General features: G+C 52.4%; 5 protein-coding genes across 6 annotated transcripts; 3 read left to right on the plus strand and 2 right to left on the minus strand.

Annotated features, from left to right (window-relative positions):
• Window positions 1–22,890: 22,890 nt before the first annotated feature.
• On the minus strand, window positions 22,891–35,981 carry SYT3 (synaptotagmin 3; the record flags this gene model as incomplete). The annotated part of the gene is made up of 9 exons (XM_082863479.1): window positions 22,891–23,002; window positions 23,167–23,235; window positions 25,434–25,566; window positions 25,665–25,836; window positions 26,099–26,219; window positions 28,633–28,851; window positions 29,308–29,695; window positions 31,933–32,458; window positions 35,831–35,981. 8 exons carry the CDS (start codon window positions 35,979–35,981, stop codon window positions 23,170–23,172), a joined length of 1,776 nt encoding a protein of 591 aa, XP_082719605.1. The 3' UTR covers window positions 22,891–23,002; window positions 23,167–23,169.
• Window positions 35,982–44,788: 8,807 nt separating this feature from the next.
• Window positions 44,789–54,614, plus strand: LOC309976352 (uncharacterized protein C19orf81; the record flags this gene model as incomplete). Its single annotated transcript, XM_082861926.1, has 5 exons — window positions 44,789–44,855; window positions 51,928–52,000; window positions 52,104–52,224; window positions 53,415–53,554; window positions 54,419–54,614. The coding sequence occupies 5 exons, from the start codon at window positions 44,789–44,791 to the stop codon at window positions 54,612–54,614; spliced, it is 597 nt and encodes a 198-aa protein (XP_082718052.1).
• Window positions 54,615–57,317: 2,703 nt separating this feature from the next.
• SHANK1 (SH3 and multiple ankyrin repeat domains 1) lies at window positions 57,318–100,291 on the minus strand (the record flags this gene model as incomplete). 2 transcript variants are annotated; one of them, XM_082863462.1, is made up of 24 exons in its annotated part: window positions 57,318–58,035; window positions 60,000–63,093; window positions 64,766–64,862; window positions 72,940–73,058; window positions 73,494–73,562; window positions 73,769–73,792; window positions 74,333–74,413; window positions 74,711–74,846; window positions 75,444–75,568; window positions 75,779–75,861; window positions 83,384–83,410; window positions 83,877–83,952; window positions 84,131–84,244; window positions 88,022–88,215; window positions 89,084–89,414; window positions 89,664–89,730; window positions 89,973–90,050; window positions 95,004–95,120; window positions 95,572–95,739; window positions 97,418–97,569; window positions 97,665–97,773; window positions 99,069–99,140; window positions 99,630–99,833; window positions 100,037–100,291. In XM_082863462.1, 24 exons carry the CDS (start codon window positions 100,289–100,291, stop codon window positions 57,318–57,320), a joined length of 6,510 nt encoding a protein of 2,169 aa, XP_082719588.1. The 2 variants fall into 2 exon arrangements, with proteins under 2 accessions (XP_082719588.1, XP_082719589.1); XM_082863463.1 differs by lacking the exon at window positions 73,769–73,792.
• Window positions 100,292–102,516: 2,225 nt separating this feature from the next.
• Window positions 102,517–109,142, plus strand: CLEC11A (C-type lectin domain containing 11A; the record flags this gene model as incomplete). The annotated part of the gene is made up of 6 exons (XM_082861927.1): window positions 102,517–102,592; window positions 104,679–104,772; window positions 107,045–107,216; window positions 107,470–107,659; window positions 107,979–108,170; window positions 108,552–109,142. 6 exons carry the CDS (start codon window positions 102,517–102,519, stop codon window positions 108,995–108,997), a joined length of 1,170 nt encoding a protein of 389 aa, XP_082718053.1. The 3' UTR covers window positions 108,998–109,142.
• Window positions 109,143–130,785: 21,643 nt separating this feature from the next.
• On the plus strand, window positions 130,786–132,325 carry GPR32 (G protein-coupled receptor 32; the record flags this gene model as incomplete). The annotated part of the gene is given in 8 exon segments (XM_082861928.1): window positions 130,786–130,829; window positions 131,298–131,349; window positions 131,351–131,527; window positions 131,531–131,677; window positions 131,681–131,712; window positions 131,714–131,850; window positions 131,853–132,067; window positions 132,071–132,325. Coding segments are annotated over 8 exon segments (1,059 nt in total).
• Between the last annotated feature and the right edge of the window lie 2,147 nt (window positions 132,326–134,472).

Consider the following 134,472-nt stretch of genomic DNA (forward strand, 5'->3'; position numbering starts at 1 on the left):
GATGACTTATCTCTGTGAAGCTGGGTTTTTGGCAGTTCTGTGATTAAAAGCCAGCATTGCCCTGAAAATCTTTGTGGAATTGGAAATGAAGGTGGTTGTGTCTAATCCGATTCTGAAGTTTTTTTTTTTTTTTTTTTTTTTGCGGTACGCGGGCCTCTCCCATTGCGGAGCACAGGCTCCGGACGCGCAGGCTCAGCGGCCATGGCTCACGGGCCCAGCCGCTCCGCGGCATGTGGGATCTTCCCGGACCGGGGCACGAACCCGCGTCCCCTGCATCGGCAGGCGGACTCTCAACCACTGCACCACCACGGAAGCCCCGATTCTGAAGTTTGAGAGGTTGTGCAGTGCCCAACACGGGCACCCATCCCATTAGTGAGCAATTAGAATGAACTAAAATATTTCCCTTTCAATTTATGTGCATTACTTTTTCAACTGGTGCTAACTCATTAGGACATGAATACTTCTTCAGTTGCATGGACCTAACTACTTAATAAATGGAACAGTTAGGTATTCCTTTGGGGCCTTCGGAACACCATGAAAAAATTATTGAGGCAGTAAACTTAATTTCCATCTTACAGAAAATAGGATAGAGGAACACGTCAAAAGACACCATGAAGAAACGATCAGACAAATCCAGAATGTGGAGCATTAGACAGGGTTATTGGCCTGGTGTCTTTAAAAAGTCAATAGCGTGAGGGAGGAAAAAAGGGTAGAGCAGTTGCTCTAGATTAAAAGGGATTAAAGAGATACAACAACCAAGTGCAATTGCATAGACCTTGCAATGGATCGTGGTTTGAAAGACAGTCTAGGGGCAACTGGGAAAACGTGAATTTGGAATCGATCTTGCAAACCTTAAGGGATGAATGTTAACTTTCTCTGGTATGATAACGATATGATATTGTGGTTATGTAGGAGAGTGTTCTTATTAGGAGATTCAGGCTGAGGTACTTACACCTGCAACTTACTTTCAAATAGTTCAGCATTTGAAAAGTTAACAATTATGGAATCTAAATGGTGGGTATATGAATGCTAATTCAAAAATGTTTTTCAATTTTCTGTATATATATATATATTTTTAATAAGCAGGTTCTTATTTTTTAAATTTTTATTTATTTATATTTATTTTGGCTGTGTTGGGTCTTCGTTTCTGTGCAAGGGCTTTCTCTAGTTGCGGCGAGCGGGGGCCCCTCTTCATCGCGGTGTGCGGGCCTCTCACTGTCGCGGCCTCTGTTGTTGCGGAGCACAAGCTCCAGACGCGCAGGCTCAGTAGTTGTGGCTCACGGGCCTAGTCGCTCCGCGGCATGTGGGATCCTCCCAGACCAGGGCTTGAACCCGTGTCCCCTGCATTGGCAGGCAGATTCTCAACCACTGCGCCACCAGGGCAGCCCAATTTTCTGTATATTTGACATTTCTTTTTCATTAAAAAATTAGGAGAGGGGCATTCCACTGACAGAAGTAACAATAGGGCAAGTTGTCACTGGCAATGAACCCCTTTCCCTTCCTGCATAAAGAATGTCTGCCCCTCTGCATCAGCATTTAAGATTGCCCTAAAAAAAAAGGATTTCCCTGCAGGTCCAGTGGTTAGGACTCCTGCAGGGGCCGTGGGTTCGATCCCTGTGCAGGGAATTAAGATCCGCAAGCCCGGAGGTGCGGCCAGAAGTTCAAAAAAAAAAAAAAAAGAAAAAAGAAAAAAGGTTGCCCTAGTAACTCTCATCTTAAAAAAAGTCACCCCAAAGTTCCCTCCTTTGAGAACACATCTCCTTGCACCTCATTGTTTGTTCTTTTCGGCAAAACTTCTGAGACAGCTGGAAAGCCTCACTATCTCCACTTCTTACCGTTCTATTCTCTCTTCCAACATGGCTGGGCTTCTGCCCCCCACTACACTAAGCCGCCCTTGTCAAGGTCACCAACGACCTCCATGTTGCAAATCCAGGGGCTGCTTCTTGACCCACATCCTACTCATTCACTTAGCGGCACTTGACACAGTACCTCTTTGAAACCGCTTCTTCTCTTGGCTTTAGTGACTCCAAACCCTCCATTTCCTCCTCCCCCACCAGACTCCTCTGCTGGTCTCTGGATGTGGGAGGAGAGCAGCGCAGGCCAGCCCCTCTTTGTGCCCTTTGCTCTCTCTCTGAGTGATCTCACCCAGTTGATGGCTTTAAACCCACAGTCAGCTGATGACTCCCCGGTGTGGGTCACCAGCCCTGACTCTCCCTGCGTGCACGCAAAGGACCACTGACATCTCCATTTCTCAAATGCAGCAGGTCCAGAACAGGGCTCTGCACGCCCGCCCCACGCCCACCTGTTTTGCTTCCAGGCTCCGTTATCTTAGCAGATTGCACCACCTTCCACTGAGTCGTCCTGTGGCTCTGCCTCTAAAGAGACTGCGTGCAAATAGTCCCTTCTTTCCATCTCTTCTGCCACCGCGGCAGCAAGAGCCGCCACCCTCCCTCCCGCGTTGGGCTGGAGGCCTCTTCACTGGCCTGCTGACACTCCTGCCTCACTGCCATCCATTCTCCATGCAGCGGCCAGAGTCATCTTGTTAAAATGTAAATTAGATCATAGTATCCCTCAGCTTGATACTCTGAAGACTTTCCACCCTACTTTGAGTTAAATCTGGACTCCTTACTGAGGCCTCCAGAGCCCTGTATGGTCTGGGCTCTGATGCCTCTGCGACATCTGCCGCGGTCCCCTTCACTCACTGCACTCCAGCTTCTTCCTCTGCAGTGAGCACCTTCCCATCTCAGGGCCTTCCTACCGCCTGCTCTGCCTGGGACACTCTTCTCCCCTCCCAGACAGTCACGTGGTTGGCTCCCTCCATATCATCTCCTCAAAGAGGTCTTCCTTGTCCAAGTTATTTTTTTTATTTATTTTTTTTGCGGTACGCGGGCCTCTCACTGCTGTGGCCCCTCCCGTTGCGGAGCACAGGCTCCGGACGCGCAGGCTCAGCGGCCATGGCTCACGGGCCCAGCCACTGCGCGGCATGTGGGATCTTCCCGGACGGGGGCACGAACCCATGTCCCCTGCACCAGCAGGCGGACTCTCAACCACTGCGCCACCAGGGAAGCCCTGTCCAACTTATGTAAAGGCACCCTCCTACCCCTTCCTGGTTACTCTCTGTAACACCCCCCTGTCTGTTTTCTTCATAGCATTTCTTGATAACTGAACTTTTCTTATTTTTTTACCTACTACTCACTCACTTTCTTCCCTCCCTAGAAGGCAGACCCCTTGAGGAGAGAGACCCAGTCTATTCTCAGTGACTATTATATCCCAGGTGTCTAGAACATGTCAGGTAAAGTGTCTATTTTCGTTAAATTTATTGAGTATAATACATAATTCATCCAGTCTTCTGGGTACTTCAAATGCTCTTCTTGAAACAAAATCACCCCTCAACATAACAAAACATGAACTGTTTCTGTTGAGTCTACTATGCACTAGGCGGGCACTCAAGTTATCCCTTCCAAAATCCTTCCCAAAATCCCGCAAGGAAGATGCTATTATCCCCTCCCCATTTTACAGAGAAGAGTCAAGTTCAAAGAGGTGTTATTGATACAAGACCACACAGCAAAGAAGTGTTAGATTTGGATTCTGAACCTGCTCTGTTTGACTCCAAAGCGCACATTCTTCCTGCTCTGGGACTTAACTGAATCACAATTTCTTTTCATTATAAATGTAACACATTGGGAACTCCTGCTTATGGCCATGATGGGGTAACCAGTACCAGAACTGCCCTCCCGTGATAAACCACTAGAAAACTGGACACAATATATGAGGCCACTATTTTCAGGCATTCAACAGATAGGAAGAGAACTATGGTCCTATAACCTCTGCTATTACACGGTAATTTCACTCTTAGGTAAATTTTGTGGTAAGTTTCATTTACCGCAAAGAAATGAAAACACGGATCCGTACAGTCCACACAAAGGCTTAGGTCAGACTGTTTGGGGCATCTTTGTTAATAAAAACATAAAACCAGAAGTAAGCCCAACTTTTATCGCCAATGGAACAGATAAACCCATTGTAGTGTATTCATAAAGTAGAATACTCTTTAGGAATAAAGGGAATAAACTATTGATAGATTCAACAACATGGATGAATATCATAGACATTAGGTGGAGCCAAAAAAAGAGACACAAAAGAGTACATAGTATATGATTCTATTCGTACAAAGTTCAAGAAAAGGCAAAATTAACCTTGAGTAATAGAAATCAAAATAGTAGTTGCCTCTGGGGTTGGGGATTAGTTGGAAGGGGGAACGAGGGACCTTTCTGGATTGATGGAAATGTTCTGTTGTCTTGAATGAGGTGTTGGTTACATGTGTATAGATTTGTCAAAACTCACTGAATTGTAACCTTAATATCTGTGCCTTTCACTGTGTGTAAATTGTTCCTCAAAGTAATTCATTGATATAAAATAGATAACCAACAAGGACCTACTGTATAGCACAGGGAACTATACTCAATATTTTATATTGACCTATAAGGGAAAAGAATCTGAAAAAGAATATAGATAGATAGATATAACGGAATCACTGTGCTGTACGCCTGAAACTAATACAGCATTGTAAATCAACTATACTTCAATTAGAAAAAATATATAGAAAGAATTCATTGGCCTTCGCCTCCTATACTTTACAGAAATAAATTCTACATGGGTTACATATCTAAACCTAGAGGTAGAACAATACAGCTTTTCAAAGAAAGCATAGGGGAGAACGTCTATTCATCAGAAGACACCATTAAGAAGACGAGAAGGCAAGCCACAGACGGGGAGGGATTCTTATGCAGAATATGCTAAAAAAAATTTCCTTCTAATCCATAAGAAAAGGTCAGAGAAACCAACAGAAAAAGCGGCAAACTCTTTCACACCAGTGGAGGGAGCACAGATTGGTGTAACCACTCTGGAAAACAGGTTGGCAGAATCCTCCAGAGCGGAACGTCTGCACACCCTCTGCCTCCTAGGTCTGTGTCCACCAGAAACACATGCGTGTGTTCACCCAAAGACACGGATAAGGACTTTCACAGAGACACTGCTTAGATCAGCCGAAAACCTGGAAACGATCTAGATGCACGTTGACGATAGAATGGCTGAGTAAACGGTGGTCTATTCACAGAAGGGCATCCCGCACAGCGAGGAGAATAAATGACCCAAGACCACATGCAACAGCATGCGTGGGTCTCACAGACATCACACCGAACGAAAAAAGAAGCCAACCACCAAGGAGGCAAAAATAATCTATGGGGTTTGAGGTTAGGAGAGCGAGTGCCATTTGAGGGAGGGTGGTGCCTGGATGGGCTCATGAGAGGACTTCTGGGGGCCTGGGATGTGCTCTTTCTTGATCTGGCTGTGAGTACACAGACGAGTGCACCTTACAGAAATTGACTGAGCTGGACACGTATCATTTGAATGTTTTTCTCTGTGTATATTACACATATTTTTAAAGGTTTACTTTTGAAAGTAAAGTAATTCATGATTGTGTTAATTTTCTGTTGCTGCTCTAACTACCACAAACTTACTGGCTTAAAAGATACTGGTTTGGGCTTCCCTGGTGGCGCAGTGGTTGGGAGTCTGCCTGCCGATGCAGGGGACACGGGTTCGTGCCCCGGTCCGGGAATATCCCACATGCCACGGAGTGGCTGGGCCCATGAGCCATGGCCGCTGAGCCTGCGCGTCCGGAGCCTGTGCTCCGCAATGGGAGAGGCCACAGCAGTGACTGACCCGCGTACCGCAAAAAAAAAAAAAAAAAAAAAAAAAAAGGATACAGATTTATTCTTACAGTTCTGGAGACCAGAAGTTCCAAATCAGTCCCACTGGGCTGGAGCCAAGGTGTGCCCCTTCTGGAGGCTGCAAGGGAGAGTCTGTTTCATAGCCCTTGCCAGGTTCTAGAGGCACCTGCATTCCTTGGCTTGTGGCCACGCCCCAAGCTCTGCTTCTGCTGTCGCGTTGTCTTCTCTGACCCTGCGGCTTCCTCTTATGGGGACCCTTGTGATCACATTGGGCTCCACTGATAATCCAGGGTATCCTCTCCTTTTCAAGATCCTTCATCATATCTGCAAAGTCCATTTTGCCACATGAATCCAGGGATCAGGACGTGGGCATCTTTATTCTGTCTGCCACAGCGAGCATGAGAACACAGGTGGAAAACACAGAGAAGTAGGAAAAAAAGTCCATACTCTCACCTTCTAAATCCAGTCACTCCTTAACAGTTTGGTGCATTTCCACTTAGTCTTTTTTTAAATTTTTTAAAAATTTTATTTATTTATTTTTGGCTGCATTGGGTCTTTGTTGCTGCGCGGGCTTCCTCTAGTTGTGGTGAGCGGGGGCTACTGTTCGTTGCGGTGCGCGGGCTTCTCATTGCAGTGGCTTCTCTTATTGCGGAGCATGGGCTCTAGGTGCACGGGCTTCAGTAGTTGTGGCTTGCGGGCTCTAGAGCGCAGGCTCAGTAGTTGTGGCTCTCGGGCTTAGCTGCTCCATGGCATGTGGGATCTTCCCAGACTAGGGATCCATCCCGTGTCCCCTGCCTTGGCAGGCGGCTTCTTAACCACTGCGCCACCAGGGAAGCCCCTCCACTTAGTCTTTAAAAACATAGCTATAGTCATACTGCATATAAAATGTGAACATTCTGCTTTTGTTCACTGAACGTTACCTCACCTACATTTCCATGCTAAGATGTATTCTTCAAAATGTCATTTTAAATGGCTGTGTAATAGTCTATCGAGTGGATGTAGCAGAGTTAACCGTTCCCGTCTAGCTGGGTACCCTGGTAATTTCATTTAAAAAAAACCATTATAAATAACATCATGATGAACCTCTTTGTATGTGAGTCTCTGTTTGACTTGCAGGTGGATTCCCAGGCTGTAAGAGCGTGAACATTGTTTCCTGCACCGACATCTACTGCCAAATTGCTTTCCAGAAAGGGTGGTGGCAACTTACATTCTGATACCGTGTATGGGCATGAATGTCTGTTTCGCTGCACTCTCACCAGCATTCAGCAGAACCTTAAAACATTTGTTGCTCATTTGACGGCAAGAAAAGAATCACTACGTTGTTTTAAGGCTATGCCCTTGGGTTTTATCAAAAGGAATGAAACAAAACAGTTAATGTGAAAAATCACTTTGGCTTTTGCTGCAAAGTTTTGTTAATCACCTAGTAATTCAACTCCTAGGGACTTATATTAAAGAAATAATCAGAGACGTAGACAAAAACATTCACGCAAAGATGTATATCATTGCATCATTTGTAAAAGCCAAATTCAAAAACGTAAATGTTAAAAATTAATAGAGGATATGTGGGACTTCCCTGGTGGCGCAGTGGTTGGGAGTCCGCCTGCCGATGCAGGGGACGCGGGTTCGTGCCCCGGTCTGGGAAGATCCCACATGCCGTGGAGCGGCTGGGCCCGTGAGCCATGGCCGCTGAGCCTGCGCGTCCGGAGCCTGTGCTCCGCAACGGGAGAGGCCACAGCAGTGAGAGGCCCGCGTACCAAAAAAAAAAAAAAGAGGATATGTGATCCTGAGGATGTCGCTGTACCTGTATCCTGTTGTTTTCATTTTGAATCACTCTTGCCCTATCTATTTATTAATCATTCATTCATTCATCTCTTATACGGACTAAGCTCTCTGCTGCCAGCCGGGGATATAGTGATGAATGAAACAGTGGGGAACCAAGAAACTGCCTCATGAAGCTCACATTGTTGTCTAGTAGACGGACCTACTTCACTGAAGGATCCCTTCACCTCAGTTTTCCCGTCTTTCTTTCTTCCTTTTATTGGCCGCACCATGAGGCTTGTGGGATCTTAGTTGCCCAACCAGGGATTGAACCTGTGCCCTTAGCAGTGAGAGCAGAGTCCTAACCGCTGGACCACCAGGGAAGTCCTATATCTTTCAAATAGAGGAGTCGGAATAGATACCATCTATGCTCTTACTAATCCAACTTCCAAGTCTCTAGTTAATCTGTTTGTTTATTATTCCCCTGGCTAGACTGCAATCTCCTTGAGGGAGGGTAGTGGGTCTCTGCTGTCTTGTCAGCATGCCAGGTAGTTCCTCCTCTTTCCGGTAATAGCACTATAATTTCCACTGGGAACTCTCCCTGTCCTACGTTCATTCTATGGGATTTCAGTGGTGCTAACCCAACCTAGTTATTAGGAGAAGGTACACGACCTAGGCCTGGTGTCTCCCAACCTCAGGACCTTTTCTGGGGTTAGCTGCCCTTTATCCTGGGGTTGGTTAGCTGTAGAAATGAAACCTGGAACTGCCAGTGACCACCCTGCTACCCTCAGGGCCGCTGCACATGCTCCGGCAGTCTGTGCTCTGCACACATTCAGCCTGTTCTCTTGACAAACCAACGTCCTGGATGCACGACTGTGCCAGCCGGATGGAAGGGATGACGTTTTGAAATGTATCTACCCAGAGTTGGTGGCTTTTTGTAATTTGTCCATCCCAGGGGCCTCTTTTTGTTGTTGTTGCTTTGTAATTTTTCCATAGGACACCTGGTGACCCTGCCCTAGTGGAAAAGAAGCTGCCTGACAATGAAGGCCGGTGAACACAGAGGAAAGCAGATGGGAGAAATGGGGAGACACGCTCCTGACTGTGATATCTGAGTGCCTGATCCAGCCATTCCTGATGCTGGCCCTAGTCCTGAACTTTTTAGTTACATGAACCAAGAAGTATGCACGCTCTCCCTGACCCCGTTTTTTTTTGTTTGTTTTCTTTTTTTCGCTTAAACTGGTTTTCACTGGGGTTCTGTTACTTGCAAGTGTGACAGCACTGACTATATTGGGAGGCACTGTCTGCTATCTCTTCTCATACAGCTCAGCACACTCTCATTTCCCCTCTATGGGTTGTCAGTTTACCTAACTCTAAAATGAAAGGGTTGGGACTTCCCTGGCCATCCAGTGCTTAAGACTGCGCGCTTCCACTGCAGCGGGCCCGGGTTTGATCCCTGGTGGGGTAACTAGGATTCCTGCATGCCGCATGGCGCGGCCAAAAAATAACTAAATAAAATGAAAGAGTTGAATCAGCGGCCCTTCATATTTCAATGCCGGTTGTATATATTTGATTCTAGAGGAATCTTGTTACAAGAAGTAGAGAAGGCAGAGATTATCGACCCCATTCTACAGTTGAGCTCATGGCAGCGGGGGGCGATTAAGTGATCTGTTCAAAGTCACATAAAACAAGCACACACAGCTACTGGGATTCAGACCTTGGGCTCTATGACTCCAAGTCCTGTGTTCCGTTGACAGGTGGGGAAGCTGAGATCTGTACAAAGAAAGCCACTTTAAAATCTCAGGGAATGGCAAGAGGGTTAATGAGCGGCAGGCTCCTCTGATTTCCACCTGGCGCTTTTTCCTTGGCATTCTGCTGTCTCTTGGCTGGTAGTAGCCATAAAACCATTTTGGCAAAAATAAAAAATAAAAAATCAACCCACATTTCTCCCACCAGACTGGCAAAAACTAAGCTGACTGGTGTATAAGTGTTGATGAGGATGTGGGAAAGCCCTCTGTCCCATGGTTTGCAGAAGTGAAAACTGGTGTGCCCACACTACCTCCGCACCCTTGCCGTGGCCTCATCCTTGCCCTTTAAGGCTGTGTGTGGTCACGTGATTGCTTTGGCCAATGGCATGTGGGTGGAAACAGTGGTGTGTCAGTTCTGAGTCTAGGACTTAACTGGCCTAGCGTGTTGCCATTAGTCCTCTGTGTCTCTGCTCCGGCCACGAGATACTTGCTGTCGTAGCTGACCCTCCTTTGCCTGGACCCCAGAATGAGACACCCAGAGCAGACCTGAGACAGCTGGACCTGCAGCCCATTGCAGAGCAGCCCTAGATAAGCCAGGCTAGATCATCTAGCATAGGATTACTGTTATCATTTTTTTAATATTTATTTATTTATTTTGGCTGTGCCAGGTCTTAGTTGTGGGATCTTTTAGTTGTGGCGTGTGGGCTTCTTAGTTGCGGCATGCACGTGGGATCTAGTTCCCTGACCAGGGATCAAATCCGGGCCCCTTGCATTGGGAGCATGGAGACTTACCCACTGGACCACCAGGGAAGTCCCCCAGCACAGGATTAGTATTTGGAGTTGCTGAGTTTTGGTACTCATTATGTAGCAATAGTTGAAAGTTACAGGAAGTGTTGATTAAAATGAAAATGAATATACCCACGTGACCTGATGATTCTGCCTCTTCTTACTGACCCTGAAGCAACATACATGTACCTGAGGAAACCTATATAAAGATGTTCACAGCAACATTGTAAGATCAAAGAAACCCAAAATAACCCAAATGTCCAGCAACAGGAGAATGGATAAAGAAACATGAGTTTTTTTGGAACACCACTGCAGCTCTTAAAAGAAATGGTACAGAGCTATTTAAATAAATCTGGATAGATTTCCAAGACATATTGTTGCATTAAAAAAGCAAGCTGCAGAACAATATGTACAGCATGATCCCATTTATGTTAAAATACACTCACATGCTTGCTAAAAACAATACTACTCATTTACTATACAATACTATGCGTACACTATATTACTAGTTATATGCACACACTTATAGACAAAGATCTAGAAGGACCCACTATAAACGGATAACAAGGATTACTTCCAGGAAAGAAACCGAGATTGCAGAGAGGCGATCAAAGGGGACTTTAGCTTGATCTGTTATACTGTTTTTAAAAAGCAAGGACACTCTATCCATACATTACTTGTACATTTGAAAAATAACTTTCTAAAAGGGAAGAAATATATATGAACATATATACATGCACACTATGAATACAAACCTAAGGTTCTATTTTAAATGTCCTTTCGAGGCAGACAGGCCTGACTTCTAATCCCACTTCTGCCACCAGCAGCTAACTCTGTGATACAAGTCACCCAATCACTCTGAACTTCTGTTTTCTCATTTGTAAAATGAGGATACTCGTCTCTTAATAGGGTTAAGAACTTAATAGTGTTGTCATAAGAAGTCAATAATAATGTATATAAAGTTCCCAGAACAGCATCTGACAGGTAGTGTGTGTTCAGTTAAATGTTAACTCCCTTTCCTTGCATTTCCCAGCCCCTCCTCACCCTAACCTTGCTTCTAACCCAGCAGTCAGACCGTAGTGACCGTTTTGTGGTCCCTCCTCAGCATTTATCCTTCCTGCAATAGGTAGAATGCTGGCTCCCCAAAGATGCCCTAATCCCCAGAAACTGTCAGCACGTCAGGTTAGATGATAAAGGGGGATGAAGGCAGCTGAAGGAATTAAGATTGCTAATCAGCTGACTTTAAGATAGGGCGAGTAGCCGGGATTATCCAGGTGGGTCTAACGTAATCACAAGGTCATTTCCATGAGGAAGGGAGAGCCCGTGTGAAGATGAAGCCAAACAGGAAATCAGGGCTCATCAAAGGCGTCCAGATGACATCATGTGAGTGTCTGGATCTGTGCTTGAAATTTTGGGGTTGCCACGACTTTTCATTTATATGAGGCAATAACAATTCCTCTTCCTTTTTTTTTTTTTTTCAGCCAGTTTGAAATTGGAGTTTTGTCCTTTGCAAGTGAAATAATCTTTTGAGAATCTGATGAGCTAAAAACACTTTGCCTGGATACAAACACACACAGACAAACCTTCGCATACAAGTTCAGGGAAACTTGTGAGCCCCTAAAGTCTGGCCCCAGGTTAGGAAGTCCCGCTCAGTTCCAAACAGATCATCAGGGAGGCACCAAAGGGAAGGAGCGAAGAGAGAATGTCTTCATGGGGTCTTGGACCCCTCCCTCCATTCCTGTAGAGGAGCTTTGGGTCACAGACAAATGACTGGTTCAGGGAATTAGAGGTGGGAGTTCTCTGTAGAAGGTACAAAAAGCTCTTTGGGATAACTTCACTCTTCTTTGAAGGAAATCTCTCAGCCCCTCTTTTGGGATCCACCAGAGGGAGGGTGGGAGAAAATGCAACGTCTCTTGAATCTCCTTCCTGGATTATTTCTCTCTTTCTTCTCTCTTCCCACATTTGGGACAACTAAAGAATCAGAGAGGTACAGTGAATTGCCCGAGATACACAGCAAATGTATATAGAAGGTTTTGAATTCCGGCCTAGTTAGTTCATGGCTTTCCTTTCCTCTTAGAATAAAAAAGAAACATCTCCCTATGGCCACCAGGCCCTATATGATTTGGCCCCTGCCTCTCTGCCTCTATTTTGAGCCGACCTCCCTCTCATTCACTATGCTCCCTCTGGCTACTCTGACTTTCTTTCTGTCCCTCAAACATGTCAAACATGCTCCTTTTCCCTGCTCTCCCTTCTGCCTGGAACCAATACTGTATAACTCAAGAGGCAGACCAAGTCCACGTTCAAGGGCCAGCAAAGTATGGGCTCTCCAAAATTAGTTTGGAAAACATTTAATGCTGCAAAGGAGCCATTATGGGAAAATCCAGAACATGGATTCCCATACATTCATATTATTATTTAGCATTTTAAAAACGAATATTGGCCTATAATTTTCTTTTCTCGTACTCTCCTTGTCAGGTTTTGGTATCAAAGTTAGGCTTGTCTCATAAGATGATCTGGAGAGCGATGACTCTCCTAGTCTCTGGAAGAGTTTGCATGACACTGGAATCATTTCTTCCTTAAATGTTGAGCAGAACTTGCCAGTGACAACATCTGGCCTCAGAATTTTCTTTGTGGTTTATCTTTTGCAAGTTACTGTTTTGATTTGTTTAAATGGTATTAAGATTAATCAAATGCTATATTTCTTCTCATGTCACTTTCGGCAGGTTATAGTTTTCTAGGGATTTGTCCATTTCATCTATATTTTCAAATGTATTAGTATAAAATTGTTTTAATATCTGATTTTTTTTTTTTTTGGCCTAGCGGCCCAACTTGCAGGATCTTAATTCCCTGACCAGGGATTGAACCCGGGCCCCTTGCAGTAGAAGCGTGGAGTCCTAACCACTGGACCACCGGGGAATTCCCTGATCTCATTCTTGAGATTTCTTTTTCACTGAGTATAAAATTGGCGGTTATTTTCTACCAGCACATTGATCTCATTCTGCCTTCCACTGTTACTGTTGAGAAGTCAGTTGTTATCTAACTATTGATCTTTTGAAGGACATCTGTTTTCTCTAGCTGCTACTGAGATCTCTTTGCCTTTTGGTATTCTTCAAATATACAATAAGGTTTCTAGGTGTGGATTTCTTTATATTTATCTTGCTTGTGATTCATTGGACTTCTTGAATCTTTGGGTTACAGTTTCTCATTTTTAATTTTGGAAAACTTGAAAAATCTACCATTATTTCTCTAAATATTCCTTTTGCCACATTCTCATTCTCCTCTCTTTTGGGGACTCAGAATAAATATAGATAAGACCCTCTCACTCTATTCCCCGTGTCTCTTGACTTCTTTTGTATGTTTTCTACCCTGTCTCTTCGAGGTTCATTGTGAATGATTTCTTTGACCTATGTTCCAATTCACTATTTCTCTATTCAACTGTCCATTTTAATTTTAAATCTGTTCCCTTAGTTTGATGTTTCTACTAGTTTTGTTATTTTTAAAACATCTAGATAAAGTTTATGGTTTCTTGGTTCATGAAAAAATGGCAATCTTGTATTTTATCTAAACAAGGCATTTTGTTTTTATGTTTGTCTGATAATTCCAATATCACAAGTATTTTGACGGGTCCGTTTCTAGTGTCTCGTGTTTCTGCTGGTTCTTTCTCCCGGCACTTTGTCCACTTGGTTATATCTGACTGTGTGCCGCTCCCTTTCTTTGAAAATATGTTTACAGGAATGATTTGGGCCTTTAATGAAGGTTCTTTTCACCGGAGAAAACTTTTTGTGTGTGCTATTGTCGAGAGCCTAGAAACACTCCCAGTCTGAAACCAAACTAAATTCACAACCTGAGATCTTTTGAACCATCCAGGTAATGGACTGCAAATTCACCACCGAGGGTCCATGTACTTCCAGCTTCCTTTACCCTGAAGGTATAGCCATTGCTTTCCCAGTTTCATGTGGATTCCCTACCTTGGGTGGGACCTGAGCTTTTTTATTCCCTTCATCTAAGTAAACGTCCAAATTCCCTCAGGGCAGAAGTACTCTGATTATTTCTCTGAGTTCCTGATTTCTCTTCAGTTATGGCCTGATGAATCTTGTGAGAACTACAATGCTTTTAAGACTTAAAAATTCTTTTTTCCTTCCAGCAATTTTAATGTTCCAGTGGGAGGACTGATCTGAATAACCTAGCCTGCTATTACGAACAGCTTCAATTACGCTGCCCTCTTAGCTTTGCTTACTTCTTCTTCTTAGCACTTAACACTCCGTGACGCTATGTATTTATTTGCCCACCGACTGCGCTGAAACCTCTACGGGTGCGTGTCCTTCGTTTTGCCCACTGCTGTTTCCTCAGCACCCAGAATAGTGTCTGGCACATAGTGGGTACTCAATATTTGTTGAATGAATGAAAAAAAGCGATTTTGCAACCTCTTTTGTGCTGTGGCTAAAGTGGGCCAAAGCAAGATGACTGGGGGATTTAGAAACACGGTCACAGATCTAGAATCTGTGTGGAGACCTTTCAGAACACAGTCCCAGATCAAGGTCACAACTTACCAAAGTGGCATAAAGAGGAGCGATTGAGCTTCCCTGGTTTGCAGGACTCCCCAGGATCAGGTGTTAGCCTGGGTAGTGGGTCTCAGCTGGTACCCAGGGGTGGGTCTGTTCCTTTTACTCTCTCGGGAACTTTGTTCACTTCCCCACCCATCTTTGTTTCGTCCGTCAACCTTACCTTTCACCGAGCCTCAGGTGACTCTGACCCTCTCATTTCTTTTCTTTGCTCCTCTCGCTGTTCATCTCTATGACTTGGTCTCTGTCTTTGCGTCCCTATCTTTTTTCGTGGTGCCTTGGTCATGTTCTCCTTCTGTCTCTATCCTCCTCTGTAAGATACAATTCCACCATTTCTGCTCCCTGCTTTATCTCCAGGACGTCTGCCAAGCCAACCTCTATGTTGGTCATCAATCATTCCCTCTATCTCTGCCCCACTCCCCTTTCTGGTCTCTGTGCCTGTTATGTTTCTACAATCTGTCTTCATCATCTTCCTCACTCCCTTCTGTCACCATCCTCTCTGCCTCGATTTCTTCCCTTGTCACTGTGTCATTGAATGTGCTGTTACTCCACTCCGGTGCCGTCACCACTCTGCTCTCTACTCTGAGTCTGTGCATTCTGTTTCCGTTCCCTCTCAATCTGTCTGTGTCTGGGTCTCCGTCCCACTCTGAATCCTCCATCTGGGTCCCCCACTCTGCTTCTGTGTCCTCTGCTCCTCTATTTCTGTCATGGTCCCCTCTCTGCCTTTGACCCTCCTATAGCTCTGTCTCTGCGCCCTCTACTTCTGTTCCATCTCTCTCTCTGCCACTTTCCATTCTCTGACCCTTCTGTAGATTGGCCCACTCCTTATCTAATATATACTGTTTTCTCTAACATTGTTGCCTTCCTTTAGCTCCGCCGCCTCTGCCTGAAGTTGTTCTCTTTGTCCCTGTCCTTCTTGCCTTCAACTCTGACACGTTTCCCTCCATTTTTGTCACTTTCCCGCACATTATTTCCATCTCTTATCTCTGTCTTCTCTCTCTTTCTCTGTCACTGTCCTCTATATCTTTTTTTTTTTTTTTTTTTTTTTTTTACGGTACGCGGGCCTCTCACTGCTGTGGCCTCTCCCGTTGCGGAGCACAGGCTCAGCGGCCATGGCTCATGGGCCCAGCCGCTCCACGGCATGTGGGATCTTCCCGGACCGGGGCACGAACCCGTGTCCCCTGCATCAGCAGGCGGACTCGCAACCACTGCACCACCAGGGAAGCCCTGTCCTCTATATCTTGATCGCCTCTGAGTCTCTCTTCTCTCTCTTTGTGATCGTCACCTTCTCTATATCTGCCACTGCCCCGTTTATCTCTTCCCCCTTTTTTCACTGTCCCTTTGGTCTCTGTCCCTTCTGTCACCGTCCTCTTCCTCCCCATGACACTGTTCTCTCTGTCTGTATTACGGTCCCCTCGGTCTCTCTCCCTTCTTGCTTAGACCCCTTGGTTTCTGTCCAGGACTCTTGGGGTCTTAGTGTCTCAGTCCCCCCAGTCTCTGTTGACCTCTTCTCCGTGTCCATCACTTCTGCAACTTCTACCTCACCCGACTCACTCTCTTCTCTCTCTCTGCTACTCCTCCTTTGCCTCCGGTGATCCCCTTCCTCATGGCCGATCCCACTTCTCTGTCCCTGTCCTCACTCCCCTCGCCTCGGTCCCGCATGTCTTCAGGCCGTCTGTGACCATGGACTTACTTCCGTCCCCTCCATCTCTATAACAACCGCCCGCTATCGTTCCCAATCACCGTCACTCTCTCTCTCGCCTCTGGGCCCTTCCCCTTGTCGCGCCATTTATCTTCCTCTGTCGCTTCCCGCTTCTCCATCACTGCGATTTTCTATCGTGTCTGAATCGTGTTCCGTTGCTGTAGGTGTGCATATGGGGGGAGGTCTCTGGCCCTTTGGAGTTCTTTCTTCTAGTCAGTCTCTGGCATCTCTGGGGCTCCGTCCCTCAGCAAGATTTTATGGGTCCACACCGTCTCTCAGGCTTTTTCTGGGACCAAGGGGGCCCCCCTCGGTCCATCTGGCAGTCAGTCAGCCTAGCCGTCCGCCTTGTGCCTCTCACCTCATGCCCTTTCCCGCCTTTTATTGCTCCCTTACGCTTAAAAAAAAAAAAAAAAAAAAGGAAAAAGGAAAAAGAAACACGAGCGCATGCGCACCAACCGCTGTGCTGGAGAAAGTGTGCGCGACCCGCCAGCGGGCTCGCAGGAGCTCACACGAACTCGCCTTCGAGCTCACGCTCTCCAGGCGCCGGCTCCGCAACTAGTGACGTCACAGAGGCTTTGCCCCGCCTTATTGGCTGCCTTCAACTAACAGGCGCTTGCTGGAGTAAGTGGCCAAGAGTTGCCGAGCGCCAGATGGCGCTCAAGCGTTTGAGCTTAGGGACTCTGCAAACTCTTTAGAGACTCGTGTTGTCATGGCAACTCTACTCTAATTGATACCTGCGCTATTTGGTTGGATCGCTAATCTGATTGGATGTCTGAGTTAATTCCCGTATCTGATTGGATGCCAGGGACTCTTGATCTTTCCTTCCTCTCAGCATTTCTCTCTCCTGGTAGGGTTTCTGGACATGGAAAGTGACTTGAGTTGCCAAGGAGCGTGAGGGGTGTTGCACCGGGCACTGGAACTTGGCCAAAGTCAGCTGACCAGATTGGCTGTCTCTCAGATACAGCCTCCCTTTTCCCCGCCAGAGGCCGCCACGGTGCGCTGAGCCCTTGGAAGCCTTGGTGACTGGTGACGTCACTGGCGAGCCACTCTTGATTGGCTACATCTTTTCTGCCCTAGCCGTCATAAGAGAGGTCTAGAGGACGCAGGAAGAAAGAAACTGTGTGCCCAGGAATAAGGAGTGACCTTGGTCTCAAATACTTCAATATGCAAAGGGCATTCGCCTTTATTATCCTTTCCAATCTCCATAATCATCCCCAGACGTGCATACTATCGTTAGAGTGGACACCTACTGCAACTATGGACCCATATAACGGACACCTGTGGTTTTTGCCTGATTGACATGTTATCGTTTAAAAAGAAATTAATAGGCTTTTTTTTTTTTTTTTTTTTTTTTTGCGGTACGCGGGCCTCTCAGTGTTGTGGCCTCTCCCGTTGCGAAGCACAGGCTCTGGACGCGCAGGCCCAGCCGCTCCGCAACATGTGGGATCTTCCTGGACTGGGCATGAACCCGTGTCCCCTGCATCAGCAGGCGGACTCTCAACCACTGCGCCACCAGGGAAGCCTTTAATAAGCTTTAAAAAAAAAAGCAGTTTTAGGCTTACAGAAAAAAATTGAGCGAAAAGTACAGAAAGTTCCCGTATACCCCAAGGTATACTCTGTACCCTAATTCTCTACTCTCTCTGTACCCTAATTCTCTACACCCTACTATGCCCTCTCCTAATTCCCTTTATTATTAACATCCTGCGTTAGTGTGGTACATTTGTTACAATTGTAGGAAAACACTGTATGATTCCAATTACGTGCGGTACCTAGAATGGCGGTTGCCAGGGGCTGAGGTGGGGGGGGTGAGGTGTTGTTTACTGAGTATAAAGTTTCCGTTTTTTCAAGATGCAAAGAGTTCTGGATATTGGTTGCACAACAATGTGAATGTACTTAACACTAATGCACTGAACCTTCAAAATGGTTAAGATAGTAAATTTTATGCTATGTGTATATTTTTTATTTTTTATTTATTTTTGGCTGTGTTGGGTCTCGTTGCTGCACACAGGCTTCCTCTAGTTCCTTCGAGCGGGGGCTGCTCTTTGTTCCGGGGTGCGGGCTTCTCACTGCGGTGGCTTCTCTTGTTGCGGAGCACGGGCTCTCGGCCCGCAGGTTTCAGTAGTTGTGGCTCGGGGGCTCAGCAGTTGTGGCTCACGGGCTCTAGAGCGCAGGCTCAGTAGTTGTGGTGCACGGGCTTAGTTGCTCCGCGGCATGTGGGATCTTCCCGGACCAGGGCTCAAACCCATGTCCCCTGCATTGGCAGGCGGATTCTTAGCCACTGTGCCACCAGGGAAGCCCCTGTTATGTGTATCTTGCCATAATTTAAAACAATGCACCGATTTTAAGTGTACCCTTCTATGAGTTTTGACAAGTATATACAGTGTATGGTCACCTCCACAGTCAAGATATAGAACAGTTCCATCATTCCAAAAGGTTCCTCCTTACCTGTGTATAATCAATCCCCCATCCCCACCGCTTGGCTCCAGGCAACCCTAATCTGACTTCTGTCCTTAGAGATTAGTATTCCCTTCTCACAATTTCATAGAAATGGAATCATACAGCGTGTACTCTTTTCTGTCCGGCTTCTTTCACAAGACACGCTGTTTCTGATGTCACACATATCAGTCGGTAGTTCTTTTGATTCCATCCTATGGACATACAATTTGTTTACCCATTCCTGGTGATGACAATTTCCTTTGTTTCCAGTTTTCCACATTGGGGTTATGGTGAATAAGGTGGCTGTGAATATTTGTCTGGACATATGCTTTCACTTCTCATTGGTAAATATTCCTTCGGAGTGGGATTGCTGAGTCACATGTTTAACTTGATGAAAAACCGATAAACTGTTTTCCGAGGTGATTGCAAGAGGTTTAATGGTGACTCTCAAAAGAGATGTCATTGTCCTAACTCCCCAGAACCTGCAAACGGGATCGTATTTGGAAAAGGACTCTTTGCAGATGTAATTGAGTTAAGGGTTTCCAGATGAGATCATCCTGGATTTCCAGATGAGATCATCCTGGATTTAGAGTGGTCCCTAAATCCAATGACAGGTATATTGATAAGAGAAAGGCAGAAAAACAAAAAACAAAACCTCCCCACAAACCCCACGTAGGGTTGATTGTAACCAACTTATGCCTATTCAAAGCAAATTATTTAAAATTTAAAAAGTTAAAAAAAAATTGTCCTGCTTACACTTCCTTACCCGGAAACATCTTTCTCTTTTCTGGAATAGCTGATACTTTTATTTTAGGTCAGTCAATATTAAAGTGATTATGAAGATTCCTAATGCACAAATATATTCTAATAATATATAATAATTAGTAGTATAGTCACCATTATTATCCATATTATTAGCTAACATTTGAGTCAGTTACTATATACCAAATACCACGCTAAGTGTCTCACGTGTATTATTTCACTTAATCTGCATAACATTCTTGTGAAGTAGGCATTATCATTTCTCTACCCTACAGTTAAAGAAATTGAGGCATAGAGAGGTTATATACTTTGCCCGAAGTCACAGAGCTAATACATGGGGAGGAGAATTTGAGCCTAAGCTCTAATTCAAAGCTCACTCGTAGGGACTTCCCTGGCGGTCCAGTGGTTAGGACTCCATGTTTCCACTGCAGGGGCCACAGGTTTGATCCCTGGTGGAAGAACTAAGACCTTGCAAGCCGCGTGGTGTGGCCAGAAAAAAACAAAAAAAAACAAAAACGACAACAAAAAACAAAGCTCACTTGTGTACCAGATAAACTTGCTGAATGTAGTGGCATCATCAAAGTTGGCAAAAAGAATACACGAGCAGCATGCCCAATAGAGTATGACATTAATTTAGAGGGTAAGTTTGGCATGATAGACTGTCTTCCTAAGGGTATTTTCAAGATATTTATTAGGTTAAAATCAACCTGCAATCCTTGTGGATGCTAATAGGCTGCCTTGTTTGCCTTTAAGCTGAACTTTACATATCGTATTGTACCTTTCTAACCTTGACATTTATTAGAGTTTTGAAAAGTGCTCATTCCTCAAGAAAAGAGAGTACATGTACTCCTAGTTACAGTGCAATAAATAAAAAAAAATCAGTGTTCTATGTGCTTTTAAATAGAGGGAAAGGGAGAGGGAGATTTGAGATACAGAGACACAGGGGACAAGGCGATGTGAAGACAGAAGCAGAGATTGGAGCAATGCATCTACCAGACAAGGAACGCCAAGGAGTTCAGGTAGCTGCCAGGAGCTAGGTGAGAGGCATGGTACGAATTCTCTCCTAGAGCCTCAGCAGGAACCAACCCTGCTGACACCTTGACTTCAGACTTCTGGTCTCTAGAACTATTAGAGAATACATTTCTGTCGTTTTCAGCCAGCCACTTTGTGGTAATTTGTTACGGCAGCCCTAGCAAATGAATACAGTGGCTGTACTATTTCCTCATGGTAGAATTTTTTGAAATGCTGCATATGGTCAAGTGGGCGTGAATTCATGTCAACTAGTCATGTAGTGGACATTCACTACTTTGAAGGACGGTCCTCTGACTACTGCCATGTGATTCTTTTTTAAAAATTATTTATTCATTTATTTGGCTGCGTTGGGTCTTAGTTGCGGCATGAGGGATCTTTCGCTGTGGTGTCCCGGCTCTTCATTGCGATGTGCGGGCTTCTCTGTAGTTGTGGCGCGCGGGCTCCAGCGTGTGTGAGCTCAGTAGTTGTGGCACGCACTGCCATGTGATTTTGTTGGGGCTGTCAATCAGGGGACCCCCCCATGTTCTCTACTAACAAACCGTTATGACTTCAGGAGATGAATTCACAGCTAGGGAAGAAGGGATGAGTTCCTGAGGGGGTCTGAGCCAATCTAGGTGAGATGGGCAGTGGAGGAAGAATCAGCCATGGCGGGGGCAAGGCTCAAGAGCAAGCTTGCCAACTGGACACATGCTTAGCTTGAGGTGATGATCCAAGGCCTGAGCAGGACCAATGAGAATCCTTTTCCTGAATGATATGGAAGCAGGGAGAGAAAGAGAGAGAGAGAGAGAGAGAGAGAGAGAGAGAGAGAGAGAGAGAGAGAGAGAGAGAGAGACTATCCTAATTTTGTTTCCAATTTTTTTGCAGCTGCAGCAGGTCCTGTTAATTTCCTACCCAACAATCACTCCCCTTTCTGTGCTTCCTTGCTGGCAAGGGCCACATCCCACGATATAGACTAGAAATGACAGATGCTCACTTTCCAGACTGCTCTGCAACCCAGGCTGGCCACAGAATCCACTCTGGCAAATGAGAAGGAGAACTCTTCTGGGGAGAAAAAAAAGCGAACACATAAGGGGAGGCCCCTGTCCACATTTTCTGCTTTAGATGTCACCGTCTGAGAACACAACATGTGGTACCGTTGCAGACAATTTGTACCCACGAGGGGAAAGCAAAACAATTCTCACAGACGCCAACCCAGTGCCTGACACTGAGCAGCTGAACTAACCCTGGGACTTTGTATCTTTAAAACGTTTGTTAGATGAGCAAAAGAAATCTCTACCATTTCAGCTCTCTCTGTTTTCTGCAGCTGAAGGCATGATGGCAGACGCAGAAGCCGCAGTTCCAAATGGCCGTTTATTACCACCACAAAGACCTGCCTGAGAATGAAGTCAATAAAGGACAAAGCAGAATCACTCGAACACCTGGATCCAACCATGCCTGAAGTCCTTCTGTGCCCTCAGACTTCCCTGGATGTCTTTCCATGCTGCTTGTGGCTTACAGTAGTTTGGGTTGCCTTTTAAAATATTAATTAATTAATTTTTGGCTGCGTTGGGTCTTTGTTGCTGTGCGTGGGCTTTCTCTAGCTGCGGCAAGCGGGGGCTACTCTCTGTTGCGGTGTGCGGGCTTCTCATTGCAGTGGCTTCTCCTGTTGCAGAGCACGGGCTCTAGGCGCGCGGGCTCAGTAGTTGTGGCACATCGGCTTAGCTGCTCTGCAGCATGTGGGATCTTCCCGGATCAGAGCTCTAACCCGTGTCCCCTGCGTTGGCAGGTGGATTCTTAACCACTGCGCCACCAGAGAAGCCCCTGGGTTGCATTTTGTGTCCTATAATCACAGTGGTCCTGGCCAATGTGAAATTTAGAAAGGCTCAGATAAATCAATTAAGTTGCCAAAGGTCACCCAGGCAGCGAATGAAACATTTGTCTGGATGCAGAGCCAGGATGTTCCAACCCAGCTTCCCGGTCCCAGAAAGGACAGGAGCCCTAGATGGAGTGAGACCCACGGTATGTGTTTATTCTGGTATTGATAGCAGCAGCAGTGGGGGGACTGGCCAGACGGGGGATGTGGTGAACAGAAAGGGTAGACACAGCTGTGCGTGTGTCTAGGGGAACACGAAGGATTGGTCTGTTGACATTCACGGTGAGAACAAGGGTTAGGACGCCAAGTCTTGTACAAACAGCAAAGAGACACAGAGACAGACAGAGGTTTGGGGAGGGGGAGGGGTCCCCCAGACATGCACGGCCCCTCGCCTGGATGGGGAGCCCCGGGGAAGGGAGGACAGACACAGTGGAGACTGGATGCCCCCCACCCTGAAACAGGGAGCTGGGCCCGCCTGCCTTCCATCCCCACGCCTCCAGGGGTAGAAGGATGGGCAGGCCCAGCACTGCCCCGCACCACGTGGCTCGGACGTTATGGCTTCGAGGAGATGAATTCACAGTCCGGGCAGGAAGGGATGGGGTCCTGAGGGGGCCTGGTCCAATCCTGAGCTTAGGCCAGACCTGCAGGACCGGGCAGGGAGGAAACGTCAGTGATGGCAGAGAGCAGGCCCATGACCTGCTATAGTTCCGTCACCACCCCAGGGACCCAGGAATCCCGGTCCTATGTCTCTCCATCCTCAGACCCAGGAGTCCAGCCCCTCCCACCCCCGGTCTGGGTTCCTTACCCCTCACTCTGAGTTCTCTTTCTCTGACAATCCTTTGCTGCCTTTTGTGAAGCTGGTCAAAGTCTTTTCCTGAAAGGGGAAATCCAGAAGGCTCAGGAGTGAGGGACAGAGACAAAACAGTTGGTAATAATCAATCTAATAAGACATCAAACCTGTTTTCTTTTTTTTTTTTTTTGGTTGTGACTTGCGGCTTGTGGGATCTTACTTCCCCAACCATGGATTGAACCCTCGCCCTCGGTAGTGAAAGCGCAAGTTCTAACCCCTGGACTGCCAGGGAATTCCCTGTTTTCATCACTTACAGTTCTCTTTTTTGCCTGGCTCTGAAGTGATGGGACAAGTGGTACAACAGTCCCATTCTACAGATGCAGAAACTGAGACACAAAGAAGCAGTCAGTGGAAATGTGAGGAGAGATGAGGATACTGGGGTGATGGGGAAGACCCTGCAGGGCCTCTGAGGAGCTGAGACCCAGTCCTGGGGGTGCCGTGGAGCCATGGGAGGGCTGAGCAGAGAAGGGGCAGGGTCAGCTCTGGGAGTAGAAAGATGCTCTGGGGCCACATAACACTACTGGCTGAAAGTCAAGGTCAGGGCCAGACCCTGCTGGGGTTCAGGTCCTCTCTGCTTCCAGAGAAGTTTGTGAATAAATGAGTGAGTGAATTAGAAGAGTGAGTGATGGAAGGACGGAGAAGCTGCCATCTGTTTATCCAACTACAATCACGGTCTTTTCAAAACTCACATCTGAGTTCTGTGCTCAGCCCTTTAAGTCCCCCCACACCCCCAACCAGGAAAAAAGTCCAAAGCAGGGCCAGACTAGTCAATTCCAAGTGAGGAACTGACCCCTAGTGTCAAATTTAAGTTGCATCCAAACTCAGCAGTCAAGATAAATGCTATTGTAATGCAATTAAAAAAAAATCAAAATGAGGGCCAAAAAAATCCATGATGAGCAAAATACAAATTTTAAATAAAAGCCAGTCCTGTGCCATTTTAAATAAATTTTAAATGAAACTTGTTTTATTTAAAATTTATTTAAAATTAAAATTTATTTAAATTGTAAATAAGGGCCAGTTCCTGGGCTCAAGAACTGGAGATGAAAGGAGAAATATACACCTGATTTTTCTGTATTTAAAATTTTTTTTTCGTGGCATATTAAAATAATTGAGAAAATACTGAAAAAAAAAAGAAGAGTAAGTGTATTGAAATTCACATTTTCTTAAGTTTAAATGTTTAGTTTATACCCTAAAAAGAATTCAGTATAATTTTACTTTCTTGGCTTTAGTGACAGCAAATTCATCAATAGCTTCAAAAGCTACTTCTTTGCTTTTTCTTGGTTTCAAATGAGAGAACCACGTTTGAAAATTTCTCTTGACCAAGTAATGATCTTAAATTTTTAATTTAAAAATTGTCAGGCTGGTTCTTGCGTGACCCACAAGGCCTCTTGGGATCTGCTCGTACCCCTTCTTTGTCTGCTCTAGGCTCACCGCTGACATCAGCCTCCTCGATGATTCCGAGGAACAGGAACGGGCAGCCTTGCCCTCTCCCTACAATCTTCTTCACCTGAGCCCATTCCTTTTCAACCTCCAGGTCTCTGCTCAAATGTCACCTCCTCCAAGAAGCTCTCCATGACCCCCTAATCTAAAGGGCATCCTCCATCCCCCATCCCGATTCCCTCTACCTCCCAGAAGCCCTCCATGACCCCCTAATCTAAAGGACATCCTCCATCCCCCATCCCGATTCCCTCTACCTCCCAGATTCCAAAACGTTTTGGACCACAACTGACAGGGAGAAAAATAAATTAACGCTATGATCCTTGGTTTGCTGCCCTGTGAAAATGTCTGTTCTGTTCTATTTCAACTTTATTTTCTTATTCATTTCAATTTTCACAGCCTGCTTTAAATAACAAATAAAGAAAACCCCGCTCTTATTTTATCACCTAGTGTTTTCCTTTTGTTTGGGACTTAGCACCATGGGTAATAATAATAATAGTAGCTGACTATTTACTGAGCCCTTACTAAGAGGCAGACACTTAGTCCTGCATTAACTCACTGAATCTTCACATCTACCCTAACAATAGGTGTTATTAACCGTCCCATTTCCCAACAGAGGAAATTGAGACACAGAGAGTTCAAGTAACTTGCTCTAAATCACACAGCTAGAGATGGTAGAGCGGGGGTTCGAACCTACGCTGACTCCACAGCCCACAGAAACGTGACGCGTTGCGTGAGTGAAGGGGCAAACGCGGTGGGAGGGACGTCGGGTGGCGCCCACGCACCTCCACCAGCTGGTGCCAGTGCTCCACGGGCTTGCGCGGGTTGGCCAGCATCTCGGCCCAGTGCTCGCGGCCGTGGGGGTCGGCGGCGTCGGGACCCACGCGGCACACGCCGATCACCTCGTTGTGTCCGATGCTGGGGGTCAGGGGTGGGGGGTCGGTGAGCACCTGAGAGGGAGGGAGGCAGGCCCGGTCCCGCCCCCCGCCCTCACCACGCCCCCCCCGCACCCTCACCAATCATAGTCCACCACCGCAATGCTGAGCCCCACGTTCTCCACGCTTTCGGGGGCCACGTCGAAGACCAGCGCCTCGTTGTACGTGGGGTTCAGCGTGTTCTTCTTGATCGAGGTTTTCCGCTTCTTCAAACGCCGCCCCTCGCTGATCAGAGAGGCCTTCACGTAGGGGTCTGGGGGCGGTTGTGGAGAGCACTGAACCTCGACTTCCTCAGACCCGACTGTGGACCCCAGACCCCTCTTCTCCCAGACCCAAGGTTCTGGATCCGCAGCCTTTTTCCCCCCAGCCCTTCCTCCCTCAGACCCAGGGGTCCAGGCCCCCGGCCCCTCCTCCCTCAGACCCGGGATCCAGGCCCCCCCAGCCCTTCCCCCCTCAGACCCAGGAGTCCCAGCCCCTCCCCCCCCTTCAGATGCCAGCGCCTTCCCGGAACCCACCTGAGAAGCCGGTGAGGTCCATTGCTTTGAGGTTAGAGGCTTTGATGATGGTCACGGTGAGGCGCCCGGCGGTGGGGAGGTAGCAGAGCGAGAAATTGAGCTCCCCAAGATCTGCCTTTTCCTGCAGTTGGGGAAAGAGGGTCAGTGACGCCTTGCCTCAGCCTCCCACTGTCTCTCCCTGACTTTCTCTCCCATCCCCAGACTCCAGCTGTCCTCTCACGTCTCCAGGGCTCAGGTTTCTGATCCACTTAACAATCTGACTTCGGGCCAAACCTGGTAACTCCTCGGCCACAGCTGCCTGCCACCCACCGTCAAAGCCTATTTGCTCTGCAGGGAAGACTGGAAGAGGCATGGGTGGGGGGGAGAGCGGGAGAGAGCAGGAGAGGGACAGAAAGAGGGAGAGAGAGAGAGAAGAACACGGTGAGAAATAGACTGAGACAGAGATGCAAACTCTGAGAGATACAGTCAGAAAGACAGACCCACAGAGTTCTAAAGTCAGAAAGACCAAGAGGAGAGCGGGGTGGTAGAGATCCAGACAGGGGAGCACAGAGGGGGTGGGTAGGAGGAAGAGGGGCATAGACTCAGAGGGAGCACCGAGGCCTGGGAGGCGACAGAGTCCCCAAGGGGCAGGACTAGAGATCCAGAGAGGGGAACAGAGACTCGGTGGGGGGTATGGACACCCAGAGAGAGTGACAGAGACCCCGAATGAGAGGGGAGGGGAAAAGACCCAGAGAGAGAGAGAGAAACAGAGGCAGAGACCTACTTCGAGAAAGGGACAGAGATCCAGAGACAGTGGGGCAGACAAAAGACACAGAAAGGTCAGTCTTAAGACAGGAGACAGCCAAGAACCAGACAGAGGCTACAAGGAAGGCAGACCCTTCGCCGTGACACACACAGATGGCCCTGGAACAGTGGCCAGAGCTAGGGGACCTATGACCCGCCTGTCCCATCCTTCAGTCTCGTCTCGGCCCCTCGCCTCCCAACCACACTGTTAGGAGCCCAGGTCCCTAGACTCCCCACTCAGTCCCCTGAGGCTTTGCCCAGGCTGTTCCCTTGGCTTAAATACCCTTCCTCCCCATCTCCTCTCGGCCACCAAGCCGTGGCTTAGCTGTCACCTCTTCCCACAAGCTCCCAGATTCCCTGCAGCCCTGAGCAGATGCTCCCACTGCGTGTCCCCATAATGCTGGCCCCCTGACAGCAAACTGTGTGACAACTTAGACCCACAGCTCCCGAGGTCTTGATCCTGAAAAAAACAGGTGTTGCAGGAATGCATGAATAAATGAAAGAATGAGCGATACCTGGAGCTCTCAGGAGGCGGAGGGAAAAGGAGACGTGACAAAAGGAGACAAAGATGGGTGCAGGAGAGTGCCTTCGGGCGGGGCTGCCTCAGGGAGTGACAGGGAGCGGGGCTAGGTGGGTCCGGGGTCAGGACCCTACAACTAGGCACGTGGTTCTCACAGGCTGGGCTTGGGGGACTGAGCAGGCAGGCTCTGGAGGGTCCAGCGAAGGGTACTTTAGGAAGAGCCATGGGCACCTGGTTCAACCGTGTCATTGTACATATGGGGAAACTGAGGCTCAGAGAAGGGAAGGACCTCTAGTAGGGCCATCAGGTGGGCAAAACCAGCCCTCTTGTGATATGAGGACAGGGCTCACCCAGCCCTGACACACACAGCTACCCCGGATTGGCAGAGAGCTGGAATGTTGGGAAACCCACAGATTGGAGCTGAGAGGGCTGAGGAGTTGGGAGGGTGTGAAGTTTGGGGCGTGGAGGGGGTCAGGATACCCAACGAAGACCTAGGGGCTGGGTTTGGGGAAGGATTGGATATACAGGAGAATGAGGTTGTAAGAAATGAGGAAGGGGCCCATGGGGGGTGTTGGGGGAATTGGGGAGATGTCAGGATATTGGGGATCCCAGTATGTCTGAGGCTTGGGGCATCAGGCTATCAGGATTCTAGTGGAGACCATGAAGAGACAGAGGATTAGATTATATTCGAGAATCTGAGAGTCAGGGGTTTGAAACAAAATGTTCAGAGTTCAGAGGGGTTGGGGTAGTTCAGGAAGTCTGGGAATTGGAAAATTGGGAGATTGTGAGGGGAAGGAAGTTGGGAAAACAAAAGGAACTTTGGGCTTGGGAAGTTGGAGGGTCAGGAATCTAGGGCCAGTGGGCAGAAGTCAGGGGGTCATGGCATGGAAGTTTGACAAAGCTGGCCGGTGGGTATATGGGCGTCTATTATAGTTTTCTCAATGGTTACCATCAGATGTCAAGGGGGTGGGGGGGTGAGGTGCTGGTGTCAGAAGTTGGGAAACCTGGGGCCCAGTTATGATATTAATAGTTGACAAAGTGCGGATGGGGAATGGGGGTCCATTATATCGGTCTCTATTCTTGCTTGTACGTTTGCAATATCTTACAACAAAATAAAGCTAAACAGAAAACTCCAGGATCAAGGAGTTACAAGGTTATGAAGTGGGGGGCAAGGAGATGGCAAACTGAGGGGTCCCAGGTCCCCGGGCTGGGGGATGCAGCAGCCACTGACCGAGCCGCCCTCCACGACGTCCCTCCACAGCGGGCGGCCGGGGGGCCGCTCAGCCAGCTCGAGGAGGTTGTCCAGAACCACCTGGCCGATGAGGTCGTGCCGGGAGAAGCGGTCAAAGTCATAGACGCTGAAGTGCAGTTTGCGCTGGGCCAGCTCAGCCAGGGGCACGGAGAACTGAAATGTCTCATTGAACACGGGGTTCAGGGTCTTCCTGTGTACCTAGAGGGGGTGGGCGACGAAGGGAGACAGACACTATGCCCACCAGCCCCTCCTGCCCGGGACCCAGATGTCTGGACCCCTACCCACTCCTTCCTCAGACCCAGGAATCTGGAACCCCAGCCCCTGCCCCCTCACACCCAGGATCCAGGCCCCCGGCCCCTCCTCCGTCAGATCCAGGATCCAGGCCCCCGGCCCCTCCTCCCTCAGACCCAGGAGTCCCCGCCCCTAATCCCTCCTCCCTCAGACCCAGGGGTCCAGGCCCCCAGCCCCTCCTCCCTGGGACCCGGATGTCCAGCCCCCAACCCCTCCTCCCTCAAACCCAGAGTCCAGGCCCCCAGCCCCTCCTCCCTCAGACGCAGGAGTCCCCGCCCCTAATCCCTCCTCCCTGGGACCCAGGAGTCCCGGCCCCCGGCCCCTCCTCCCTGGGACCCGGATGTCCAGCCCACCACTCCGGACCTTGGTCTGAAACTTTTTCTTGCGGTCAGGCAGCAGGTAGATCTTGACGTAGGGGTCTGAGAAGCCATTGGAGTCCTTGGCCGGGAGGTCCAAGGCCTGCAGGATACGCACCACCAGCTGGTCGGAGCCGTAGAGGTACCTCAGGGCGAAGCTGATGCGGCCGCAGGGCGCCCCCGCGCCGGCCTCTCCGGAACCTGGGGCCCCGCCGCCTCGCCGGCCGCCGGGTCCAGTGCCCTGGTACAACTCCGGCTTGATCTGTCCGATGAGCTTGGCTTTCTCCTCGCCGCCTGGTAAGGGTAAGGGCAGGGCGGGCGGCCGCTCCTCACTGCCCGCATCCGGCTGGGAGCTCAGGGTCTGTTGGGTGAGGGGCCGCGGCAGGGCCGGGTACCTGCGGGGTGGGGAAGACAAGGTGGCGTCAGTGGCTCCGATCTTCGCTGCAGCTGAAGACCTGGGAGGCTCCTCCCTGCCTCTTCCCCAAACCCCATTGCCAGGCGCACACAGATCCCCACCTTTGCCCACTGTGACCTTGAGCGAGGCACTTGAATTCTCTGACACAGTTTCCCCATCTGTGTGAGGAGGGTGACCTATCCCCCTTTCTAAGCTAGCTCCCCCCCAGGCCTGGGCTTGCACCAGCCTCTAGAAGCCTCCTTCTGACCTCAAGGGGTGACCCAGAATAGCTTCTCTATGGACCCCTGGGGCCTCACACAGCCCAGACCCCCTGGTCCTGCACCTGCCCTTCTCCAAGTCTCCCTAACCCGTCCTAAGTCCCAGCCTCATGCTCTCCCACCTGACCATCGCTCCCCCTTTCTTTCTGTCTCAACTTCCTTTTCTGGCTGTCTGTGTTTGTAGAACACTCTGGAAGCCCAAAGCTCTATCCTTAACCCTCTTTGCCATCTTCTCCCCTTCTCACTCACACGCTTTCCCTGGACAAGCTCAGCTGTGCCCCAGGTTTCCACGGCCATCAGCAGCCTGATGTCTGCTAAATCTGTCTTCTGAGCTCCAGCCTGGTTCAGCCCACAGCCTCAGCTGCGCATCAGACACCACATACCCCTCGTGTTCCCTGCTGGGCTCAGTGCCTCCTCCCAAGCCCACTCGCTCTCCCAGTTCCCCAGAATCCACCTAGATTTGCAGGTCAGACAGCTGGGGCCATCGTCATCTCCTCTCTCCCCTGCAATCCTTTCCCTCCCATCTCCTGAATGTCCCCATCCCTGTGGTCCCTGCTCGTCCATCCTCTCCCGCATGGACCATCACACCCGGGCCCCTAGTGATGGGCAGTCATGACTGGACATGGTAGCCCCAGATGCGCTGAGAGGCAGGCATGAGGCTGGGGGAAGTGGGAGGGCACCAAGCCGTGGAAAGGGATGCCGGGTGAGATGCCTTCAGCTACTGAAGGGCCAGTCCCTGCTCCCAGAGTGACTTTGAGGAGGTCATTAACACCCTCTGGGCCTCAGTTTCTTCATCTGTATAATGGGGGAAGGAGGAACTCAGACTGGTGTATCCATCAACCTCTGGAAGGCCTCCCCAGAGACCTCAAACTATATCTTCCATGAGCCCTTGGCCAGCCCACTGGACAAGAACCACCTATGAACCTCTGGAGCCCAAGACAATCCTTCCCGGAGGCAGTTTTCCCTGGACGCTCCCCCGGGCCCCTCCCATTCAACAAGACCCAGATAAGCTCAGGGTCTCCCTCAAACCCACTGCTCTTCCTAGATCCTCTGACGGCCCCACCATTCACCCAATCAACCGCCAGGCCAGACCCCTGGGTGCTGTCCTTACCTCCTCCCACCCCCTTCTACCCACAGCTGTCAACCCCCAGTTCCATCCCTGACTCTCGGCGCCCTGACTCTCTCTACCTCATCTCCTCCTCCACCATCCCCAGTTCAGCCTTGTTGTCTCCTGCCTGGACTCTTGGTATCCAATCTGTCTCTCCAGTCTGTCCCCTATGTGGCCCCAGAGAGGTCTTTCTACCCAGAGCGGACCTCCTCTGCTCACAGCCCTTTGTGGCTCCCCAGTGCCCTAGGACAAGATCCCACCCCCTCAGTCCAGCATTCAAGACCCTGTGTGATCTGGTCCTGCCCACGTCCCCTAGGCTGCTTTACTGCAGCCCTGGCCTGGCTGGATAGGGACAGCTGACTTGGGGACCCACTTCCCCTGGATTGTGAGTGGCGTGAGGGCAGGGCGTGTCTGCCGTGCTCGCCTCTATTCTTTTCCAACACCCAGCTCAGCTCTCGCTCATATTAGGTGCTCGGTGTACATGTACAGAATGATGAACAATGGATGGATGAACTGCAGGTCCCACCACCGGTCCAGGCTTAGGGAGAAAGAGATGAATTGCTTTGTGCCTCAGGGACTCAGGGGTCTAACCTCCATTCTCTTCCACCTTCCTGGTCCCAGAGTCCTGTCCTCGGCCTCCTCCTTCCTCTGGATCCAAGAACCTAGACCTCTAGCCCCCTCCTCCCTCCAACTCAGGAGTCTGGATCCCTAGCCTCCTCTTTCCCCAGGATTCAGGAACCCACACCCCAAGCTCCCTCCTTCCCCAGGACTCATGAGAGCCATGGATGGGAAAGAGACACATAAGAAGAACAGAAGTTCAGAGTGGACCCCCAGCCCAGTAGCCTGTCTCACCTGGTGGTGGGTGCCAGGCTTGTGACCTGCTGATGCGACTGGGCACTGGGCAAGCCCCCACCACTGGGGGGAAGCAGGAGAAGCCCAGAGCCTGCGCCGCCCTCAGAGGGCAGCTCAGGAGATGTCTGGCTCGGTTTGACCCCAGCGGCTACTACAGCAGCTGCAGCCTCTGGATACGAGTCCATGTCCAAGTAGGAGGGCTCTGGGGGGTCTGACCCCCCTAGGCTGCCCGGCTCCAGCAGCTCAGCGAAGGGCGGATGGTGGGCAGTGTGGGCATGGTGGTGTGGGCCCCCCAGCAGGGGATGGCCACCCAGGCCAGCCCCTAGGTGGTGCCCACCGCCGCCTACCAGGCCTGCCAGCCCGACCCCAGGGCCTAGGTCTTTGCGCAGGGGGCCACCGCCCACTGCTGAGCCTCCCTTGTCCCTCCAGGGCACCCAGCACAGCTTCCAGGACACGAAGAGGGAGACACCCAGAAGGACAATGCCACAGAACGTCACGATGACCGACAGCAGGCTCACGGAGATGTCTGGAGAGAGTGAGGACAAAGGTCAGGGGTCAGGGTGGGGTCAGAGTTTATCCTCCCATTGCTGTCCCCAAGAGCTAACCTTTACTATTTGCCACACACCGTCCTAAGCACCCTACATGTAATACTTAGTATAAACTCCACGACTACTCAAGGTCGGTGTTTCTACCTAACCATTTTTAAGATGAGGAACCCGAGAGGTTGAGTGACTTGTGTAAGGCTGCACAGGTAGTCAATGACAGATCTGGGATTTGAGCCGGCAGTCTGTCTTCGGATTTTAATCTTTTTATTCTCTGGATTGCTAGCCCACAGTGACTCTCTGTAAGGGAATACACCATCCGAGGTAGGACGAAGGTTCCCTAAAATGCTAAGAGTTGATCAAGGAGAAAGGAGACTGCATGGCACAGTCAGGCAGGTCAGGGTTCAAATCCCAGCTTGCTGTGTGGCTTTGGGAACATATCTTAACCTCTCTGAGCCTGACAGTCCCCATCTGACACATGGGAAAAATCAGTGCTGCCTCTCATAGTGCTTTTAAGGAATGCAGGGAGTAAATGGTGTGCCGAGCAAGCTGGGGGAGATAATGGCAAACATTTCTTGAGAGGTGACTGTGTTCCGGACACATAAGTGCTTTATACGCATTCGCTTCCTTATGCCTGACAGGCACGCTAGGAGGTTGGCGACATTATTATGCCCGTTGTTATTTTCCACAAAAGGAAACTGAGGCCAAGAGACACGAAGTTACCAAAGACACAGAGTCCTAGAGCCGGAGCAGGGGAGTCAGGATTCGAGTCTGGGCGCCTGGCTTTACCGTCTTCACCATTATGCTACCACGCCTCAATATTTCCCAATAAGTGGTAGTTCGAACATGAATTTTTGTTAGAATAATAAATCTTATTGCTGCTGCCACGTGTATCCAACATCACCGCCACTGCAGCTAACACATTCTGAATGCCTACTATATGCTGATATGCCTTTCAGAGAAACCCAAGGACAGCCCAGATCTTGAACTGAAGGTTTCGGGTTCATTTAGTAATTGGTACCAGGAGTGGGGTTTTTCAAGGAAATGTGAATTTATTTGGGGTTGACTTCCGGGTCTCAGTGAGGTGGAACACAGGGGAAATTCCTGCTCTGTACAGACCATGGGTTATGGGGGGCAGGGGGAGTAGCAGGTAACTAAACCATTGGCAACAAGCTCAGCTGGGTGGAAGGGCTGTGTCACTTCGGGGAGCTCTTGGTGGCAAGGGGGATGTCCTCTAGTCCTGAGTTGCCCAGGGAATCTAAGTCAGTGGCCCATGGTGTTAATCCTCAGGATACTGTGTAACCTAAGGATGACTGATCCTAGTTTACAAATAAGGAAACTGAGTGTCTGAGAGAGAGGACGTGACCCTGCAGGCCCACACGGCGGGCAGTGGCAGAACTCTGAGTTTCCCACCCTACCTCCAACCCCTTAGGGTGCTCCTTTCGAAGTGACCGACATCTACTTAGAGTTCTGGGGGCCTGTTAGAAACCGGAGCAAGGACTTTCTGGCCTCCTGAACATGGAAAGAATGGAGAAAAGGGGGCCATTTTGGAAGAGAAGGGGGAGAAGAATTGAACAGATGCTTTCCCCCACTGTCAGCCTGGCCCAGACCCTCTCCAAGTCAAAACATCAATCCTCCAAACCCTGGCAGACTTCTCACTCCTGTCTGCCTGCACTGGGGAGCCATTTGCGTTGTGCAAGGCAGTGTAGCTGTGCAGTAAAATACTAACCTTTTTGCCCAAAGAAACATTTGGCCCTTGATCAGCTCCTGGGGTGAACCTCTAAGCCCTTGGAATGTCCTGCCCGAGTGTTTTTATTTACCTGAGACACTTGGGCCACATCAGATAGTCTGTGTAACAATGTGATTGATGCTGGGGTCTTTGGGCCACGTGTTATGAGCTTGACCCTTGGAGGGGCTAAGACTAAGTTCAACCACGTGGACAGTCAGCCGTGTCTACATGACAGAGCCCCGGTAAAAACCCTGGACACAGGCTCTGGTGAGCTTCCCGAGCGGGCCCTGCTCTGTGCGTGTTGTCACACATTGTTGCTGGGAGAGTTAAGGGCTGTCTCTGTGACTCCATCAGGACAGGACAACTGGAGGCTCGTGCCTGGTCTCTCCCGCACCTTACCTTGGGCCTCTTCTCCCTTTGCTGAGTTTAATCTCCATCCTTTTGCTGTCATGAAATGTAGCCATGCGTATAACAGCTTTTCTGAGTTTTGTGAGTCCTAGAAATCATTGAACCTGAGGGTGGTCTTGGGATTCCCCATCACTCACAATTGCAGTAGTGTACCAGGCTTCCTGGGGTCAAAATCTGGCTCTCCTGCATACAGGCTATGAGATTCTGAGCGAGCTGCTTCAGGTCTCTGGGCCTCGTTCCTCGTCACTGTCCCATAGACATCCTGCACGCGAGATGCTGAGCCCCGCCCTGGCACTCAGCAAGCGTGACTGTCATTGTAACCTCCCACCTCATGCTTCCTGAAGGTTCTTCACCTGGACGAGGGCAATCATGATATTCCCTAGCTCTCAGAACCATGCTGATTCCTAGCTGGGTTACCTGGAGCCAGTCACTCCACCTTCTGGACCTCAGTTTCCCCCATTGAAAATAGGGATTATAACTATATTTAGTATTTTGTAATAACCTATAATGGGAAAGAATCTGAAAAATAATATATATGAATCACTTTGCTGAATCACTGTAAACCAGCTATACTTCAATTAAAAAATAAAATTAAAAAAAAGAGAAAATAGGGATTATATGTACCACAAAGGGTAGTGGATCTTGTATACTGTCTGGTACACAGTTGGTGCTCAGTAAGTATGTTCCAACATATATTGAATGACCACTGTGCGCCCAGCTTGTTCTTAGCACTCCACATGTGTTATATCATTTGAGTCTCTCAGGTGCCCCATGAAATAGTCACTTTTATGATCCCCATTTTCCAGATGAGGAAATCGAGGCACAGAAGAAGCCATTCATTTCGTAAGTGGGGGAGGTGGGACTTGAACCCAGACAAGTCAGACAGACTGACTTAAGAGCCTGAGCTTCTAAGCACTATGTGAAATGCACAAAGATACCTGAAGGGGGTGTGTGGCAGCAGTGGAGTGGTGGTGAGGGAGGGTGGACAGGAGGCCCACAGGGCAAAATCCAAAAGGTCACAGGTCACACGGATCACAGAGCTCCTTATTCTTAGATCAGAGGTTTGGGGGACCAGCAACAGGCAGGATGGAGGCAAGACTATAAGAGGGACCGGCCCCCTAAGGAACAGAAAGCTGAGCAGGGCTGTTCTGAATCTATAGTGGAAGCAGGGGGCTATAGTGGAAGCAGGGGGGTGGCCAAGACGGCTGGGGGTGCTGACCTGCATCGGGGCCCCGGGGATAGCCTCTGATTCGCAGGTCGTTGAACTCTTGGCACCTGTCACTGGTGTCGGCATCTCGGACCCGCGCACAGAGGTCCGAGACCAGGATGAGTGCCCGACGGCAGAGGTCATCCTCGTAGTCTCCTGACATGGTGGCCAGCGGGTCCTGTTCTTGGGAGGGGCCGGGCAAGAGTGCAGATAGGGAATGGAATGGGGGAGAGGGGTGGATAAAGGGCGGAAAGAGACAGAAAAAGGATAGGCGAGGGGACAGTGATTGGGAGTGGATGGACAAGGGGATGGAGATTAGGGGAGGATTGGACAAGGGAAAAGAAATTAGGGGCCAATGGACAAGGAGGAAGAGACTGGGAAGGCCAGCCAAGGGCAGAGATTAAGGATGCATAAATAAAGGGGTGGACAGACACGGAGACAAAGATTAGGGTTGCACAGATGCAGGGACAGAATTTCGGGAGGGAGAGACAACGGAACAACCACTTCTCATTCGTGCATTCAACAAATATTCACTGAGCACCAACTACGTGAGAGGCACTGTGCCAGCTGCTGCAGATCCAGCAGGGAACAAACCCCGCGCGGTCTCCAGCTTCTTGGTGTCACAATGCAATGAGGGGAGACAAAGAGGAAACACATCAACAAACACGCACACAGAAACACATAGCCCTCAGACTGTGAGAAGTGCTCTAAAAGAAATAGTTGGAGGATGTCTCACAAGGGGACCTGGAGGTGGGCAGTCGGGGGAGCTCTCTGAAATCTGAAGGGTGGGATGGAGCCAGCCATGGGCAGTGGGCAGTGGGGCTGGAGTGAGGAAAAGCATTCAAAGCAGCAGGAATAGCGTGAGCAATGGCCCAGGGTGGGACAGGGCTTGGTAGGTCCAGGGAACAGGAAGGTGTAGACAGGGAGAGAGCGGGAGAGAGAGAGAGATGGATGGGGGTAGAAAGATAAGAGATGATTACGTGTGGTGCTGGCTGGGGAGGGATGGAGATGAAAGATGCAGAGATAAGGGCCAAGTTGAGAGAGGGAGAGGTAAGGGGAGGGGAGACAGAGATAATGGGAAGGGCAAACTGGGGCCCAGAAGAGAGGGACGGGTGAACAGACAGACGGAAAGTTAAGGATCGAGACGTGGGATGGACAAACCTTAAAGAATAAGCTGGTGTGTAATTCATGGGAGTGTGAGAGATGGGTGGACGTAGGGGCAGTGATAAGTGCCAGGAAGGAGCATGGACAGAAATATCTTTGAGAGACAAACAATGGACAAGAGGATGGATGGGGTGTAGAAATAAAGGACAGAAACATAACGGCCAGAGATCACAGATGGACACAAGGATACAGAGAAGGACTGGGCAGACAGACATGGGTGCAGAAGGAAGGTTGGACTGGTAGGGGGGCGCATAAAAGAGAGGGGACCAGGAGAAATAGGTGGCTGTGGGGAGAAGGGGAATTAGCGACACATGGTTTGCAACTAGACATCAGAGATGGACTGGAAGGAGGGTGCTGGGGAAATTAGGGACAGACAGATCAGGGCTCACAGATGGACAGGTGTCGTGGGGTGCTGCAGAAGGCCAGGACTCCGAGACAGGCATATCAGACTCACCTGCGCTTATCCCTGCCGTGTCCTGGATGGCAGCCGAGGCGGCGGCTGGCGGTAGCCCATGGGGGTTGTAGGGTGGACACGGGTCTGCGGGCCTGTCCCTACGAGCCAGGTGGTGGGAGGGGGTGCTGGATCTGGGGGTCGTGGCCGTGAGAAAAAGCTCAGTCCGAGCCGCACATCTTGTCCTACTCGGGCCAGCTGCTGGACCCCAGGCGACCCCCGAGAAGTCCAGCCACCCCTTCCCACCTCCGGGTCCCCAGCTCCGGGGGGGGCGGGGGCGGCTTAAAGACTACAATTCCCGGCAGGCCTTGCGCTCGCGTTGCTGCGGCTTCATAGACCAGGCTCTGCAGGGACTGATGGGAATTGAAGTCCTTAATACCTCTCCCGGCTGCGGAGATGGGAATTTTTTTGGAGGTGGGGGGGTTAAGAGATGCCGGGGTCCCAAGGCGCTGCAGGGGAGAGGAATAATGTCTGGGACCTCGAGAAGCCGCGGAGTCCTAAGTCCTTAGGGACCATGGAGTGGGTAAACCATCCCCACGCTCGGTGGATCGGTGGGCGAGGTTGGGGTACACCCAGGTGTTTCAGGACCCCCCTTCCAGGGCCACGTGCCCCTCCCCCGGGGCGACCAGCAAACGCTGCAGCACTCCCACTCCCGGGCGGGAGATCCGCTCACCTCTGCACCTACCCCCGCCCCCACGCGCTGTGGCCGCCCCCCGGGATGGGTCTGGGGCGGGGGCTGTGGCAGGGGGAGGGGAGGAGCAGACTCACCCGAAGCTGCCGCCGCCGCCGCCGCCGCCGCCGCAGCCCCGCGCGCCGGCCGAGGTGCCAGCTCGGCTCCTCCCCCCGCCCCTGTCGCAGGTCCGCGGCTCCTCCCCCTGCACCCCCTCCTTCCCCTCGGAACCTGCGGCTTCAAAGCCCAAATAGCGCGGCCGCAGCGAGGAAGAAGGGAGATTTCCCGAGACCGAGGCGTCTGAGACGCAGCGTACTTCCACAGACGAGGATGCAGAGATCTGAGATCATGACCCTCTGCTCCCCCAGGATCCAGGGGTCCTGGACCTCACCCCCTCCTCTCTCAGAGAAGTCAGGGACCCCAGTCATCTCTTCCCCGAGGACCCAGGGTACTGAGCTTCCAACTCCCTCCATTCTCAGATCCAGGAATCCACCCCTTCTGTTCCCTCCTCCCTTGGGGACCCAGGAGTCCCAACTCCCCAGCCCCCTTCTCCGCAGGACCCAGGACTTGCAGTCCTCCCAGCCGAGGAACTCTGAGGGATGGTGGTGGGCGGGGGAGGCAGAGCCTCAGAATCAGTGGCCCTGAGTCCCAGCCCGATGTGGGGGTAGAAGCAAGGACCTGGGTTTCAGCCCTTCCCGGGCCGGCTCCTGACTAGATTCTCAGATACTTGCTGAGCGTCTACTGAGCGCCAGGCACTGCTTTTGTGACCTTGCACTCTTTGCTTTGAGTTCGTTTCCTCATCAACAAAATGTAGACAATAAACCTGTTTCCTAAGGGACCCAGAGGTTTGAAATACCAGTCAATAAAGAGGGAGAGCATTGACACCAAGTAGGTGCTTAGTGAATACTTTTTAACAACAGCAAGTATACCTTTACCGGTATAGTAATAGCAGCGAATGACAATTGCCACTGTGATCTGGGCACTGGGCTAAGTGCTTTGAAAGCATTCTCTGAGTTAATCTTCTCTTTGGCCCTCTGAGATGGGGGGAATTATGTTATTCCCATTTCACAGAAGAGACAACTGAGGCCCACAGAGGTTAAATCCCTTGAAGAGGATCCAGAGCTACCTGGTCTCAATGGCAGCCGGTAGGGGTGACTTGGAGCCCCCTCACCACCCCCAGTCTTCCTCAGTGCTGCCCCCTGCCTCCCAGTGACACCCACATAAATATAATCTCTAAGTAAAAAATTGCTGCTGCTTCTGCAAACACTTTAAGAGGAGTCCCCTAGGCACCCCCCCTTTAATTAGATAATCCGCCCAACTGCTGCCTATGTATACACGTTGCAGTCACCATCATACTTTTGAATGCCCCAGAAATGCCTCCGGGTTCACTCTGAATCCTATCCTCAGTGCTTCTTGTATTCTCCCGGATGGACCTACATTTGCACCCAGGGAAGCTTGCATGGGGGTGGTGGTGCACCCACAGATATGTGCACACAAGAGCAGGCACCCCAAATACCACTCTCACAGCCAGACCTCCGCCCAGGGTCCCCAGGCAGCTGTGTTCCACAGGGAGAGACACACAGAAGGGGTACGCAGCAATGCACACTCTCAGAGATGTGCACACAGACGGGCTTGCCAGACTCCCACGACATGTTCCCAAAGAGGCACTTGGGTGTCAAGGAATAGCTGTAGTGCACTGGTTGTGTGTGTGACTTTGGAAGTGGGGTACCTGAGTTCAAATCCCAGCTCTTTCATCATTTGTGGCCTTGGGTGAATAACTTACATTCTTGGTGCCTCAGTTTCCCCATCTGTAAATGAGGGTAATCTTTTTTTTTTCTAATTTCTTTTTATTGGGAGGGTAATCTTTTTTTGAAACCCACCTCATTAAGTTATTTCGAGGATTGAATTCAATTCACCAGAGGTGCTTAGAGAAAATGGTTAATGTTTACTGTTGTCATAATTAGTAATTACATGCATTTGCTCATGGACTCCTTCACTGCATTTTACAAGTGAGGAAATTGAGGCTCAGAGAGGGGAAGTGCTCTGCCCAAGGTCACACAGCAGGGAGGTGTCAGAGTTGAGATTCAAAGCCATGTGGTCTGACTCTAGACTCCTTGAGTTCAGCCACTACGTTGTTTGCATATCGGAAGTTTGAGGACCTTGCCTGTCATCACCACCAGGGGTGTAGAAGAGCCCGGAGCACTGGACAGGGAACCAGGAGACAGAGACATTCGTTCAATTCAATCCATGCACCCAATTTGATAGATACTTACTGAGCATCTACTGACTGCCAGGCACTGTTCTAGGCACCAAGGATTTGGCTGGGAACAAAGCAGACAAAAATCCCATTCTTGGGAGGACTCACGGTCTAGTGGTTGAGACAGGTGGTCATTAAATAACTCCATATGGGTATCAATGTTAGGAAGGAAAGTCCAGGGTGCTGTGTGTCTGGGAAGGAGGTCGATGGAAGGCTTCTCTGAGCAAGTGACATTTGAGTTGGCATAATCCAGGTGAAGATGGGGGAGGGGAGAGGACTGCTCCAGGGAGAGGGAACAGTCCACGCAAAGCCTGGGGTAGGAGCGAGTTTGGCACATGGAGGAGGACTGATGAGCACATAAGCTCCATGGGGGTAGCACTTTTGTTTACTGCTGTGTCCCTGCTGCCTGACATGGTGCCTGGCACACAATAAGTATTGGTTGGTTGAATGAATGAACGAGTGGATGGATAACTAGAGAAGTGTATGTATGTATGCATGCATGAGTTGGATGGGTGGATGGGTGGATGGATGGATGAGCGGCTGATAGCTGAATGAGTGGATCGTTGGTGGGATGCATGCATGCATCCGTGCAGAAGTGAACGGATGAGTTTGCAAAGTACCTACAGATTCACACACAAATGTGCTGCAAACAAACGCAGACACACACCCAGAGACATGCACATTGTGTGTGAACACAGATTCACCTCTTCTCCTGGTGCTCCCCTGGGAGAACAAACACCAAGAACAGAGGTGGACCAAGCTGGCCATGGCCCGTGTGGTTGAGGATGCAGGGAGGCAAACCCTCTAACCTGAGCTACAAGCAGCCCCCCCCGCCCCCCACTGCGGCGCTGACATAATTTCTGGAATAGAGGGAAAATGCTGATTCAGGGATTTGTGTCCCGGGCTGCATGCCAGGCCAGGGGGTGGGACAGGGATGACCCAAGAGAGTTGGGGTGAGTGGCAGAGGGAGGCAGGTGGGGCGAAGGCAGAAAGACCGGGAAGGAGGTAGAGAGAGAGAGAGAAACAGATGACAAAATAAAGTGATGGACACAGAGAGAGACACACACACACACACACACACAGACACACAGACACACACACACACACAGACACACACACACACACACAGACACACGCGCACACACACACAGACACACACACACAGAGACACACACACACACAGACACACACACACACAGACACACACACAGACACACACAGACACAGAGACACACACACACACACACAGACACACACACACAGAGACACACACAGAGACACACACACAGACACACACACACAGACACACAGACACACACACAGACACACACACACACACAGACACACACAGACACACACACACACAGACACACACACACAGACACACACACACACAGACACACACACACACACAGACACACACACACAGACACACACACAGACACACACACACAGACACAGACACACACACACACAGACACACACACACACAGACACACACACACACACACACACACAGAGACACACACAGACACAGAGACAGAGACATGCAGAAAGGCACAGAGACACAGAGAATGAGAGACAAAGGAAGTCAGAGGCACGCGATACAGAAATTCAAATTCAGACACACAGAGAGATGAGGAAGGTTCCAGAGACAGGTAGACAGAGGGAGAAAAATAATGGAGACACAGAGAGATGGGGACTTAAAGGACCAAGACACCAGAGGGACAAAGAGAGAGAGCCGCACGCACGCACACACACACACACACACACAGATGCACACACACACACACACACACACACACGCACACACACACACACATGCAGAGAGAGAGAGACAAAGACACCCAAAGAAGGAAGAAGAGAGGTCCAGAAGAGGCAGCTAATGCTGGTCACAGAGATAAAGAACTCTGGAAAGGGAGCAAACTTCAACTGAGTGCCTCCTGTGTGCCTGGCTCACATGCAGGGACTTTGCTGTATCTTGCTTTATTTAAGCACCATTAGCCCTTCAAGGCAGCATTATTGGTAAGAGATGAGGCAACCAAGGCTCAGAGAGGGAAAGACATTTGCCCAAGTTTGCACAGCCCGGCCATGGCGTTTGATGCTAGCCTGTTTGACTCCAGAGTCCATATTCTCTTCTTCATCCTATGTTACCTCATGCAGACCAAGAGACACAGGGCAGTGGGCTTAGGGGGTACTGAGTGTGAGTCACAGTAATAGAGGGAAATCGTCACTTGTTTATTCATTCAACATACATGTTCCGCACTTTCCTGATGCTGGAGAGCCAGAGATGAGTCAGGGGCCCTTGGTCTGGAGTGGGAGGCAGACACAGACCCAAATTCCTGAGCAAGACAGGCAGAGTGCACAGTGTTCAGAGGTCTGAAAAAAAAAAAGAGCAGATAAAGAACATGCAGAGGATGGAGACAGAAAACACAACTGGTAGTAGGAGGAGTCAGAGAAGGCTTCCTGGAGGAGGGGGCACTTGAGCTTCTTATGAAAGGATGAGGGCGTTTGGGCACCAGGAAAAGGGCAGAAGGCAGCATGTGGAGAGTGGAGACAGGAGTGAGGGGTGGGAGGGATTAATTAAATAAAGTAATTAATAAAAGGTGACTGAAGAATGTTTGAAGGTATGAGGTGAGAGAGGAAGCTGGGACCAGATCATGCAGTTCGGAGCCATGGGAGGGCTGAGAGCAGGGCAGGGGCAGGGTCATCTCCAAGTGCAGAAAGACCCCTCTGAAACCTTGTGGGAGGGGAATGAGGGGGGAGAGACTGGAGGATGTGAGGGCAAGAAGGAGGCTGGGGCGAGGGTCCAGGAAGGAGAAGACCTTGAAACCTGAGTGCGTGTCGGGCTGTGGGAATGACGAGAAGAAAGAGCAGAGTCAGGAGGCAGAAGGGGTAGAGTTTGAAGACTGATGGACTATAGGGGCTAGGTGTGCCTGTGGTCATGAGGATGAAAGATGTCTCCTGTCCTATGGGGATGGACTTGGCAACTGGAAGTGAAGGACAGCCTGATGGGAGAGAAAAAGACATAAGGATATGCCAACAGGGAGTCAGGGCCACAGAGGAACTGGGTCTGGAAATTAGTCCATTTAAGTCTGGACTGTTGTAATTGCCGATGACAGAAACGCAAATAACCTGAGCATGAGAGGGAATTAACTGGGTGGATGAGGGCTTGAGGGACAGCCAGATCTAGGTGTCCTCAATCGTCTTCAGGAATCTGTCTGCATCTTTGGTTTCTGCTTTCCTTGTGTTGTCTGCTTTCAGGCAGGCTCTCTCCCCATGTGGCGATGTGATGGTCCCCAGCAGCTCCAACCTAGGCTTCGACCGGCCTGGCAACCTCATTGGAAAAAGAAAGACCCTCTTTGGTAACAGGTCCGGCAAAAGTCCAAGGGTTGAATCTGTATCCTACGTTGATTTTTAAGCTCATCCCTGAACAAATGACTCAGAAAATCAAGGTGCTACTGCCTAACAAGCAGGGAGTCAATGTTTATCAAGCAGGAATAATTGACAGTTAAGGCAGAGACCAGATGAATTCGAGAGAAGATTAGAGATACGGGTAGCAGAGACAGACTGGGAAGATAGACAAAGTAACTGAAAAAGTCTGCGCTCCTCTCCCACGGTTCCTGCTGAGAGCTCTGCAGACACAAAGAAGGGATGCCCAGTGGGCACCTCTGTGGCTAAACTCCTTCACTCCTGCCCTTGGGGGCAGGAGCCCCCAGCCCCTCCCCCATCCACTGGAGGTACCATGGCAACCAGGCCCCCTGCTCACCTTTCCCTCCCCCATATAGAACCCAGTTTCTGTTTGAATCTCACCCGTACCTAACCAGTTCCTGTGTGAAACACGGATGAGTGGAGGGCAAGTGGGAACAGAAAAGGGATGACAGAGGGAGGGAAGCCAAGGAGCCCAGCAGAGGCAGCCGTGAGAGAAGAGAGATGGGGAGAGAGGTAGGGAGACAGAGAGGGGGTGATAGGGTTAGAGAGAGGCAGAAAACTATGAAGAGAGAGAGGGACGGGGGGCTGGGGAGATGTTGGGGAAACTGATGGAGGAGACTGGGGAGATGGAACGAGGGAAGGGGAGAGATGTGGGGAGAAGGGACAGAGAAATCAAGGGAAAGAGTGGAGGAGAGACGGGGAGAGAGGGAGGGAGGGAGTGGGGCAGAGGGAGGGGTGGGGGAAGAAACTCGAGGAGACTGGGAGACATGGAGGAGGAGGCAGGAAAGTGGGAAAGAAATAATTGGGGCACACAGGGACTCCCAGAGGTTAAGGGAAACTGGATTTCCATGTGGTCTCAGCCTTCCATTTTTTTTTTCCCCGGGGCTTCAAAGACAAGAAGGAGGAAGCAGCAGCGGGGAGAAGGAGCTGGGGTGGGTGACCCGGTCAGAGCTCTTCTTCCCATCCTCCTGAGACAACCCCTACCACCTTCTCAGGATGCAACACGAGGTGGAGCCCCTCTGCTCCTCCACCATGGGCAACCCCAGCATGCACAGGGAGGCAGGTACCGACTCGTGTCTGCTTGTGTGTTTATATCCAAGTGTGGGGTTGGGCAGGTGGGGTCCCTCCTATGAGCACTGTGTCACAGCCCTGGCTTTCAGTGTGACCTTAAGTGAGTCACTGGCCTTCCAAAGAAAGAGCTACCCCAAATTCTTATGTCTACCAGATTCCTGAGCAGTACCCTTTAGACCTCAAACTACATTTCCCATGAGGCCTTTCAATTCCCTGACCAATGTTCTGGACCCAGAACTACATTTCCTATGAATCTCTGGGGCCGTAACAACTCTTCTGAGGCCATTATCCCCCATAGACTCCCTACCCTGGTCTCTCACACTCTCGTTGTCTCCCACACTGACCTCAACATCTTCTCCCAAAGCCACTCCTCCTCCCTGCTTCCCATGTTTGAATGGTGCTACTGCCAACCCAGTCTAGACGCCAGGCATTGTTCCCCCACTCCCATCACCTCCACAGCCATCAGTCCCAGCCCCATCGTCCTGCTTACTCTCTCTGCCCTGTCCCTACTTCTCTTTTCCCACAGCCCCAGCTCAGGTCTTGTCCTCTTCCATTGGACCCTTTGTCCACGTCTGGTCTCCAGTTTCTCCCCTCCAGCCCATCCCCCACATAAGCTCCAGAGGAGCCTTTCTGACACCCAGCACTAACCCTGTCTCTCCCTTGCTCACAGCTCTTCCACGTTGCCCATCACTCCCAGGAGAGAGTCTTAGCCCCTCAAGCTTTTGTTTGAGGCCCTGTGTGGCCTGACGCTAGCTGACAGGCTCATCTTCCAGGGTTCCCTACTTCCACTCTACTTTAGCACAGCTCATTCATTCATTCACTCATACGACATTTCTCAAGTAATATCTTGGTGAGGATTTATTTGGCTAGCAGGTGATAGAAAATTGGACTTAATGCAGTATAAAAATAGGAAAGTCATTGTCTCACTCAAAGAGAAGCCCAGAGGTGGATCAGGGTTTGTGTTTGGTTGGGTCAGCAGCTCAGTGAATGTCACTGAGAAGCCAGTTTCTATGTCCCTGCTTTTTGGTCTGGGATATAACCCCTTTGCACACCAGCTTGCATACCTCATGGTTACAAAATGGCTGCCACAGTTTCAGGCATCACTTCCAGAGGTCTTCACTTTAAGAACCCCAAATAAACTCTCCTCACATCTCATTGGCCAGCACTAAGTCATCCACTCACTCTTGTCTCAATCCCTGGCAAAAGGAACGAGATTATCATGATTATTTTAGTCAGTGGGGCTACGTATCAGGTGGGAGAAACTTTTTAAAAAAACCTATACCTAATCCTACTTCAGGTCCCAATTAACCAGAATCTCTAGTTCTGGGGGACCTAGCAACTATAGTTTTGTTTTGTTTTTTAATTAATTAATTTATTTTTACATCTTTGTTGGAGTATAATTGCTTTACAATGGTGTGTTAGTTTCTGCTTTAAAACAAAGTGAATCAGTTATACATATACATATGTTCCCATATCTCTTCCCTCTTGTGTCTCCCTCCCTCCCACCCTCCCTATCCCACCCCTCTAGGTGGTCACAAAGCACTGAGCTGATCTCCCTGTGCTATGCGGCTGCTTCCCACTAGCTATCTATTTTACGTTTGGTAGTGTATATATGTCCATGCCTCTCTCTCGCTTTGTCCCAGTTTACCCTTCCCGCTCCCCATATCCTCAAGTCCATTCTCTAGTAGGTCTGTGTCTTTATTCCTGTCTTACCCCTAGGTTCTTCATGACATTTTTTTTCTTAAATTCCATATATATGTGTTAGCATACGGTATTTGTCTTTCTCTTTCTGACTTACTTCACTCTGTATGACAGACTCTAGGTCTATCCACCTCACTACAAATAACTAAATTTCGTTTCTTTTTATGGCTGAGTAATATTCCATTGTATATATGTGCCACATCTTCTTTATCCATTCATCTGTCGATGGACACTTAGGTTGCTGCCATGTCCTGGCTATTGTAAATAGAGCTGCAATGAACACTGTGGTACATGACTCTTTTTGAATTTTGGTTTTCTCAGGGTATATGCCCAGTAGTGGGATTGCTGGGTCATATGGTAGTTCTATTTGTAGTTTTTTAAGGAACCTCCATACTGTTCTCCATAGTAGCTCTACCAATTCACATTCCCACCAGCAGTGCAAGAGTGTTCCCTTTTCTCCACACCCTCTCCGGCATTTACTGTTTGTAGATTTTTTGATGATGGCCATTCTGACTGGTGTGAGATGATATCTCATTGTAGTTTTGATTTGCATTTCTCTAATGATTAATGATGTTGAGCATTCTTTCATGTGTTTGTTGGCAGTCTGTATATCTTCTTTGGAGAAATGTCTATTTAGGTCTTCTGCCCATTTTTGGATTGGGTTGTTTGTTTTTTTGTTATTGAGCTGCATGAGCTGCTTATAAATTTTGGAGATTAATCCTTTGTCAGCAACTATAGTTTTTGAATGCTTGCCAGGTAATTATGATGAGCAGTAAGGGTCAGAAAACATTGCTTTGCACTGGATGGGATATCCCTGAGGATACTGGGGCTTGGTGAGCCTTACCTGGTTGCGTGGGTGGGGAATGGACACTCCTCAAATGGAGGAAGAAGGATGGGAATGGCTGAGTTACACCTTTCTAGGTGTCGGCTATAAGCACCTCTTCTGTGCCAGGTGCTAAGCTAGGCATAGCAAATGCTCTAGTGGCAAAACAGACAGTTTCTCTGTCCTCAGGTCTCTTTTAGTGTCTTTGAAGACTTCTTTCATTTGGAGACGCCCCACCCCACATCATCTCTAACCTAGACGGAGGTACCCATCTGATAAGTATACTTTATGTGTAGCTCCAGAAAAGATGAGTGACATTGAGTTGACCAGTTGGCTCGTTTTGCAGATCGATATTTGTTCATTTCAGTTTTGCTGTTTTCTTTGTGGTGTTTTGGAACCAATAACATTTTCAGCTTGTCAGGTTGCAAACTTTGGCTCAGGCCATTAGAAAGCCTGTGGGTCCCAAGTGTTTTGCCTGTAGTAATGAATGAAATGACCCAGCTGGTTCTCATGCAAGGAGGACAGACATGAAACACACTATCTCACAAATAATTAATAACCTACAATTGCAATAAGCACTCCTTAGCCTTGGACCTGAAGAGAATTCTGGGAATATTCTCTTTTGCTTAAAGACCTTAGCACCCACCCCCCGCCCCCACCCCGTGGTCCCTCTGCATAAAACATCTCCTTCTCTGCCATTTCTTTATTTAGCAAACTCCTCCTTTATCCCTTAAGTCTTTTTTTTTCACTATTTTTAAAAATATATCTTTATTGGAGTATAATTGCTTCACAGTACTGTGTTAGTTTCTGTTGTACATCAAAGTGGATCAGCCATATGCATACATATGTCCCCATATCCCCTCCCTCTTGAGCCTCCCTCCCATCCTCCCTATCCCACTCCTATCCCTTAAGTCTTGCTGTAGACATCACCTCCTCTAAGGAGCCTTCCCTGATTGCGCCCAGACTGGGCTTCCTCTCCACCTCGTGACACGTCCATTGTAGCAAGTATTGCCCTTTACAGTGAACACTTCCCCCACCAGACTGGAAGCTCTTGGAGGGCAGGCTGGGGTCTCATTAATCTCTTGGTCTGCAGCATTCTCCAAGGCACACAGGAGGCCTTGGAGATGCCTGTTGAAGTTTGAAAGTGTTGTGTTTCCTCAATTATTCAATAAGTATTTATTTTTAAATTTATACCTTTACTAAGTTACACATACACATTGAAACAAATATATTAAAATAACGGTTGTAATTTAGAAATCTTTATTTCTATTGCCACATTTCATGAGAAACAGTTTTATTTACATTTTAAACATACACCTTTGATGCTGCTAGAGTCAGTTTTTTTAGTCATTTCACACACATTTCCAGGGCGTATAATTTTATTTCTAAGTTACTTGTGATAGACATTTAAAAGATTTTTTCTATTATGGAAAATTTCAAACATACACAAAAATAGAGACCATGTACATTTTGCTAATCTTGTTTCATCTAAGCAACCCACACATACACACTTTCTGGGGGGACGTTCTATAGGACAAATTTGTTTTAAAGAAAATCCCAGACATAATTCCTTTCCACCCATAAATACTTAAGCATGTGTTTCTAACTGCTAAGGATTTTTAGAAAACAGACCTACCATGCCATTAATTCCACCTAACAAATTCACAATTTTTCTTGAATATCATCTCACACCTAGTGCATATTTAAATTTCCCTAATTGTTTAAAAATTTTATTTTTCACAGTTGGTTTGTTTTAATTAAGACCCAGAGTTGACATATTGCATTTGATGGTTATATTCCTTCAGTCTTTATTCAATAAATACTTACAGCTAGGTGCCTGGTGCTTTGCTAGATGCCAAGAGCGAAAGACAAGTCCCCGACCTCATGTTGCTCACATTATAATTAGAGACTCATAGAAGTAAACGTAAAATTGCAACTGTGATGAGAGCAAATACATGGTGTCATGAGTTCATGACAGGAACTCTTGACACACTTAGGGAGACTTGATGAGCTAAGTGAGGGGGAAGAGAGTTCCACGCGGAGTCACAGCATGTGTCAAGGTCCTGGGGCAGGAGGGAGCATGGAGAGTTCAAGTCACAGAAGGGCAATGTTTCTGGAATGCAGCAAGTGAGGAGGATGATAGTGTCTGATCAGGCTTGAGACATCAGCAGGGTCTGGTCATGTGTGATCTTGGTCTTAATTTATCCCAATGACAATGAGAAGTCCTGGGAGGGTTTTGAGGAAATGGAAACGGCTATGTGGTCAGATCTACATTTCAAAATGCTTCTGATGGGGTGAATGAAGAGGGAGAGAGAGATATATATTGAGAAGTTAGGAAGCTGTTGTCTGGACAATAGTGGGGCGAGAAGCAGCAGACTGGGGGATTGAGAACACAGATTCTGGATCCAGTGCCTAGATTTTTATCCTGATTCTATCACCTGGCCTGTGTGACCTTGGACAAGTCACTTAAGTTCTCTGTGCTTCCGTTTCATCATTTGTTAAACTACACTCACTCAGAAGGCTGTTTTGAAGATTCAGTGGAAAAAAACTTTAAAAGGTGCCTGGCTTTTTAAAGGGGGCTGTAAACACGTAGTTATTATTATTGTTAAGTGGACAGATTTGAGAAGGAGATTACTATGTTGGAGGGATGAAAGGGAGGCCAGTATGGCTGGAGAAAAATGATCAGAGAGGTCATCAGAGTGACCACACGCAGGGCAGGTGCTTCTCAAAGGGGATCTTGCTAAAATGCAGACTCTCACCCAATAGGTCTGGGGTGGACCCTGAAATGCTCCCCAGACCACACATTGAGGAATGAGTCCCCATCACAGGGAGGACTTTATGCTGAAGGCAAGAGGAAGCCTCGGGTGGTTTGGAAGCCTCTGGTGGTGCTGAGACGAAAAGATCACCCTAGCTGCCCTGCCAAAACAGATGGGAGGTGGAAGAACAGGGACCAGAGAGGGGGGCTTACTATGGTACAAGCTGAGCTGTGTTGATGTGCTGAAGCCAAAGACCGCTATAGGAGCATAGCTGGGACACAGCCCTGTGCTGGAGACAGCCTGTCCCAGCTCACAAGAGCCGAGTGGTGAATTTTGCAAGCTGGTTGTGAAAACCATGGGTAGCATAAAATTGGTCAGGGTGAGAGTACTGAGACCATGAAAACAGGCGGATGCTGAGAGAGAGAGAGAGAGAGAGGGAGGGAGGGAAGGAGGGAGAGAGAGAGAGAGGGAGGACATTTACCAGCACGCCACTGAGTTTACTGAATGAGGGAGATAGTAACACATCAATGTCTGAGTAAGAGGTTTTTAGAGACCTGGGCTGAGTTAGGTGACTTGGGGAGGAATCTGGAAAGCAGGCTTTGCTCTGGATCACATGCCGGCAGGAAGCAGAGGCAAGTCCATGACATGAGAGCCATCAGAATGGCACTAACACTGGTTGGGAAAAAAGCAGCATCAGCTCTGAGCCCAGAGGGGAATATTTGGTCTGTTTTGTGGTTTGGGCAGCGTCGAGGTTGTGCTGTGTTGGGACATGACTCCAGAGGGGTCTTCTTTTTATCTTGGCCCATCATGGTCACAGAGTGACCTTGGCTGCTGTTGGAATTCTGTGAAATTCCTTATGTCCAAAGGGAGGTCACCAGGGTCCCTCTGGGGGTGCCAGGCCAGCTCCTGGCTGTCAGGGGTTGCTTTCTGCATTCTTTCAGCTGCTGTAACAAAGAGACCCTCAAACTCAATGGCGTTAAGAAAACAGTTGGTTTCTCTCTCGTGTAAGAGGAGGAAGGTGGTCTGGATGGGTGGGATGTCTCAGCCCCTCGAGAATACAGGGACCCATGGCGCTCCATCATCTCTAGCAAGAATAAAGTTGGCTTATTGCTACATCCACATTCTGGTCCAAGGGAAGGGGCACTGAGTCCAAGCCAAGAAAATTTCTCTTAAGCAAATGATTCCAAAGTTGCACCCCTCACTTCTGCTAACAGTGTTGGCGAGAACTTGGTCATGTGGCCACACCTAGCTGCAAGGGAGGCTGGGAACTGTTGTTTCCAGCTGGATAAAACTCTAGGATTGTAGAGGAAGGGGAAATGGGTTATGTGGGCCAACTAGCAGTTGGCCATAGAAGAGACCAATTAGTCGATGGAGGGGTTGTGTAGAAGAGTCCAGATTTGAGAGCTGTTATGAATCAAGTTCCAATCAAGAGGCCAGTTCTGAGAGTGTTGGAAAAACCATATAACTAGATTCAAATGCTGCTGCAGTGAAGAAGCTACGATGGGGTGATTGGAAATAGGAAGCAAAAAGGAGCACGTCCCTTCCTTTTCCTCCTGGCTTGCGGTCTCCCACTAGCACCCCCTTTAGGCAGAGCCTAACAGGACCCCAACTGTCCGAGTGGAAATGGGGTTGGTAGAGTCCTTTGGGGCTGAGAGACAACAGCTTAACAACTGGCATAAGAGCTCTCCTGGGGGTGGCACGGACAGTCATTTGGTGATGCTATTCAAGTGGCATGATGTGCGAGGAGTGCTCAAGGCAGCTGATACTGGGTTTTCCATCCGCAGGAGCACTTCTTGTGGACCTAGAGACCCTAGAGGAGACGCAGGCTCGGAGCCTGGGCAGACCTGTCAAATCCTCGTGAGTGGTCCCTGGCCCCATGATTTCTGATCTCAGATCCTCTGAGTGCGGTGGGTTGGACCCCTAACTTTGGGAGGTCCCTGTCCGCTGGCTGTCTTCCCAGGAAGCAGTATCTGTGCCAGGTCATTGCGGAATATGAGGCGCTGGACCGAGAGCTCCCATGCATCCGCAAGTTCCCCATGCCACCTGCTGCCCAGCCCCTCTGTCTGTGCATGGAGACCTCAGTGAGTGTCCCCCCCACCCCCATGATCCCAGGTCCCTGGTGGCATGGTGGGAAGGACACAGGCTCAGAAGTGAGGTGGACAGGGGTTGAATCCAGGCTCTGCAGCTCATCAGCTGTGGGCTTGGCACCAGGATAAGTGGCTGAAAATTGATAGTGAATTTGTCAAAGGGTTCATCATCAAATTTATCACTGCTGATCCCAGAGGGGAGCCCGAGAGGCAGAGAGAGGGGACACTGAGGACAGAGGGAGTCCTGCTAATCCACCTATTATGAAATTCTGTAAAATTTACAGATATCGCAAAACTTCATTTCAAAAAGCCCGTTTTTTGACAGATTCAGTGACATGGTTGTTCAGTGTGCGGATCCTTTGGGCATTCCTGCCTCAGAGGAGGCATCTGTTAAGGTCTCGCCCATTTGAGAATTAAACAAGGCTCGCCAGGCAGAAGCCTCGGAAGCGTTCCCTCAGCTCATCTGTGTGACTCGGCCGCGACACAGGGGTTGCCGTTCTTGTTTATGGGACCAATCCCCACCCTACTGCTCCGCTTCTTTGTGTTTTTGAACATGAGACACACACACACACACATACACACACACACACACCCCCAACATACACATCCAAGGCTTGCTTTCCTGGGGGTGACCAATTTCATGATTTCACTGTGGTTTCGCAGCAATTTTATATGTCACGACATAGGGTATCGCCTTCGACACGGTAATCTCAGACTGAAGACGTGGTTAATGATCACTGTATGTTTCTGAATGCAAAACAGATTGACAAGATGTCAAATCCTCCTACGAGCCTTATTTTTTGAGAACTGAATAGTTCTTAAAATGCTAATATGACTAAAAAAGGAAAAATTTACGGCTTAGATCCTTGCGGAAATCTGCAAGGGCTGCCCGAGTCTCGCCATCCAACGCAGGTTGCTGGAAAGGTTTTCAGTAGATTGGCAAAGTTGGCCAAATCGGTGAATCGTTCAGTCAGCTCTTCATTGACTTTTGGCAAATCGGTTTGGTGAGAACTGGCTTTTTTTTTGGAGAATGACCTTGAATGGCAGTAGATGCCTTGCTACCTGAAAGATTCCTATCCTCCCCGCTCTGGCAGGTTCTGCAGGTGGGGTCTCGGGTGGGGACTTCTGCACCCGGACTGAACTCCGAGTGTCACTGACGGAGGTTCTCTCTCCGACATCCCCAGCCCGAAGAGGACCTTACCCACCTGGAGGTGCTGGAGGCGCTGGAGGCCGAGTTACCCGGGGCCATGGAGAGCGGGCGTGTGAGGAGCATCCGCTTTGAGAACGTGAACGTCATCTGTGGGACTGCTGGGCGCCGGGACCGGTGAGTCCTTGGCGGGGGCAGGGCCTGGAGCGACCGGGAGGGGCAGGACCGCAACTGGCAGGACCGCGGTGAACGCGATGGGGGAGCCGGGAGGGGAGTGAAGGCAGTGAGAGGTGGGGCGGGGCGGGGCGGAGGCTCTGAGTGGCCGGGAGCTAATAGGAGGTGTGGGCCAACAGTAAGCTCCGTGAGGGGCGGGGCGGAGAAGTGAGGGCAGTGAGGGGGCGGGGCCAGGAGCGCCCGGAGAATGGCGTGGTTGGTATAAGGATCCAGACCCCGCGGAGAGTGAGAGCCGAGAAGGGGCTAAGGCGAGAGTGGGCGCAGTGAGGGGGCAGGGGCAGGTGAGATCGGAAAAGAAGGTGGGATTTGGAGTGAGGAACCGGACTTTCAGTGACCCAGGTGGTGACGGGGATGCGCAAGACCGAGGTGTGTGGTCGGAGCATGGGAAACAGCTCTGAGCGGGAGCGTAGCCGGGACTGAGCACTTTGCAGGCGCGGGGCCAGAGTGATCGGTGGGCCTGGAGGTCTAGTTGGGCGCGGGGCCGGGCCTGAAAGCCACACTGAGGGGGCGGGACCTGGAGTTGCTGCATGAGGATAGGGCCCTGGAGCGGCGGTTTAAAAAGATGGAGCCTCGACAGAGCCAGGCTGAGAGAGAAGACGGGACCTAGACTGACCCAGGTGAGGGTAGAAGTACAGATTGACCTCGGCGAGAGAGCAGGGTTGGAGAGTTTAGGGATGTAGTGACGGGTTGAGGGACTGGAGTTGGTAAACGAACAGGGACCAGGCAGGGACTCTGGGACAATCAAGGCCAGCGATTCCCCTTCCGTCTCCGCCCCGCCCCTCTCCTCTTGGCCTTGCCCCCTTGCAGGTGGCTCATCACGGTCACGGACTTCCAGACTCGCTCGCGCCTACTGCGCTCGGGGCTCCGCCTCCGCGGGCTCCACCACCTTCTCGTGCGCAACGACGAACTGCTGCTGGGCGATTACCGCCTGCACCTGCGCCGCTCCCTGGTCCGACGGCGCATGCTCGAGGCTCTGGGGGCGGAGCCGACCGAGGAAGTCTGACGTTTTGGGGGCGGGCCCCGGCTGCGCCTGCGCACCGCCCAGCGGGCTCGGGCGACCCACCCGGAATCCCGAAGGAAAGGGGCGTTGCCTTCCCAGGAAGGAGGCGGGGTCGGCTCGAGGGGGTGGATACTGTGAGTTTAATTATAAAGAATGACCTGGTACAAAAGCCATTTCTCTCTGCAAAATCTTGGTGGGGAGTCAGGGGGTGGGAGGTGATGGGGGGTAGGGACGAACCCCCACGATATAATCCCGCCTCCCAAATCTTCCTCCAGTCCCTGGAAATGGACACCTGGGTCCCAATCCCTTGAGGGATGAACTCTGAGGCCCGAGAGAGGGAAGACCCGGGCGCCGGGGCTTTGAACGCGTGCGATCCTTGTCCCAGCGAGAACCAGACGTCCGCATCCGCCCCCCTCCTCTTCCTCCTCCCACCCCCCGTGGAAGACAATTCTCGGGCTTTTATTTCAGGTTTTTTTCTGGATTTTTTTGTGTGTGTTCTAGGTTTTTTTTTTTTTTTTTTGTATTTTCCTTTGTTATCGTTCCTCTTTTTGCTTTGTCTCTTCGCCCCGCGCTGCCCCCCATCCAGTCCCTTCCCCCTCCCCACCCCAACCTCCCCTCCCCCCTCCCCACCCCCTATACCCTCCCCAACCCCGCGGCACCCATCCAGAATGAACAAGCCCTTGATAGACGGGCGCCGCGCAGGCCCCCTGCGGACGGGGGGCATCCTGCGGACAAGGGGGAGGGGGCGGGGAGGGGCCCAGCGCGACCTCCGCTCCCTTCCTCGCCACCCCTCCCCCCTCCCACGACCCTCCCACAAGGTTCCCCGCAGATCCCTGACGTGGTGTGGGGAGAGGGCTGCAAGCACTCTCCCCCCATGGACGGAGCGCCCCCGCCTCGGGGGTAGAGGGCAGCAGAGGGGGAATGGAATTGGGGGAAGGAGGGGGAGCTCTCTTCTTTGGCAGCTGAACATGGGGGGGGGACCTGAGGGCAATGCCCTCCCCCCTTTGCCCACAGTAGGGGAGGAGGTGTTCCAGGGGAAGGGGTGGCTTAAAATTCCCAAGCCCCAGGAATAAAGGGAGGGGGAGGCGTGCAGGAAGGAACAGCCATGCTGGAGGGAGGAGTTTCTTGAAGAGACAGGGAGGTTAGGAGATGAGGGAGCGGTGTCTTCGGGCAAAATGGATGGACCGGAAGGCTGGGGAGAGTGAGAGGAGGGGAGGTGAGAGGGCCAAGCCCGGGGAAGGGAGAGGAGGAAGTATGGAAGCAAACTGGGCAAGAAGTGAGTGTGCGTAGGGTCTTCTCTTGCCAGAAGGAGAAAAAGAGTGTAAAGAGCTAAGAGAATAGGCAGAGTGTGAACGACCGGAAGAGCTGGTCTTTCGGGACCAAAAAAAAAGAAAGTGCCAGGAAAAGAAACAACAATACAGCCGAAGAGCGCGTGTGCAATGAGATGAGTGTGCAAAAAGAAAGAGGTAGTAGAGTTCCCCAGGGGAGATGGAAAAAGTCACCCAGGAGCTGACATGAACAAGTAGAAATTCAAGAATGAGTGTGCAAGCAGGGCCACGGAAGGCGAGAACATTAAGGAAGAGAAGAAAGCTTCAAGGGAGCAGTGGAAGCACTGGGGAGGATGAGTGCGCGAGAGCGGGCATGCCAGAAGGTTCACCCAAGAGTTGACGATGGAGATGGACAAGGATTTGGGGAAGAAAGGTGCAAGGGAGTCGGGAGCCCGGCAAAGCGGGGAGGCATGAGCACTTGCGAGAGAGTGGGTTCCTGGGAGGCACGGGTGCGAGCAACAGTGGGGGGGAGGGGCGTGTAGAGTGAGAATGCGGGGGTGCAAGAGTAAGAGGGGAGAGTGCTGCGAGAGTGGAGGTGAGAGTGTCGGGAGAGGCGCACAGTCTGTGGGAAGGTGAGGGGAAGGGTGTCCCAAGTGTGTCTGCAGCAAGGGCCCAGAGATTTTTCGGGAGTGAGGGGTGGAAGGGAGGGCGCCCCGGAGGAAGCGTGTGCAAACAAGAGTGTGAGAGACCAGGGGGTGTGGAGCGTGGGGAAAGAGACGCACGGTGTGCCAGGGAAACTGAGCGTGAGCTGGAGAGCTGAGGGCCTCGCAAGCTGGAAGCGAAGGCGCAGTGTGCAAGACAGTGAGAGGGCAAAGTTGTGCAAAATTGTAGCCCAGGGAGGGGAGAGAGGTGAGCAGGCGTGCAAAGGAGCGTGCAAGAGGCCGGGGGCTGCTGTGTGTGCTGGGGAGAGGGGAGGGTGGGGAGAGCCGAGGGGCCTGGAGAGGGGGGAAGGGTTGTTAGAGGGTGGCAGGTGGTGGAATCTGAGGGCATCACCTTCCCCTGCGGCCTGGGGGACGACCCCCATCCGGTCAGGCTCAGGGCTGACCCTCTATGGCTCTGTCTGTCCCCTCCTCCCCAGAATCGACCCTTCCCTCCTTCTTCATCCCCCTCTGTGATTTCTTCCTCCCCCCCCCCCCACCCAACTCCACTCCCCGCTTCACACACACACACACAGTCTTGTGTCAGCTGCCCCCTCCTGTGAGGTGCCAATGTCTGGCCAGATCAGGCCACCTGGTGACCTCCGGCCTTGGGAGACGAGTCAGGGTGCAGTTTTAGCAGAGTCCCTGGCCCGGGGAGAGAATGAAGGTCAGGGTTCAGAGGTCAAGAGGCCAGCAGGCTCAAGGGTTCCGTGGACGGGCTGGTCCGTCCGGGCCAGCCATCACCTCTCCAGGAAAAATTTGAGAGCCCGGTCGATGTTCATGCGGTGGCCCACCCTGGTCACCCCCAGATCGACGTAGTCCTCCTTGGTCAAGGCGGGCAGGTGGGAGCCATCGATCTCGTGGTCCAGGAACCGGGCTCGGTGCTCAGACAAGCCCAGCCACTCGAGCCAATCGGCCACGTCGAACTTGGTCCAGAACCCCAGAGGTTTAGCGCTGAACGGCTTGTCCGGGGGCAGGGAGAGCAGGCGGGTCGGTGAGAGGGAGCGCGAGGCCCCTGACAAGGCCCCGCCGAGACCCCCGGACATCCCGGGGTGCGGTGGCACAAAGACAGGGGCGAAGGGGTCAGCCGAGCCTCCTGCCCCTCCGGTGGGGGAGCCGCGGATGTCAAAGAGGCCCGGGTAGAGCGGTCCAGCAGGCAGGATGGGTAGGGAGGAGGGCCGGGGCGCGGGGCTGACCTTGTGCTCCGAGGCGGGCAGCAGGGACGGGCTCGGGGCCCGGCGGAGCAAAGGTGGCCGCATCTCGAACTCCACGCCCTGGAGGTGGCGGGCGGACGTGGAGGAGGAGGTGGCCGACGGCGAGGTGGCCCCCGGGGCCGCAGCGGCCGAAGCGGAGCCCCCGCCTCCTGTGGGGAGGGGTGGCAGAGGCGCTTTGGACCAGTTCTGAAACAGGCTGCTGACAGGTTTGGAGAGAAGCGAGGGCTGGGAGTCTTCCGAGAGTCTGGAATGTGACAACGGGGCAGGGGTGGAGGAGAAGGGTTGCGGGGGGGGGGGGCGGGGGGGGCAAAGGCGGGTGAGAAAGAGGAAGAGGTCAAGATACAGGGAGAGGAAGAGAGACATGGGGCAGGGGTAGAGAGTTGGAGGAGAGAGAAGGGGAGAGATCGAAGGGGCAAGTGAGGGGGTAAGATGGATGTCAGGACAGAAAATGAAGGGAGAGAAATGAGAGGACAGGGAGAGGGTGACAGTCAAGAGAGATGAAAGAAAAAGAGACATTAAGTGATAATAATAATAATCACCACCACTTACTGATGCTCACGTGTGCCAGGCATTGTTCTAAGTGCTTTTACGTATCGCCATCTCAATGGAATCCCCGTGACAGCCCTGATGCAGGTTACTATTATTATCAGCAGCACAGAGAGGTTAAGTAACTTGCCTAAGGACACACAGCCAGGAAGTGGCAGAGCCCGGTTATATGGCACCAAAGTCTGAGCTCTTAACCACTACCCTATACTGCCTTTCCGGGTATGGCCAGTCACAGCAGAGTGGAAGACAGGGAGACAGTGAGAGAGGAACAAAAAGAGGATGAGCATTCAAGGGAGCGAGATGGAAGGGGACGGGGGACAGAGAGAGAGAGAGAGAGAGAGAGAGAGAGAGAGAGAGAGGTGAGGAGAGGGAGATGAAAGAGAGAAGAAACAAGGGGAGGAAAAGGTTCCCCTCATCCCTTTAGCTCCCTCCAGAACAGTCCCTGCCTCAGGGCCTTTGAACAGTTCCCTCTGCCTAGCTCTCTCTTCCCCCAGGGAGCCAAACGATTTGCCTCCTTCCCTCCTCGTCTCTGCTCAGCTCGCCCGTTATTTGAGACTTTCTCTAACCATCGCGTTACTGCATTTTTTCCCCTAGGATGATGACAATGATTTTGTTTATTGCCTGGCCCCCGCCTCTGCCTCATTAGGCTGTGAGGTCTATGAGGGAAATGCTTTGCTTGTTTCGTCCATTGTGGGGTCCCTCTCACCCTGAAGGGCACCCAGTACAGAACAGATGGCAAATCAATTATTGGTGGATCTGTTAACTAAATTAAGCGTCCTTTCCTCTCCCCAGAAGACTTAAGAATCATCAGTGAGATGCCTTAAGATCTCAAAGACCTCAAAAACCACCTCAGAATATCACCATGTGGATATCAAACCCTCGAGGAGAATTAGGGTGAGCTCTGCAGAACAAGAGGATTAAAAAAAACCCTCTCCCCACTCGCTCTGTGTGTCTGAATCAGGAATGTGACTCTATGCTTTCCCTTAGAAGGTCTGAATGGGCTTGAACTCTGTGGCCGTTCCAACTCGCTAGCTGCTTTAGAAAACTTCTGCATCTTCCTGGACTTCTCCATCTATACTTGCTGGGCTTTTGTAAGAGACCCCTCCCCTCCCCCATCTCATGCCCTCAAAAACTCTTTTAGAAAGGTTCTGTGCTGTCCCTCTTCTACAGAGAGGTGGATCCCTTTGCCTAAGGTCACCCACTTAGAAAGTGCGGGGCTGCAACCAGTATCCAAAAAAGCCTGGCTCCAGAACCACACTTGTAACCACGGACCGTGCCCTAAAGCATCTTGTCTTGACCAACACGGGGCTCAAGGGACCTGAAGATTTCAGGGATTGTCAGAACTGACAACCCACCAAGGAAACAGACATCGGGCAAGTTGTGCTCCAGTCTCCTCCTTTGTTGATCACTCTTTTTGTTCATCATGGAATGTGGGTTGTCATGGTGACGGGAGGAGACCACAGAAGCTACTGAGATAAAGGGAAATTTAAAGTGGCTGGGAAAGCATGCTTCTTTGAGGGCAAACTTCTCCAAGCCAGCCCGGCTTCTGTTTTCTTTCTACCACCTGGGGCCCTAAAGGGACACAGCTATGTGGAAGACGGTCTCTGCTACCCACAGCCAGCCCCTCTGGCCTCCACTGCCAACCTCCAGCCCCCAGCTCACCTCTGCCGCTGCAGGGAGGAAGTCCTCTCTGGGACGTAGCTGGCTCCCCCGTGGTGGCCGTCCCCGCTTCCCCCGCCGCCTCCCCGGGCCCAGGGCAGAGCGCCGCCAGCTGCCGAGGAGCCCCCAAACTGCTGAAGCTTGGAGCTGAGTTCACTGATGATGCTGGCTTTTACTGTGGCCAAGGCTGAGGCCTGAGGCTGGGCTAAGGGCCCAGGCAGGGGTGGTGGTGGTGGACCCGGGCCCTCCTCCCAGGGCAGCAGCTTCCGAGGCAGGGAGGAGGCGGATGGCAAGGGCACCGGTGGGCCTTCTGGCTCTACAGCCCCTGGACCGCCGGCCACACCTGCCGTCGAAGGTCCTGAGCAACCACTCAGGGCCAGCAGCCCATCGGTTCCAGCCCCCGTCACCGAGACGGTGGGGCTGGTGGGAGTGACAGGGTCTCGGAGTCCCCCACCGGGGCCAGGCCGCAGGCCTCCACTGGCCCCAAGCGCCCGGCCCCGGAGCTTAGAGGGAGTCATGAGCTGCGGCGGGTATGGTGGGCCAGGAGGACCGCTGCCCCCGAAGGCCTGGCCGTCCAGGTAGGCCACATACGTGTCCAGAAGCTCCGGCCCACTGGCCACACTGGCCACCCCGCCGCCAGCCCCGCCTTCGGCAGACAGGCTGCTCAGCGTGGACGCGCTGCTGATGGTCTCCAGCGGGTGGTCACTGCTGCTCCGACTGTCCACCTCCTCGATACCAGAATCTGTGCCAGCTGGAGGATCTGGGCCAGGCTGTGGGGCAGGGGGAGGCGGGGCGGCTGGGGCTGCTGGGCCCGGCGGAGGCGCGTCCCCAGCAGCTGCGGGGCCCGCCTGCGTCAGCGTGGCCACCTCGCTGTCATAGGAAGTCAGGCTGGATGCGGTGGAGTCCAGCGTGGGAGGGGCGGCGGCCACGGCAGGGGGCGGTGCAGGGGGCGCTGGGCTGGCGGCGGTGGGTGGGTCCGGCAGCGGGTGGGGCGGCCCCGGCGTGAGGGGCGATTCGGGCTTCTCAAAGCTGTTGGAGAACTCCAGGGGCGGGGGCAGCGGTTCCACAAAGAGAAATTCGCCGTCTTCCACGTCCACCGAGGGGGCGGGGGGCGGCAGGACCAGCAGGGGGAGCCCATTCTCGTCACTGCCCCGCGGGGAGGTCGGCGAGGGGGGCACGGACCGGCGAGGGCTGGGCGGCGGGATCCCCGGCCCGTCCTCCGAGGGGGGCCCCCTGCCCCCCGCCCCACCGGCCCGGGGCTGGCAGTTCTCGAGGAACCGCACGTGGAGGGGCAGCCGCTCGGGCTCCTCCGGGGCTGCGGACCTCCAGGGTTTGCTCACCCCGGGGTGCGGGGCGGGGGGCTCGGACCCCAGCTGCAGCAGGAGGGGCCCGACCCCGGGGGCGGTGGGCGGCAGGCGGTGCAGCAGGGAGCGTCGGGCAGCTGGCGGGCTGGCCGGAAGGGACTTCTCCTGGCTGCCCAGCCCGGCCCGGTAGCCCAGCTCCCGGCGCGCCGGGTCCGGCGGGGGGGCTCCCCAGAGACGCAGCACCGGCTCGTGGTGGGCGTGGGGCGAGTGGTGGTGCGGCGTGGGCGGCGGAGCCTCGTAGCGGGGCGACGGGGGCCTCGGAGGGGGCTGGGGGGCCCCACCGCCCTCCGCGGACTCCTTCAGCGCCCGCTCTCGGGCGGCCAGGGCCAGCCCGAGCGGGGAGGCTGGGTCCAGGGCCTTGCCGGTCAGCGGGTGGACCAGGGGGCGCGGCGGCAGGAAGCTGGTGAAGGCGCTGCTGCCTCCGCTGCTCCCGTAGGCTCGGCTGCCGGCTCCGTAGCCCCCGTAGCCGCCGCCGCTCCCGGCGCCTGCGGACTCCAGCCGGAGGTAGGGCTCGGCCGAAAACATGCCTTCATCGATGGATTTGGAGTGGCGCAGCCGGGGGCCCGGGGGCGCCCCCGGGCCCAGCGAGCTCTCGCCGCCCTCTTCGTCCCCCGTGTCGGTGGAGAGGAAGAGCGTAGACCGCCGGCGGGCTTCGTTCTGCCAGCCCCCTTCTCTCCGAGCCGCCCCGACCAGGGCCGCTCCGAACTGGCTGGTGAAGTCGAGCGTGGCCGGGCCGCTGGGCGAGGCGGGGGCGGGCACGGGCGAGGGGGGCGGCGGCACTGGCGACATGGCCGGGGCGGGGCTCGGCGCGGAGGAGCCGCCGCCGCCGCCCCCTCCGCCGCCGCCCGCGGTCTCGGGCTGGGTCGGGGGCTCCGCCTCGGTGCTGCTGCCCTGGCTGCTGCGGCCGCTGCTACTGGTGGATGGAGCCTTGATGATGATGGTGGGGATGGGGATGGAGTTCTTTTCCGACGGAGCGGCCGCGGCCGGCGGCGGCTGCGGGGACGCCGGAGACGTGGGCGAGGGCGTGGGCGGGAGGCCGCCGCCCTTCTGGGGCTCGCCTTCGACTTTGGTCTGCTTGACGAGCGGGCCCTTGCGCCCGCGGCCCGAACGGGCCGGCACGTACATGGCCGCGCTGGCCGCCCGGGGAGGCAGCTGGAAGTAGCGCAGGGCCGGGGCCTGGGAGGAGCCGCTAACCCCGCCCCCGCTGCCGTGGTGCGACGGGGACAGGGCCCCCGGGGTCGCGCTGGGCCCGCCGCCCCGCCAGCCTCGCAGGCTGGGCTGGGGCCCCAGAGCCAGTCGCGGTGGGGGGTCATCGGGGGAGCCGCCTGTCTCCATCTCCGGGGGATGCGGCGGGTGGGCGTGGTGGTGGTGTGGCTGGGGGAGCGGAGCGTGCGGCTGGTGTGGGGGGGGCGGGTGGTGCACAGGGGGCAGGGCCCCGCCGTGGTACAAGCTCTTCTCACGGCTCCCTACACGGCTCTCAGGAGGGCAGGGCCCATCGAAGGACGACGGTGACGAGGCGGGGTGGGGGACACCTGAGCCGGGGTTGAAGGGCGCTCCCCGGGGAGAGGGAGTGAGGCGGCCGGAGGAAGAGGGGGCTGGAGGTGTGCTGTAGGGGGGCTCTGGTGGGGACGTGGTGGGCGGCGGCGGGATGTCCTCCGAACCAGGCACAGACAGGCTGCGGCTGAACTTCATGGCTGGGGGTGCTAGGTAGGGTCTCTCATCTTCTGCAGCCCCTGGGAAGACACGGAGGATCCAGAAGCAGGGTGGGGATGGGAAGGGGTGGCCTCTCTGTTCCCCTGTCCCACAAAACTTCAATATTACAATGATAATAATAATGACACCCAGTAGATGTTAAGAAGAACATGGGTTGGTCTAGAGCTTACCCAGATGTGATAAATCCAAATCCGTTTGATACAGTAATACAGGTTGTGCACTGCACAACAGCAAACGGCAGAGGGAGCAAGAGAGGTGTGGTGTGTGCCGGGGGGGGGGGGGGGCGGGCGGGCGGGCGGAATTCAGCTTAACTTCCTTCCAGGGCCAGGAGGGGGCGCCTTTTCTAATTCGCCCAAAGGCAAGGTATATGCGGGCGGTCGCTTGGGATGAGCAAAAATGGCTTGAGCCAGGAAGAGATACCGTGTTTCTGGGCATACTTACAGATTTCTTTTCATGTACGTGCAGAAAAGAAATGTAATTAGCACATCAAATCTGTGATTTCACAGATAGCACTGCTTAGGATGAGGCTAATATTTAAAAGAGGGAGCCAGTTCACAGGTAAGCAACGTCAGGCAGATGTATAGGTAACTGATACTAGGCAAATGACACACACTGGTGGACTGTGGACACTGAAGCTGGGGAAAAGCTAGATCCAAACAGCAAAACAACTTGGAGGGAACTGGAGGAATGGAATCTTGTGCCTCCTTATCGACGGCCAGGGCTCAGTCCTTGATTCCCTTTTCCCCTCTGACTACTCGCTCTCCGTTGACTATCTCACCCAGTGTCATGGCTTTGTTCACTGCTTCCCTGCTGAAGACTCCCATGCTTGTCTCGGACCCAATGCTTGCCCCTGAGCTCCGGGCTTCTATATCCAAATGCTGCATCCGCTTGGATGTCTCACTGGCATCTCAAACTAAGCAGGCCCCAAATTGAGCTCCCGATCTCCTCCCCACGATCTTCCCAAGCTGCTCTCTTAGCAAATGGCAGCTCGGTCCTACCTATCTCAGGACCTTTGCACTGGCTGTTCCTGCTGTGTGGAATGCCTTACTTCCAGATAGTCCCATGGCTCCCCACTTCATCTCCAAGTTTCAGCTCAAACCTGCCCTCCTGACATCTCAACTCATTCTACTCTTTTTCTATTTTTTTCCATAGCACTTAACACAGCTAACAAACTATATCATTTTCTTATTTCTTATCCTTATAAGCTGTTGTCTGTCTTCCCCAGCTAGAAGGTAAGCTCCATGGGGGCAGGACCCTTTAGTCTGTTTTGTTCCCTGACAAATCCCCAGCAGTTTAGCCTGGCATACGGTAGTGCTCAATAAACATTTGTAGAATGAATGAATGAATGAATGGACTCTGGCATAAGAGAGAATGAACCAGGGTCTGTGGTGGTTTCGACTTAACTGCATCCAGGCAGGGGCAATGATGTCCCCATTTTCTAGATGCAGAGCCCTAGGCCCAGAGAAGTGAAGCTGCCTGCCCTGGGTCACACAGCCAGGATGGACAAGAGCCAGGATTCAAACCCAGGTTTGCCCAGCAACAAAGCCTGAGCTCTTCGCCCAACTTGATGGTCACATATGGAAGGAGAAAAGAACATTCCCAGGCTCCCTTGTTTTCCCCGTAAACTGTCACCCTCCCAGCCTCCCCTTTCCCCGCTGGCATCCCTTACACCCACCCTTGCAGGTGACATACCAATAGACTTTTGCCGGAGCATAAGCCCAGGTCCTGGAGGCAGGTAGGAAGGACGTTCATAACTTGGCTGGGAGCGGTGGTGGGGATCAAAGCTCGACTTTGGGTTGGCAGTCAGAGGAGGAGAGAGAAAAGAGAGCAGAGAAAAATCAGTCAGGGCATGAAAATCCATGGATTCCCCACACAGCCATCCTCCATTCCTTCCCCAGCCTCTGCAGGAAGGGAGAGGGGTGTGAAGGAGAGGGAAGGGAATTCTGGGGTAGGGAAAGGTTTCTGAGTCCTGACAGCAGCAGCAGGGAGAAAGAGGGGGAAAACGTCAGATTATCAACTGAGCCTGTCTGCTCTGCTTCCCAAGCCGATCACTAATCTGGGCACTTTTCTCCACCCCTGCTGTCACTGCCCAGGTCCAAGTTACCACCACTGCCTGCCTAGATGACGGCAGTAGCCTCTTCCTTGTCTCCTGGCTGCCCCCCTTGTCCTGCCACCCATTCCTGGTCTGCTTTCCACGCAAGAGTCAGAGGGATGTTTCTAAAAGAAATTCTGATCATGTTATTGCCCTGCTTAAAATCCTACAGTAGCATCTCACATCAGTTAGGAAGGGATCCGAGTTCCCAAGTCTGGTCTTCAAAGCCCCCTGGGGTAGACACTGCCTGTGCCCACCCAGATCTCCTCAGCCAGGATGCTGTGCCCATCCCCAGCCACTGTGTCACCTGCCTGCAACACTTGGCTGCCCCTTGCTCTGAAGAATCAGTCCCCCTCTAAAGGCGTTGACGTGCCCAAGCTGTTACATGCCCCCACTTCTGGGAGCAGCCTGCAGCCAACTGACAGGAAGGTCTAAGGAGGGATCATCTCCATCCTGCAATTCACACTCCCGAGCTCCCCAAGGGACCAGGCTGAAGGCAAACTCCAGTGGGGACCAGGGTTGCTGACTTTCTCTGCAGCCCATCCTGTCTCCCCCATGCCCTTACAGGTTCCCCCTTAGGAAATCGTTGTCTCAAGCATCCTTCTCTCAGGCTCTGATTTTAGATTAAGAATCACGGTGATTTAAGACACCGTGTATGATCTAGCCCTTGCCTATATCTCCCACTCTGGTCCCACCACACCCACCTTTTCTTGCTCCTGCAATGCGGCAAGGTTCATCCCTGCTTTAGGACACTTACAAGTCCTGGATCTTCTCTCTGCAATGGTTTCCTCCCAATCATCACCGATTCCTTTCCATCTTTATGTCCTCTGCTCAAATACCCCTCCCAGTCACTGCCTACTGCATTTCCCTGTCCTGTTTTCTTCATAACACTTCTCTCACTTCTTGCTTACTGTCTGTCTGTCTTCCTGGCGAGAACATCAGCTCCCTGAAGACACCAGACATTATCCCAGGCACCGTGGGTACAGGGTCAAGGGCCCACGATACTTTTAGGGGAAATGTTTTAATTTCTTTTCAAATAGGAGGGAAAAATAATTATAATTCAGCCTGGATAATATTCAGCTTTGCATCAACACAGTCATAAAACTTTGATTTTTAACTTTTTTTTTTTTTTTTTTAGGAAGGAGGGGCAAAAAGTGCCAAAGGCCCACAGAAGTCATAATGCAACCTTCCTGAGGGCAGTGACTTTATCAGTCTGGTTCACTGCTAGGTCCCCAGTCCCCAAACAGGCCTGATGTTCTATAAGCTTGTGTCAAATGAACAAGCCAATGTCAGGCACTCTCGGGCCCCGACTCCCCTGCTTCTGCCAGGTGGCCCCAGGTGTCTTCCTTCTCCGTCTTTGAGACCAGAAGTTCATAGAAAGGAAGGCCTCTTTGGATGGGGTCCCCACTTTTGGGGTGTGACCCTAACTGCCCTCACCTCCCCACCACGCCCCCTCCTGTCCCCCTGCTCTAACCACTCCCAGTTCTCTGAATTCCCTGTGCCGTTTCTCAGCTCAGAGCCTCAGCATCCGCTGTTCCCTCTGCCTGGAAAATCCCTTCCCCACTCTCTGCTAAGGGAAAACTGCTTGTCATCCTGGCCCCCACCCTGGCCTGGCCACGCCCTTCCTCTAGCCCTGCACTTCCTAATCCAGTGGCCACTAGCCATTCAGATGTACATTTCAATTAATTTGAATAAATTTAAATAAGCTGAAGTTGAAAACTCCCTTCCTCCATCACACTGGCCACATTTCAAGTGTTCAGTTGTCACTCATGGCTGCTGGCTGCCATATTGGACAGTGCAGTTGAAGAACATCTCCATCCTCACAGAGCGCTCTAGCGGACAGTGATGCTCTAGACCTTCATAGAATGCACCTGTGCTACCCCTCTCACTGCCCTCACCTTGGACTGGGACTATTTCTGTGTTTGCATCATTCATTCATTCATTCCACAGATATTTATGGAGCACCTGATTTATGCCAGGGGCTGTTCTAGATGCCGCAGATGCAGCCGTAAACAGAACAGACAAAAGTCCCTGCCCACGTGAAGGCCAGGCAGACCATAAACAAAATAAATTAGTAAAATACGATGTGGGTCAGATGGAGGTAAGCGACAGAAGAGAGGGAGACTATAATTTAAAATCAGGCAGTCAAGAAGACCCCGCTGAGACGGTACAACCTGAGCAAACTCCTGAAGGAAGCAGCCAGGGATGTATCCAGGGGAAGAGTATTGCAGGCAGAAGGAGCAGCAAGTGCAAAGGTCCTGAGGTGGGAGTGAGCCTGCTGTGTTCAAGGAATAGTTAGGAAGCCAGTGTGTCTGGAGTGGTGAGCCAAGGGCTGAGGGGTGGGAGATGACATCAGACAGCAGGGTGACACTGGGTGGGATCTGGTAGTTCCAGATGTCTCCTCCCTGGAAAGCCTTCCTCCTATTACTCTGCATCATAATTTCCTCCACCTACCCTAGGTTAGAGTTATTATAATTATTTGCTTACTTGTTTTGTGTCTGTCTCCCTGGGCATGTAGCCTACCCAATACCCATCCTACTCTTCTTCTTTGGTAAGAAAACCCCAATCTTATTTGGCACGTATTGAGAGACTACATTTCCCAGCCTCCCTTGTGGCTAGGTGTGGTCATAGGACTAAAGCCGGCCCAGATGCATAAGTGGAAGTGTTGTGTGTTACTTCTGGGAAGTCTCATCAGAGGGAACCCAAGAAGCAACAATGTGCCCTCCTTTGCACTTCTGCCTTTTCACTCTTCCTTGTTCCTGCTACCTGGAATGCTGGTGCAATAGTTGGAGCTCCAGCAGCCTCTTGGACTACGAGGTGACTTTGTGGCTAGGGTGAGAATTCTAGGTCTTCAAGACCATGGAGGCTGCCATACCTGCCTCAGACTCCCTACTCCAGACTTGTTCAAGACGACAGAGATATAAGCATTTGTTTGTTCAAGCCACTGTTATCTGGGGGTTTCTCTTATATACAGCAGAACCCAGTTCCGCAAAATACCCCCACTCCCCCGCCAGTGTCAATTCTCTAAGGGAGGTAACTTTGTTTGGCTGGTTCCCTCCTATACTCCCAGGGCCGAGCAGCAGGTCCAGCACATAGTAGTTGCTCAATAAATATTTGTAGAATGAAGGACACCTTGACAAAATGGGGGGAGCACCCTGATGATGTAACCCTAGTCCTGTTCCTTTGAGAGAGTGATGGGGAAGGATCACAGTGATAGGGGAGGGGTCAGAGTGATGGGGAGGGGACAGAATAACGGGGGAAGGGTTAGAGTGATAGAAGAAGGGTTCCCCTAGCTGAAGAGGGTCCAGACTCAAGGGAGAGGCGTCATATTGGCACACTGGCAGAAGACCTTCTAAGTGGAAAAGAGGGATCAAATAATGGGTTAGCTTGGCACAAGAGGGATCATAGTGGCAGAGGAGATGTCTGACTGACAGAGGAGCCATAACGGCGTCTGAGGAGGCTAGGAGTGACTGCCTGAGGGGTGGACGGACTCAAGGTGAGACAGGCTGACCTCCCTCAACAAACGGGGAGCGGTCTCTCCCGCGCAGAGGGGGCAGCCAATCAGAGTCGGCCAGGTGCATGTGACGTCACCAACTGCCGGGCAGACTCCTCCCCAGCGAGTTGACCAGAGGTCCCGCCCTCTTCCTGTGCCACCTCGTGGGTCGCTGTGGGTCTGGTGCCTCCATGGCAGAGTGTGCCCTGGTGCTGTGCACGGGCTAGAGGCTGAAGATGCGCTGGGAAATTCGCGTTAGGGAGCCAGCCCCCGGAAGGGGTGAGGGGGAAGATATCGGAGGGGGAGACACACGGAGAGACAGAGCGAGACAAAGACAGAGGTGGGGAGACAGAGGCAGAGATGGGGCTCCAGAGGTGTAGGGGAGACACAGGAGGGGACATGAGACAGCCATGGCGAGAAAGAGGGACCCAGCAAGGCAGGGAGAAAAAGGCAGTCCGGAGAGATTCTGCCATGGAGAGGGCCAGAGCTACCCTAGGAGGTCCAGACATGCCCCGGGAGGGGAAGAGGCAGAGGATGCGACCAAGATGATATGGTAAAAATAACCAGAGGGAGAAACTGAGTCCAGAGAATGGCCGAAACCAGAGCCCAGACCACCCAGACCAAGATGTGGGAGGTGGAGATCAGGGGACCGCCCCCCCCAGGGTGGTCAGTCACCAGGTAACAGACAGTAGCCAAGAAAAGCAAAGCCACACAGAGGGGAGGACAGACAGGTGAACTGCAGAGCCCTAGGAGGAGACAGAGCCCAAGAGGGGCCTTGACCTTCAACGGATCTGCCTGGGGTCTGCACCCTCACTGTTGGTGCAGAGGGTCCTCCCAGCCCCCCTTAGGTTTTACCCAGAGGTGTGTTTTTCAGGGAGGGTTGAAATCTCTCCATCCTTAAGTTTTTAAACAGTGGCATCTTGCACAATCTTTTGCCCTGTCCACTGTGGTGCAGGTCCGTTAAAAGGAACCTGGGGGGCCACACTGGGCTTCCACACTACCCGCTTGCCCCCCTGGTTTAGGTGCAGTGGAGTCCAAGTGGGAGAGTGAACAGGGGAGAGAAGCCGAAACAGATGGGAGATGGAGACCGAGATGAGAACAAGACCACCCACTGAGAGAGGCACGGAGATGCAGGAAGGTCACAGAGGGGTCCCTGTGTTGACTCAGGGGTTGAGAGAGATCAGGGTGGCTGGTGGGAGGTGAGGGCAGAGATGGGGGCAGAGAGAGCCCTCAACATGAGAGGGAGGGCTTGGGGGAGGCCCAGGGACAGACCCTAGGAGGGAGAAGAAAAGGGGAGATGACCACTGGCCTCCAGGATCCAGAGGAAAGGGAGGCCCCATGAAGACCTCAGGTGTTTCATTTCTAGGAGATGGGGGCAGGCTGGCAGCTGGTTATACTATTGGCCAGTGTCTGGGCCCACCTGGGGGTGTCTTTGGAGCCAGGATCTTGTCTGTCCTGTAATGGAGGTTCATGCAGGGAGGGGCTGGCACCCTGGCAACCTGGCACTTGGTGGGTACTCCATGCATTTGTTGAATAAATGAAAACAGGACTGGCCTTAATCTGTTACTAGAGACTCCGTACCGAGCCTGGAATGTTGTTGTGGGGTCTCTGGGGCGCATGCGGGGGTCACAGTAGGGTCTCCCGTTTGTTATTTTATGGCATGGGGAGGCTCACCATTCCTTGAGAGCCTCTGTACTAGAAGCTGATCTCATTCAGTCCTCCTAAGAACCAGCAAGATTGGCTTTACCCCTATGTTACAGAACAGGAAACTGAGGCACAGAAAAATCAAAAGCATGGGCCGAGCGACATAGTAAGTTAGAGGCGGTCAGGCTTTGGAGGCAGGTTTGCCTAGCTCTACTGCCCATGTACTTTTTTTGGGGGGGGACAGGACTTTTTTTTTATATATATATTGGAGTACAGTTGATTTACAATGTTGCGTTAGTTTAAGGTGTACAGCAAAGTGATTCACTTATTCAGTTTTTCTGGTTCTTTTATATCATAGGTCATTACAAGATATTGAATATAGTTCCCTGTGCTATACAGTAGGTCCTTGTTGTTTATCTATTTTATATACAGTAGTGTGTATCTGTTAAGCCCAAACTCTGAATTTATCCCTCCCCCTTACCTATGGACATTTAATCCTTACACCGACCCTGGGGGGAGGTGGGCACGGAAGATGACCCTAATAGGCCCAGAGATTTCAAATTCCTCGCAAAGCCAAGGACGGGTGTGAAGTGATGGCTCCTGCATGCAGGGCCCTCTGCCGAGCCCTGAGAAGTGGCCAAGCACCCTCTGCCTCTAAATCTGGGAGAAATTCTAGGAGTCTCGATACAAAATTTGCTACCTGCATTTTTGGCTCTTGTAAAAGTACTAGGGGGCTTCCCTGGTGGCGCAGTGGTTAAGAATCCCTCTGCCAATGCAGGGGACGCGGGTTTGAGCCCTGGTCCGGGAAGATCTCACACGCCGCGGAGCAACTAAGCCCGTGCGCCACAACTACTGAGCCTGCGCTCTAGAGCCCGCAAGCCACAGCTACTGAGCCCGCGAGCCACAACTACTGAAGCCTGCATGCCTAGAGCCCGTGCTCCGCAACAAGAGAAGCCACCGCAATGAGAAGCCCGCGCACCGCAACGAAGAGTAGCACCTGCTCGACGGAACCAAAGAAAGCCTGCGTGCAGCAACAAAGACCCAACGCAGCCAATAAATAAATAAATAAGTACTAGGCCTTCTAGAATAGGTGGTTGAGCCCTTAAGAGGGCTATGGATAGATTTCAGGGGGGCTCTGCACGCTTACTTGGATGGGGAGAAAAACCCTACTTCTTTATTTTCATTATTCTCCAGCTAAAACACAACATTTTCTCAATTAAGGATGTGGGCAACAGCCCACGTCAGTCTAAGCAAAACCTGTGACTGTATCCCCGACAGAAATCACAGGTATTTCTGTATTCTTCATTGCAGAGGCTGCAGATTTCTCTAAATAGTGTTTGTGCTTCTTAGGACTTCGAAATTAGAGTAGTCAACATCCAGCACCAGATCTTTCTGGCTACCACGGTGAAGAAAAGCCACCGACATTACCATATCACAAATTTTGCTTTCAAAAAATATTTTGATAACTGTATTTCGGCGTAACTGGCTTCTTCTGTTATCTTACGTATTTTTTAAAATTTTATTTTTGGTTCAAGGGGCTTGTACCCTAACTTCATCCACTCACGAGAGCTGAACTCTGGGCTCGGGCTTGCACGGCGCTCGGGAGGCTACACCCTTCCACTGTCACTCCCCGCGGTTATGTACTGTTCTTGACCCTTACGAATTATGTTTTATTTTATGCATTTATAAGCGTTATTATGAGGACTATGCCAGCCTGCCAAAGGGGTCCATGGTCCCGCAAAAGTCAAAGCACCCAGTTTTAGAGTCAGTGGTCCCTTGGTCACCAGTGGTGGGTGTGGCCTGTAAAAAGAGGGAGTCAGAGGGTGGGGTCAGAGGGCAGGGCCTGGGCAGAGAAGAAGGAAGTGCTGAGACAGATGTAGGGCCCCGTGTGGCCTCTGGAGGGGGGAAGGGGAAAAGCTCTGGCAGGGCTGGTGGGGGGATGTGTCCCCATGAAGGGGCCCAGTCCAGTGAGGAGGGCAGCCAGGAAGGGACCAGCAGGTCCCCACCCGAAGAGCCAGGGCCGTGGCTGGATCACGGATCCAGTTGCCTGACTGCCTGGGGTTGAAATCCCGGCTCCCTCTCTGAGCCTCAGTTTCCCTTCTGTATCACAACCGAGTGTACCTCCCAGGATGATTCCAAGGAATGAATGAGAAGCCACGTAAAATCGTAGTGTCAGAAATGTGATCAACACCCACTATAGGTTAGCAGGCAGAGCGCAGACAGAGATGATAATTAATATTTTAATAACTACCACCTGTTGAGCACCTATTATTATGTGCGGTGCCTGGGCCAGGGAGCGCCATCCATGACACCGTTTTACCTTCCCTGAGACCCCTGAGGTGGGATGGAGATGAACAGAAAGAGCTGGGCAAGAGACGATGGAGAGTGGAGGGAGGTGAGAGAGATGGGATCTGGGGGAACAACAAGGAGGAAGAGGATGGGCCGAGAGGAAAGGGGACGCCCAGAGTGGAGAGAAAGGAGGGAACCCCAGGAAGCGCGGTGCCCCGTAGGACGGGCATTTAACACGGGGGAGTCAGGAAGGATTTGCAAGGAGAGAAGTAAAGGCTCCAAGTTGCCCTGTGCATGCCTCAAGCTTCCTTCCCCCCAAGGGCCAGTTCCCCAGACCAGGCTGCCTACCTCAGTGGCAAAGAAGCCCTTCGGTCGGTGTTTGCCCAGGGACGCGAGGCCACCAGGCCCAGGACTCTCACTTGCACTGATGGTCTGCTGAGCGGCCGCCAAAATTTCATCCAGTTTGTCTAGGGGGAGGCGGAAGAGGGACGGAGAGCCAGAGAAATGAAGTTTGCTTTGGCCTGGCGCAGAGACAGAGCTGCCGGGAGCCCATTCAGTGTCTTGTGTGAACCGGAAAAGGGCACCCGTGTCTCCCTCCCGGTGGCCCGACGGCCCTGCTCGGAGACACAGTCTCCAGCCCGGCAGGCAGGACCCAGCGATGGGAAGGGGTGAGGGCGGCCCTCGTGGAGGGAGGGTGGAAGGGAGGCAGAAGGTAGTGCGGAGAGGCTCAAAGCAGGGGTGGGACCTCAGCCTCATGATGGCTGGGGCCAAGCTGAGGCGTGAAGGTGACCAGTGCGGGGTGGCTGAAGGGGGCGCGGGCCTGGAGAGGGGTGGAGCGGCTGCGGCACCCCAGGCGGTGCGGGGTCGGGGCCTGGGCAGCCCGGGGAGCGGGGCCGTCTTACTGAGAGCCATCTGGTACACGGTCCGCTTTTTCTCCACGCTGGGCACCGGCGCAACTTGCTGCTCGTACTCTGTGGGCAAAGGAGGCGGATGAAGCCCAGGGGCGCCCCCGGAGGGCGGGGCGGAGCGGGCGTGGCCAGCGGGCGTGGCCAGCGGGCGTGGCCAGCGGGCGTGCGCAAGCGCGAGTGGGGCAGTGAGGGGCCGGGATGGGGGAGGGGCGAGCCCGCCGGCGGGATATAGGGTCGGGGGCCCTCCCGCCAGTCCTGTGCCCACTCACCACTCTTCTTCTTCCAGGGCGAGACTAGCCCGGGGGAGAGGCAGTAGAGGAGCGAAGAGTTAGGACTTCAGGGGGAGGCGAGGGGCCCCCTTTCTGGAACGCCCGCCTCCCTCAGGGCCCTGGGGTGAGGGCGGTCGGCTAGCTGCCTGATCCGCCCCCGGCAGGGGAAACAGCCCCGTCTGGAGGGAGGGGCTCGCCTTCCTTTCTGTTAGTGGGAGTGAGGGGAGCTGGTGGAGGGAGAGATGGAGAATGGCGGTGGGGTTCAGGTGGAACAGAGCGAGAGGGGCTAGAAGGGAAACAGGGACCCGCAGAGAGGAACGTACGGACGCAGAGAGACCCCGACACAGAAACAGATGTAAGAGGACGAAGGACAGTCGGCTCTCAGACGCCCTTTCCCAGCGACGCACACGCAGGCCAGAGACAGTCTGACCCATGGACGGGGGGACAGGACCAGGACGAGGACCCCTGGTCACTAACAACACTAACAAACTCAAGGGACGGTCCAGCCTCCCTCTGCCCCTTTCCGTCCGCAGCACCTGGGCCCCAGCAGCCCCGCAAGCTCACCCAGCTCCTCCAGCTCTGAGGTCATAGACTTGGACCGCAGGGAGATGGTTGGAGGCGGGAGCCGCTTAGCCTGCGGCGGTGCTGGAAAAACGAGCGGGATCAGGCATCAGCACCCTGGAAGGAAAGCCCGTGACCTTCCCCCCTGCCCGTGCACCACCGCGGAGCTCTGGCGCTCCCAGAGCTCGGAGAAGAGATGCCATCCGCATCGGCATGTTGAGCCCTCACTCAGTTCCTCTCCAGAGGTCCTGAACCAGCAGCCCCGGGGGAGGGAACGCTGCTGGTGGTGGTGGGGACCCTTGGGCCATTAGGGCTCCCTGAGGATCGTAGTCTAGTAGCAGTGGGGACCCGGGCCTGGCCACACAGTGGGGGGAGAAGCACCTTTCTTATGCACAGCCTCATCCATGTCCGGGTGCCTGGTGACCATCACCACCTTGACCATCAGCGTGTTGCCCCCCTGGCGGATCATGTTCACCACCTGCCGGTGGCCGACCTTCACCACATTCTGCCCGTTCACCTGTGGCACAGACACCCCCCAGAGCACACCCAATAGGTGAGGGGAGGGATGCTTTCCACTTCAGGGTCCCCATCGAAGTGGCCTCCTCCTGCCTTGCCCTGTATGTGGCACTGTCGGTCACCCTTCTCTCCCCTTGACCCTCCTCTGCCTTGCAAGCCCCCAACACTGTTCCTGTAACTCTCCTGGCCTCAGGGTTGGGAAGGGGCTGGGCCCACCCTATTTGCCTCTCTCTCCCTCCTTGCCCTCCAGCATTGTGTGTGTGTGTGTGTGTGTGTGTGTGTGTGTGTGTATGTGTGCAAGCGCGTGCCCTGGGGGGGGGCGGGGAACAGCTCTGTCATCTGAGATACTTCAGAAAGGCTTTCAGATGGAGCCACTGAAGAAGCAGAGGCTGGCTGCGGGGGGGGGGGGGGGGGGGCGGGGTTTGGGAAGCTTTGGTGCCAAAGGAGAATCTGGACTTGGGCAGCCGCATCCTGGCATAGATCACGAGGGGTCTGAGGATTTGCTGCTAGGGGCCCAGAGGAGAGCGCGGTGTCTGTGGAAGGTGGGCCAGGGGTAGGGTCTTTGGACAGGCCTTTGGGGTTGGGGGCCGGGACTCACCTCAATGAGGAAGTCTCCCATTCGCAGTCCAGCTCGCCATGCCACGCCACCCTCGTCCACCGACTCCAGATACTGCAGCGCCGGGAAGGCCGGGGTGGGGGTGAACTCCTCGATGGGGGTCTGCGCTGCAGATGGGGAGGAGCCGGCGGGGTCGGAGGGGAGGGGGTGGAGAGGCCGAGCAGGGGATGGGGCTCAGACCCAAGTCACGGAGGCCTCACCGTAGCTGTGGGACCAGCACCCTGGGGTGGGGTGGTGGGCAGGCTGGGGTCCCTTTCCCTGTCTTCCCCCCTGGGTCAGAGAGCCCTTCCCCCGTCCCCTCCCCGGCCGCCACTCACCCTTGGCCCCCCGGAGCACGAACCCAAACCCCTCACTGTCCTTCTTCTGCAGCAGAACTGTCTTCTCCTTGATGATGTAATCACTGGCGGGGAGGGTGGGGGAGGGGCAGGGGTGGGGCGGGTGGAAAAGGAATCATGAGACCCACGTGCCCCACCAGCCACCTGGTGACCTGAGCCCAAGCTCCAGAACCAGTCATCCCCGCTCCGAGGAGCTGCCTCACCCACTCCACGTGTGTATGCTCGCAGCAGCCCTGACGAGCCTCCCCCTCAGAGCCCAGAGCGCTCGCTCTCCCACTCAGTCTTTCCTCATTCATCCATCCGTGCTTCCATCCACCCATCCATTCAGCAAAGCACAGTGTGAGGAACGGGGAGCTGAGCTGCCGGATCAACGGACAGCCTGGCTGGAGGCCCTGCTGGCCACTTTCCGTCTGTGACCTTGAGCCCACGCCTTCAACCTTTGTGGCCTCAGTTTCCTCATCTATAATGCGGGGCAATAACAGGCTCCACCTGATGGGGTCGCTGTGGAAGTTCCCTATATGTAGTATACATAGTATTCGGCACAGGGCTGGGTGCCGTAGCACATGCGCAATAGAATTCATGCGCTGTCTTCGTTCGGTCAAGTCTTTTGGTCTAGAGGACACGTGTACTTGGATAATACCTCTCCCAGCTCCTTGACCATATATATGCTACAGTAACAACTCCCCAGGTCCCCACACGTATTGTAAAATTGCTTATTCAGCAGCGTCCAATATGGTGCCCACTAGCTGCCTGTGTCTATTTATATGCAAATTAGTTAAAAATTAAATTGGAGAATTCAGTTCCTCAGTCTCACTAGCCACGTTTCCAAGTGCCTGGCAGCCACATGCGGCTAGTGGCTACCACGCTGGACAGCACAGATACAGAACATCTCCATCGCCGCAGAAAATTCTAGCGGACAGCGCTGACATCTACTTCCCGGTATATCTCAAATGTACCTCTTTCATGCAGTCGGTATATTCTAGCAAAATGCAAACTGCGTGTGAATATGTGGATGGTCCCCAGTAAGGCCACCAGAGCCCACCAGCACATTTAGGCAAGGCTCACATACCCAGCAAAGTTCAGTTAAACGCAAACCTATTCCGTGTATCTCCACAGCCGCCCGGGGCTCACTCAGATAACAGCCCCAAACCCTAGACGTCACCACTGCGTACATCAGGATTACACATCCATTCCATTCCAGGCACCCCAGTATGCAGCAGGAATACCCAGACGCCCTGGCTCCAGGCGCCTCAGAATACCCACAATCACCCCCACCCCAGAGCCACCCGAACACGTGCCTCGCTGCGTCTTGCAGTCAGGTCAGAAACCCGGCCCAGCACACACACTCATCGTACCCCGGTAATATCCACGGGCCCTAACACACTCCAATCACAGCCAAGCGCGCTCCCTGCGCACTCCGATTACCTACCCCCAGAGACCTGGCGGAACAGCCCTCCACGAATACTCCAGTATATTTCAGTAACACCCCGCCACATCCCAGTATGCTCCAATAATAACTCCCCTTCACTTTGATCTCGGTGTGTTCCCAGAACACGCCCCCTGAACATAAACCAGCACACGCCAACAAAACGTAAGGTGCTCCTGCTGTACTTCCGTGCCACCCTCCCTCCACATAAGGTGCTCCTACTGTACTTCCGTGCCACCCTCCCTCCACACACACAGGCACGCCGGATACTCCCACCACCCCCCCGACATCCACTGTCAAATCCATACGGCGGTACCGTAGGGACGGTGTTCTGCACATCCCCGCTCCCACCCTCCTCGGTATAACCTGGTGGGTCCAACAGCAGGCATGCACATGTAGACACAGCCCACAACTGCCCTTGCTCAAGGTTCACGATGGTCCAGTAAACCCGTCTACACCATACCCGCTATGTCTTTCTGACCTTATATTCAACCCAGGGACCAGCCACCTTTGTGGCTGGGTAGAGGGGATGTTGGAAGAGGAGGGAAGGGGTTGAAAGGGACGGGGGAGGGGAGGGGAGGAAAGAGGCAAAGAAGCCTCCAAGAGCGAGTGGACAGGGCTGACAGGAATTGGTTGAGAAGTCAGAGCTACCTACTCCTGACCATGAACGCTGTGGCATCCTTGTCCCCACCTCGGTGCCCACGGCGTAACCTGACATGCTCCTTTGAGCCCTCGTATCCTTGCTACCCCCATAGCCCTTCCAGATCTCCAGGGCCCCCCCAGTGGCCAGTAATGCTCTTCAGATCCCCTTTAGTCCTCACTTACAGCAGTTTCGCTTGCCTTCATGCATGCCACAAACCCCTGCTTTTCCCCCAATTTTCCCCTGCCCCTGGAATCTCTCACCCACACATTCTCCTCACACTTCATACATAAGCCTTCCCCAAACATCCCATCCCCCGATACAATTCAACAAAACTCCCATATCCTTTAGATGCCAAGAAGAAGCACTTGCTATGTGCGAGGCAGTATTTGAAACCCCTCATGGGTGAATGACTTAATTGTCTCCCACAGTCAGCCTCTAGGTAGCTGTGTGTACCATTTCCACTTTACAAGTGAGGAAACGGAAGCACAGAAAGGTTAAGCAACTTGCCTGAGCTCACACAGCGAACAAAAGTCTTCAACAATTCCCCAGAAAATACCTGGGTCACTCAGTAGTAATACGCTCCACTCCACTGCACCCAGATACCCCAGCACAAAGACATCTGTCCCCAAGTCACCATGCACGTGCCCCTCCAGTGCCTGACATTTATCCCAGGCTATGCCAGTAACACAACAAGGAGTAACATCTATTGAACCGCTGCTGAATGCCAGATGGCGTTCCAAGCACATTACACTTATTTATTCACTCAGTCCTTACAACACCCCTGGGAGGGGTTGACTGTTATCATTCGCGTTTTATAGATGAGGAAACCGAGGCACGGAGAAATAACTTGCTCAAGTTCGCACCACCAGAAAAATGTCTAAGCCGAGATTTTAATTCCCCGCAGGCAACCCATATACCCCGATAATATCCAAACACCCCCTGACCATCGAAGCACCCCCTCTGGCCCACCCTCTCAAGTCTCCCCATCCCGGGCATAAGCCTCTCTCCTTCCCACGAATTTCTCACACAAGTCCCAGCTCTGTGTGGTGCCTCTCTCATCCACCACATTCTTCTTGAGCTGCCTAATGGCCCTCTTGTCCTCACAGATTCCTGCAACTCTGTACTCCTTCTCCCCCACTCCTGTGTATGCCCCCACCTCGCTCTGCACCCCGATCCCCCCTCCTCCAAACCAGCTGGAAGCTCCACAGGACCCTAACCCACCCCCCATCAGCCCTCACTTCCACAAGCCCTCATCACACCCCACGGCGCCCTCCCTCCACCTCCCAAATTGCCCTCACACACCCCACATCCTCTTTCCCAAAGTGTCTTCCATTGATTTCTGTGACCTCCTGGGCCAGGCCACCTCCTCTCAGGCCACCTCTCCCCCTCCTTTGCCCTCCTCCCTCCCACATCCTCTCGAGCCTCTGTGCAGAACCTCCACTGTGTCCCCTACAGCATCCTAGGTTTCCTCCATACTCCCCAGTCCCCCCCCTTCCATTCTCATCCGTGGAAGCCTCCTCCTACTTTTACATCCTCAATTCACTTCATCACACACCCTTCCTTCCGCCTCCTTTTACTTGCAGCTGCATTTCATTTACATTCCCTGCATCCTCTGTCTGTGCTCTCCCTAAACTGCCTAAATCCCCACCCCCAAATTCTCTTCACATTTCCTGCATTGCCTCCTTACCCCATTTCTCCGCACACTCTACACCCGCTCTATGCTCTGGTGTTCCCCATTTCCCCCCACTTCAGTGTCCCCCCGCCGCCGTTCCATTCTCATCCTGTCACCCTCCTACCCAGACCCTCTAACCCCACCCCTGCCCTAGTGTTCGCTACCCACGCGGCACCCCATTCATGCTCCGTACTGCTGACTACCTGCCCCGCAGGAGCGCGCACAATGGTCTCCCCCAAGCCATCCCTCGGCGACCCTGAGCGGCCTCTGGAGCTCAGCGGCCAGCTCTTGTTCACCAGATCCCACACACAGAGACTGCAGCAGCATCGACTCCCTCCACCCCCACCCTGAAGGTCCCTCTCACACACCCAGCATCCCACAGCCCAGAGCCTGCTGCTGTACATAGCGCCCCCCTCTGGTACTCAGCCCCTCCCCGCGTACCCATCTCCACCGGCCTCTCCAGGGCCTGCACACAGGCCCCCACGCGGGGAAGCCAGCCCCCTCCCATGCTGAGAAGCGCACACACAGGCAGATGCAGCTCCCGGTGCAGAAGCTCAGCCGTGTCTCAGCACACGTGCCCCACACAGGCACAGACCCTCACGGGGCAGGGAGAGGGGCGCATGGGGATGGAGACACACGGAGTCACTGGTGAAGGGGGGGAGCTGTCGGGGAGAGGACAGGCCTGGCAAAGGAGGGTGGGTGTTGGGAAACACAGCCGCAGTCCCTGGGACAGACCCCCCCCCAAACACACACAAACACACACGAGTCCCTAGACAGCCTTGCTATCGCTCCAAGTCACACACAGTGACAGACGCCGTCAAACACGGACACCCAGATAGACACAGTTGGGGGGTGGGCTGGGAGCCCACCATCTCTCCATCCCTCTCTCTCTCTGTCTCTCTCTCTCTCTCACACACACACACACACACACAGGGCTGCAGGCAGGCACACACGCACGCACACCAACACAGCCACAGGGACACACGCACAGTCTCACAGTGACACGCAGCGGAAAAAGAGGAGGGGAGGGGAGGGGAGGCCGGGGGCGGGATGCGTGTGTGATGGGGGGGGAATGACTGTGAATGGGAGAGAGGGGTATGAATGGGGGGACTTGCCAACTCCTTGAAGGGGTGTGGGGATACAGGAATCAGAGAAACGCGGGCCTGGGGTGTAGGTGCCTGAGCGGAGGGCTCCAGAATGGGGGCGCTAAGGGTGGCAGGAAGGACAAGTGGGGCCCGAAACCCGGAGTGGAGTCCGTTTGGAGGGCCTCCCTTGGAGGAAGGTCTTGGAGGAAGAGCTGAAGGGGGCCTGGAAGGGCCTGCGAGGGGCCTGGAGAGTGTGTGTGTGTGTGTGTGTGTGTGTGTGTGTGTGTTGCAGGGTGCTCGGGGAGAGAGGCCCAGGGAGGGGGATGAGAAAAAGAAGGGTAGAGACAAGGGGGCCGGAAAGGCTTTAGTGCTGAGAGAAGGTTAGGGGAGAAGGGCGGAGGGGGCGGCTTGGGGGCGGGGGAGGAGTCCCAGGGATGGGGGATTAGCGGCTGGGGGAGGGTCGTCACAGCGGGCTGGGGCCTCCTGGTCGGGCCGCGGAGAAAAGGGGCGGCGCGCTCCGTTACCTGTAGATATACCAGACGCTGCGCCGCCGGGGCCCCAGGGCCGGCCAGCTGGAGGAGAGCGCGGGGGGCGGCTGCGGCAGGGAGCCCCCACCGGGGCGGCCCCCGAGACCCCCGGCGCCGCCGCCCGCAGACAAAGCCATCGCCGCCGCGGCCCCGGCCCCGGGCCCGGTCCCGGTGCCGGCCGCCCCCGCCGCCGCCGCCGCCGCCGCGTCCCCGTCCCCGCTCGGCCGAACCCCCGTGTCCGGGCCCCCAGGCCCCGCCTCATGCTGACCCGCGCCGAGAGGGGGGAGGGGGAGGGGGCGCGCACCCTCCCGCGGGAGGGAGGGCAGGGCCGGGGGCTCACATGCCGGGGGGCGCGGGGGCGCGGGGCGCGGGGTCGGGCCGCGGCGGGAGCGAGAGGACCGCGGACGGCGCCGGCTTCAGCACCGCGGACAGCTCCGGAGGCGGGCGGCGGGCGCGAGGCTTAACCCCTTGCCGTCCTGCGCCGGGCGGTGGAGGGGGCCGGGCAGGGGGGAGGGGAACGTGGGGGCCCCCTTGGCGGGAGAAGGGGGAGGGGCGAGGCGCGGGGGGGAGGAGAAGGGGAGGCACTTCCGGTCTGGCCCTCCCCCTTAACCCTCCCCCCTCCAGCCCTCCCGCGCAGGTGCAGAGCGAGGGAGAGGGGGGAGAGGGACGCACAACATCACACAAGATGCCTCGCAACCGCGTGCAGGGACGCGCGGACCAAGCCCCACTTCCCAAGCAGGGACAACACGGTGAGGGAGACTGCAGGAGGGGACACACAGCCCCCCACCGCAGACAGACACACAGTGCACCCCAACACAGTCTGGAAGGGCCGGAAAGGGAAGGCCAGGACGTTCAGACTGGGCGCCAGAGCAGTGAGAGACACCCCTCCCCCCAAAGAAGTCCAGGCGGAGGGACATCCACAGTCCACGGCTCACACGAGAGCCGCAGACCCCCAGGGAGAGGAGAGAGGGCAGCACAGGCTAGGAGGACTGTACAGCTCCAGCTGGGACGCGGGGTCACAACACAGGCCAGGGCACCCCAGACAGGGGGGCGGAGAGCAGGGGGGGAGGCAGGAGAAGGAGAAGCTCAGACACGCCGCAAACACAGCAGCACATGCCAACGGGCACAAGAGTGGAGGAGAGAGAAGAAAATGCACTTGACGAGACAGAGCTAGAGAGAGGAGAAGGAAGTAGCCGAGGGCAAGAGGGACCGCCCCCATCCAGCTGTAGAGCAAGCGACCCCCAAACCGAAGCCAAGAGGAGACCCAGAGAGACACTGACAGAGACAAGAAGCAGAGGCTGATGGGAGACTCCGGGTGGGGTGGGGACCTCGATACTCACCCAGTGCCCAGAGCCGGAGACGTGCCAGGCGAACACGCACAATGGTCAAGCGCCTCGGACACTTGGGGCGCAGGGTGGGACCCCAGTCCCGCCCTCTCTTCTCATATTGTCATTTCTCCCTCCCCCCCCAACATCCATCCCCACTGGCCAGAACACAGACACATAGGTTTGGACACATTTAATGGAAGGATGCTATGAACACGGAGACCCTTCCCTGGATTAGGGGGAGGGGTGGGGGAGGGGAGGATTCATCTTTCAGATGCCCAGTTACGACCATCCCTCCCCCACAGCCTTGCCCTTCTGGAAGCTCAAGCCCTGGAGTCCTCCCCTCTTCTGCCCTCCCCTCCTCCAACACCCCAGGTCCTGAATTCCAGATCAGACAGGTGCAAATGCATGCACACGACTTTATCTGTTAATGCGCACACACAGTGACATGCATGAAGAGGGACAGGCATGTGCAGAGAGCCCCCTGTCCACATGTGGTAAGCAGGACATCGCTGGAAACACTGGCCCTCATTCTCAGACACACAGACTCAGGGAGATGTGCAGAGCCAGCCGCACGATTAGCCACAATCGTGCCCCCGTAAATGACAGCCACACACGCGCCCATCTATACAGAGTAGGACAGACCCTCTCGCTGTCACGGGCATATGTGCAAGGCTAGACATCTAGGGGCCTCCAGCCATACATGCACACAGACACGTGTCATGCACACCTACAGAGACACACGGGCAAGAACACACTTGGGGAATCCGTACAAGGATGCTCGTCTGTGTAAGACGTTCACTCACAGGGACACTTCGGCTCCGGTGGTGCACACACACATCCACACAACCCCCAGGCACCCCTTCCTTCCCGTTCCTAACCCCACCCCCCCTTCCCCTCCCCTCTCACCTCCCTGGGCCAATCCCATCCATTAAGCTTCAGAAGCAAGTCAGCCAGCAGCCAGGGAGGGGAAAGGTGTCAGTGTGCCTTCTCCCCGCCCCCACCCCGCCTGGCCCAGCTCTGCCCGCCCCCCTCCCTACGCCAGCGCAGGATGCATACACTTCTGCTGCACAGGACTGCACAGAGATGTGGCACATAAAGGAGACCAGAGCCTCCAGCCAGCCATACACACGAGCTCCCTAGCCCCCCAGGCATCCCCGCCTTGCCCCGATCCATTTCACTGGTCTCTGGCTACACCAGAGCTGGGCAGTCTCGGTGGCTGCCAGGGACGGTTTGGGATTGGGCTATGTAGTCTGAAGCTAAGTCTGCCTTCCCCCACCCCTGGACCAAAGTTCAGAGGGAACAGATGAGAAAGGGGACTTCGAGGCGGTGGAACTATTTAAAAGGTGGAGTGTAAGGGAGTTGGGGTTGGGGGGGCGCCCGAGGGTGTAAGGACATTTACCTTGGGGCATCAAAGCTGTCGTAGGAGCCCACGGTATAATGCCGGAATAGTCTCTTTGCCTTGTCACTTCGGCTTTCTGCAGGGGGACAAAGGATGACCTTGGACCTGCACTCTGGAAACCGTGGGCCCACCCCCTGGGGTCCTGGCCCAAGCCTTCCCATCTACCTCCCAGCACCCCACCCCCATCAGGAGGGGGAAGGGAAGGGACATGAGAACCTAGAGTAAATCGGGGACAATTGGGGGTTCCTCGTTACCTTGCTTTGCCTCCTGGGAGCGGTTGGCCACCTCTTCCAGGCAGTCAGAGGGGAACCAGCCGATGCGACCTTTGACCTGGCCTTCCCAGAAGCCTCCTTCCCCGATGCTAAGCACTAGATGGGGAGCAGGGACATAGAAACATTTCTCATTTCTGTGCTGCCCACACCCCCACCCGCTCCCAACACTTGATGCACAGCATTTCCAGAACTCTCAGCACCTAGCATAGAACCTGGCCCAAGGGCATCCTTGATAAATGTCCAAGGAAGGGGCAAGGGGGAGATACAAATCATGTCGCTTCTGCATACTAGCTTCCTGGACCCAGTGGGGACATCAAAATGGCACTGGGGAAAAGGGCTGTGTCCCATGACATGATCCTTGGAGGTTAGGGACACTTCCACAACTGGTTCTCATCTCCCCTGGTGACCAGTCACAACTCAGTTATTCCAAAATTTCCCTAAACCCTCCTCGGCTCCTAGGTCAAGTTCTACACCCCCATCACCGCCCCTGCCGCCTCCTGCAGCCTCCTTGCCACTTAAACTTCTGTCATCTGTTCCCAGACCCCTCCTTCCATTTCTCTTTGCTTCCCCTGGCTCTAGAAGGGACAGTAGAGTCACCTCTTTCCTTCTCTCCACCGCTCGTTACTGGAGGCCACTTCCTGCCACCCTCACCCCTGAACCATCAAGCACATGTTGACCGACAGCAAAGATGGGCAGCAGGGGCAGCTAATGTTTATCCAGCTCTCACTCGGGGCCAGGAGCCTAAGTGTGGGGGGGAACACTTTCATTCACCCCATTTTACTGGTGGAGAAACTGAGGCTCAGAGAGCTGAGGTCAACTGCTCAAGGTTCTGCAGCGTGCAGTCGACAGAGCCTGGATTTGAACACGGCGCTGTTTCCAGAGCGGATATTTTTAGTCATTCATGTTTTGCTACCTCTCTGTTCCAGCACTTCGCTGCTACTGTTTCTATGATGATGAGGGCGACGGCAACAAGCCCGAAGTCATCCGTCTCTCCAGCATCTTTCACAGCTCTGTTCCCACTCGGCCCTTCACATCCTTTGCTCACTTCATCCTTACACCTACCTGCGAGGTAACAACTGATTTCCCACTTCAAAGATGAACTTGAAGCTAGAGCATAACGACCTCTCGCCCAGGGATGGCTCAAGCCATGCTAGGCTTGGGGTTGGGGCCATCTGACGCTTTTCCCTGCACAAAACACCTCCTCTGAGAGGGTCTGGGGAAACCACATGGAGGAGATGCTCAAGGTCATGGAAGGGACCAGGAGATGTGTGTCAAGGCGTCTGGGTTCTGGGCTAGCTCTGCCACGTCTGGCTGGGTGGTCTTGGAATCAATCATTTGTTCACTGAACAAATACGTATTTAGTGCCAGTCAGCTAGGAACTGGGTGGGGCTGTTGGACATACTAAATGTGGTTCCTGCCCTCACGGAGCTTCCAGACTGGCGGTCATTAGAGGTATAACTCTCCAAGTGACCCCATGATTGGAAATTGAGGTCAACGCTTGAGGGACAAAGGAAAGGGTATTTGGAGAAAGGCCAGATGGGAGTATATAAATCCGACGGCAAAGGGGGACCACGAAGGTGTCTCAGAGGATGTGACATATAGGCTGAGACCTGAAGGATGCTAGGAGTGGAGGAGGCAATGAGAGGAAGGAAAGGTTTTCCAGGCAGAAGTAACAGCATGTGCAAAGGGTTCGTTGTGGAAAAGGACTTGGGGGGCTTCCCTAGTGGCACAGTGGTTGAGAGTCCGCCTGCCAGTGCAGAGGACACGGGTTCGAGCCCTGGTCTGGGAAGATCCCACATGCCTCGGAGCAGCTAAGCCCGTGCACCACAACTACTGAGCCTGCGCTCTAGAGCCCGCGAGCCACAACTACTGAGCCTGCACGCCACAACTACTGAAGCCCGCGCACCTAGAGCTCGTGCTCCGCAACAAGAGAGGCCACTGCAGTGAGAAGCCCGCGCACCTCAGCGAAGAGTGTCCCCCGCTCGCTGCAACTAGAGAAAGCCTGTGTGCAGCAACAAAGACCCAACACAGCCAAAAATAAATAATAAATACAATAAATAAACTGAAAAAAAAAAAAAAGGACTTGGGGCATCTGAGGAATGGAGAGGAGGATGTGGTCCCTGGAACCCTGTGGGTGAAAGAAAGAGTAGGAAGAGGTGAGGTTGGTGGGCGGGCAGAGGAGGGGTTCGCAGGCCAGGCTAAGGTGCTAGGCTTTGGTCCTGAGAGCAGAGGGAACCTGCTACCTTGTCGGGCTGCGGCAAAGCTCAGTGACATTGTGGATGTGGCTGTACTTTGAGGCAATTAAGCATCTTTTAATGAATGGAAAGGATATGAAAACAGGGAAGTGCATAGAATTGCTGGGCTTGACGTTCAGAAAGACACATGGAAGATACAGCCCATGGCCCTCTGCCTGTGCGAAGGTCCCTCACACTTGGCCTCAGCTTCCCTTTCTTCTTTTGCGTCCTTCAAAGCACAGACCTGACCCCACCCCCAGACCCACCCACCCACACACAAATATACACACCCATACACTCGCTCCCCAGGCTCGGTGCCTCCAGAAGCACTGCCCCTGCCCCCCCACAGTTAACTCGGGCATTTGGTCATTCATCCATTCATCCCTTCACTCAGCAGGTGTGCACTGAGGCTTCCTGTGTGCTGGGTCACAAAACTGGGCCCTGGTGACCCAACCCCTGGTGACATGTGACCTTGTCTTCAGGAACTCAGGCGATAGGGAGACAGACTACGAAAGAGATGCAATGACATAACCTGCCTGATACTCTGATCCCCGCACATGCTTCAGGGCCCACTTAAAACTCTGTCTCCTTTGGGAGGACACCCCCCTCCCCCAGCTTCCTCGGTGCCCAGGGTCTCTCTCTTCTAAGTGCCCGTAGTGGGGGTCGCTTATGGTAATGACAGCTGGCGCTCATTATGTGAGAATCATTGTTCTAAGGGCTTTACAAGAACTGACTCTAATCCTCCCATTGTACAGACGAGGAAACTGAGGCCCAGAGAAGTCACTCACCTGAGGTCGCCCCGCTAAGAAGTGGTGGAGCTGGGATTTGAACCCGATCAGCCTGGCTCTCAACCACTACGCTACTTGTCTCCTCTGCAAGCCTAGAATCGGGCAAAGAATTGCTTCCCCATCTCGAATTAACTACTGCAGGGCACTTCCTGTCTCCAAAGCACCACTCTGTCCAAGAACATGCGTCCACGGCCCTGCGAGGGGCGAAGTCTGCACGTGGGGGATACTGGCATCGTTTTACAGATGAAGACAGGAAAACCGAAGAGAGGCAAACGCCCATGACAGCAGCCGCTATTTAGGGAGCCCTCAGCACGGACCGGGCTTCGCACACTGGCCGTCTCCTCAGAGCATGGGGAGATAGGCACCACCCCGTGTCTCAGGTGAGAACTCCTGGCAGAGGCAGGAGGCAGAGGCAAGGCGGCGTGACCTCTCTCTCCAAACACGATAGCGGGAAAGACCCTGGGCTCAGCTCGGGGACCTCAGGCAAATCATGTCACCCACGCGAGGCTCTGCTCCTTCAACTGTTCGATGGGCTCCTGACAGCTGCCTGGAAGGGCGATCGTGAGCGAGATGGGACCTCGCAGGGGAAGCGCTCCGGCCGTGCCCGCCGGCGTCAGCTTCCCACAAATGCTCATCGCCCCCTTCTTGCCTGGACACCGCCTCCTGATGGCCTCATCCCAGCTACGCTCTATGCTCCTCCGAGGCGGAAGGGGCATCTAGGTGTCTCTGAGGTCTCTGGCGTTCACTGGACATTCTAGGTGCTGGGGACCTGTTTGTCAGTGACCCTTCCTGAAGGCTTAGTTCGCCTGCCTGCCCCGTGTCCACAGCCCCGCCGGGCACTGCCCCTTTACCTTTGATCTTCTCGCCCTTGCTTAGGGAGATCTCCCCCTCGGCTTGGGCCTGGTAGGACTTCACAGCCATGAAGGAACGTCCGGGGACCGCTGAGTAGAGCTTCCGGCGTCTCCCGCGGCTGCCCAGGGAGCCCCCGGGGCCCCCGGAGCCCCCGGTGCCCCCAGCTGGCCCTTCCCGGGGTGTCCCGCTGGAGCTGCGTACACAGAGGGTGTGAGAGGCAGGGGAGAGTGGAGGGAGGGGGCACCTCTGGGAGAACAGGGGTCCTTGGGTCGGGGGCAGGTGGAGCATCAGAGCGGGAGGGGGTCTGAGTGCCTCTTCCAGCTCTGGCGGCCCCAGGGAAGGAGGGCACCTGGGGGGTCCAGCCCGGCTCCAGCCCTCCTTCCTGCCTCCTGGCTTCCGGCTCTGTCCCCTCCCACGGTCCTGCATGCCCTGCCTGGTGCAGCTTCCTGAAGCTGAGCTCTGACTGTGTCATCCCTGGCTCACGAGCCTTCAGCGACTCCCGGCTTCCTCCTGGGTTGAGTCCAACTCCTCTGCCTGCCATCCCTGACCCGCCATGATCTCCCTCCCACCCACGTCCTCAGGACGGGCTGGCCAGCCACAGCACCCCCTTCCCGTCCTCCTCTAGCCAGCCTGGCCTCTTTACCCTGCCCACCCTCCCCACCTCTGGTCTCATCTCCAAGCTTGGAAACCCCTCCCTGACCCCCTCGCCCAGCCCCTCTCTGTTTGGCGTCCTCTCACCTTGCCCCGTCTGTCTGTCTGTCCAACATGTCTTTTGGGCACCTCCCGCCCAGGCCCATGGAGCAGGTGCTCAGCTAAACGCTGGTGCGCTTGGACTTGGGTGCAAGACTGGGGCTCACGGTGCCCTCGCTGCCTCAAGGGTTAGGAGAGGGGTCTGGTAGTCTGGGGCTGGGACCAGTGAGGTGGGTGGGTGGGGGACCAGCCATGTGTGGGACAGGAGGGAGGCAGCTGGGATGGCCCGGGGTGGGGCGCGGAGCTGTGGCTCTGACGAGGGGATCTGGCTGGGATGGGGTCTGTGGGAGCAGGGCTGAGCCCTCCCCTACCTGGGCCGTCCACGGGGCTGCCTCTTGGCCTCCTCGGGGTGCCTCCCTCGGGATGGGGAGCGGGCCCGGGCGCCCCGGGGGCTGCTGGCACTGCGGAGGGTCCCACTGCTGAGCTTGGTGCTGGGGGCCGAGGGCTGCGGCTGGCCCTGGGGCCCTGAGGTAGGGCCAGGGGCCCCGGCGGACGAGGTCCCCGGGGCGGCGAACACCATCCAGTCAGGCAGGGCCATGCTGGTATCGCTGTTGGCCCGCAGCAGCGCGGGGGGCACCGTCAGCCCCACGCCGGGGGGTCCCCGTCGCCGGGCTGCGTACTTGGGGGACTCCTGGAAGGGCACTGAGGGGGCATGGTGGCAGGAGGGCAGAGGGAGGCAGAGGCAGGTGGGGAGGGCATGCGGGTGAGAGACGGTGGGGGGGAGCGTGAGGGGAGAAAGACAGAGATAAGAAAGAGTGCGGTGCCTGGAACCCCACCCCTGCCGCTGCTCAGGTGTATTTGACCCCATCCCGGCCCCCACATCAGGTTCACTGACTCCCCAATCCCACCACACACCCCCAGGCCCACAGCTTCTCCCCTTAGCTCACTCACCCACGTCCTGTTCTCGATGGTTTCGGATCAGCTCCCCAAGTTCAAAATTCCCAGCAATCACTGCCACCTGGCGGGAGGGGGTACAGGGAGCCCAGGGAGGAGAGAGAAAGAGACAGAGAGAGAGAGAGAAAACAGGAAACACTGTGAGGTCTGTGGCCAGCTGTCCCCCCAAACCTTCACCCCGGTAACTTCGTCCTTCCTCCTCTCGCAGACCAAGTGCCTTCCTCCCAGCACCCCAAAGTCTCCCACCTTCCCTACCCCCTCTGTGTTCTTCATGCCCCCTCCCAACCAGCCCCGACAGCCCCACACCTGGAAGGGGGTCTGGCCGCTGTTATTTTTCACATCCTTGTCAGCTCCTCGGTAGAGGAGTATCCTAGCACACGTCTCCTGATGGTCAGGGGCACAGGGTGAAAGGGAAAAAAAAAAACCACAGTTAAGGTCACCATGAGTGGACACAGACACTGTGCTAAGAACTTCCAGAACCATCTGATGGAAACCCGTCCCGCCCCGGACAGCAGCCGCTTGCCCTTTAAATGCGGCCGGTCCAAACTGAGAGGTGCCCCGTGCACACGAAATACACACCGGACCTCAAGGACTTGGCATGAAAAACGTAATTGAAACATCTCTAATATGTTTTCTCCATTTTTTAAAAAGTCCTTATTGAATTTGTTACAATATTGCTTCTGTTTTATGTTTTGGTTCCTTGGTCACAAGGCATGTGGGATCTTAGCTCCCGGACCAGGGATCGAACCCACACCCCCTGCACTGGAAGGTGAAGTCTCAACCACTGGACCGCCAGGGACGTCCCTCTAAAAAATTTTATGCTGATTACACATTGAAAGGATAATAGTTTGGATACACTGGGTTAAATAGAATATGCACTAAAATTAATGTCACCTGTTTTCTTCCTTTTTTTAAAAGTGGCTCCTGAGACATTTAAAATTACACGTGCGACTCCGGTTATAGCCTATCGGACAGCGCTAACCGAAACGCTGTCCGGGGTTTTTATTATTATTATTATTTTATTGAAGTATAGTTGATTTACTATGTTGTGTTAATTACTGCTGTACAGAAAAGTGATTCAGTTCAGTTACACACACACACACACACACACACCCTTTTTTAAAATTATTCTTTTCCATTATAGTTTATCATAGGAGATTGACTATAGTTCTCTGTGCTATACAGTAAGACCTTGCCGTTTATCCATTTTATATATAGCAGTTTGCATCTGCTAACCCCAGCCTCCCAATCAGGGGTTCTCATCTTCAGCACTAGTGGTATTTAGGGCCCAGACAAGTCTTTGTAGCGGGGGTGGTGGTGGTGTGTGTCATCCTGCGCATTGTAGGGCTTTGAACAGCATCCCTGGGCTCTACCACTAGATGCCAGTAGCACTCCCCTCCCCAGTCGTGACAACCAAGGATGTCTGCGGACATTGCCAGATGTCCCCTGGGAGGCAGAAGCGTCCAGTTTGAGAGCCACCAATTCAAACCTCTTGGAGGGCTGACTATGTTGCATGTCTGGTGCTCAGCACTTTCGAGGAGGTAGCCACCGAAGGGCCCAGCAATTCCAAGAGATGGAAATTATTGTCCCCATTTTACAGATGAGGAAACTAAGGCTTCAAAAGGAGCTCAAGGTCATGTGGCTGGTGACGACCAGCACTCGGATTTGAACCCAGCCTTTTCTGACTCCCAAGCCTTTGCTCTAATCACACACTCTGCTAGACGCGGAAGGAAGGGGACAGTGGGGCCAGGGTCGGGCAGTGGGGGAAGGGATGTCAATCACAACATGTCACTCTCTCTCACGCTTTGGGTCAGACCCAATGTCTTTGCCCTGGCCTAGGAGGCCCCTGCTGATCTGCCTGCCCTGCCCCTCCACGCCCCCCAGCCTCACCAACTTCATCTTCTACCACTTTTCCTTGCTCCCCATGCTCCAGCCACACTGGCCTCCTTCCTCTGACAAGCACGCTCCTGCCCCAGGGCCTTTGCACCTGCTGCTTCCTCTGCTTGGAATTCTCTGCCCCTAGATCTCTGTACAGCTCACTTTCTCACTTTCCCACTTGATTCATGTTTTTGCTCAGATGCCACTTCTTCAGAAAAGGTCCCTCTGACTATCCTGTTGAAAATAACCCCTTGTCCGGTTCCCGGCTTTATTTTAATTTACATGATACCTGCTATGTGCCGGGCATTCTTCTAAGCCAGAATTAACTCATCTTCCTCATAACACTGCCTCCCTGAAACTATATTTCTATTTTATTCGTCTCTAGCATCTCTCCCCCACTACAATGTCCGTTTCAGAGAGGCATGGTTTTGTCTGTGGCACCCACCACCTGGCACAGTGCTTGGCCCGTAAGAGCTGTTCGATAAACTCTTGCTGGGTGAGGGGATGTCCTCTCCCTTCATCTTGGCCTGGTCAGATGCAACCTGGCCCCCAGCTCAGCTCCACTCCAGATCCCCAAGATGCTGATTTAATCAGAATTCACAAAACACCTGCTTGGTCTCACCCTCTTCACGTGACAAACCCATCAAGGATGCTTGTACGGGTCCATCCTACAGGACAGGCTCAGAGAGGGCAAATCCATGGCCAAGGTCACACAGCCAGTCAGTGGGGCAGCTAGGACTCAAACCAAGCCTTCTAATCTTAGTGCTCATCTATCTCCCGTGAAAGCACAACTCCGATTGCCCAAGTCCAGCGGCCCTCCGATTGGACAGCAAAGTTAGCCTGGTTCGTTTTCTGGATGTGTTTGTGAGTGCGAGTGTGCGTGTCCATGTGTGCACATGCTGTCTCCCCAGCTAGACTGTAAATTAGTGCCATGTGTGTGTTTGCATATCTGCCAGCCCCCACTGCCACCTTGCCTAGCACAGGCCCAGAGCATCTCTTTCAGCCTAACCAGCAGTTCACTACACTCCTAGAGAACCTCACATTTACTGGTGCGCTAGCACTTATCTCACTGTATTGCAACTACTTGTTTACACATCTGCCTCTTCACCAGACTGCGAACTCCCCCCACCCTCCCGAGGACAGGCGCCGTGCGGTGTCTGATGCATCTCACAAGCGGGCACACAGTAGGCGCTCAAGAAATGTGCCTGGAAAGGATGAGGATGGAGGATGTGGCGTTGAGTCATTCAAAATTCAATTCGTTCAAGTCATTCATTCATTCACGGAGTCATTCAATCTATCTCGAAGCAAATACCTGTTGAATGTTCTGAGTTGGGTGCTGTGCGTGGTCTTGGGGGAAATCAAGGCATCGGATCCATCATTCACTCAATCATTCATTCACTCACTCATTCATTCAACAAAGAGACATCTAAGCCTACTATATGCTGGGGCCTTGGGACAGAGCGATTGATCAGACTTAGACCCTACCCCCTGAAGAGCTCACAGCCTGGACATGGGCCTGATCTTCACCACCAGAGGCTAGACGGGCATGCCAGGAGGCCAGAGGGGCAGAGAGTGAGGAAATCTTTCAGACCCAGCTCTGGGCCTTGGGAAGCTTAAAGTCTGGGAGGGAAGACAAGGGGAGAGAAAGTCCGAAAAGAACTTGCGTTTGTCAAGCATCTATTTGCCAAGCACCAGGCCGAGAGCAAGCAAAACATTCCCACCCTTGATCCTTTGCAAGGTAGGTGTTACTGACCCATTTCACAGATGAGAAAGGAGAAGCACAAGGCGGGGAAATGGCTGGCTCCTCCGACCCGCTTAGAGTAACAGGTCCCTCTGTATAACTACATACATGCTACATTTTCCCTGTTCCGATTACTGGTATGGTTTCTGTCTCCTGACCTGATCCTGACTGATAACGGCAATGATCATGATAATAATAATTATTTTTATAGCTGCCTTCTGGGGGTGAGCACTTAATACACATGACCTTTCATCCCCTTCCATCAGCTGACGTTATTCCCATTTCTGAGAGCGGGACAGAACCTCAGAGAGGGGACGGGACTTGTTTGGGGGCATCCTGGCCTGCGCACAGGCTATTGAGTCAGAAAATCCGGACACGAGGCCCGTGTCAGGGAGTAGGAGAGACAGATGCACTGGCGGGGGGTGGGGGCGGGGAAGTGACGGCAATCTGACAAACTCTGAGTTCTCCCTCTGCGGGGCGCAGAGCAGACTGCTTGCTGCCACAAGGCAGCACGTGGCTACCTGGCACTGCAAGTTCTGATGAGGCAGAAGGGACTGGGGCTGTTCTGGAAGACTTCCTGGAGGAGGGGGAAGAGGCTGATGGATCAGCCACAGCATGCCAGGCCCTGGCCTCCGAAGTCCCTGCAGCGACCGTCTAAGGGCAGGGAGCCTTGGGAAGCAGGTGGGGAGCTGAGACACCGGAGGGGAGGCTGACCTGCCCAGGATCGCCTGGTGCACAGGTGGCAAAGTGACCGGGGTGAGCAGGCTAAGAGCCTCGGCTCTTGCCAACCCAACTGGCCACTACATCACAGCTGGAGTGGGTACGCGAGACCCCCCCCCCCCCGCCAGTTCTTTACTGTTCACCTCCACTCACAACTCCTGAACTGCGGACTGTCCACCCAGCCCTGAATTGCTACAACTTGCGACACACTCTTGTCCCCTTCAGGGGTTGTGGTTTGGCCTTTCCCCTGTCCCCTGCAGTGGGTGATGCTCCCCTGGCAGCTGGAGACCCATTAGAAATAGGACCCTCAGGGATTAACACATACACGCTACTATATGTAAAACAGCTCATCAACAAGGACCTACGGTACAGCACAGGAGCTCTACTCGATATTCTGTAATAACCTATATGGGAGAAGAACTTGAAAAAGAAAGGATGCATGTCTACGGATAACTGAATCACTTTGCTGTACACCTGAAACTAACACAACATTGAATGTCTGCTCTACTCCGATATAAAATAGAAATTAAAAATTAAAGCAATAGGACCCTTGGAGTTCCTTGCACTTCCAGGAGCAATCCTAACTCTCTCCCCTCTGGCTTTCTGGCACAGGCTACGCCCTCTGCCTGGAACACCCTTTCTGCCCTCTTCTGCTTGGCCAACTCATCGTCTCAGCACTGATGGCACGCCCTCCAGAGAGCCACCTTCACCCCAGCCCCAAGGCCAAGCCCAGCCGTGGGCGCCCACAGGGACCTGGATTCCCGGTGACCGCCCTCCGAACACTCGGGATCATAACGGCAGGGTGTGTCCCTGATGGAAGGGCTGCCTGCCTTAATCACTACTGTGTCCTCAGCACCCGGGTCTGAGCCTGACACAGGGAAGGTGTTCAGGAAATATCTGCTGAATGAATGAATGAAATAGCGAAAGAACAGAGGGCACGGGGAGGCTGGGAGGCTGGAGTCAGGAGGAGGGCCCGGGGCGGGTGCTGCAGGGCAGACCTTATTGTAGAGGGCGCAGATGTGCAGGGCCGTGTTCCCCGAGGCGTTCTGGGCTCCAGGCTCAGCCCCATAGAAGAGCAGGTGTTCCAGGTGCTGAGAATGGCCCCTCTGGCAGGCCTGGAGAGGATTGGGAGTGGAGGAGGCTGGAACAGACCCACCTGGCCATGGCATCTGTCTGTCTCCTTCACCTCGAGGTCAGGAAGCTGTACATCCACCTCCCCTTCTCCTTTCAACCCCCATTCCTGCTTAGGAACTCACGCCGCCAGCTTTGCAAGTCCTTCCAAGGCCCAGGGCACTGGGCTGGCTCCTTGGGAGGGTCGAGAGGCCATCCCCACTCATCTCAGGGATCGAGGTTTCCAGGTCCCACGCCATCCCCTTTAGGGTCCCGGTGTTGACGCCCTCATCTTTTCCTCTTTGGGGACCATGCTACTCCCACCCCTCCCCTCTGTGAGGACCCCAGCATCTGGAGCCCTAGCTCCTTGGACCGGGGTCCCTGATCCCTGGCCCCCTCAGGGTCCAGCAAACCACCCATGCAGCACCCAGCCCCTCCTGGCCGAGTCAGGAGCACCTGGTGGATCTCCTGCCAGCCGTTCTCATCAGCTATGCCCAGCTGGGCCCTGTTGTACAGGAGCAGCTCACAGCAGCGGGGGTCGCCCCCCACCATAGCCGTATGGAACAGAGGAGTCAGCCCCCGGCGGTCCTTGTAGTTGGGGGAACCCCCAAGATCCAGGAGCGCCTAGGAAGGGAAAAAAGAAGACAGTCAGACACGTACTGGCTCATGCTGAAGGGCCAGTGGGGAGGGGAGTCCTGGGTAACCCACACTGGCCAATGCCAGGGCTGGTTCTGCCACGATGCCCTTGAGCGACCTTGATACTGGCCCTTCCCCTCTCAGAGCCTCTCGTCCCTGTGAACTATGAAGGGATTGGGAAGATGCCTCCAGAGGACCCTCCCGCTCTGAAATCCTGCCCAACCTTCCCCCATGGGCGACAATGTTCGGGGAGCCGCTGAAGGAGCCTAACGCCTCAGTGCCCGCCTATTCAGCAGGCTGGTTCGGGGGACAAATGAGAGAACGGAGTCTGGGTGCAGGATGGTCCCTGGCTGGGCGGGAGGTGCTATCAGGGCCGGGACCCTGAGGACGAGGCACAGAAGGAAGTCTGGGAGGGGGCAAGCTTGGGTTAAAGCCACTTGGCCAGCCTCGCGGGGGCTGGGGGCTCGGGGGCAGGGAGTGGGCCCGCTCAAGTAACAGCTCCGGGCCTGGAAGGCTGGCAGCGTCGAGCACGTTAGGAAAGCCCTGTGTGCGGAGCGTCTGCGGTGGCACTGTCCCATAGAACATTCGCAACGCCTGTGGTGACGGCAACAGTCTACAAGCGCACGATCCAATGTGGCAGCCGCGTGTGGGCTACCGAGTGCTTGCACGTGGCTAGTAAGCCTGAGAAGCGCAAGTTTTGATTTTAGTGCATTTGAATCCGTTGACATCTACACAGCCCCACGTGGCTGGTGGCTGCTGGACTGGACAGCGCAGGCCTGGGGGGAGGGGTGGGTGCGGGCAGGGGCGGGGTCGGGGGAGGGGTGCACATAAAGAGGGTCTGTCGGTTCCAGGGCTGCAAGGCAGACCTCTGGGGCTGGTGTTCGGGGATCTTCAAGAAAGGGGTGGAGGAAGCAGGAGAGGCTCCGTTCAGCTGGAGCGTCTATGAATCCTGGTGTTTGTCGAGAGCTTGGGGGCGGCCTAGCCTGCCCTGTGTATGAAGGGGGATCCAGTGCCCTTGGGCGGGGGGGAAAGAAGCCCGTTTTAAAATTAGACCGGGCGAGCTGACTCCGTGTATGTATTTTGAGGGTCTACAAGGTTTGTCAATCTGGGAAGGCACATTCTAGACGCTGCACTGGAGGAGGGGGCTGCGAGAGAAGGGGGTGTGTTTGGGGGGTGAGCTGCTAGGTTGGGAAGGGTAGGTGGAGGGGCTGAGGGCCAGGGTCTGGAGGAGGCAGATGAAGGGGCTGTGTCTGCAGGGTGTGCATGGAGGAGGGTCTGTATCTGGGGGCACAGCAGGGAGCTCACTCTGCATTTTAAAGGCCACCAGGAGAGTCCACAGGTCAGGGAGACAGAGGTAGGTGTTGATGTAGAGCTGGGTCGGAGGGAATGGAGAAGTTCTGGGTGTCAGGAAATTAACACGATCTACCTGCGTGTAGGGCAAGGGTCCACGCGACCATCAACTACAGCTGGTCATGAGCCCTGAGCTGGGGCGGGGGGGCGCTCCTGGAGGTCCCAGGAGGGTGTCGGACTCAGTCAGAGTAGCAATGGAGGAGAGGTGGAGGAGGGGTCTGGGTCAATTGGCCCAGTGCAGTCTGGGCGAGAAACATGGTAATTTGGGGGCGCCTCTGAGCTCTGGGGGGGGTCCCGGGAGGATCTAGCACCTCACCGTGAGAGCGAGGCAGTGACGGGCACACGCGGCCTTGTGTAGCGCTGTCATGCCATCCCGGGCCCGGAAGTCGATGTGGGCCCCGCCCAGGCACAGGGTTCGAATCACCTCTACAGAGCCTTCTGTCTGGGCAGCCAGCGTCAGGGGGGTCTCTGGTGGGGGCGGACGGGAAAGGCCGGTCACATGCAACCCCTAGGCCTCGTTCTTAACTCTCCAGCCCTCCCAAAGTGCCCGGCCCCCACCCTACCTCCTGAATCCGAGTCATGATAATTGGGGTCCAGCCCCTTGTCCAGCAGCCGTGCCACCTTATCGGATGTCCCGAGCTGCACGTACTCCAGGAACTTCTTCAACCCCGTCTGAGGCATAGACAAGAGAAGACAGGCCGGTCAGGAAGGAAGGGAGCAAAGCTGGGCTCTGGAGCAGTGCTGTCCAGTGGAAATACACAGGAAGCCACACACGTCATTGAAAAGTCCCTAGTAGCCGCCATTTTTTTTTTAAAAACAAAGGAAGGGGAACTTTCGATTACATTCAAATTCACTTTAATGACCTCTTTTTTTTTTTTTTTTTTTTTGCGGTACGCGGGCCTCTCACTGTTGTGGCCTCTCCCGTTGCGGAGCACAGGCTCCGGACGCGCAGGCTCAGCGGCCATGGCTCGCGGGCCCAGCCGCTCCGCGGCATGTGGGATCCTCCCGGACCGGGGCACGAACCCGTGTCCCCTGCATCGGCAGGCGGACTCTCAGCCACTGCGCCACCAGGGAAGCCCCTGACCTATCTCTTTTTAATCTACTATATCTACAATATGACCGTGTCAACAGATAATCCACATGAAATTTATTAATGAGATATTTTACTTTTGGGGGTACTGAGTCTTCCAAATCCAGTGTGTATTTCACACTCACAGCGAGGCTCAGTTCGGACCTGCCACACTGCAGGTACCCAGGGGGCCGTATGTGTCTGGAAGCACCTGCAGTGGATGGTACAGGTCTGGACGGATGGAATATTTTGGGGAGGACAGAGACAAAGGCATGGTGGAGTGGGGATGGGGATGAGAAGATGCCTGGGAGCTTTCTTCCCAAGTGTCAAGGATCCTTCACTTCACTTCTGACCAAAGCAGCCCCCTGGCTTCTTCCCGGCTTTTGGGGGACCAGAGGAGACGCAAGGGACATATAGTCTGAGGACTGGAGGGCAAGGAAGCAGGAGAATAAACGTGGCTGGGGAGGAGAGCATCCTTGGATCTGGTAGAGATTTAGGCTCTGGGATTGTGGGAACTGCAGGGTGTCTATGAAACAGTCCCTAGGCAGCGGGATGCTAGATGTCAGAGTCACAGGCCAAGGAAGGAGGGCCCTGAGAGGATATAGGGGACCTAGGAGATGAGAGGGGAGAATCCAAAGATGAAGAAGGTGGGACCGAGGTGGAAATGGTGTGAGCCTGGGCAGAGGCACAAGGAGGAAAGAGAGGAGATAAAAAAGGCTATGATAGGGTTAGCAGGGGCACTTGGGGTTGTCCCAAATGTGACACAGCATCCCAAGTTACGTGGGGGACCCTGGCAGAGGCAGAGAAGGCTTGGAGGGCTGTTGGGAAGAGATAGGAGAGAAAATGGTTGGGCAGGGAGCTCCAGGTGGGAGGGCAAGTGCCAGCAGGGTTCTCTCACCTTCGTGTGCAACTTGGCCAGCTGCTTCTCATCCAGGTTGGTCTGTTTGTAAACTCGGGTCTTGTATCGGAACTGAGGCCAGGGGTGGGGTAAAGGGAGAGACAGAGACTCAAAATCAGGGGTCTGGACCCCCTTCTGAGCCAGGAGTCAACTCTGGGTCAGGGTGGAAATAGCCCCAGAGCCTTGGCTGGGTGGGCAGAGCAGTGCTAGGCCACCAGGGGCATGTGGACTGCAACCCCTAGGGAGTCTGGACCCCATGGGGAAGGTTCTAGAATACCTACTGTAATTGGGCATCCTTTCCCACTTTGATTGATAACGGGAAGCTTGGGGCTGGAAAATGACTTGCCCAAGGTCACTCCACCGGTCAGAGGCAGAAGGCATGGTAATTTGAACTCAGGCCTCTCTGGCTCTGATTCTTAGGTGCCCCCCGAATCCAGAAGAGCCCACTGGGTTTTCCCTTGCCAAGGTCTTGGCTGGGAGAAAAAACGGGGAGGGGGCAGATGTGTCTCAGGACGTGTCTTCTGTCATCTGTGAAGGGGCCAGGAAGGCTGTGGGCCTCACCTCCAGGTAGGGCACCCCCTTCTCAAAGGACTGGGGGTACTCCCGCAGCAGCCGTTCCTCCTCCAGGAAGTTGGCGTCGCGGCCCGACGTGGCCGGCTGGAACAGGCCGTAGTTGAGGACATCCTGCAGGCTCTCGCTCAGGGCACAGAGCACCTGCTGCTTGGCCGTCCAGATGGTGGCATCTGGGTTGAAGCGCAGGCATTTCTGGTGGGGGAGGCAACAGGAAGGGGCCTGAGGTGGTGTGGGAAGGGGCTGTGGGTGATTCCAGGGACAGAGTGGGTGTTGGGGGCAATACGTGGGGGTCTGGAAATTGGGGGCCACGTGTAAGGACACCCAGCACCAGAGGCCTCCCCGTGCAGGCTCGGGTCCCTCTCCCGCCCCGCCCCTCCTCCGGCCAGCGGGCTCACTGTCTGGTGCAGGTCAGGGATGCCAATCCTAAAGACCATCATGCTGAAGTGGGCGTCGTCTGGGACAGACATGGAGCGGCCCTGGAGGCCTCGAACCGAGGCCAGGCTACCAGGTCCCCCGCTGCCCCGGCCCCGGGTCCCCCGGGGGCCTCTCCCGGGCCCGTCTGGGGAGCTGTCGGACTCTGAGCCCCCCTCGGGACACTCGCTGGCACTGTGGCGTTCCTCGTCCTCGCTTGACGCGGGGCTGTGGGTCATCATGGGGCCACGGGGCGACGGGGGACGGCAGCATCACAGGCGGCTGCGGGGGGCCAAGGGCGGCTGTCAGACTAGGAACCCAGACCCCCTGGAGGCCACAGGCGCACTCAGTGGACAAATGGTCAAGGGCAGCCGCCCCACCCTGCCCGAGGGAGGCAGGAAGGAGGCTGGACACACCCCCCAGACACTCCTACAGCCTCCAAGCTCTAGCTCTAGCGCTCTCGCTCTCTCTCTCTCTCTCTCTCTCTCTCTCTCTCTCCCCCTCTCTCGTGCACACACACACACACACACCAACCCTGCCATGCTTCCTGCACGTCTCCTTCCCTGCCCTTGGCCTTGCTCGCAGCCCCCCGCCCCTCCTGCGCCCCACTTTGCCGCTGACCCAGCGTGGTGGTGTCCCAGAAACCGCAAAATCACCGCGGGAGCTACTGGCCCACTTTGCCAGGCCACGGATAAGGCAGCTAAAATTAGCTGAGGACAGACAGGTGGGCGACCCACCGGCATCCTGCCCTCCTGGCCCCAGCCAGGGCCCTCACCTGAGATCCTCCCATCTTCCTCCTGGATAACTGGGGTGAGGCTGAGATGTAGTAATGGGGAGAGGATAACTGGGGTGAGGCTGAGATGTAGTAAGGGGGAGAGGATAACTGGGGTGAGGCTGAGATGTAGTAAGGGGGAGAGGGAGGTGCCTTGAGCCTAGGGTGGAGCTGGTGACTTCGCTGAAGTGTGGCTGACAATGTGTGCAGAGGGCTGCTGGGGACCCGGTGTCCCAGGGGGCAGGGGCACTGAGATGGGGGTGTCACGGGGCAGAGTGCCATGCAAGGGGTGTGCCGAGGGAACCACGAGAAGTTGCCTGTGCAAGTTTCTGGGGGCATCTTGAGAGGGTGTGTGTGGGGGTGGGGAGGCTGGCCCTGGGAGGGCTGTCCAGGTGACAGCCACCCTGTCGGTGCACGGTGGCTGCAGATGACCTGTGTGTTTGCGGCCTGGCGCTGCTGGGTGGGTGGATTGGCATTGCCTGGTACTACTGGTGGCCCCACTCTGAGGGAGACTGGGGGGCTGGGAGGGAGGCTAAGAAGGGGGGTGAGACTCTGGGGGACTGGGGTGAGAGATCCTCTCCAGATCCCCACTATTCTTTGCCCCTGAGGGAGTCTTATAAGGGTGAGTCCCAGATGGGGTCCTTTTCTCTCATTTTCTCCACCCCCCCCACCCTAGCACCGGAAACCAGAATGTCTGGTCTTGTCCCTCCCCCCCCACACCAGGCCCGGCTCCTGCACGTTGCCATGGAGACGGGAAGCAGTGGTGGGTACTGCTGACTTTGGGGGAGTGGGGATGGGCTAGGGGGTTGGGGGAGGGAAGACAAAATGTGTGGCGGGGAGGAGAGTTCCAAGAGCTGTGGGCGAGCTAGTATCTAACCGTGGGCAGGCCGACCCCTCCCCCAAGCGTGGCCACGGCTTCGAAGCCCCCTCCCCCTCTAGGTACCCCGCAGAGCTGCCCCTGCTTTACCCTTGCGGAAACCCCGGCCTCCTCCTACCCTTCCACTCCACATCCCACCTCCGGACCTGGGGCTGGCAGCCACTCCCCCTCCGCTGACCCTGGCTGACCCTCAGCTTCAACCGGGCACTAATGGGGTGGCCAGTGGCCTGAAAGCAAAACTAGCCGGGTCCCCCCGCGCGTGCGGCGGCCCCTGACTCCCCGGCCCCTCCCCCTCAGGCCCAGAGGGAGGGAGCGGGCACACTCCGCCGGGGCGGCATGAATCAAACGCTCCGCGGCTAAGAATAGCTGGCACGCAGCTGGTACTGAGACGGGGCTGAGGAATCGGCGGGGGGGGGGGGGGGAAGAAGGAGAGGGGGGTGCCCTGGGAGGCGGCGGGGGGACGGGGGGCGGCTGGCTTGGCCGAGAGCCGGCCCGGGAGAATGAATGGAGGCGGAGAGAGGCGGGGAGAGGCGGGGAGAGGGAGCCGGGGCTGGGGCGGGCCGAGAAGCTGGTGGGGGAGAGCCCCGGTCCGGGGCGAGGGGGCGGGGGCACCCGGGAGCGGGACTCGGGGGCAGGAGCCGAGGGGCCGCGCCGGCCGGTGGAGAAGGAAGAGGGGACAGGGTGGGATGGGGGGAGCTTGTGAAGGGGTGGGAGGGGACTGGAGGAGTCTGGAAGGCGAAGCAAGAGCTACAGGGGGTCGAAGGGGGCGGAGGAGGCCAAGGCCCAGAGCCCCGCCGGCGGAGACGGGCCCCGGGATGACCCAGGCAAGGGGCCTCGAGGGGTGGGGCCGCAGGAGCGGTCGAGGGGCCGAGGTGGGCCGGGATGGGCGAGGTGGGGGAGTGGCCGGGCAGGGCCAAGAGGCGGGTACAGCGACCGAGCCCTTGGCTCAGGAGCGCGGGGAGGCGGGTTCGGGCAGGGGGTTCTGCCGGCGGCGGATGGGGGCTGCATCCTCCCACCAAGTCTGCGATCTGGGACGGGGCACGGGGGACCGGGGCGTAACCTAATTTGACGTCGCCCGGGGCCACGCTCCCCTCCTCACCCCCCGCCCCCCCCACCGCACACCCGGGCCGGGAGCCCGGCTTTCAGCCAAGGACGTCCGGGGCGCCCCCGCCCCCTCCCGCGGCCCCAGGCCCGCCGTTCCCCCAGACCCCCGGTTTTCGGCCCCCTTACCTGCCTGGCGGGGCTGCTGAGTCCCGGTCGGCGGCGCCCGCGGCCCCTCCCCCCTCCCCCCACCCCCCACCCCCCCGGAGACGGGGGACCCTCAGGCCATGCCCCACCGCCCCGGAGGGCGAGCGGGCCCGGGGAGGCGGCGGGCGGGGGCCGGGGGGGCGGGCGGGGGTCCGAGGACCTCACCCCCCCCGCGGGCCGGGCCTGGCCATCCGCAGAGCGCCCCCCCTTCCGCCGCGGCCGCCGCGCCCCTCTTAGCTAGCCCGCCCCCGGCTCGGTCCGGCCGGCTCCGGGCGCCGCGTCTCCGCCTGCTCTTCCTCCTCCTCTTCCTCCGGCCGCCGCCGCCGCCGCCGCCGCCGCCGCCGCCGCCAGCTCCGCGCCTCCTCTGCCTCGCTTCTCGCTCTCTCGCTCTCGCTGTCTCTCCCTCACCCTGTCTCTCCCTTTCTCCCTCCCTCTCTCCCTCCTTCCCCTCCCTCCGCCCTCTCCCCTCCCTCCGGGAGCCGGCGGAGGAGACATCGCCCCTCCCCGCGCCCCCAAACCTCGCCCATCCCCCCGCCACCGCCGGCTCCGCCCCCTCCCCCACCGCTCCTCTCAGCCGCCTGGATCCCCGAACCCTGACTCCACCCCTGCTTGCCCCTGTACCCCGACGATGGGGACCCGCCCCCCAAGGGTACCTCTCCTCGCACCCCCAGGACCGCCCCTTCCCAGATCGCCCCCACCACCTCTACACACAGTAGGGTGCAATTAAATATTTGTTGCTAGACTCTACCCCGCCCAAATTGGATGGTGAGAGCTACAGATTCCTGTCATATCCCCCCAAACACACACACACACACACACACACACGCACACGCACACGCACACGCACACGCACACCTTCCTCCGAGGCACAGGTGCAGAGAGTCGCTAGCTGGCCCTGCCCCTGCAGATATCTCCACATGTACATTCTCTCCGGGGCGTGCAGGGCTCTGAGTGTACATTACCATGAACACACCCAGCTACATCACGTACATATCACACCCGAGTGCCGGAGCGTGCACACGGCAGAGCACACGCATCTACCACCCCCCACACGCGGGCACGCAGCCGGCTGTGCTTGCCCAGAGCTCCAGCTCGCACGCAACCCTGAAACAGACACAGAACTGTGTCTTGCATCACAAGATGCAAGATGTGTGCTTGCACCTCCATCATACTCACCCACCTGGCCCTCCGTCACGCAGGTGTGCACACGCCCATGCAGAGGCACGACCCCGCGCCTTCGCTCCCCTCCGTGAGGATTATTGCTGACATTTCCTGAACACTCCCTGTGCGCCAGGCTCCGTTCTGGATTTACTCTTCAGCTCCTCACACCAGTCCTCTGGGCTGCAGACTGTGCCATCCCCATTTACCAGAGGGGGAAACCAAGGCCCAGAGAGGTTAAGTAACTTGCCCAAGGTCACCCAGTCAGAAAGAGGTGGTGGATCAGAGACAGGTAGCCCGACTCAGAGTCTTCAGACTGCTGTGGTCCAGTACTGGGCACTCCATAGCTGCCTGTCCTCCTTCCTCACACGGATACCCCCAGGCATCTCAGCAGCTCAGCTCCTCGGTGCATGGGACACACCCGCAGAGACGGGGCAGATCCCGTAGGGCAGCGGTGAGAGCATCGCCGCAGCCCGGGCTCCTACCCTTCTCCCAGCTCCACCAGGGCCACCAGCCGGAGCACAGGCACCTGCAGAGGGCAGTTCTAAGCAGCCTGTGGGTGCACCTCCAGCTGCAGGCTCGCGGGTACCAGGGTATGAGCTGGAGCAGGTGCTGGCCCAGCCCCAGGAGGCCCGGTTCCGGACGCACGTCCACCGGCCCAGGTGGTGAGCAGCTGAGCCTGGGGAGAGAACAGCTGCCCGTCTTGGCACCACCTGTGAGAGGGCCTGTGTACCCTTCCACGGCCTACAAGGCCTTTCCGGCCTGTGTATTCTCTCTCAGTGAGGGGTCCCCAGGCCCTTCATGGGCGCCTGAGACAGGCTCAGGCTCTGAGGTGGTGGGCAGCCTGCCCAAGGTCACACTGCCCTCTGCTTTCTCGGAAAATGGAAGGCTGGATGCATCGATTTCCAAGGCCCCTCCTAGGGCTCCCGGCAGCTGAGGGCAGATGCCCTGCTTTTGCTTAGAGCCAGAAGCTTTGGCTAGCTGCCGCCACGCTGGGCACCTACAGCAGGCTGAGCCGGCCCCTCTCCGAGCCTCGGTTTTCTCCCTTGAAGGGTGGGCCCTGCGATCCTGGCCCGTGAGGTCCGTGTTCTCTTGCACAACCAGCGGGGCTGAGGCTGGGAAGGCCCTACATGACGCACGGGCCTGGCATAGAGTGGGCACGGCCTGCCCTCCCGCTTCCCTTGCCTCTGCAGCCTCTCCTCCACTGCCTTCCCTGCCTCTACCCCGGCTGCCACCCCTACCCCCAGTGCCACGGGGAACTCGAGTTGCCACCTAAACACAACCATCCAGTGTTCGGTCTTCTGGCTGAGCTGTCACCCCGCAGGAAAGACTACATCCTTCCTCTCTCAAATGATTGAGTACCTACTGCGTGCGGAGTTGGCCCTGTTCTACCTCTGGGGATACAGCAATGAACACAGCCGCCTGCCTTCATTGGCGGAAGACAGACACTGAACAAGTAAGCAAACAAACAAGGCAATGCCAGTCTTGATTCAACCGAAAAGATAAAATGAGGTGTTTGAATAAACTAACGTGGGGAAGGCCTCTCTGAGCTGAGACCTCAATGATGAGAAGGAGCTGGGGGAAGATTCTTCTAGAAGGAGGAAAAGGCTGGTGCAAAAGCTCTGAAGTGGGAAAGAGCTTAGCATTCAGGAAGTAGCGAAGAGGCCAGTGTGGCTGGAGCTTGTGGAGGGTGGGGGCGGGATGGGGGGAGTTAGGGCGCGAGGGGAATGGGGGTGATGAGCTTGCGGAGGTGCAAGGGACCCATCCTTCCCAGCCCCCACTGCTGGGCAGGCCAGGCCTGTGCAGAGGACAGGGCTTGGCTTCCCTCCCACATATGATGGGAAGCTGGGGGGAGCAGGGGAGTGGGGAGTGATGTGATCTGATTTATGGTGGTTTGGAAGCATTGCTCTGGCTGCGGCAAGCTGTGTGGATTGGAGGGCTTGGGAGGAAGGAGGGGGAGAGGCAGGAAGAGGCGACTGCAGTGGTCCAGGCGGGAGATGAGGTACGTTGCTGAATGCTCAGAGCTCTCTGTGCACCCAGCTGGCATCTGTCTACTCCACCTCCCGGAAAAAGCTTTCCTGACCCCACCCACCCAGCCTCTCCCCGCCCCTCTGCCCCAGCCCATCACCCTGTGGGTCTGTCTGCTGGGCTGTGAACAGCTGGAATCCCCAGCGTCGCCCCACCCAGGACCCGGCCTGCAGGAGGTTTCCAGGAAAGCAAGGCAGATGGATCCAACAGCCCCACCTTCTAGGGCTGCACACACAGCCACACGCGTGCTCTTCGCATGTGTCCCCACAGACAGGCACAGACACTCATTTGCATCTGGGGCAAGGGCTTGGAGGGCAGGGCGGGAGATCTGGGGACAGGAGGCGGTCTAGAGCTTGCGAATGGTGGGAAAGCCTCCTCCCGCAGGGTGTGTGGGCCACGGTGGCCACAGGATAATAACAACCTCAGCAAGACCTTGAGGTCTCCCCTGTCCTGAGCGCTGGCCAGGGGGAAGAGAGGGGCGCAGGGCCCAGCCCCGACAACTCCCTGAGGAGGTTCCTGGGCAGAGGCTGTGCCTCAGGATCCCTTGGGGAGCCGGCTCCATCCTCTTCCTGACCTTCTGGAACTTTGGCTGTGGCAGAAGGAAAGAGCAGGACAGGACGGAAGCAAGCTCTGGAAAGTGGGAAGAGGAGGGTGTGTGAGGAGACCCAAGGCAGGCGGGATCCAAGCTTTGGAACGTTGGAGGTTTCCGGCCACAGAGGCAGGGCCTCGGGGGAGCCAGGAGAGGCGGGGAGAGACACACACAGAGAGCGGAGACCAACGGACCACGGACGAGACAGGAGCTGGGAGTTGGGAGGAGAGGGACCAGAGAGAAACGGACCAGGGGGCTGGTGATCTGCACACACTCCAGTCCCCAGAAACATCCCTCTCCTCAGAGACATCCTTCTGCAGCCTTTGGTGCTCCGAGCCCAGCCTGATGCAGGCAGCCTGGCTCCTCGGGGCTCTGGTGGTACCCCAGCTCCTGGGCTTCAGTCATGGAGTTTGGGGAGCCCAGAGGGAGCGGGAGGGGGGATGCGCTAGCCCCCAGGAGGAGGAGCGGGAGAGGGAGGCCCTGATGCTGAAGGTGAGTTAGGGGAGTGCTGGGACTCTAGTGGGGGGACCCGGCTGAGTGACTGTGGGCTTGGGAGGGGCGTATTTGAGGGTCAGGGAAATGGGCAACGGGAGGGATGGGGTAGGCTCAGAGGATGAGGGTGACGGGTTCAGAGTAGGGGCTCGGGGCAGAGAGCCAGCTTACAGCTGGAAAGGGGTGGCTGGAGTGTCTGGGGGGTCAGAATGCAGCTGCCAGGCTGGCCCTGACCATCCCTCCCCTGCCTCAGCATTTACGGGAAGCCCTGGGACTGCCTGCTAGGAGGGGGGACGAAAATCCTGAGGGAAACCCTGGAGGCAAAGGGGCCTGGGCGACTGAGAAGGACGGTCAGGGGGAGGAAGGCGAGGAGGAACCAACCACAACTCCCTACTTCAGCCCCAGCCCCTCTCCCACCTCTGAAGACACCTTCACTTATGTCCGTGAGTAATCATTAGCTCCGCCCTGCCCCCAGGCCTCCGTGGTCATTTTCACAAAAACGAACCGTCCTATCACTGCCCCGGGGTCTTTCAGTTGCCCACTGCCCAGCTCGGAGCCCCTATACCCCCAGGAGCTCCGGATCCCCGGCCTTGCCTCCCAAGAGCCCGGAGCCACCGGCCCCTACCTTCCAGGGGTCCTGAGTACCCCCACCCCCACCCCAACTCCGCCCCAGAAGCCCTAGGTCCCGGTCCCCCCAGGTCCTCTGGTCCCCTGGCTCCGCCCCCAGGGTCACGGTCCAGCGTGCGCCCTGTCCATACGCAGTGGGTCGCCTGGCCGGCCTGGACGCAGGCCTGCACCAGGTGCACGTCCGTCTGCACGCGTTGGACACCCGCGTGGCCGAGCTGAGCCGGGGGCTGCGGCAGCTGCGGGAGGTGGCGGGTGACACCCGCGACGCCTTGCAAGCCCTGAAGGAGGCGCAGAGCCGCTCCGAACGCGAGCATGGCCGCTTGGAGGGTGAGTCGCACCGTGCGGGGCGGGGAGAGAGGGGCGATCCGGGTCAGATGGGGGACTGGTGGCAAAAGGGGTCCGGAAAAGTCTGAGGAGACGTGAGGACCCTGGGTGTCAGGGGCGAGGGGGTTCTTGCAGATCTGGGGTGTGTTGGTTGATGGGGAGGGTGAATGCGGGGAGCAGACGGGCTTGTGGGGAGGAACGCTCCCCACAGTGCTGTGGAGCCGAAACTACTCCGGCCGCACCACACCCCCTACAGTCCCGCCCCGACAGTCTGGCCCCGCCCCTGGCGGCCCTGACGCCATCGCCCAGCCCCTGGCGGTTCTGAGCCCGCCTCCGCTCCGCCCTTGAGACACTAATCCCACCTCCGCTCCGCCCCGCCCGCAGGCTGCCTGAAGGGGGTGCGCCTAGGCCACAAGTGCTTCCTGCTCTCGCGCGACTTCGAGGCTCAGGCAGCGGCGCAGGCGCGGTGCGTGGCGCGGGGCGGAAGCCTGGCGCAGCCGGCGGATCGTCAGCAGATGGAAGTGCTTACTCGCTATCTGCGCACGGCGCTTGCCCCCTACAACTGGCCCGTGTGGCTGGGTGTGCACGACCGGCGCGCCGAGGGCCTCTACCTCTTCGAGAACGGCCAGCGCGTGTCCTTCTTCGCCTGGCACCGCTCCCCCAGCCCCGAGCCCGGCGCCCGACCCAGCGCCGCCCCGCACCCGCTCAGCCCCAACCAGCCTAACGGCGGCGCGCTGGAGAACTGCGTGGCGCAGGCCTCGGACGACGGCTCCTGGTGGGACCACGACTGCGAGCGGCGCCTCTACTATGTTTGCGAGTTCCCCTTTTAAGCGGGCCCGGCCCCCCGCCTCTCCATTCCATCCCCCCATCCGCCCTTTGTGGCCGATCCCTGGGGGGCTCCTGCGGGGCCGGGACCCCTTCCTTGCCTGTCTTTCCTGGAAGCGGTGGGCACCAGGCTAGGTCCGGCGCCAATAAAGCCTTGTGGAATCTGACTTGAGCAGGCAGTGGAGGCACTTTTGGCCTTTATCTCTCTGCGGGGCAAGGCAGGAAGGGCAAGGTCCCATCCCCCTTTTACAGGTATTGTTTGAGCCCCAGATCAGAGTGATGGACAACACGTACATATGTACACACGGGCATCCGCTACTGCACACACATGTTTGGACTACACGAGTGCACACGCTGCTGACGCCTCCACCCCCATCGTGCCCCACTCAAGGCCTTTGGGACCCAGGGCCTGTCAGTCATTGTCCCAGGCCTTGGCCTTGGTCCTGATCAAAGAGATCTGGGAGGCACAAAGGAGCTAAAGGCTCTGACAAGTCCTGCAGGAAAGACCCTCATTTAATTTTTTTTAGTGTGTCTCAAACTTGTTTCACCAGATGGTACCATCATGTCATGTAAAGTCATGACATTATGGCCATGACTACTCCCTTCCCCTTCCCCCAACTCCAGAGCATGTGTTTAGACACAAACATGAGGACCTACCTAGCCTGGAAGCTTAGGCTCCCTCCCAATTGATCCGTCCTCCACTCCCTGCCTGTGAGGCCATGAGCCAGTCCCTCCCTCCCTCTGAGGCTCAGTTTCCTCTTCTGAACATGGGCACATTATCCCTACCTTATATGGCTCTTGGGATGTTCACATGAGCCCAGGAAAGTGAGCATTTGGGAAATGGTGGAGCATAAGCCACACGCTACATTTTCTTCCTCACCATTAAGCCCCTGGGGCAGTGAGGACACCCAGACCCGTCTTGGGCTCAGCACTGTGGACAGCACTCTTTGGAGGAAGAGCTCTTTTGGAAACACCCAGTGTCTCCCCACATACTGGCATCAGGGTCGGGACCCTGATATCCTCATAGAGCCCAGGAATCGGAGTGTGACCCTGTCTATCCTTACATCTCTGTCCCTTCCCCTTCATCAGCCATGGTACCACCCACCTAAAGTGTCACCATTGGATCTTCCAGTGGGAGGAATGAGCCACTCCGTCATCTCTAGAAGGGGGGAGCACAAGCCACCCACTCCCTTTAGGAGTCATTTCTCAGCCCCACAGGCCCCATAGGAGGTACAGAAGAAGGGGGGTGGCCTCTGGTCAAGAAGGCTTCGATCAGGGGACTGAAGACTTTGCTCAAAATTCATCCCCCCTCTAAGCTTGTTTCCGGGGTTGCAGTGGGGCAGCAGGATGTCTTACAGAAAATCAAAGGGCAGATTAGGCAGACATTGATGAATGTCTGCTATTGCTTGGGAGAGGTCCACCCTCACAGACCTGAAATTCTGGGAAGTCAGTGGTTGGGGGCAGTTCAATGGTTACCTGCCTAGATTCTGGAGCCAGATGGCCCAGGTTCTAATCCTACCTCAGCCACTTAACCTGTGCAACTTGAGGGAGACATGACTTTGCTGTTCCTCAGTGTCCCCATCTGTATAATGGGGGTGATAACATCTGCCTCCTAGAATAGTGCCAGACACAGAGGGGCCTTTGTAACATCAGCTCTGATCCTTACTCGGCTATTTTAACCTCACCTTCACCTCTGCTTGCTCTCTCCAGACACTGTATTTGCATATGCAAAAGTCCAAGGATTGGCTAATGTGTCACCCTGAACAACCTGCCTACCCCCTAGCTCCCACAGCAGGGTTAGGTGCTACCTTTGGTGCTCCAGAACCCCTGACTCCTCTCATGACCTAGCTAACCCTGATCAGCCAGACTGGGCACCCTTGTGGGGCAGGGCTGGGTATGACCAGCTCTGCGTCCCCAGCATCCCTGGCATGTGGGAGTTCTTTGAATGAAGGAAGATGCCTGTGTGGGGCCATGTTGGGAACCCTGAGATGAACTGGATTTCTAACTGCTTCTCTTCCTCCCTGGCGTCCCCCAGGCCTCAGTCGGGTGACTCACCTGGGCTCCCACTGGGTCAGGGGCTTTCCTCACCAAGCCTTCCATCACTCTAGGTGCCACTGTTTGGTCAGTATCTGTCATACTAGCCCAGGGAAAAAGAGTTGTGGACACAGAGACGTCCGGGGTGGGGAGTAGAGGGCATTTGCAAGGAGTGTTAACGCATCAGATCAGCTCGCCTGTACGCTGCTTTCTGGGCTGATTCCGGTCTGCATATGGGAACCCTGCTGCCTTCTCCAAGAAACTCTCCCAGGCCTCTCGAGGGCGTTTGCCAATGCCACCTCTTTTGGCTCTCTGTGGAGCACCTGCCGTTTGAGAGCTCCGAGCCGCGGACCGGAGAAGGCCTCGGCAGTCGGTCGGGTTCGGTGAGTTAAGGGATCCCAGGGAAGTGATGGAGGAAGGGCGCAAAGCCTGAAATGACCCAGCGGGAAGATAAAGAACCAGGGCTCCACCGGCCTGCCAGGACTACGAATCCCAGGAGGCTGAGCGGCAGGCCCTCCACCTCCTGCCCAGAACAACATTTCCCAGCAGCCATCGTGGGCTTCATGCAGATCCTCTCTCAAGCCCCGCCCTCTCCTCCACGTGAGGGTCGCCCACATTTCCCTGCAAGTTGGAGGACCACACCCAGTCTCCAATCAGAGCTCAGACCCTGGCTCCCCACACGCCTGGTCTCACCCCGAGGTACTTTGGGAAATGTAGTCCGGTCCCGAGTCAACAGAGAGAAAACATGAATCGGCGGAGTCTAACATTCCATTAGACTTAGAGTGTAATGGGTGCTCAGATCTTACTACGAGAGTGTTTCAAAATATGGGTGAATTTCCACGGGTGTATCATAACCATTTTTAAAAAAGTGAAATCATAGAAAATATCAGATGAAGAGAAAGTGGAAAGAAATAGTTCTCATAATTTGAGTTCTTGAGTATGTACTGAATTACAATATAAAACACAACATAAAAATTCTCCCTTTGGGAGATTCCCTGGTGGCGCAGTGGTTAAGAGTCCGCCTGCCAACTCAGGGGACACAGGTTTGAGCCCTGGTCCAGGAAGATCCCACATGCCGCAGACAATTAAGCCCGTGTGCCACAACTGCTGAGCCTGTGCTCTAGAGCCCGCAAGCCACAACTACTGAAGCCCGCACGCCGGGACGCCAGGATGCCTGTGCGCCTAGAGCCCGTGCTCTGCAACAAGAGAAGCCATTGCAATGAGAAGCCCATGCACCGCAACGAAGAGCAGACCCCGCTCGCCGCAACTAGAGAAAGCCCGCGTGCAGCAACAAAGACCCAACACAGCCAAAAATAAAATAAATAAATTACTTAAAAAAAAGATTCTTCCTTGGCCTGCGAAAGATTTGCTAAAAACTAGTCCAAACCAATTCAGTCCCTTTTAAAAGAACCAAAACTTTTTATTTGGAAATAATTTCAAACTTACAAATAACTTGCACAAATAAAAATAATATTTTGTATATGCCCTTTACCCAGATTTATTTACTGTTAACAGTTCACCCCATTGCTTTAGCTTTATCATCCTCAATCTATTGTCAACCTGAAAAAATAAAGTGGCAAGTTATTTTACCAGCAAAATGAGTTTATTCAGGAATAGCAGAAGAATTACAGTTCGAGCAGAGAAAGCTGTGGTGAACCACAGGCAAGTCCGAAGAGGTGGACAGCAGGTCAGCTTTTATTAGGTTTCAGGAGGAAATTGGGGAGGGTTGTTTTGAATAAAAGTTTATTGGAGAAGAACAAGACTTTGAGGTTGTGGTGGTTTCTTTCTTTTCTTTTTTTTTGGCTCTGCCGCAGGGCATGTGGGATCTTGGTCTCCCAGCCAGGATCGAACCCACGTCCCCTCCATTGAAAGCACAGAGTCTTAACCACTGGACTTCCAGGGAAGCCCCCGTGGTGGTTTCTTGTTGACTGCAAGCAGTGGTTAGTGGATCTTGCTGGGGCAAGGAGGAATCCTTCTCCCTTTTCTTAAAACCAGGAAATGAAATTCCCATGTGAAAAAATGTACTCTCCTGTCCCAGAAGGAAAAAAGTAACATTCTTATCATCATGCATAAGAAGTTGAGACCAAGAGAATTTTGTACAAAGAATTCTATGTGAGCAGACCTTGTTAAAATAATTTTTATCTCCCTTCTTCCTTCTGGTTATGCAGGCTGCAGTGTGTTGTATATGCATGAGAGCTCTCTCTTCTGGGCTTTCTGAATTCATTTTAAATGAAGTTTTCCTCTATTTTCACTCTATCAATCTATCTACCCATTCAACCATCCATCCATCCACTCATCACCCACCACTCCATCCTAACCCAATCACCAGGGACAAACCAAAGTCAGGTTTATTGACTCACTGCAATGAAAGAGACCACGTCCCCCAAAAGGAGCTGGATCGAGCTATAGAATTTGGGGGAGGAGAGGAATTTGAATGAAATTTAAGGGAAGCTGTGTTTTAATAGCTTGAGAGCAAAGCAGGGATTTGTATAAATGAGTCAACATCAGGTCTGGACTGCAAAGTGGTCTCAGGGTCCTGTTTCCTTGGAAACTACAAAGTTAAGACAAATGTGGTGTATTGTGTCTAGAAACTCTATCTAAAGCTCTGTATCAGGGCTGGAAATGGAGCCTTCTTGTCTGTGTCAAAGTGACTTACATCTTACAGGCAAGAGTAGGATGTTTATTTTATTTATTTATTTATTTGCCACGTGGCACTGGCTTGCAGGATCTTAGTTCCCCAACCAGGGATTGAACCCAGGCCATGGCAGTGAAAGCACCAAGTCCTAACCACTGGACCACCAGGGAATTCCCTGTTGAATTCTTATGGATGTAATTTCAAATAAGAAAGTTTCCAAAAGCCTGTGATTTTTGAGAACTAAGCTTCTCAGTGAGTAAAATAGCCCTAGTCACCCATAAAGGGAGTTATTAGAACACTACAGCTGCAGCATATCCCCGGGGGCGGGGATGTTTCCTGTTAACTTTACGGTTGGCTTTATCTGTGTCCATAGATGGATGGTGGGGCAGAGTTTTAATTCCAGCTGGTTTTCATTTCTCAATATACATATATTTTCTAAAGCATGTAAGGGTTAGTTCCACACATCGTGGCCCTTTACCTTTAAATACTTCAGCGTGTATTTCTTAAGAATAGAGATGTTCTCTTACCTAATCACCTGTAATCAACCTCAGTAAATATAACATTTACGTAATACTTGTCTAATCTACTGGTGATTTGCCAATTTTGTCCATCGACCCAAATGCTGTCCTTCCTAACACTCTCCCCATCCCCAGGATCCAGCCTTTAGTTGTCGTGTCTCCTTGAATCTGGAACATTTCTATATTTATGAGATTGACAATTTGGAAGAACGACTCTCTCCCTTTAAAAAAAATAGAAGTGCTTCACTTGAGTTTGCCTGATGTTTCCTTATGATGATTAGATTCAGGTTACTCGTTCTCTACCAGAATATATGAGGTCAGTGTCTCCTTCCATTTTAGGGTCCATTGAGAGAAGTGTGCAAAGCATGGGATGGCTTATTTTGTTTTTTGTTTTTTTTTTGCGGTACGCGGGCCTCTCCCGTTGCGGAGCAGAGGCTCCGGACACGCAGGCTCAGCGGCCATGGCTCACGGGCCCAGCCGCTCCGTGGCATGGGGGATCTTCCCGGACCGGAGCACGAACCCGCGTCCCCTGCTTCGGCAGGCGGACTCTCAACCACTGCGCCACCAGGGAAGCCCTTCATTCATTCATTTGAACAACCTCTCCTCTGCTCCAACCCCAAGCCACCACCTCCTCCTAGAATGCCAGCCTCATCATTTCCAGGAGCAAAGTGCTTCTTTTCAAAGTGCAGGTGGTTTGTGTGAGCCAGGCCAGATAGCAGTGTGAGCTTGGGTTCTGGAAATTCCTTTGGGGAGGCAAGTAAAGTTCCCCTCTGAATCTCTCCACCGATTCCAAACACAACTGGACTTTGGTTTCTGATCCTGAGCAGTGACAGCTCCTGGCAGCCTTGTGGGCAGGAAGCCACAGCTGGGGGGGAGTCGGGGGACAAAGATGACAGGAAGAGGAACGCCAGCTCTGCCTTAAAAACAATCTCTTTGGCAATTTTGTAATATCTGATACGTGTAAAATAACAGATATGTAAATATTGAGGCATTAAAAAGACCACCCACTAACCCACCACTCTATTTAAAAGTACACGTGATAAATATAATTAACATTGATATATATGAAAGCTGTTAAAAGAGTAAATCCTAAGAGTTATCACAGTGGAATTTTTTTCTATTTCTTTAATTTTATATCTACATGAGATATGTTCATTGAGGTAGTCATTTCATAATATAAGCCAAGTCATTATGCTGTACACCTTAAACTTATGCACTGCTGTATGTCAATTATATCTCAATAAAACTGGAAGAAAAAATTTAAACACATTTGGAAAAATTTTTATACTGGTGTCTCCTTCTTACTATTTGGTGGTCTTTATATATTCTGCATACTAATCCTTTGTCAGTTATGCATTACAAACCTGTGACTTGTTCTTTTACTTTCTTGATAGTGTCGTCTATTGATTAGAAGTTCTTAGTTTTAATGTAGTCAAATTTCCAAGTGCTTTCACTTGGTACTTTTGCGGGATCATTTAAAAAATCCTTCCCTGCCCCAAGGTGATACAGTGTTAATACAAAGACGTCAAGAACAGCATGAATAAGGAAAAGCTATTTCTTCTCACATGAATCAAAAAAATCCTAAATAAAAATATTACCATTTGATTTCATCAATATATTAAAAGTATGACATTTGATGAGGTTATACCAGATGTGCAAGGTTGTTTAGCGTCAGAAAAATCTATTAATTAATTAATTCACCACTCTAATGGACAGATGACTATCTTCATAGATGGAGAAAAAGCATTTGATAAAAACTTTATTCAACAGATATATTTTTCAAAAAAAAAAAAACACAGATATATTTTTCTGCAATGGGTTAAGCATCTAACTCAAACAGTGGGGAAATAAGCAATAAAGGAAAACCACAGAAACAAATGCAAAAGAAATGATTTTAAAGATATGGGCAGAAATCAATGAAATGAATGGGGGAAGAAAAGAAGATTAACAAAACCGAAAACTAGTTTGATTTTTGAAAAAGTTACTAAGAGAAACCGACTTTTAGCAAAATCAAATAGGAAAAGAAGAGATTGACTGCAGATAAAATACAAACTGTAAAAGAGTAAATAATATTGACCGAGGCAGAGATATAAAAAAGAACAACATCGTGATTATGACTAACAATGGGCTAACATTTAAAGTCTAGATGAAACGGTTCAATTACTAGAAAAATACGAAATGCTAAAAATTACACAAAAATAGAGAACTTGAGTAAACCAATAATTACTGAAGTATGCGAAGTTATAGTCAAATAGAAGAAGAAAGGTGTAAAGACTAAAAGGGAATAGAGAAAGCTGTCATTATCTGAACATCATATAATTATATACCCAGTAAAACCAGTGGAATGAACAAACCATGAGAACAAATAGTAAGAAATATCACAAGGTCCCCAGTTACGAGATTAATCTACAGAAGTCAATCCCTTTGCTTTTCACCAACAATAAACAAACATACAGTGTAATTAAAGAGACTATTCACCATCCCAACAAAATCTAGAAACCATCTAGGAACTGGCAAATAAGAAAACATAAGATTCTGTGGCAAAAACTTAACATCTAATAAAGGACCCCAAAATGAACTGAGTGAAAGCAAAGACGTGCTACACTCTTGGTTGGGGTGAGTGTGTATTATACTAATGTCAATACCTCACAAATAATTTATAGATTTAATACAATTGCAAACAAATTGCTACTTGGATTATTTAAACAGCGTTATTGAAATTCACATCCCATACAATTCACACAATTAAAGTGTACAATTCAGTGGTTCTTAGTATATTGAGATGTGTACGACCACCACCACAGTGAATTGGATTTTCACCATCTCAATCCCTATACCATTCAGCAATCACCTTCCTATCTCCCCATCTGCTCCCAGACCTAAGAAACCACTGATCTATTTCCTGCCTCTATAGGTTTGCCTATTATGGACATTTCCATTTATATGAAAGGAATCATATAAATATGTGGTCTTTTGGGACTGGCTAGGGACTTCCCTGGTGGTCCAGTAGGTAAGATTTCGCACTCCCAGTGTGGAGGGCCCTGGTCAAGGAACTAGATCCCACATGCATGCTGCAACTACTGCAACTAAGAGTGCACATGCAGTGACTAAGACCCGGTGCAGCCAAAACTAACTAAATAAATAAATCTTTAAAATAAATTGGACTATTTGTCTATTTGTTATTTTTTTAACATCTTTATTGGAGTATAATTGCTTTACAATGGTATATTAATTTCTGCTTTATAACAAAGTGAATCAGCTATACATACACATATATCCCCATATCTCCTCCCTCTTGTGTTTTCTCCCTCTATTTCTTATTGAGTTGTAAGGATTCTTTATGTATTCTTCTTTTTTTTTTTTTTTAGTTCTTGCTTTGGGGTTTACCATATACATTTTAATCGATCAGAATCAGGGTCAGATTTATACTAGCTTAATTTCAGTGAGACACAGAATTGTTACTCCTATATGGCTCTATTCCGTTTTTTTCTCTTTCTGTGGAATTATTTTTATACATATTAATGTTACAAACGCAACTATACATTGTTATAATTAATATTTTACCATCTGTAGTCATTTCCTTAGCCCAATATAGCTTTCCTCCCACTTACCTCCTTTGGTTGTTATAGGCAAATATATTACATTTCTATATGTTATAGGCCCAACAATACTTTATATGCATATTAGTTTATACAATTGTTTTTAAGTCAGTTGAGAGGATACAGGAGAAAAAGCTATGCATTTATACTCTCTTTATAATTACATAATTACCTTTACTAGTTTTTTCCTGTGGGATTCACATTACCACTTTGCTTTCAGCCTGAAGAACTTCCTTTAATATTTCTTATAAGGCTGGTTTACTAGCAAGAAATTCTCTCAGTTTTATCTGGGAATGTCTTTATTTTGCCTTCACTTTTTTTTTTTTTTTTCCGGTACGCGGGCCTCTCACTGCTGTGGCCTCTCCCGTTGCGGAGCACAGGCTCCGGATGCGCAGGCTCAGCGGCCGTGGCTCACGGGCCCAGCCATTCCGCGGCATGTGGGATCTTCCCGGACCGGGGCACGAACCCGTGTCCCCGACTCCCAACCATTGCGCCACCAGGGAATCCCTTGCCTTCACTTTTTTTTTTTTTTTTGCGGTACGCGGGCCTCTCACTGCTGTGGCCTCTCCCGCTGCGGAGCACAGGCTCCGGACGCACAGGCTCCGGACGCACAGGCTCAGCGGCCATGGCTCACGGGCCCAGCCGCTCCGCGGCACGTGGGATCCTCCCAGACCGGGGCACGAACCCGCGTCCCCTGCATCGGCAGGCGGACCCTCAACCACTGCGCCACCAGGGAAGCCCCTTGCCTTCACTTTTGAAAGATAGCTTTGCTGGGTATAGGATTCCTGGTTGATAGTTTTATTCTTTGAGCACTTTGAATATGTTACACCACTGCCTCTAGCCTCCAACATTTCTGATGAAAAACCAGCTATTAATTTTATTGGGTTTCTTTGTATGTGTAAAGTCATTTTTCTCTTTCTGCTTTTAAGATTTTCTCCTTTTCTTTGAGTTTCAGCATTTTTACTAGTATGTTTCTGATTGTGGGTCTCTTCACGTTGATCCTATTTGAGTTCATTGAGCCTCCTAGATGTGTAGGTTGGTGTAATAAATTTGGGAGGTTTTCAGCCATTATTTATTCAGAAAATATTTTTCTATTCCTTTCTCTCTCTTCTCCTCTGGTATTCCCATTATGCTTATGTTGGCCTGTGTGATGGTGTCAATAAGAGCAATAGTTGTTACACCATCTGCTAGAGACCTTCAATATTTGGGTTCAATATTTAAAAGCATAGAATGGTTAGGAGAAAAGAATTGACTATTCATCATGTCAATCCTTTCAGCTTTCTTGGATTTTAAAATACTTAAAGTATAAAAAGGGTGCAAGGGATTTTGGGGGCGATGGAACCATTCTGTGTCTTGGTTGGGGTGGTGGTTACACAATGTATGCATTTGTGAAAACCCTAGAACTGCATCTAAAAGTGTGGATTGCACTGTATGCAAACAATGCCTTCATTTTAAAAATACATAAAGTAGATTTTTTTTCCTTTTTGTCTCGTATGAAAGATACAGATTTGACAACCTTAAATTTAAAACCTCTGTGTATAAAAAACAACTCACACTAAAATTAAAAGAGAAGAAATAGACTTGAAAAAAATTGTACCTTATGTGACAGAAATAATGTTAATAATCTTATCATATAAAGTGACAGAAGAGGGAACACAACAGTTGGATTCCTGAAGGCAAGTGGGCAAAACACATGAAAAGACAGTTCCCCAAACAGGAAATATAGTGAGTAACCAACCATTTCAAGAAGATAGCGCGTCACACAAGAAATCAAAAAATTCCAGTAAGTCAATAACCAGGGGAAATGTTTAAACTAGAAGACCCAGAGATGGTGGGTGAGGCCTGCCCTGTTGAACATCCTCACATCCTTCTGGGAAAAAAAAGCCAAGATCTTTTCTTCTTTGGGGGCCACTTCTGGGAATCAAAGAAATAATCCTAAACATGGAAAAAAGATTTATCCCCAAAGATGTTATTTGCAGCACTATTTATAACAGCAAAACACGTGGTGGGAAAAAAATGTTTGTTCAGGAATTCCCTGGCTTCCCAGTGGTTAGGACTCCGTGCTTTCACTGCTGAGGGCCTGGGTTCAACCCCTGGCCGGGGAACTAAGATCCTATAAGCCCTGCAGCACGGCCAAGGAAAACTAAAACGAAAACAAAGAACACACGGTGGTGGTCGTGGTGTCAGGGTGGGGATGGGGAGAATAACTTAAATTTGTGCTGAGATGGAATTGGGTGAGAATGTCACAATCACTGCATGGGATACTATGATTTTTAAAAGGTTGAAGCATCTACAGCAGCGGGAGAAATACTTGCTTCTAGAAATCAGTTATGCAAAACAAAGCCACCTACTTGAATATATTATTTAGGATTTCACCGTTACAAGAAGCAGTCCCCAAATTCAGGCAGCGAGTAGCCTGGTGAGGACAATTATCATCTTACCAGCTGCCCGCGGTGTTGGTGTTCTCTTTGGAAAAAGGCACTGGCTTTGATAAAGGAGAACATCAAAAAGGTATATCGCATTTGATCTATTCTAAGAATCACACTGTCTCACATCTTGATCCGAAACAGGGAGGCATCTTCCAATGACTGGCACTGTTTGATTGCTTCTGGCAAGGCACGGACTCCTGCAGGAGTGTCTGAAGCCTCGAAGAAAATCCTGCAGATCACTGCAGGGCACTCTGAGCCCCTGGGAACCAACTGGGTGTGCATGGGGTGGGAGGGGGGGATCAGGGGTGAATAAGTCGTGCTTGGAAATGCCCTGGAAATAGAAATCAGTAGCAGGCCACTGTGTGTAATTGCAAAGCTGCCTCAAGAACCCAGTAGCAGTGGTTTTTAGTTTTCGCCTGTCACCTTTAAAGAAACACTGCCTCACCAAATCTAGACCGGGGTTGAGGTTGGCAAACCGTGGCCCGCTGCCTGTTTTTGTACAGCTCGTGTGCTAAGCATGGTTTTTACATTTTCATATGATCGCACAAAATCAAAGGAATAATGTTCATGACACATGAAAATCATATGAAACTGAAAATTCAGTGTCCACTAATATTTACTGGCACACAGCCACGCCCAGCCATTCACCTGTCGTCTGTGGAAATGCTTCCCACAATGCAGGGTTGAGTACTTTTGACAAAATTCAAGTGGCCCACAAAGCCAAAAATATTTACTCTCTGCCACTTTACAGGAAAAAGTTTGCCCACCGCTGATCTAGGCGGCACAGAGGATGGTGTTTTTTTTTTTTTTTGCGGTACGCGGGCCTCTCGCTGTTGTGGCCTCTCCCGCCGCGGAGCACAGGCTCCGGACGCGCAGGCTCAGCGGCCATGGCTCACGGGCCCAGCCACTCCGCGGCATGTGGGATCTTCCCGGACCGGGGCACGAACCCGTGTCCCCTGCATCGGCAGGCGGACTCTCAACCACTGCGCCACCAGGGAAGCCTGGATGGTGTTTTATATAATATATGGATATTGATTCTGAGTGATCCAGAAGAGTTGAGTCCTCTCAAAAAATGTCATAATATTTAGGAGACAATTGGAAATGTGAACACTGACAACTTATTTTGTATGTGTTAAGGAGTTACTCTTATTTTTTAGGTGTGACAATGTTATTATACATTTTTAAAGGAGCTCTTTCTTTGAGAGACATAAGTTGAAATTTTTGCAATAAAATGATGTATCTGGAATTTGCTTCCAAATAATCTGGTTTAAGGAGAATGGACAGGAATACAGATGGAACAAGATGGCTGAGGTTGAGTGACGGGCACATGCGAGGGTCATTACACTATTTTGACTACTTTTATATGTGTCTGAAACTTTTTAAACAATAAAAAAAGCAGTCAGTCAGGAAGAAATTTTACAGACACTTCATTTCTCTTACATTTTCCTTTACATGCACGAACAAAATTCATCTAGAAGAGATCTTTCGACAAATATAAAGTAACATTCCAGGACTTCCCTGGTGGTGCAGTGGTTAAGAATCTGCCTGCCAACTCAGGGAACACAGGGTGGATCCCTGGTCTGGGAAGATCCCACAGCTGCAGTGCAACTAAGCCCGTGCACCACAACTACTGAGCCTGTGCTCTAGAGCCCATGAGCCACAACTACTGAGCCTGAGCACCACAACTACTGAAGCTCGGGCGCCTAGAGCCCATTCTCCACAACAAAAAGAAGCCACCCCAGTGAGAAACCTGCAGTGCACCGCAATGAAGAGTAGCCCCCGCTTGCGTGCAGCAACAAAGACCCAATGCAGCCAGAATAAATAAATAAATAGAATAAAAATAAAATAAAATAAAATAAAGTAATATTCTGAATGGTAAGAAGCATTGTGTTTGTATTTTGTAGGCTGCGTCTTTTCTTTCTTTGGGGCGCCTATAAAAATGGTATGTCTTAGAGTCTGTGAAATGCAGCAGGTGAAACATTCTGCGGAATAAACACTCATGTTAATCATGACAGCTGACAAGTTTTGAGCACCTACTGTGTGCCAGACACTGTTCTAGCACTTTGCATGTATTAATTAATTTCATTGTCATGACAGCCCTGGGAAGCACAGAGAGAGGGGAGAGGGGACACAGGACTGAGGGCTCTGCCTGCCAGAAGTGAGTGACAGGCTGATTAGGAGCACAGTCATATGTGCACCTCCCACAAACTGTTTTTGCAATTCCTCAGGTCCTCCATGACATGTGTCTGTTGTGACCACAAGTCCAAGGGCACCAGCATTGTCTTTGGTGAAAGAAAGATGTTAAATATTGAGCTTGGATATTCAGAGCTGAATTCAGGGCTTAGTCTGTTTGGTTTGCTATAACACAATACCATGGACTGGGAGCTTATAAACAATAGAATTTTATTTTTCACAATTCCTGAGTCTGGGGAGTCTAAGATCAAGGAGCCGGCAGATTCAGTGTCTGGTGAGAACCTCCTCTTGGTTCATGGACTGCCATCTTCTCCCTGTGTCCTCACACGGTGAAAGGGCCCAGGGGGCTCTCTGGATTCTCTATTATAATGGCACTAATCCCATTCATGAGGGCGCCATCTTCATGACCTTCTCACTTCCTAATACCATCATATTGGCGGTTAGGATTTCAACATAAGAATTTTTTGGGGACACAAACATTCAGCCCATTGAAAGCCCCAAACTGAAAACAATTCAAACATCCACTAACAGGAGAATGGGTAACTATACTGTGGTATGTCCATACAGTGAAGTACTACTCAGAATTGAAAAATGAAGCACCTCCTGATACACACAACATGGATGAATCTCAAAAACATTGTACTGAGTGATTGTACTGAGTGAAAGAAACCAGCCATAAAGATAGAAGCATTGAGAGGGCAGACAGCAGAAGCAAGAACTACAGTCCTGCAGCCTGTGGAACAAAACCACATTCACAGAAATATAGACAAGATGAAAAGGAAGAGGGCTTTGTACCAGATGAAGGAACAAGATAAAACCCCAGAAAAACAACTAACTGAAGTGGAGATAGGCAATCTTCCAGAAAAAGAATTCAGAATAATGATAGTGATGTGATCCAGGACCTTGGAAAAAGAATGGAGGCAAAGATCGAGAAGATGCAAGAAATGTTTAACAAAGACCTAGAAGAATTAAAGAACAAACAAACAGAGATGAACAATATAATAACTGAAATGAAAAATACACTAGAAGGAATCAATAGCAGAATAACTGAGGCAGAAGAACAGATAAGTGACCCGGAAGAGAGAATGGTGGAATTTACTTCTGTGGAATAGAATAAAGAAAAAAGAATGAAAAGAAATGAAGACAGCCTAAGAGACCTCTGGGACAACATTAAACGCAACAACATTCGCATTATAGGGGTCCCAGAAGGAGAAGAGAGAGAGAAAGGACCAGAGAAAATATTTGAAGAGATTATAGTTGAAAACTTCCCTAACATGGGAAAGGAAATAGCCACCCAAGTCCAGGAAGCACAGAGAGTCCCAAACAGGATAAACCCAAGGAGAAACATGCTGAGACACATAGTAATCAAACTGGCAAAAATTGAAGACAAAGAAAAATTATTGAAAGCAGCAAGGGAAAAATGACAAATAACATACAAGGGAACTCCCATAAGGTTAACAGCTGATTTCTCAGCAGAAACTCTACAAGCCAGAAGGGAGCGGCATGATATACTTAAAGTGATGAAAGGGAAGAACCTACAACCAAGATTACTCTACCCGGCAAGGATCTCATTCAGATTCGATGGAGAAATCAAAAGCTTTACAGACAAGCAAAAGCTAAGAGAATTCAGCACCACCAACCCAGCTCTACAACAAATGCTAAAGGAACTTCTTTAAGTGGGAAACACAAGAGAAGAAAAGGACCTACAAAAACAAACCCAAAACAATTAAGAAAATGGTCATAGGAACATACATATCAATAATTACCTGAAACGTGAATGGATTAAATGCTCCAACCAAAAGACACAGGCTTGCTGAATGGATACAAAAACAAGACCCATATATATGCTGTCTACAAGAGACCCACTTCAGACCTAGGGACACGTACAGACTGAAAATGAGGGGATGGACAAAGATACTCCATGCAAATGGAAATCAAAAGAAAGCTGGAGTAGCAATACTCATATCAGATAAAATAGACTTTAAAATAAAGAATGTTACAAGAGACAAGGAAGGACACTACATAATGATCAAGGGATCAATCCAAGAAGAAGATATAACAATTATAAATATATATGCACCCAACATAGGAGCACCTCAATACATAAGGCAACTGCTAACAGCTCTAAAAGAGGAAATGGACAGTAACACAATAATAGTGGGGGACTTTAACACCTCACTTACACCAATGGACAGATCATCCAAAATGAAAATAAATAAGGAAACACAAGCTTTAAATGACACAATAGACCAGATAGATTTAACTAATATTTATAGGACATTCCATCCAAAACCAGCATGTTACACTTTCTTCTCAAGTGCGCACGAAACATTCTCCAAGATAGATCACATCTTGGGTCACAAATCAAGCCTCAGTAAATTTAAATCATATCAAGCATCTTTTCTGACCATAACACTATGAGATTAGAAATGAATTACAGGGGAAAAAACGTAAAAAACACAAACACATGGAGGCTAAACAATACGTTACTAAATAACCAAGAGATCACTGAAGAAATCAAAGAGGAAATCAAAAAATACCTAGAGACAAATGATAATGAAATCACGACGATCCAAAACCTATGGGATGCAGCAAAAGCAGTTCTAAGAGGGAAGTTTATAACAATACAAGCCTACCTCAAGAAACAAGAAAAATCTCAAATAAACAATCTAAACTTACACCTAAAGGAACTAGAGAAAGAAGAACAAACAAAACCCAAAGTTAGCAGAAGGAAAGAAACCATAAAGATCAGAGCAGAAATAAATGAAATAGAAACAAAGAAAACAATAGAAAAGATCAATAAAACTAAAGATATAAGCATTGCCAGATAAAATACAAGATGTCCAGCTAAACTTGAATTTCAAATAAACAACATTTTTAAAGCATAAGTATGTCCCATGAAGTCTTTTTTTTTTTTAGTATTTATTTATTTGGCTGTGCCAGGTCTTAGTTGCAGCATAAGGGATCTAGATCCCTGACCAGGGATTGAACCCGGGCTCCCTGCATTGGGAGCACAGAGTCTTAACCACTGGACCACCAGAGAAGTCCCCCATGAAATCGTTAAATAAATTATTTTTGTTTACCTGAAATTCAAATGTAACTAGACATCCTGTATTTTCATTTGCTAAATCTGGAAACCCTAAAAGGAGTACATATTGTCTGATTTCATTTACATGAAACCTAGAAAAAGGGAAACTAATCTATGATATCAGAAAACAGATTAGTGGCCACTTGGGGCCAGAGAGAACTTTGGGGAATAAAATTGCTCTGGACCTTAATTATAGTGCTGGTCCATGGATGTATACATTTAGAAGAAACCAAATGGATGTATGCTGAGAATGGGAAATTTTATTATATGTAAATTTAACCTCAACGCAATTGATTTTTTAGACTATTGGACCTTCCCAAAGCTGGCTTCTTGACTTCTGCATAGATGAAAACATCTCATGCTTCGTATTCTATTTGCTGGGAATCCCTTTCATATGTTTCTTTCCCATATTGGTGTTTTGAGCCTGATAGGTCTGCTGTTTTCTCTTACTTTCAAATGAGGCAATTTTGGTGCTTGGTTTAGGAAATTTCAGCTGTCCCAAACTGCTGGTAAAAGAAATCTCAGCAAGGTAAGAAGGAGAAAAAGCTGTGTCATCTCTGACAGCGATAGAAAAGTGGGTGTGATCACCAGGGCCTTTGCAGATGCCATCTCCACCCTCTGGAACATTGCTCCCTCCCTCTTTGCCTATTGAAAACACCTGTCGGACTTCAGATCTCATCCTGAGTGTCACTTCCTCAGCAAACCTCCAGCCATGACACCATTTCCTTTGTTGCAATACTCAGCAAGTGTCTCTTCAGAACACTTAGCCCCGTTTGTAAATAAACACATTTGTTGTCAGTGTATTTGTTTCATGTCTGTCTCTCTCAGTGCTCAGTGTTTCCTGGAGGCAGGGACCGAGTTTATGTGTGTTTACCCTGTTCTCCCGAACATGCAGCCCGGTGTCTGGCGCACAGCAGGTGTTGGGCACATAGTCGGTGAAGGCTGAACCAAAGAGGCTGTTTCCCCTGTGTATCAGTCAGCTATTGCCGCCAAACAAACCATCCCAAAACTTAGAGGTTTAAAACAAAAACCATGTCTTCTGTCATGGTTCTGTGCGCAGTTCTGAAGGTTGGGCTGGGCTTTGCTACAACCCCTACTGACCCTGGGCATCTGGGGAGCTACTCACACTTTAGAGCTTGGGTTTCTATGGGCCACCAACCCCACACACATACACACATGCATTGGGAGAATTAGCGGCGAGGACACATATTTTTTATGTTGGCTTATAAAAAGGAAAAACCTTACTCACTATTACATCCACCATCAGTTCCTAAGAAAAGGACAGTTGGAGCTCCCTAACGTAGGGAGGAGTAGGCTGAGTTCTCTTCCTGAGGTGGGGCAGGGGCCTGGGATACTAGAAAGGACATGAGGGGAATTGGAACAGTACAGCAAAATGATATCTCTGGAGCCCCTCTCTTCCTTAGCGCCCCCCCCCAAGCTCCCAGCCCCCAGGGTCTATCAGAACCCACATCTAATAACCCTTCATGGGCTCTGATATTGATCTCTGGGGCCACCACGGCTCTTGTTCAAGACTCCTTCCTGGACCTTATCTGCTCCAAACTCATTGGCCATATTCTGGCCATACGCCCCCTGACTCTAACACGGGCTCAAGGCTGGTGACTTCCCAGGACAGACAGAGGAGACAGACAGAGCTCTCTCAGCCTGACCCCTGCCCTCGGACACAGCAAACGGTGACACGGGACTGGGATTTGGAGGGAAGGGCCTCAGGGAGCGCAGAGGATGGGGGTTTGAGAACAAGGACAGTTGACATGCAGCAGGGGTATATGAAGAGGAGAAGGTGGCAAAAGAGGTTAAGGTTCTGGAACACATCCTCCGGGTGAAGAACTTTCTCATGCCTCTCATGTCTGCTCCACCAAGGAAGAGATATAGTTGACTATTTTCATCACTGCTGCACCCCCAGTGCTTAGAGTGTGCGACATACACTATGGGCTCAATGCATATTAGCCAATCATTTGTCAATTATTTATTGAGTGCTTGCTATGTGCTAGGGGCTTGATTCACCTCTATGGAGCTCAGAGTCTAGTGGAGGAGACAGATGAGAATCAGATAATCCAACAAACTCGGGTCTAATTGCTACTGATCGCTCTCTTAATAGATGAGAAGCTTCTGCAAGAGAGTCTGCTTCAGTCAAGGTGGTCAGGGAAGGCTTTGGGGGAGGGAGGGAAATTTTTGCTGAGAGCTAAAGAAAGAGTAAACTTTTAAAAAGTAGAGGGAAAGGAAGGATGTTCCAGACAGAAGGAACAGTATGTACAAAGGCTCGGAGGTGGAAGGGAACACGGTGAGTTTCAGTAAGGGAAACAAGAGCAGGGAAGCTGCAATGTAGTGAGTGAGAGAGAATTCTGGAGGGGGTGGCGGGGGCCCCACCATGCATGCCTCAGAAACTGTGTCAAAGACACTGGTCTTTATCCCAAGAGCGATGAGGACCCACGACAGTTTTTCAGTTGGACTTTTGAAGGATCATTCTGGCTTCAGTGTGACAAATGTCTTGTGGGAGTGAGAGTATAGGAGCAGGAAGATGAGTAGTAGGTGGGAGATGCTGGGCGCTTGGACGGAGGGGCTGGGGAGACAGGAAGACGTGCACAAACACAAGAGGCTTTTTGGAGGCAAAACCAACTAGGCTTTGTGATGAATCGGAGGTGGGGGAAGAGAGAGAGGTGTTCAAGGATTCTATACCCCTATCTCAGGTGAGCAAACTGAGGCTCAGAGAAGGAAATTTCTTTGCCCAAGATCACACAGCCAGCATCTCAACTAGAATTTCAACCTGTGACTGTCCCATGTCTAAGCTCACATGCTTTCTCCAACACTAGATGTCTCTTCTCTCTTTACACTAACCCTCGGTGCTCACACTCAGGCTCAAGGCTGTAAATAACATTTAAATTCTAATGATGCCCACATGTCTCTAGCTGGAAAATCTCTCCAGTAATCTCACTGCCAATATCTAACTGCCTATTTAGATGTCTAACAGGCAAACTCAAACTCAACGTGTCCAACACTCAACTCCTGGTCTTACCCCAAACCTGTCCTCCCCGCCACTGTCTTCCCCATCAGTTGATGGAGCTCCAACTTCCAGCTGTTCAACCATCTGTGGTCACCCCTGACTCTGCTATTCCTCTCACTCTGCACATCAGCCCGTTAGCAAATCTGGTCAGCTCTGCCTTCAAGATGCATCCAGGTTCTGTTTCTTACTACCTCCTCTGATATCTATTACCATGATCCCAGTCACCATCATTGTTCACCTGGATTTTTGCAGAAGCCTCCTCAACTGGCCTCCTGCTTCCATCCCAGCCCCCTTCAGCCTAGTTTCAACCCAGAAGCTGCTGTGATTGTTAAAATCTAAGTGAGAACCTGTCCCTCCTCTTGTCAAGAGTCTCTTGTGGCTCTTACCTCATTCAGAGTAAAATCTGGGGGAGTCCTCACTGTGGCTCACAAAATGCTGCATGAATGGACCCCACCCCCTGTCTCATCTCACCTCCAACCCCTCTCCCCATTGCTCACTGACCTTCTCACTGTTCCTTGGACATAGTAGGCATGGGCCTACCTTAGGGTCTTTGCACAGCTATTACTGCTATCTGCATCACTCTTCCTCCACATATTCATATGGCTTTCTCCCTCACCTCCTTCAAATCTTTGCTCAAATGTCACAGCATTGTTCTTCTGCATGTAATGTGTCATATTTCTCTGGCTGCTTTCAAGGTTGTCTGTTTTTGGATTTCAACAGTTTGATTATGGTATGCCTGGGAGTGATTTTCTTTTATTTATTTTGCTTGGAGTTTATTGAAATTCTTGGATCTATAAGTTAATGTCTTCCAGCAAATTTAGTAAATTGTCAGCCATCATTTCTGCAAATATGTTCCTGTCCCATTCTCTTTTGTTCTCCTTCTGAAACTCCACTTATTTGTAGGGCAGACTGACTGATATCATTTTACAGGTGTCTGAGGTTCTATTTACTTTTCTTTAATATTTTTTCTCTCTGTTCTTCAGGTTGGATAATTTCTATCAATCTATCTTCTAGTTCACTGATGTCATTTCCAATTTTTTTTTTCTTTTTTTGGCCACACCATGTGGCATGCTGGATCTTAGTTCCCAGACCAGGATTGAACCCCTTGCATTGGGAGCACAGAGTCTTAACCACTGGACCACCAGGCAAGTCCTGTCATTTCCAATCTTTTGTGAAGTCCAGCCAGTAAAATTTTCATTTCAATTGTTATAGTTTTCAGCTCTAGAATTTCCATTTGACTCTTTTTTTTTCCAGTTTCTCTTTCCTACTGTTTCCCCAACTGGTCATTAATTATGCATATCTTTTCCTTTAAGTCTTTGAATATTTGTATTAGGTGCTTTAATGTCTTTGCATATTGCAATATCCATGTTATCTCAGATTTGTTTTCTTTCTTTCCTTCTTTTTCTTTCTTTCTTTCTTCCTTCCTTCCTTCCTTTCTTTCTTTTTTGCCATGCTGCATGTCTTGTGGGATCTCAGTTCCCTGACCAGAGATTGAACCCAGGCTATGGCAGTGAAAACCTGGAACTCTAACCACTAGGCCACCAAGGAACTCTGTCAGATTTGTTTTCTATTGGCCCCTTTCTTTGTTGAATATGGCTCATGCTTTCCTGTTACTTCACACGTGTAGTGGTTTTTAATATTTATTTATTTATTTATTTGGCTGCTTTGGGTCTTCATTGTGGCTTCTCTCTAGTTGTGGTGCACAGGCTCCAGAGCACGTGGGCTCAGTAGTTGCAGGACGCAGGCTTAGTCGTCCTGCAGGATGTGTGATCTTAGTTCCCCGACCAGGGATCGAATCTGCATCCCCTGCATTGGAAGGTGGATTTTTAACCACTGGACCACCAGGTGGTCCCTGTAGTGGTGTTTAATTGGATAATGGCATTATGCATGATATATCGTAGAGACTCTGCATTGTGTTTTGTTCCTCTGAAGAGTGATTCTTGTCCCAGCAGGCAATTAAGTTGGCTGGACTCAAACTCCAAACTCTAATCTCTGTGGTGGGCGACAGCTGAAATCTTTGCTTAGTTCTTTCAAATTCCAGCTGTTGCTTTTTCACCAGGCGTCCTGGGATCTCCCCTGAATATAAATAATTTAGTCAGTCAAGGATTTGGACAGATTTCATATGCAGATTTTGGAGCCCCTTCCCTGGGGCTCCCTTCCTTCCACAATTCCCTCCCTTCTCACTATTTTTCTGGCTGATGTACCAGCTCATAACTCTCTCCTCTCACACCTGAAGCCAATGAGGATGCAGCAATTGCAAAATGCTCACACCCAAAAGATGCAGACTCACAACGGTGACCTCGTGCAGTTACCCTATCAAGGGTAGACTCTCCTCCAGTTTATGCTTGATTTTGATCACTCTCCAACGTCTTCAAACAGTGGATTGATTTTTAAAGTTTCGTATAGATTTTATAACTTTTTTAATCTGCCAGACTGTCTCACAAAGCTACTCTGACATAATCAAAAGTCAAAGGCCACTCTTTTTTATTTTTGTATTACTTTTCTCCCACAGCACTTGTAATCTTCTAAAGTTGTACATCATGGATTTATTTATTATATGCACTGTGTTTCCCATCTGACATCCCCCATTAGGGTGCAAGTCCTATGAGGGCCTGTTTTGTTACATGACTCATTTCCAGTACCTAGAGCAGTATCAGAGTGACATAATAAGCATTCAATAAAAATATATTGAATGGAAAAATGAATGAAGGGGTCTCAGAGGGGGCCATGGGCTCTGAATATCAGTGAAAGGTAACTTGTAGTTCTGATATGTGGTCCTTCCTCCTCTAGAAAGATGAATTCTACCTCTGCTCCCAAATGCCATCCTCAGGAGATGGAGTGCCTCCCTCCACCAGCTGACCACAGTTATCATGTCTGTGTCCTTTGTGGTTGGTGTAGTGGCGAATGGGCTGGCGCTCTGGATGACTGTTCTCCGAATGCCGCGAACTTTTACTACCATCTGGTTCTTCAACCTGGCCCTTGCTGACTTCACTGTCTTACTGTCCCTCCTTATCACCATATAGAGTGTAGCAATTGGCCAGTGGCTCCTCAACGATGTGGCCTGCAAGCTTTACATGGTCTTCTTGGCCCTCAGCTTCTTTACCAGCATCTGCCTCTTGGTCCTCATCTCTCTGGACCGTTGCATCTCTTTCCTCTACCCCGTCTGGTCCTGAAACCACTGCACTTTGCAGCAAGCAAGCTGGCTGGCTGGCTGCTGTCACTTGCTCTCCATACTTGATTTTCCAGACCACTGAAGAACAGAAAGGATGTGTCTACTGCTGCTTCAACATTGACATAGAGAATAAGGGGAAGGAGAATCCAGCTCCCAGGATAGGAAGTGAGTGGTTTTGAAGAGGAAAATGACTGTGACCATCATTCACTTCCTGGTGGGTTTCTTGGTGCCCTTGGTGATCATCAGTACCTGTGCCCACCTCATCTGCGCCAAGTTCCAGCAGGAGGGCTGGGTCCATGCCAGCCAGCCAAAGAAGTTGCTGTTGGTGTTGGTGAGCGCCTTTTTCATTTCCTGGTTCCTGTTTAACATGGAGCTCTTGGTCCAATTGTAGCAACTGCAGAATGAACCTGATCCTAAGATGCTGCTCATCCTCTGGGCTACCTTCTCCCTGGGCTGTTTCAACAACTGCCTCAACCCTTTCCTCTTCATTGGCAGAGATTGCCAAGAAAAGTTTTTCCAGTCTTTGCCTTTTGCCTTGGCCAGAGCATTTGGTGAGGAGGGGTTTTTCAGTCAGCCTGTCCCCAAGGTGAAGCCCCCAGGGTATGATGGAAACCTTCACGTACAAGCTGGAAATCCTCCTGCTTAGTTTGCAGCCCCTTCCCTAGGCTGACTTCCAAGACTCTGTCAAATCCTGCCTCTTCTTTCAGGAAGTCTTCCCGGCAATCTCTTATCTAAATCTTTCCATTATAAACATCTAGTTTTCCCCCAGTATCCATCCTATCCTTCCTTTATAGTAAGACTCCTACTTGTTTTAAACTATTTACGTGGTTAGCCAAGGAAAAAAGACTACATTTCCCAGTGTCCCTTGCAACTAGATATGGCCATGTGACTACTTTCTGGCCAGTAGTATGTGAGTGAAAGTAATCAGTGTAATTTCCTTGAAGTGCCCTTAATGGAAGATGCCTGGTCTCCATTCCTTCATTTCCCCCTTTCCATTGTCTAGAATGCAGATGTATCAGTTAGCTTTGCAGTGTAACAAACGTCTCCAAACTTACAGGCTTAAAATAATAAAGTTTTATGATTTCTTTGGGTCATCAACTTGGGCTGGGCTCAGCTGAGCAGTTTTCTTTTTTGGCTGGGCTTCCTCAGGCATTTGTGGTCAGTTATGGGTCAGCTAAGTGACTCTGTTTCTGGGAGGGGTTGTTGACCTCAGCTAGGTTGTTGACCTCAGCTAACCTTCAGCTAGGATGATGGGATTGATCAAGCCATGTAGTTCTCATCATCCTGCAGGCTGACTGGGGCTTTTTCACATGGTGGCTGGGGAGGGTTCCAAGAGCAACAGGGGAAGCATAAGACCTACACTTGACACTTTGCACAACGTGACTATTTTCAAGGGGTGGGGAAATAGATTCCACCTCTCAAAGGGAAAATCTGCAAAGTGACATTGCAAAGGAGCAGAGATACAGGAAAGTGTGCAGAACTGGGGCCATCTTTGCAACCTGCCACAGCATTTGTGGTGGTGAACTATGTGGAAAGTGACTGTGTCCCCATACTAGGGCTGGAATACTTACATCCACGCTGTGAAGAGAGAGATTTCAATTTCTAGCTCATTGAAGCAACTGTTGTTCTTTTGTGTCTCTGTTATGGCAGCTGAATTAATACCTTAACTATTATGCTGCCAACCTCCGGAACTTGTGTGAGCAACATAATAAATATCCTTATCGTTGAAGCCATTTGGAGTCAGGTTTTCTGTTACTTGAAACCAACAGCAGCCCTACTGATACATATAATAAATACTCCTTTCTGGGAACAGAAATCCTGGTGGTCCTTGGTCACAGTGGAACATTCCCTTGGTTCTGGGTAGAGGCAAACATTTGTCTCATCCTAATCAAAAGCTATCATCCAACGTGTACATAATCAGAAGAAGGCGCTCTGGTCCTACTCTGATTAGCCCTGAGAACTTCCCACCTGGAGCCTCAGTTCTCCCGACTCTGTAAAATAAGACCAAATGCCTTCGTCTTTCATGGATAAGGAGAGGACAAAATGATACAATGACTGAGCATCAGGAAGGATAGAAGCATCTTAAAAAATAAGTTAGGTAATTAGTTTATCAAAAAATAAAACTTTAAGATAATGTGGGCACAGAGTAAAAAAGAAAATGATTCTCCCCTTCCTTCCAGCTCCTCCGTTCCAACTTCTTTTCACTAGAGACTGTTGTCAATTTCTTGTGTATCCTTCCAGATATCCTAGGTATGCATGCATAAGCATTTTCAAACAGAACATGTGTATACATTATCTAACATTGTGTGTGTGCATGTGTTTTATTAAAATTATGTCTTGGAGATGGTTGCATATAAATACATGAGGTCTGACATTATTTTGCAGTGCTGGTGGTCAAGTATTTCCTGGTCTGGATGTACTGTGCCCAAAGTTATTTCATCAACCCTCAACTGATGAGCATTTAGATTTCTTTGAATATGCTTCAGTGCTATTTTTGAAACTTAAAGTTATCCCATATAACCCACATTTTGAACAATACAAAAACAGAAGTGGAGGAATTGATTTATCATGAAGCGAATATCTATGCAAGTTTGCAGGTCACTGTCAGCCACCCTAGCACTCCTCTCCCTCCCCCTCCCAATGACTTCTCCATCTCCTTCAGAGATAACCTCTATCCTAACTTTTCTTGTAAATCTTTTTTTTTTTTTTACCTTGCCTTGCCTTTTTCCTCTAAAATTTTTCACTGGAAACATCTCAAACCTACAGTTACCAGAATAATAAAATACACCTTTC

This window comes from Leucopleurus acutus (assembly GCF_964270905.1).
Source record: "Leucopleurus acutus genome assembly, chromosome: 20".
In the NCBI taxonomy this organism is placed as follows: Eukaryota; Metazoa; Chordata; class Mammalia; order Artiodactyla; family Delphinidae; genus Leucopleurus; species Leucopleurus acutus.